The sequence below is a fragment of the Apodemus sylvaticus genome, chromosome 3 (genome assembly GCF_947179515.1).
Source record: "Apodemus sylvaticus chromosome 3, mApoSyl1.1, whole genome shotgun sequence".
Taxonomy (NCBI): Eukaryota; Metazoa; Chordata; class Mammalia; order Rodentia; family Muridae; genus Apodemus; species Apodemus sylvaticus.
Window position 1 is genome coordinate 133,146,884 of NC_067474.1, and position 107,162 is coordinate 133,254,045.

A 107,162-nucleotide genomic window follows, 5' to 3' on the forward strand; every position below is an offset into this window, starting at 1 on the left:
CATCCAACTGACACAGAACTTCAACATGTGGAGGGGTGGGAGAGACATAGCCAGTCATCATAACTGTAGATGTCAGAGTTTCTTTTTTTTTCCTTTAAAGATATATTTATTACTATATCTATAGTACACTGTAGCTGTCTTCAGATGCACCAGAAGAGGGTGTCAGATCTCCTACAGATGATTGTGAGCCACCATGTGGTTGCTGGGATTTGAACTCAGGACCTTCGGAAGAGCAGTCAGTGCTCTTAACCACTGGGCCATCTCTCCAGCCCTGACATCAGAGTTTCTAACATGTAGGCTTTCCTACAGAGTACTTTACAACCTGGCAGCTGGTTTTCCTAAGAGTCAGTGAGATACTTAAGATAGAAACCACAGCTTTATTATAAGTTTTTCTGAGGTATCTTCCACTATCCTAATATTTTGGAATGGAGTCACATATTCAAATGGAAAGGATATCTAGGCCTCTGAACGCCAGTAGGCATGGATCACAGGATGCTTCCCCGTGGCATCTGAGCAGATAAAATACTAAAAGACCACCATCCTGAGCCGCAACAATCTGAAAAACAGTAATTGTAGCCCAAGCTACACAAATATAAAATAAGTGGAGTCTGTAGCAAAGCTTCGAGGTGATGAGGCTCTCACGCTAAAAATGCTAGCATAGAAAGTGCTAGCAGGTGGTAGGCATGCGCGCAGAAGGTCTTAAAGTTCTGTTTTTATTAAACATGAAACTGATACACAAAATTGGTGCCTACAAAACATATGTAAGCAATAAAGTAGTGTGACGTAATTAGTGTCCATGGCTGCCCCAGACAGTTTAAGGGATGTAGGTGACTTCCCAGGTCTCCAGTAGCTTCTGTGTCTCTCCCCTCTAGACACAATCATATTCACAACACTTTAAAAAACGGAGGTGTTTGTACCTCCTCATGTGATGGTGGCTTCCCTGCCTTTGTATAAATGGAAGCAGGGATGGTGACAAGGCTTAGCAGGCAACAGGCTTGCTGCACAAGCCCAGACCTAAGTTCGACCCCAGGATCCCACCACAGAAGAGATTGGTTCCTAGTATCCATGTTCTGTTCCAGCGAGTCTAACACCACGATATGTGGCGCACTCACACTCATGTGCACACCTACCTGCTGACACATACAAATCAGACAACATCTTTGACAATCTAAACGCAAAAGCACAGAGCACACATTTCTCTCAAAATTGTGTTTTTAAGATTTTTTTAAAATACCATCTTCTTAATGTTTTCAATTTGGGCCAAACTTCCAGTTCGAGAGGAAACTCAGTTTCTCACCTGAGTCACCGGCTTTGCCATTCCCTCTCTGCGAGACCCTGTGCAGTGGTGCTACAGCCCATCCCCGTGTCTATGGACGTTTGGCCCGTGTTAGCCTTTTGCTGGGTAAGCTCTGTGGTTGTGACTACATGAGGCTTATTCCTGCCACACTTGTGAACATGTTTCTTCAGGGAATACACCTGGATGAGGAACTTCTGGATCAAGGGCATGTCAGCTTTGCGAGATCATGCCAAATTGTTTTGCAAAGACTGATTTGCGTTCACCCTGGCACAGAGGAAGCGTGCCAGTTGTTCCAAATCCTCTCGGCTCATTGACACCGACCTTCAGTTTTGCTGATCTGGAAAGTACCGGGTGGGTCTCACTGAGGGTTTCACTTGCGTTGTACACAGAACCGCAGAAGGTTTCAACATGGCACAGGCAGATGCTATCCCGTGACTGGATGAGACTCTGGACTCTGCCTTGAACTTTAGCTGTCATCCATTAACTATTCCAGGTCGTTGATACCATGATGAAACACTTCTCCTATGCAAATTCTCTGGGTAAAAGTTAATATACTTTGTAGGCTAGGGTGTAGTCCGGTGAAAATGAAGGAATCCCATGTACAGCATTCTGGGTTTGATCCCTAGCATGGTAAAGGGGGAGACTTGTTTTCTTGTACACTGTGACCCATATGTATTTATTTTATTGAAAGCCATAAGGGAATAGCGAGGAACTTCGAGTTGTGTCCACCTAGTTCATAAAACTCTCTCTGCCAACATAAAGGAATATGGAGAGGGTGTGGATCACTGTGGGTTAGACCATTTAGTTCCTGATTCAGAACTCAGGAGGTGGAGGTGTCACTAGGATTTAATTAGAACTACCTTGGTACAGGTGAGAGATTTACAGCAGAGAGCTAATAAAGATGTCTTCCCTCGGGTGTCACTCTGGACTGTAACCCTGCTGATTGATTAACAAGCTAAACTTAGTTAAGAGGCCACAACCTGATCAGACTTTAGCCAAGAGACATGCTCCAAACAAGCCAAAGGTCCAGGAGAAAATTCAACTGCAAATGGGCAAGAAATCAGGTGACGGGTAAGCTGGTGGGTCTGAGGCAGAGCTGCCGGGGTGGAATGTCCAGGCACGTGGTTTAAGGATGGCGTGTGCCTGGACCTGGGTGTCTGAGATGAAGCCGGGAGGAACCACGGAAGCTGGCTGGGGGCCTCTCAGAGCAGGCTGTGAGGGGATAATGGGTGAGAGCTAGCACTTGCGCTCAGTCTCACCTGCTCTCCTGATAGCATCTGCCTGTGTACCCTGAGACATTCATAGACCTGTGTCCGTTACAAGTGAGGAATTCTACTTATGGAGGGGTGTGGTATATGTTTACATTTTAAAACTTCTTTCTTGGGCTGGAGAGATGGCTCAGCAGTTAAGAGCTCTTCCAGAGGTCCTGAGTTCAATTCCCAGCAACCACAGTGACTCACAACCATCTGTAATGGGATCCGATGCCCTCTTCTGCTGTGTCTGAAGACAGCGACAGTGTACCCACATACATGAACTAAATAAATCTTTAAAATGTCTTTTTTTGTCTTGTTTGTTTAGTTTGGCTTTCTGTAACAGGGTTCCTTTATGTAACCTTGACTGTCCTAAAACTATTTCTGTAGACCAGGTTGGCCTCGATCTCACAGATATCCACCTGGCTTGGGGGTGCTGGGATTTAAAGGCTTGTGCCACCACTGGCCCAGCTTTCTTTTTCTCAGACAAAGTCTTGCTACATTCCTCAAGCTGGTCTTAAACTCACAGGACCCTGTCTCAGTCTCCTAAGTATTTGGGATCAGAGGTGTACATGATTCTTATAAATGTACCTTTCAGAAAGCACTATATCATTGCTATCAAGAATTTAAGGAGTGTGGGAGGCAGTCCCCCTGTCCCCCCCCCCCCCCCAGTACTGCCTGCTCTTCTGCAGGACCTAAGTCTCTCTCCCAGTTAAGAGCTACATGGCAGTTAGTTCCAAGAGATCCAGCCAGGCAGTGGTGGCACACTCCTGTAATCCCAGCACCCTGGGAGGCAGAGGCAGGTGGATTTCTGAGTTCGAGGCCAGCCTGGTCTACAGAGTGAGTTCCAGGACAGGCAGGGCTACACAGAGAAACCCTGTCTCAAAAAGCCAAGCGCGCACGCACACACACGCACGCGCACACACACACACACACACACACACACACACAAACCCAGGAGATCCGAGGCCCTCTTCTGTCCTCCATCTGCACTGCACCAGTGTGGTGTACAGACATACAAACAGGCAAAACACCCACACACATAAAAAGAAAAGAATTTAAGTTTCTCTCTCTCTTTCTCTGGAATACATTCTATGTATTTTTGAAATCTGTGTATTTGTAAGTGAAAGGAGATTTGTTCAAATTTGTTTCAAGAAACACAGGAGGCTTTAGAGGTGAGATAAGTACCCGAATGTGGAGCAGCTGCCGGGGTCAGCAGGGCTTCTGGGTCCCTTTACTTACATGGACCCCGTTATACTCTTCTGAGATCTACCTTTGTTCCTTCCTATCTATCTATTTATCTATCTATCTATCTATCTATCTATCTATCATCTTTTATAGTTTCCCAGACCTAATCGTCTGACAAAACTAAGCCAATCTTGATTGGCCAGGTTGGCTGCCCTTGGGTATCCTCCTATGAACCCATCAGTGGAGGTGTAGACCGCCACGCCCCCAGCTGCTTAGCGCACTTACCCTAGTACAGCATTTTCTTTTATGGACAAACATCCAGGACTGGCAAGCACTGTGATGGACATCATTAAAAAGGATATCTAAGAAAAAGGTGAAGAGATTGGGACCCAGAGGTGTTTTAATGTGCTCCTACAGTGCGCATGCGCGTACATACCAGCCACAGCGATATGATAATTATGGGTTGTCTAAGTGTGCAGTGCAACAATAAGCAGCGATTGGCATGACTTTGAAGAATATTGAAGAACATGGGGGAATGCTAATAGGTCGTCATTTAAAAAAAAAAAAAGGCCATAAAACTATACGACACGAATTTTCTGAGGAAAAAAAATGGTCGCTTAGTGTTTGTCTTCAAAGGAAAATCGATGGGTGAGCGGGCGGTGGGATGAAGATCTGAGTGTGGCGGAGGTAGGCCTGCAATCCCACATAGGGAGGTTGGGGAGGAGGATGGCGGCCGTAGTCCTGGGCCAGCATTTAAGTGCGAGACTCGGATTCAAATAAAGCTATTTGTTCACAGCTTTCGGGTGTCACTTAATGAACAGCTACCTCCTTTCCACCAGGCGAGTAGTTCACAGGCCCACCTCCTTTTATTTGAACTGGGATGGTGCGGCCTCGCCCCGCCCCTCGCCGCCCCGCCCGCTTCCTGACCCGAGGCCGCGCCCCCGCCGCCGCCTTCCGCCGGCATGGCTCCGCTCCGCTTCTCGGCCAATGTTTCCTGGCTGTTCCCGGAGCTCCCTGGGCTCCCAGAGCGGCTGCAAGCCGCGGGCCGTGCGGGCTTCGAAGCGGCCGAGGTGGCCTGGCCGTACGCCGAGACCCCCGAGGCGCTGGCGAGCGCGGCGCGGGCCGCGGGATTGCGGCTGGTGCTCATCAACACGCCGCGGGGTGCGCGCCCGGGGCGGGGGAGCCGCAAGGGCTGCGGGGAGCCAGGCCCGCGCTGACACCGGTTCTCTCCACAGGAGACCATGAGAAGGGGGAGATGGGGCTGGGGGCCGTCCCCGGGAGACAGAAGGCCTTCCGAGAGGGGCTAGAGCAGGCTGTGCTGTACGCCAAGGCTCTGGGCTGCCCCAGGTACCCTTCCCTGCCCCACCTTGACCATGGGCCGGGTCGGGAGAAAGCTGTGAGCAGAGACACCACTGTGGGCCAGGGCCTTTGCAGACTGCTTTTTGTATTTCATGTTAGTGCCATTCCGTATGCCACGCTGCTGTCATATCTTCTCATACCGTGTTCCCGTGCTGGGTGTGGGGTCTGGTTAGGGAGCTAATAGGTAAAGCGGGGGCAGGGGTGTAGGCGTGGTAAGGTGGGCAACTAACATCCTACTAGGAGAAAGCTGTTTGCAGATAGTGATGCAGGAACGGAGTCTGGCAGGCCCACACATCCACTTTATAAGGGGAGGTACACTTTTCAGGCAAGAGGGCTCTGGCAAGAGGAGGGTTGTTGTGTCCAGCCAAGTTAATGAGGCTGGAGGTGGTAAATACTGAATTCCAAGGGCTTGAATACCTGCTGACAGTTGGGAACAAAGACAGGAAGTGGACAGCTGTGGGGAGGAGCCCGTGACAGCCTCCAGCATGCTTCATGGGACTGCTGATGGAGCCCGTCAACACCAGCCTGTCAACTGTGGCAAGAGGCTCTTTGCTGGCCGGAGTAGGGACAGGAAGCAGGGTTAAGCAACACAAACTTTCTGAAAGGGCAAGGGTCAAAATCATTTTAAAAGGCGAGCCTCAGGGCTAGAGATGGCTCAGCAGTTAAGAGTACTTACTGCTCTTGAAGACACCTGGGCTGGGCTGCCAGTCCCTTCATGGCAACTCAACCATCTATATATTCATCCAGTACAGGCCAGCCAATGCCTCTGCCAATGCCAAGGGCACCAGGCACACATGGCACATGCAGGTAAAACACTCATACACAGTACATTGTAAAACTCTGGAAAATTAAAAAGCCTTGAGTATGCTTATGGGCTGAGAAGGAACAAGGGAGTGAGGCCTGATGGGTTGACTGGAGGAAGGCATGGGCAACTTGCCTTGGCCAGACACAGAAGCACAGGAGGCTGCTGGGATACCCGAGCATTGTGCCTCAAACTGTCTGGACAGGTGAAGCTGGGATAGTTAGAAGGCATCTAAAAAGCCCTCCCTACCACTCTCTCCACAGGATCCACCTGATGGCTGGCCGAGTACCCCAAGGGACTGAGCGAGCTGCAGTCAAGGGAGAGATGGAGATGGTTTTTGTGGAGAATCTGAGGCATGCAGCTGGGGTTCTGGCTGAGGTGAGAGGTGGAAACATACCAAATGTTTTAGGGAGAGAGGAGGTACACAGTGGGGACAGTAGGTGATTTACAAAGAGGAACAGATGTGGTCACTGCCCAGTGACTGACGGGTATGGATGTGGGGAGGAGCCCTTGACAGCTTCCACCACGGTTCTAGGAGAACCTCGTGGGACTGCTGGAGCCCATTAACACCCGCATCACCGACCCCCAGTACTTCCTGGACACACCCCAGCAGGGTAGGAATCGAGTCCTCTGCCACCTTCTAGCTCTCTTTGGTCCACATGTCCCTAAGTCTCATGACTCTCTCCCTGGCTCTCCCCCTAGCGGCAGCCATCTTGCAGAAGGTTGGGAGACCCAATTTGCAATTGCAAATGGTGAGTCAAGATGGGTGTTTTTGCAGAAGGCCATGTCTTCCAGGCTGGGAGGAATTGTGGACACATGAGGTTTCTGACTGACATTCTCCTCCCCAGGACATATTCCACTGGCAGATCATGGATGGGAATCTGACAGGAAACATCAGGGAGTTCCTGCCCATTGTCGGTGAGGGCTACCCTCCCAAGCTCCCTCCCGGTCTGATGTTCTTATGTTTGCCATCTTTCCCACCCTTTGCTGTCTCGTGTTTCTCCCCTTCTGTCCCTAGGGCATGTGCAAGTGGCACAGGTCCCAGACCGAGGGGAGCCAGGCAGCTCTGGAGAGCTGGACTTTACTTACCTGTTCCAGCTGCTAGAAGATGAGTGCTACCAAGGCTTTGTGGGCTGCGAGTATCGGCCTCGAGGTGAAGGGGATACTGGAGGGACAGATGTTGAATAGGGGTGGCTCTTTCCCTATGGGTTAAGATGGCATTGCCTCTCTTTTACTGCAGGAGACACAGTGGAGGGTCTGAGTTGGCTACGTTCATACTGGGACAGACAGGGCCACCCACGGACTGGCCAGTAAGGTTCTGCACAGCACCTGCATGCTGCTCGGGGACAGGGCTAGTGTCCCGAGGTCCCTCCTGAATTAAAATCACATTGAACATTTTCATATGTGTGTATTACAGGGTGGGGACACATAGTGTCGAATGCTTCACTGTCCCTGGGTTAATTCCCTCCCACTGAGAAGGGACATGGCTCAAGCTCGAATCCTCCAGTTGGTACCAGGGTTGCTGTGGTCACAGGAGAGCTTCTGAGGCCGCCTTATCCACAGATGAGGAACCAAAGGTCCAATGGGGACAGGAGGAGGTAAAACTGGTCATACAGGTGCTTGACAGGCAGAGTCAAGATCAGAAGCAAGTCTGATCTCAGTGGTAATGTCCAACAGTGATGGCCAAGTGGCACAGCTCTTAGAGGTGAGAGCTTGTCAGATCATGTGACAGCCCCTGGCACTCCACCAGGTGTGCAGGAAGGACGCGTCCTCGTCTGCACAGGCTCCTGGGCCTGAGGCAAGGCCAGGCTATTCAGCCGCTAGGTCCCTGTTGCAGGCTGCAGCGGCAGTTTCCCCAGGCATACTTACAATCCTTTGGTGTCACTTTGTGTCTGAGTTCATCCTGGGGTTCCTAGTGCCAGTTTGTCCTGCCTCAAGTGGGCAAGCTTATAGATCTATGATTCAACCAACAAAGCCAGCGGTCCACTTTCTTAGAGGAGGCGGGTCCAGAGGGTGAAACAGGCTGTGTTGATGACAGACTCCAAGTGGTGGTAGGTAGAGACCAGCTGGGCAGGGGGGCTCTCACTGTCCTGGGGCTGCACCGGGAAGGGCTCTCGGAAAACCACCGTCAGAGACTGTGGGGAAAATGATACAAGTGAAGAGGTGAGAGGCCGCGGAAAGGACAGAGGCTGGGTGCAGAGGATGGCAGCCCAGCTTTAGAAGGCTGAGGTGGAGAACTTGGGGTTCAGCCTCCAGAAAACCCCTTGCCCTCTGTTCTCACCGTCTTTCCCAAGTGTGAGTCCAGAAACACTAAGACAAAACAGTCGGTGAACTTCTGATTCAGCACAACCTGAAGCAACAGAAGAGGGAGTGAGGCTCACCTCACCGAGTGGGTGTGAGTCCTCCTGGAAGGCTCCTTATGGAGGCCAGAGGGTAAAGCCTCCTTCTGTCGCTGTGCCTGATCCTATCTGCAAGCCTGGCTCACTCAGGATGGTGTTGCCACACTGGGCCTCAACCTGTCTGTCAGAACCTTCTAGACCATGATACACGGAAGCCAGCCAGTAAAGGGCAGTTCTAGACCCTTGGTGCCACCCCTCCAGCCAGTCCTAGGTCTCCTACTGCCTCCTGCGGTCAGCTGCCCCTAGTACTCCGCACTGGCCCACCCCTGGCTGGATTCTCCTCAGGGCTTCTGTACCATGTGCTAGCATGGCCAGGGTCCACTTTCTCTCCATCCTAGATAGTCACAGACTCAACTTGCCCCAAGCACTCATTCCCTCTGAGCACTCCAGCGTCAGTGCTCCTTCTCTGGTGCCCCAGTGCCCCTTTGCCTGCCCTGCTGCAGCCCTGGTTTCTCCGGATGACTCGGGGCATGCCAGAGAAAAATCTTGTGCCAGGCTCACTGCCAGGCTCACAACGCCTACTCACTCAAAGTGTTCTCGAATCCTCTCCCTAAGCACGGCTCTACCCGTCCTTTAGCCTCTAGTTTCTCCCACACTCATCACGCAGCACTGGAGCCACCTCTCTCCCTGTCCTTCAGTTGTGCCTTCACACCAGGGGGCACAGATCTGGAATCAGCAGTGGAGGGTGAGCGTGCGTTACAGTGGTCTGAGTGCACGCCTAGAGTAGGCATGCCACGTCCAGCAGTCACGTGACCCGGGTTTCAATGGCCACCAGTGTGGTCTGACTTCAGCAGACAACAATACAAAGCAGAGCTTGTTTGTTGAGGCTGTGCACCCTCAGTGCTCTGTTGTGTCAGGGGAGGCCTTCTGCTGTGTTTCCTTTCAGAATGGGGCCGATGGGACTCACCAGGTACTGGGTTCCCAGGTCTGTGCTCTGGAAATGGCGGCAGCTCTGGGGGAATCGGCTCAAGAGAACTTTGATGAGGCTCTGGTACCAGGAGACCGTCATGGAGAGGAAACAGTCCTGGGGAGGGTTCACAGCCCTGAACCTGCCACTCCAGACAGAGTCACCCAAGATGCCTTCCCTCCACCCAGCCACTATGCTTGCCCTGTGCAGTCAGTCTCCTACCAGCTGGGGGTCAATGTCCGCAATGGACTTGGCGTGGACTGCTTCTAAGAGCTCCTCCAGCTCTGCCAGGGCAAGGCGCCCTCCAAGCCTTAGCCGGTCGGGTCCTGGTGGCTCCAGCAAGAAGAGGCGCTTCCAGAGGGTATCCCGCCGGCAGTGCCCACCAGCCAACCTAACCAGCTGAGCCAGCCGGGCCCTGGCCATACCCACTTCTGCAGCTAGTGGGGGGAAGAGAGGAGCTGGCCCTGGGGTCAGCATAATCCCAGAGGCTTCCCCAGGGCCACCAACCAAGCTCCCGGAAGCCTCTGGCTCAAGGGGAAGCCTGGATGGCTTCCGGAATCTGCGCATGTCAGCAGTGAGTCTTGGGAATAGTTCTCGTTGGCTGGTGAGCAGCACGAAGAACTGCAGCCTGGGAGCAGAAGGGGCAGGAGAAGGGGAGAGTGGCACAGCAGTAGACTTAGGGGTAAGAGTGGAGAATCAGAGAAATGGGCACATCCAAGGCAAGAGTTCTGACCTCAGCACATGTCGCTCAGCTTCTCCTTGTTCCTCAAAGGGTGCAGCAGAGTGACAGACAAGCAGGGACACATCAAAGTCATCCTGATGCCGCAGCCCTTCCGAGTCCAGATAGGAGCCAGAGCTGTGCCGTTGGGGTGGGTGAGATGCCACCTCTGAGGCTCAGCTGAAGCCAGTCCCAACCCCTGTGCTCTAGAAAATATACATCTCCCTACTCCAAGTGCAGCCTCCGCTCCCAGCCCTACCAGGAGGAGCTGGCACTGCCTCCTAGCCTTACCTGTGCCATGCTGACACCAGGGCATATTCATTATGTTCTGGGCCACCAGGCCGGGCCATTCGCAGTGGCTTCATGTGGTAAGAACTGGCATGGTCAGCCACATAGTTGTACAGCTGGTGGGCAGCAATGAGTGGGGTGGGGAGCTCCAGAGTCCCTAGGGACAAGTTACAGGAAAGGCAGACACTGAGCCTGGGACATGCGACCTGAGCTGGGGATGGGATATGAATGTTTTGCTTTCCTGGGGAACTCACGAGCCCCTGTGGAATGTTGCTGAGATTCAATAAAACACAGAACAAGTGTAGAATGACACAGGACACAGGGCCCTAATTCTGCTATGACACCAACCATGAGAAACCTAGGAGACAGCTGAAGACTGAAAGCACGGACATGGTACAGGAAAATTGGTACAAGTGATTCCGATCTTGCCAGGCCAAGCCTGGCCGTGTGGCTGTTTTACTGGCTTGCCCTTGGGCACTGACCTTGGTAAATGTGATTTCGGCCAAAGTGTGGTCCATCAGGGTGGTGGGCCAAGAAATGCTGCAGGAAGGTGGTGAGGTGGTAGCCATGCCGCAGTGCCAGGTGGGCACCGAGCACATGCTGGTGCACGAGGCGCAGGTGGAAGTCATAGCTGAAGGAGTGCACATGCATCAGATCACGGACCTTGTCACACTCCTCAGTGAACAGCAGCGACAGCTGTGGAGGAACGGCAGGAGGCAGGGTTAGGGTGTGGGAACACATGCTGCCCAATCCATACCTTTCTCCTCCTGGGCAGAGGAAACTTGGCACTGCTTCCTGTTGCTTTGGGCCTAGCAGAACTCCCTCAGCCACACAGCTTCTATGGAGAGCCTTCCTCTTGCACTGTAATATGGTGCTGGACTTTCCCGTTTATTTGGAACCAGGGCCATTACGGAGATAACCCTTGTTACTATTGCATTTGAGTCTGACAGATGGTCTACCATGTGTTTACCAGTGGCCATTGTAAGTGCAGGGTAACAGACACAATGCCTTGCCTTCAAAAAGCTTACAGTTTAGTGGTTGGATACAAGAAGATGGACAGTCCAAGGATGAGGGACAGGGAATGATGGACAGTTCAGGGATGAGGGACAGGAGATGATGAACAGGACAGGGATGACAGAGAGTCCAGGATGACGGTCAGTCTAGGGATGATGGACAGGGAATTAAGGACAGTCCAGGGATGATGCGCAGGACAGGAGATGACAAACAGGACAGGGATGACAGTCCAGGGATGAGGGACAGGACAGGGGATGACAGACAGTCCAGGGATGAAGGATAGTCCAGGGATTCTGGACAGTCCAGGGATGAATGGACAGGACAGGGGTGAATGAGGAATTACAAAGTTCACTAAAAAAATACAGAAATCAGAAAATCTGGTGGGAGTCAAGGAAAGCTGGCTGTCATCCGCCATCAGAAAGCTTTCACCTGTCTTTGCCAAGGACAATACTCTGGCTCCACACTTCATACCTGTGCCCTCTGCCTTGGATGCTGACCTGCCTGACACAGAGCATTACTCCCACCATTCACTGTAAAGCTTCCTCCGGAATGGCAGGGCCAGGCCAGGGCGGCCTCCGGTGAGTCTGTGTGACTACCTGGCTGAATGAACTGATTTGCAGAAGGGACAGAGAGGGAGAGAGGCAGAGATAAGGAATATGCCCTTGTCTCGACGGCACTCCACCAACAGTGTTGACAACGGTATGTGTGGTACCGAGTGGCAGTATTGACAACGGTATGTGTGGTACCGAGTGGCAGTGTTGACAACGGTATGTGTGGTACCAAGTGGCAGGCTCTATCTGGGCACTGTGAGGGCATCAGGAGTCAGGAGAAAAGCAAACCAGCATCAGAAGGAGACAGACTAGCTACATGGCCTTGGTAAACCAGTCTCTCCGGCGTCAGCCTTCTCACCCGCCTCAGAGACAATGCACAGATCTCAGTCAGGGGAAGTGTGATGAGACAAAGCGGACAGGCATGAGGTCATTATCACAGAAACCTAGATTTCACCCCCGCCTGCTGCTGATGGGCTTTGTGTTGCAGGACAAAATTTCTGTGACCCTCAGACTCATCTGCCTAGAAATCAACTACCTTCTCCTCTTAGTCATACAATGGCCACTTAGTGAGCGACGGCTCCTGAGGCGCAGCAGGCAAATCCCAGCAGCTGGGAGATGGAGACAGGAGGAAATGGAGCGGAAAGTCACTTCTGGCTACAGGGTGAGCCCAGGGCAGCCTGGGCTATCTGAGACCTATCTCAAAAAACCAAACTAAAACAAAAGAGAAGCCTTCGCAGGGCTAGAGACTCAGAGAAGCAGGGACAGAGAGCCTAGGCAGTACACAAACCCCAGAAGTCAGGTAACAGGAAGTCGAAGAAGCCGGGAGGAAGCACTCCGGTCTCACAGAACAGTGTGAGGATGGCCCACCTACCCACAGCTTCCTTTTGAATACTCTGGTCCAGGTAGGCTCCTGCACATGAAGCCATGATGCTTTTCAGCGTTGTATCATCCTGTAGCAAACTGTGACCTCGTATGTAAGCTAAATATGCAAAGCAAAGGTAGCCATCTGGGCTAGATTTGAGTCATCCAGATATGGGAGTTCTCCACCACGGAGAGGGGCCAGTTTCGACAGCACTGGGTCCCACTAGACCCTCCATCTGTCAGAGGTGTGCATAAGCTTACAAAGTATAGGTCCTATTGGACTGGCTTCTGGCAACGTGAGAAACCAAACTAAGCAAGGCGGCGGGGCCTCGGGTTGCTAACCTCATGCTCCTCAACTAACCACACGCCTTTGAGTGCTCGGCCTCCAGCGCCGGAAGAATGACAAGGACACAATAACGAGCAAATGCCAGTGCTGGTGACTACACAGACAATGCCAACTGCCTGTTTGCAATCAGTCCAGGTCTTGCACAGCACTGACCTGGTGTGTCACACTGTGCTATGTGTAATGGCATACTGTGCTGGCTGGCACAGGGCAGGGCCCATCTCTGTACTGGCTTGCCCTAGTGCTACAGCTGAATGTAGCTTTGGACCTCCCAGGGTCAGCCACAATAACAGTCCAGTGAGCACCTGACCACTTCAAGGGTCATGAAACCAGAGTGCCCACCACACAAGAGGGAGGCAATGGCTGTATCTGGGCTCTCTGTCCACTCCACATTACCCTGTGCCCGCCACATACCTGAGAGTTGACTGCTTGTCCCATTGGGATTCGGGAACATTCCAAAGCAAACTGCTTGACACAGAAGTAACAGCCCTGAAGAGAGGGTGAGCCAAGGTGAGGCCGTGAGAGGCGGGTGGGTAAGCTCCCCGACTCAGCGCTGACCCTTCTCACCTGGACCGTCAGCTCCATGAGGATGACGCCTCCAGGCAGTGCCCGCTGCAGGTGGTAGGTGGTGGCTGGAGTACTGGTGCTCTGAAGGAGAAGGAGACATGTGCTGGGCTTTACCAGCCTTGAACCCACACGGCAGAGATCTTTAGGTTCCTGGCTTTAGTAATGATAGTCTAGGACCAGCAGGCCAGTGTATCGGTCAGGGTTGATGGCTCTGGGTATGGAGGGGATCTAACTCAGGTCACTGTTGACTTCACCATTATGTGACAAAAAGTTACCTTTGGGCTCCCCTCAGCCTTGGCTTTGGGGCAGGAGAAGGAGCCTCGACCCTCTGTTCCAAGGACAGCCATAGCCCGTAGCCGGCTGGTGCTGCAGGATGGAAGAGACAAGGGGCTGAGTGAGGTGGCCAGGGCTGAAGGGCTCCGGCCAGGCCACTTCACATGGTGCCGCTTTACAGGTCAGGCAGGCCTGAGGGTGGCTTTGCTCGGGGGTTCCCAGGAAGCATGGCTGAGGCTGGAGTCCAGGCTAGCCTGCAGGGCAGCTGTGGCTGTCAGGTAAGAAAGCTGTGTTCAGGGATGGGTGTAGAGTTGGCAGTAGACCAGGCATTATTCACTGTTACCTGGGAGAGAGGAGGGCTAAAGAGGGGAGGGCGATGAGGCATGCCTGACATTTTACTAAGAGATGCTGGATGCCCTGTGAGGATAGCTTGCTAAGAGGGAAAAGCAGTTTTCTCTTAATTGGGGAACGATGACCCCACTGGCCTTTATCTCTAATTTTTTTTTTTTTTTAACTTATGTGTTTGTATGTGTGTCTATGTGAGTGTGTGTATGTGACATGTCTGCATACATGTGTGAAGGCTAGAAGGGGACATCAGGCCCTCAAGAGCTGGAGTTAGAGGTGGATGTGATGTGACGTGGTACCTGGAACTGTGGGAGGAGCAGCCACTCTTAACCATTGAGCTGTCTCTCCAGCCCCTTCTAGTTCTTGACTTAGAACCAAGGAGGATGAGAGGCGGGGAAGATCTTTCAGAGCCTGAAAGGGCTGGCAGGTCCCACGTGCTCCATGTAAGAGCTGTGATGCCAGGCTCACGCTGGTGGGTGGTAACGATGCTTTAAGGCAGGAAAGGGGGCACATGTTGGGGCTCACCAGCCTTGAACCAACGTGTGGGACTTTTAGGTTCCTGACCTTAACGATGTCTGATAGGCTCAGTAAGGTAAACTCAGTACAGTAATCACAATCCTTGTAGTCCAGTTCCTATCTACCACTGCAGTGGGTACCACTCCAGGTCATGGAAGTGGCTGCCAGATAGAAGAAATGTTCCGTCTAACCCTCAGGGGAAGTGCCATTCAACTCAGAGACCACTACAACTGTGGGGTTGGAATGCTTGACTATAGATTATGTTCTAGAAAACACAATATTTAAGAATTATTGTCACTTTTCCTCAATGGCCACCTGAAGGCAACATGCATCACCCCAGCAGCTGTACTGAAGTCACTCAAGTAAGGACCGTTCCTCACATTTCCTGCATCTGCTCAGACTCCTTGGTCTGAACTGGAAACACCAGCTCAATGTGTGTGGTCAGTGTTTCTGTCAGCACGTAGCTCATTAAGTCAGACTAAGCACCCTTGAATGAATTATCAAGGTCTACATAGCAAAAAGAGGTCATGCTAGTCTTGTACACACACACAAACACACACACACACACACACACACACACACAGAGAGAGAGAGAGAGAGAGAGAGAGAGAGAGAGAGAGAGAATGTAATTAAACAAAGAACACAGGCTCTGAGTCTGGCCTAAGACAAGAAAGGTTGTCACTGAATTGCCAGGCCTAGGGTTGATGGCATATGGATGGGGACAGAGAGCAGGCTTCTTGTAGGAGTCAGGCTGTCCATAACAGCCAGAGTTGAGTCTGACTAGGAACAGACCATGGTCAGGGATACAAATAGGACCGGTGCAGAGGGCCGTGGTGAAAACGGCCAAGGTGAAGAGGGCAACACAAAGACCAAGACAGGAATCAACGAGACCCAAACTTAAAAGTTTAGGAGCATATGTGAGATCTGCATGGCATGTGAGATACGTAGGCATGTAAACAAATGAGGTGAGGGTGGGCACAAGCTTGGTAAGGACGTACCATGTGTGCACATGCTTGTGAATTCTGCAAACCACATAAGGTCTGTAGGGCATGCAGGAGGGCTATATGAAGAAGTGTCTAAGATCTTCACATATATGTGCCAGTGATGAACATGCACATTGCCTGAGCAGTCAAAGCAGGAGCCATATAAAGAAAGCGAGGCTGTGGAGCCTCACTCAAGATGGAGGAGTGGGTAGGGAAGAAGAAGCGGCTTCACCTGCGGGCGGGTGAGGGGGGCCGGAGTGGGACCAGCACGAAGCCAATGCTCTGTAGATACTGCACGTATTGCTGCAGGAAGGCCAAGCTCAGCTCCTTCAGCCATGGCTCCTCTCGGGCTCCTGGAGGAGGCACCTCCAAGGATTCGCAGCTTGTGGGAACCTCTCGGCCTCCAGATCCTGACTCAGGCCGCAGTCGTCGCTGCAGAAGTGGAAATTAAAGCTCATTATCTAATGATAACCCTGTGGGGATGGAGCGCAGGCTACTGTCAGGTACAGGCCTTTGAGAACGCTTGAGCCTCACCTGCCCTTCAGAGGGCGCAGAAGTCTCTGCGGGTCCATGCAGCCAGGCAGCTGGGTCAAAGAGCAAAGCTGTCGCGCAGTAATGCACCAAGCGGGATGATTGCTTCAGGGTCTCCAACTCCCCAGCCTGGACACAGGGCAGGAAGCTCTGCAACAATGGCCAAGGAAGGGCCAGAGATCTTTGTGCAGGATGCAGAGGGGGTACTCACACTGATGGGCATGCTGGCTGGTGCGGATCGCTGCTGCCAGGTCACAAACAGGTTCTCCATCTTCATCTGGCGCTCCAGCTCTGGGGTGGGAGGCATCAGGAGCAGCCTTCACAGCTGACCTCTCTGCCCCGGCCTTCACAGAATTCTCCCTTCCCACTGCCTGGCCCATGTTCCTCACCTTTTCGCTCTGTCATCTTGATTTCTAAGAACTGCTGCCCGTGGTAGGTCACAGGATCTGGAGGTCTGGGAGCAGGACCACCTGTGGAGCTGGGGCGAGCAGCTGTGATGTCCCTCAGGGCTTCATCAAAGGGAAATGTGTCTAAGGAAAGGGAACCTCCACCACGAGAGGGCCCACTCAGGCGGCCTTGGTCTCGACTCAGTGGAGGGCTTGCATTCCGGATGAGGGTCTCCACGTCCATGGTCGGCAGCAGGAATGGGTTAGGCTCCTGAGAGGGATGGAGGGTCGCCAGGCTAAAGGCCTTGGCTTTGAACCCTTGTTCCACACTGGGCGTCCTCCCCTACCATTCTGTTACAAGCCTGGCTCCCTTCCTTGTTTCTTTAGGTGGCTGCTCAGTGCCAGAACTATGAGTAAGAGCTAGGCAGTAAGTACCTTTCCATCTCGCACGGGAAAGTCCAGCTGGCCACAGTGGTGGAAGAGCCCGAGCTTCTGGCTGAGCAGGCAGGAGATGAGGTGGGCTCGCGCATTCTGCCACTGGACAAGGCGGATCAGAGCTCGGCCCAGTGAGGCACCCAGATCTGGAGCCCAGTTATAAGTCAGCAGCTGTAACTAGAGACCAGGGGTCAGGGTTAGGGTAAGGGAGGTCACAGAACTCGCGCAGCCCCAGCCCTTGACTCCACATTTACCTTCTTGTCTGTAACCTCGAGCAGCAAGAGCCTTTGCCGGGGAGCGCTTCGCCCTGGGCTTCCGTCTCCTCCTGACTCAAAGCGCTGCACAGCTTTGGCAGCTACAGGGAGGGGAAGGGGACATTGCGGGGCTGTGGGCCAAGCCCCAGATCCCACCTTCTCCGTGCAGGGTCAGCGAAAACCCAGCAGTCCCTGGAGCCCATCTCCTTACCCTGCTGGGTTGGTCTTCTCCACTGTGCAAAGTTCCTTCCCAGAAGAAGAAGGTGGCGCTCAGCTGCTGGGCGGGGGGCTGGGCCCAGCTGCCCCAGGGAACAAGGGCTGAAGATATCTGGCTCAGAACCTCTGTTGGGAGGAAGGCGTGGATAGGAAGGCAACAATTCCTGGCCCTATTTTCTGGTCCTTCCTGCACCTCCTAAGCCTTGTGCCCACCTCTCCTAGACCAGCCCTTAATGGCTTAGCTTCCTGTAATTTCCAGTTTTTAAGACTCTGGGGGAAGGCCAGAGTCTTTCAATTCTCCAGAAACAAACTTACAAATGCTGCTCAAAGACACGGACACTGGTGTCTCCAGCCATTGAAATGACCAGAGCAGCGAACTCTGACAGGACGGATGGAAGGAGGAACCGGGATACCATGTGGGTGGAGCTCCTGGACACTGAAGCACAACCTGGAAGACAGAGAAGTCTCTGCAGGGCCATAGCATGGAAAGCAGGCCAAGGAATGAGGGTGAGGGTGGGAAAGAGGGGTGAGGGCTGAGGGGTGAGGGGCAAGGGGCGAGGCTCTCACCGATCTGAACCATGAATTCCATCCAGCGCTGAATGACACAAGCAAACATGGGGTGCAGGGTCCCCACCTCACCCTCCTCTAGCTGTGTTGTCCGGCGTCTAAAGACAGAGTAGGAGTTAGAATACTATACTCACAGGACACACAGCTAGCAAGCACCCAGGGACTTTACACGTGGACATGCCCTTAACATGACACCATACCACACATATACCTTTGTCTCTGGGCTCCAGAATCTGCGCCTGGTGCCCGCTCAGATCCACCTGGGGTCCGAACGTTCTCGGTTTTATGCCGTCTCCGACCCCGCGTGTCTTCTGGCCGATCCAGGACAATGTCATCAGTTGTTTTGGGGGAACCCAAATCTCCAGCTTCTGTTTTACTCTACAACAATGCAGGAAATGAGGACGGGCTATCAGGAGGAGGAAAGCAGGGATGGAAGCTCTGGGGAGCCGAAATGGGCCTCGAGGGGTTAGACCCCACTTCAGGCCCTGATAGCGCAGTCCTGGAGGCTAACTACCAGCCCTGGCCTGGGCAGCTTGTTACCACTTCCTGATCCTCATCTTCCTCATGGGTAAAGTGCCATGTTTTAGAAACACAGAAGTGAAGACAGCTGGTAAGCTGGGACTCTCTGTATCAGCAGTTCTCAGCCTGTGGTCTCGACCCGTTGTGTGTGTGTGTGTGTGTGTGGGGGGGGAGTGTCAAATGACCCTTCGCAGGGGTCACCTAAAGACCACTGGAAAACAGATATTTACATTATGATTCATAACAGTAGCATAATTACAGTTATAAAGTAGCAAAAATTGTTGCTACTTTGGTTGGGGGTCATCACAACATGATGTAGTGTATTAAAGGGACACTGCACTAGGAAGGTTGAGGACCACTGCTCTATAACAAGGAGAGCTTGCTATGTTTTGCAAACTTCTACCCAAAGGACAGAACGGTTTTATCTGAAAAGATACACGGAAAGGCTGTATGGAGAGGGCTGGAACAGCTCTGGGGCAGGCAGTTAGACAGAAGCCACTTCACCACACTTCCTTCCATTACCAGCATGTCCCAGAAGCTGCGGCGGCCAGCTTTGCTAGGTGGAGTCACAGGCTCCCCGGAGACCGGGGTAGAGGGAAGGGTGCTGGCCCGGCAGGCAGGACTCTTGGTTTCCAATGGTCCACTCTTAAGACTTCCTGTGGACACCAAACATTGCAGGCTCCCATCACGGATTCCCCTCCATAGAAAGGCTCACCCCAAACCTGCACAAGCGTCCCAACACCTGCTCTGCTAGTAGGTGTAGGAAACTTGACCGTGCACAGCTGCATATGCTTGTGAGATGAGTTCTAAGGCTATTCCCTCCTCAGGTGTGTGTGCTGGGGAGGGGGGGCAGCTGAATGTGCACAGTCTGTCACTGTCTCTCTCGCCTTGATGTGGAGGCAAGGCGTGGGCAGCTGAATGAGTGTTTCTGATGGGGCACCCTGCTTCTACTCACCAACCTCATGTGTGCACCCTCGCCCAGCTCATGATCCTGCCTTGATTTCTGACTCTCACTGGATTCAGTACAGGAGCTGGGTTCTTGATTTGCATACCTGGAGGGATGTCTTCTGTACAGAGTGAGGCTGGCAGCAGCCGCAGCTCCATGATGGCGTCAGCCAGGGCCTGGCGAGCAGCAGCCCGGAGCTTCTCCTCCAGTTGTACTATGCTAATGTTCCCCTTTTCCCACACATCCAGTCGAAGCCGTGGGGCCCCATCCTGAGCTGGAGGAAAAAATGGAGGTCACCTGTGGTTGCAGTTCACCCTAATCGCCACCTTTGCCTTCACAGCACTGATGGAAGGAACATTCCATCCCAACAAGCTGTCTTACCTAAAGAACTGTCCAATGTGTTTGCGCAGCGAATGACCTGAGTCAGTTGCTCAAATTCTTCCTCTCGTAGTGGGTCTGGGGGCCCCGGAGAAGAGGGGGGCCACGTTGTCAGTGAGATGGGGGCCCCTCCTTCTTCCACAAAGGCTAGAGCGATGCAGGCAACCCCTGTGTGGAAAGCCATAGGAAGGCTCAGACTTAGCACTTGCACACAGCCCTTCTCCCAGACCCTCCTTAGCAACAAGGCTCTCTAGCCTGAAGGTAAAAAGAAGCCTTTCTTGCACCTGGTGTAGTGCCACAGGCCTAAGCCCTGCAATTTACCTTTGCCACCAGTGCCCTGTCCACCGGGTTTATTATACAAGTAGATGTCCAAGTCGGGGAGGCCACCCTGTGCTGGGAGTGGGTGCTAGAGAAAGAACAGTCATGAGCACTGAGACACAGGGTGACAGCAGGGAGGAGGGTGCAGGTGTACACGGGGCTCAGAAAACACAGGCAAGGGTGTACACGGACTCACAGCCACAGCCACAGATGTAAGGATCCAGAGAAAAGTCAGTCTGGGTGTGCAGGGGAAGGGGACACATGAGTGCGGGCAGGTGACAGCAATCTCACTTGGAAGTGGTTCCGGCTATTGCTGTCTGTGTACTTGGGGGAGTGCAGGAAGGTGAGTAAGTTCTGACGGAGGTACCAGGCCAGGGCAGGCAGCCAGGGTCTGCAGGATGGAGGCAGGACCAGATGCAGCACCTCTGAGGGGAGGCTCCCAGGAGGCTGGATGAACTGCAGTTACAAGAGACAGAGCTGAAACCATGCATTCTGTCCCAGATGTCCCCAGCACCTGTGGCTGAGTCTGGAAAGGATGCTGGTGAGACAGGCAGCTGACCTCCACGTCAGCTGGGGTCAGCTTGCAGTTCCGAACCAGCATAACCGTGATGATGTCCAGGGTGGCCTCGTCCAGCCGCCGGCGCAGGACCCGCACCAACTCATCTGTGATCTCAGGACCTTCACAGAGCCATGTTAGAAAGGCAGGCAGACTGTCAGAGGGTCAGTCAGCTTCAGTCTCAGCCTGAAGCCCCCGACCACAACTATAGGACTGGGTATAGCTATGCATTCCAGGTAAAGGGAACCAGCACAACGCTCTGGCTTCGTCAGGCTACTCAACTTGATTTTGGACTCATTACCTAAAAATCCTCAAAGTCTTTATCTAAAACAATGGTGATTATCATATCACCAATCTCAGAGATCTGTGCCCTACTCAGCTCTTCTGTGAGGATGAAGTCAGTTGAGGACTGCCCAGGTCAGACTGGTGTGTGAGCTATCTGTGGGAGGTTTGGCTTGATTAGGAATTGATACAGAAGACCCGGGAGCCCGTGAGCAGCACAGTGGGAAGGTGATGGCAGGCGGTAGCAGAACGTTAGCTAAGCAGGAGCTCGTCAGTGAGCCAGCACCAGTGTTCCTGCATGCTTTCTGCTTTAAGTTACTGTTGCGCTCCTGCCCTGACTTCCATTTATGATATAACCCATAAGCTGAAATAAACTTTTCTATATTGCTTTTGGTTAGTGTTTTATCACAGTGACAGAATGAGACTCCGACAATTATAATAGCTTTAGCCTAAGCTCTGATACACATTACCTGGGTACCTCAGGCGACCTCAGGGTTAGCCTCCTGACTGATCCTATACACGTCACCCAGTACATCTCTGGTCTCGGGTCAGAACCAAGCAGCTGTGTTTCTACTGTCTGGCTCCGCTTTCCACACTGTACCTCAGTTAGGCTGTCTTGTCTCACCTAGCTCCTGCTCAAGCCAAGCCCAGAATACGGCCAGCACTGGAGGAGGAAGCCAGGGCAGACTAGATGGCTCCAGGAGAAGCAGATCTCAGAAGCCTTACCTACCTGCCTGCCCCACACCATGCACCAGCAGCTGGATATGTCTGTCCACTTGGCCCACAGGACGAACAGCATCTGAACTGCGGCTGGAGGCCATGTCCAGTGGAGAGCGAGGAGCCTAGGGGGACAACATTGGTCAGGGTCTAGTTCTGAGAGGCAAAGCCTGAGGGGTGTGTGGGAACAACATGTGGTGGGCTGATGAGACGTGCCATAGGATCCTCAGAGCAGATGGGTTCTTGGCTTCGGGACAGAGCTAGGGATGGGGGCAGCATGTCCCCTTCCCATGGCCGGTCACTGCAGGAAGTCTCCAGAAGCCTAGAAAAGAAAGGCGAGGCCACTGGATATGTCTCCTCCATGCATGCCATCCCACACTCAAGCTTTACCCCATCTCCTCAGGGTCCACATACCGAAGGTAGTACACGGCCTTCGTTGCTCGCTCTTGATAAACAAACATATTTTTCCGGTTCACTACAGAGAAGGCATTGAGCACAGAGCGCAGGGCCTGGATAGCTGCAGAGGTACCGTGAGTAAGAAAATCTCTTTCCCTAGATCTCCCACTCCCATCTGCCTGGCTCACGCCCATCACGTACCCCGAGAGACCCCCATGCTGGGTCCCATCTTGAGACGTGAATGAACTCGGATCACAGTTCCCCACACAACGTCACAGGAGAAATGGCCTGGTACAAACTGCATGGTAGCTGCTAGGTATCCTCGGGGAGCACAGCTCTCATCAGCAGCGTAATCTGCAGAGGGGGCAGCATGGGTAACAAACAGGATATCCAGGCCTCTCCCTCCTCATCCCAGACTTCCTTCTCCTGATTCCTCACCCCTGACTATCCATCTCCTAAGGAAAGATGAACGCATTGGGTAGCAAGGATGAGCTAGGCTCAGGGATATTCTGAGGAGCCACATTATGGTAGAGAGGCTTTTGGGACTATCTGAAGGAGACTCTAAAGGAGTTAAGGAGAGGTGTCAAGAGGCAATCCTGAAGATGACACCCAGAGTTCTGGCTTATCACAGCATATACCAGTCACCCAACAAGCTACTGTCTTCACTAAAGCCATAGCAGTAGCTCATGAAAAGAAACAGGCTATGGGTGTGCCCACTAGCTGCAGAGTGGGGGCAGCCTTCTTGTGCTTTGAAGAAAGGATGCCCCAAAGGCTGGTCTAGGAGTGATTAAGGCCATGGACGCAGTCCAATGCCTCAGCTGAGCCTTGCCATGCTTCCCAGTGACAGGAACCTTCTGAAGGGTGAAGGAGCAGTTTGACTTTCTAGAAACACTACATACAGCAGGCTGCCTAAGAGACGCTGCCTACACTGGCTCCAAGCACAGCTCCTACGGGCTTCAGAGCCTATGGAGACTACAGCCAGGAAGAGCTGTACCTAGGCTCTGAGCAGTTGCACATGCCGCCAGGACGCCATGAGCCCTGATGTGTCAGTGCTTGGTGATCTTGGCTCATTCTCAATGTGCAGAAATTTCCTTCAAACCTACAGCAGGCTGACAATTATGGGTTCCTCCTTTTACACAGGATGTGCTGAGAGAAATACTCTTCTAACAATGGTAAAAATGTTTGAGACTATTAAAAATAGGGAGTCTCTGGGTTTACACTTTTCTTTGACCACCGCAGCACAAGACCCAGTCATCGGGTGCAAAAGAAGGGAGCCCAAGGGTTGAGACTTCAATTCCTTCCCCCATTAGATTAGTATGTTTCCTCCCATGACCAGAAACCCTAGGAATCCCCGTACATCCTGTGTCTGCCTGTTGGGACCAACCTTACTACAGTGTCTCGGGCTCCTCCCGTCTCCTCCCTGTGGAACAGGCTGCTAACTCCCCATTCCCTCACACTACCCGCCTGTCCAGGCAACTGTTGGGTTAAGGGCAATGTTTTAGGTATCAAGGCAAGGCAAGGCCAGGCAAAGGCTAGCTGTTAGGAAGCCAGGTCACAGCCTAGAGCTAACCATCTCTTTTCTGCTGTATCCTTCAACCTTTCCTTCCTTACAGGCTTTCCCCCTACTGAACAGAGGCATACTCAGTTGTCCTTTATGTTGAAGGTTTTCCTCCCCACCACCTTCCTTCAATCAATCACTCTATCCATTTTCTCTGCTGACTGAGTTCAAAGAGCAGTCCTGCCTGCTCCAGCTCTGTCCTCACTCTGCCTTGCCGTCACTCTGCCCTGTCGTCACTCTGCCTTGTCGTCTGGCTTCTGTCCCTCCCCCACCGGAACCACTCTCTTTAAAGTCAGGGGTGCCTAGCAGCAGCCAAGTGCAGGACTTCTTATCTTTCCAGTCTTGCTTCTCACACAAGGACTGGACAGAGGACAGACAGAGAGGCTGCCTGCTGAGGGAGGCTCCTATCGATGACTGTACCATCACTGGGCAGGACTGCCCGCTGACGAGAATGGAAAGGTGTCTCGCTGCGCCACAGATCTTCTTCGCTCTCGGCCACCAGAAGGGAGTTACACACATGACTGTCATGAAGATCCTGAAGGAGCAGTCGCTAGGAAAAGGAAAAGTGTCAGAAAACTGAAATACTTTCTAGTAAGTAGGTGATGGTCAGGCCACAGAGAATGCCCACCATTACTGGGGTCTGAGGTCAAATAGAACATTAGGAGCCCAGCCTAGACTGCCTAAAGTAAAGTATATCAGAAATGAAAGTGCACAGATGTTCAGAGGACTGGGAGGCAGCCAAAGACAGCTTGCCTTGGCACCGCATCAGCGTCGCCTGCTATGCCTGGGAGAACAGCCCACCCTGGTAGTGTGAAAAGGTTACTCCTAGGTGCTGTCAAGTGAAAGCCAAGAAACAGGTTTCTCATCAAGGGGACACTGTGCAGTCTGTACTGGGAAAAAGGTGATACAGGTGTCTGGACTGGACAGAGGAGGCTGGCACAGAGAATGGCCAGCCAGACGGGGACAGGTAGCTTGGGGAATCAGAAATTCTGAATATAAAAGGGAAAATATAAAACAAAACACCCACCACCCATCTGGAAGGACACCAGCTGGCACAGTACGGTCACGGAGGAATAGCTTCCTACGTAATGGAGCTCAGAGCAAACCAGCGAGTCTTTGCTCCTCATCAGAATCTGGCCACTGGCCTTCAGTTCTCAACCTGAAGCTGCTGTAACCAAGTGTTCCCAGACAGTCCCAGCCAGAGCCTCTCCCAGCGGCCTCTTTCCCACTACAGAATTCTTCATGGCCGACACAGAAATCGTCCACATACTTAAGTTGTTCAATGCCTGTCTGGCTTCTCCTACACGAGTCCCACAGTTGGGGTCCCCGTGTCTGGCTCTCACTAACTTCCCAGGGTAAGGACAGAAACATCTCAAGGGTCACTGGCAGGAAATAAGAACCCTTCAGTTTGTAGGGAGCTGTGGGAATAACAGCTTTCCAAAACTGGGGTGTCATAGAAAAGGTTTCTGTCACTGTTAAGTCTGAGACAGACCACCCAATTTTAAAAGTTTGGTTCCTAGAAATCCCTCCTCCTCCTCCTTCCAGCCTCAGTGCTCCAGCCCCATCCCAGACTGATTTACCTGGTTGACCTCTCTGCAGATTTCCCCAACACGCCTCACCAGGAATTGCTGCAGGTGGCGACACTCTGTGCCCGGGCCACCATCCTCACGACTCAGGCTCCTAGGCAGGAAGGATGGAAGAAATGACAGAGAACTGCAGAGGGAGGCAGTTTTAGGTGTCCTAGGGTGGAGGGAAGGCCATGGAGCTGGGGGGGCAAAGGAAACTACAGAAAGGAAGTAAAAATGTAAAACTGTAGAAATGTTGACATGAGCTCATGGGAAAGGGAAGCAGAGATTTCCGGCGGGGCTGGAAGCCTGGGCTGTACGCCTGCCTTGCCAGCTCCCTCACGGAACCCCAGAGGCTCCCGTCACCCAGCATGCCTCTTGATTATTCTCAAATTCAGGCAAGATGGTGGCCTGTTCTTCTGTCACCTCTAAAAACAGGGTATTTAAGTAGCTGCCCAGCTGGGAGCCCTTGCTCTGCCACTTTACTGTGACTGTGGGAAAGTATTCAAGTCTCTGCAGAGTTTCTTCACTCACGCTCTCAGGGCAATACTACGTAGAGCTGATATGGTGTGAAAGGGAATACCAGGCCAGCTAGACAAGCTGACCCCTGCACATGCTAGGCAGGCCACTCCATGCTATGTGCACTCGGTAATGTCAGCTACCACTCTGATTTTCCTAAGTGTCAACTTCTAAAGCTTTCATGAACTTAAGGCCTCCAAGTTTTTATGAACCTTATGCTCTTAAGGCTTGGGGTGAAGTCATAATCCCCATTATTAGCCTTTCAACCCCACTAAGAAAGCCCAGAGGCATACACCTTTACTCCCAGCATTCATAAGCCAAAGGCAGGCGGATCTCTATGAGTTCAAAGCCAGACTGGTCTACATAGTGAGTTCTGGGCTACCCTGTGTTACAAAACAAATAAACCAAAAACAAGTGTGGCGTGCTTTTCCTAGAAGAGGTCAGGAGTCCCAGACCTTAGAGTCCCTAACAAAGCTCTGAAGCTTCTCTCCTTTTCTCTCTCTCTCTGAGACAGGGTTTCACTGTAGCCCTGGTGACCTGGAAGACACGATACAGACCAAGCTGATCTCAATCTTACAGAGCCCCTCCTACCTCTGCCTTCCCCGTGGAGAGTTAAGGTGCATGGCACCATAAGGTATTTCCAGTCACCCTGGAGAGAGGTGCTATGTGACTATGCACAAGAAGCAGATAGCACCGGCGTACAGGACATACCGTGCATGCGCATACACTTCTACACGATCCTGCAGTATCCTGATGATGAGCCAGAAATCAGGCAGGGAGGGTCCAGGAAGCCCAGAGAGTGAAGGCTGTGGAGGCGCTGGTCCAGGCGGAGTCCGCAGTGTGAAGAGGGCTTTCGCACCAAGAGTCTCACCAGGACCCTCACTGTCTGAGCCACTGCTGCCACCATCATAACCTGTGTCAAATGTGCTGGCATTCACCCCCTTAGCCGAGCACAAGCCGTCTGAATCCCAGGGGTGTCAAGCTTGACAGTCCCCTTTAAGCAGGTCCCCTCTAACCCCTACCTAGAAGCCCAGCTTGGGGTCCTCCATCCCCACCACAAGCTTACCGAGGTGGTCTGAGTCCACGCTGCCTTGACTGGACATGAGGCTTAGTCCCCGACTAGGCCCAGGCTGACTTCCTGTGTAGAGAAGAGAAGAGAAGAGAATGCCTGGTGTGTTTCTGGATCTTGTGTACGGTCTGGGAAGCTGGGAGTGACAGCTGTGGCCCCCCAGACTCTGCTGCCCATCTTCTCTTACCTCCCTGTGACAGGCTGGGAAGGCTGATGAGGGGGGTGCCTTCAGAATCCTCTAGGGAGCCAGGGACCTGGGGGCTGGCTGTCAGGACCTGAAAAACGGGAATCAGACTGAGATATAGACACATGACAACCGCCGCACCTCCTGGTCCCCAGGTCAGACTTACCTCCCCCTCAGCATCTTCAGCCCTGTCTTCGTGGTTGTGCCAAGCCCAGGCGGCTGAAGGGGGCTCCTCATGGAGTCCACCTGGCTGCTGGCCAGCTGCCACAAAGAAGAAGCCACTGTCAGGGTCCTCAAGGAGAACATGGCCAGGGAGGTGAAGGCGGCGGAACTCCTAGGGAAGGAGCCGAGATCAGAGGTCAGGTGGGATTTGTCCTTTGACACCGTGACTCCCCACAGAAGCAGATGGGAGCCCAAGACTGCTGAGGTAAAAAAGGTTGAGTGGTTTTGCCAAAGTTCAGCAGGCCCAATACCAAGGTGGGAAGTAGGGCTACTGTCCACAGAACCGTCTTACCAGGCAAATGGGGGCAGGGCAGAGACAGCAAGGACACACAAAAGGGAAAATTCTATGGATTCGAATTAAGAAAGGGCCTTTCTTTCTGGGCTTCAAGAAAGGGTGGAGCCCCAGAGAAGCCTGGAGTGTCCTGAGGGCAGCTCATTACCTCCCTGAACTGTGTGAGGGAGCGCTCTGGCCCAAACACAAAACTCAGAGGGGGAGCTTGGCGGAGGCAGGTAGAGCGCCCAGAAGAGCTATGAATGTGGGCAGCCGCTCGGTGCAGGGCAGGGCTCTGGGGGATGCCCCCTCTTCGGAGTGCCCCTACCATCTCGTCTTCTAACAGCCAGCGGATCTACAACCAGAGTGTGGGTGTGAACCCTTGCTTATTGGGACATTACCCCAACCCAAACCACAAGAGGCTAGAAGACGTCAGCCCTTCAGACTGGCTGAGCGGGTGTCAGCTCCAGCACGGGGGGCTCCTGCTGACACTGAAGGAGAGAATGCTCACCTCACTTATTGTGCTCTCAATAGCCAGTCTGTGGGGCGTGGCCAAACTGGACAGTCCTAGGTGCCTAAGCGGAGGAAAGGTTTACGAACTAGCTTCCCAAGAGTGAAAACTGAGGGAGAGTGGAAAAACTGAGAGGGAGGTAAGGATGGGTGGGTGGGGGAGCACCCTCTTAGAGGTGAAAGGGAAGGGGGATGGGGTGGGTGCTCATGGAGGGGGGACTGAAAAGGGGATAACATTTGAAATGTAAACAATGAAATAATTAATAAAAAATAATCACACACACACACACACACACACAATGTACCTCTCTTCCTCTGGGGGTGGCAGTGGGGGTCCTAGGCCATCATCTGACCTTAAAGACGATGGCTGCCCTGGGGACCGTGGGAATGAAGCACTGCTCTCGGATGTTGACCTAAACAGGGAGGAGCAAAAGTCAAAGATCGGACCAGGAGTTCCTATCCTCCTAGGGGACCCTAAGGTCTCATGTTCCCCAAAGCTCCAGAACCTGCCAAACTTGCTGCCATACCGGTGGTGTTGAGGGTCTGAGGCTGGGGGTAGTTCCACTTCCAGGGGTAAGGTCAGCACAAAGACATCAAGAGTGATACTGAGGTCCCTCAGTGGGACTCGGCCTCCAATCGGGGGTCCCTCCAGACTGGAAAGTACTTTACCTGTGAGAGAGGTAAAATTAGGGGTTTTTGGGGGACCCGGGAAAAAGTATAGCTTCCCAAGTTCTAAACAATAACAAGCCACTCTCCTTGGTTCTCCCATCTCCCGTCCCCAAGGGCAGGCAGGCAGGCACACAAGCTGTGTGGGGACCTGGGCCTTCCTCTCAGCTCCCCTCGCTCACCCAGGCAGGTGGGCAGGCTACACACAGGCACTGAGCTGTGCTGCCCCCGCAACCGCACAGAGCACGTGAGGTGTAGGAAGAGAGGTGGCAGGTCATGCATGAGGCTGTCGGGCCCAGTTGGGGAGTCGCCCCCTAAGATACTGAAGGAGTCCTCATCAGGGTTCACAGTGTCGGCGTCTGACAGAGATGCGGAGTCGAGCCCAGCAGGCCCCAGGTCTGGCTCTCGGCTCTCCCGGTATTCCACCTCCAGCTCTGGGTCACTTTCAGTGAGCACACAGCAGGCAGATGTGTCCCCTAGAAGTGTAAGATGCGATGAACAGGAGAGGGCAGCAGCAGGGACCACTGGATCCGGGCTGGAAGCAGCCATCCCAGTTCGACCCACTTGCTCACATACCTTCCTCTCCCACGATCTCAGCCTCTGAAAACTCCAGGTCACTGATTTTTCTGTCCATGGTGTCTCGGGGTCCCTCATCCTGAGGGGGAGGTGGGGCAGACAGGTGATCAAGGCAGAACACCCAGGCATCAGGGAACAGAAAGTCAAAAGGATTCCGATAGGCTCTGGGTTGGGCATGCAGAGGGAGAGGAACTTCTCACCTCGCGCCTACTGGATGGAGGGCAATAGAAGAAGTAGTGGGGGTTGGAGGGCACTGTGCGGAAGTGCAGACGGCTGATCTCCAGGAACTTCTCCTGTTCAGGAAGAGGCCGTGAGGTCAGCCATCCCTGAAAGGACACTGTGCTCCTCACTAGACCAGGATGTGTGACCATCCTCAACCCAGGGGAGAACCTGTAGGCGGCATAAGTAGGACTCCACCTGCTTCCGCTCTCCTCCAAGTTCCCACCTGGATGAGGCTGTGAAGGGCATCATGTGCCTCTCCTCTGAGCTGGCAGACATCTGTCAGAGAAATCTCCGGACCAGGGTCTGGATTCCCAGGGACACGCGTGCTCTGAAACTCGGGCTCACTTAGGTCCTCAGTCTCTATACTGGGGTTGGAAGGAGCACATCAGGGTTAAGAGGCACCAAGTGCTAGAGCAGCACTGTCTCTCGTTATCTACAAGGAGTCAGAACAGAGCCTGGGAGGTGACCTCGGGAGCTAGCCCTCTCCCTTCAGGCTCTGACTTACGCCACTGGTGGAGGGTGGTACCATTCAGCATAAAAGGAGGAGAGAAGGAGAAGCAAAGCTAGTTAGAGAAAATGTATGTTTGCTTGGGCGGGGGGCATGGAGAGTGCAGGCGGTCTGGGCCTCCAGAGAAGCCACTGGGATGGAGCCGGCGGGCCCTTCGCTTTCCCAGCTGTTCTCTTCTCAACAGCAACACCGTAGGAGCTAACAGAGCGTTGGCCATGCTGCCTTTGTCTTCCCTCTAGCCTCCCTTCAGCAGGAGCTGTGGAGGCCTACTGTGGGGACTCAGTGATGAACAATACACTCCCATCAGTTGAGGAAACTCATATGATTTCTCTGTTCACTCCTGGGAATGGGCTAGCCTTAAGTCAGCTGATCAGAACATATTAAATTAGGAGAGGTGGGATATGCTTGGGAGACAGACTGCTACCAAAGCCAAGTGGAGCAACACCGGACGCGAAGCCAGTCACAAGGTCCGCTGCTTCTCGGTGCCCTTCCTCTGGACTGAAAACTCTTGCTTATAAGACTTGGTTCACGTGTCTCTTACAACATGGCTCAACAACCTTTAAGAACAATCCTAACCTGGACTCAGAAACGAGGATAGCTCGCTCCCGGGGTTCTGGTCCTTCTTCAATGCTACTGCTCAATGGCCCTGGACTGAGAGGCCCAGGACTTGGGGGTGCATGAGGCAAACCCCAAGTATGGCCACACAGTGCGAGCAGAAAAGAGGTGATGTCTACTTCTTGTAGCAGTTCCTCACAGGCATCTACGGCTGTCAGCAGATCCTGGCAGGTCACGCTCTGCGCCTGTTGCAAGCTTCGGAACAGCCCTAACGGAAGCAGAATGGGCCATGAGGATCGCCTCTCTAACTGTCCTTCCCGTCCCCAATCCTGTAACACTATAGTTCCACCCTCAGAGTCACAGTCCTTCCTTGCATGATATTCCTACTCACCGCGGACAAAGCACCGCTGTGCGTGCTCCTGCAGCAAGGCACAGTGCGTGGCTGCCTCCTTGTACCTGGGCTCCATCCAGGCTGAGGATGAGGAGGGGTGGTCCAGGTACTGAGCCCTAGGAACGTGAGGAAAAACAGGCCTTGGTGGACATCCCTAAAGGATACCTTGACCTTATCAGGCATTCAAACTGCAAAGGAGTGCCAGACTCTTAGCAAATACACTCAGGATTAGGGGTTTCTGATGGCTTGCTGGGGGACACAGCTAGGAAGCTAAGTTCCTTACTGACCTGAGTGTGCACCCAAGCCTTAGATGGGAGGAGCCAAGAGTCTAAATGAGGCATACCCACCGGAACATGAGATCTCGTGGTGCTTGTGGAGGCTGCAAGCCGACCATTTGTTCCCTCAGTGCTTCCAGGGAACAGCTATAGATGTAGACAGGACACCGGGTCCGGGGCCCATCAGCACCCTCTGTCGGGGGAGCCTGGCGCCCACTGTTAGCTGATAAGTCTTGGCAGGAGGGTATGCCTGGCCCTCCTGGATCCTGGGTACTGTCTGTGAGGAAAAGTGTTTAAGTCTTCAGATTCTCAGTGGCTTCCCAGCCCCACCAAGTGCTTAAATGACTTCAGGCCTTACCACTGGCGAGGGTCACGCTGACAATGGGCACTTGGGACTTTGTAACCTTAGTCCCTGTTCCTCCCAGGTCTTTCAGGCTCGGAGCTCCACTCCAATCCCCAAACTTCGGTTTTGTTTCTTCTTGAAAGGAACCCTCCAGGCCAGAAGCAGTCAGATGTTGAACATCTGATGAGGAAAAGAAGGGCGCTGCCTATCAGGGCTCTCTGATGGACTGGGGGAGGAGCACAAGGGTTTGTGTCAAGGGGTTAGTAAGGAAGGTCAGCTACTGGTACCTGAGAAGGTAGCCGGGAGAAAAGTCAGAAACACATGCTGAGGGCCCAGAAGCCTTGCATAGCAGTGCCACTGAGGGGGCTGGGCAGAAATGGAAGCCTTGAGAATTCCAGTACTACCTCCACCCTGTAAAAGACAACAGAAAGCAAGAGCAATCCACAAGGGAACATGCCAAGTCTCATTCCCTTCTTCCACCCTGACCAGGTTCCTCTTAGGCTAAGTATGAGAGGTCAGGGCAAAAGGAAGAGCCAGCACTGTCAGGGCAAAGGCGACCTGGGCACAGGTGTGCGCTCCCAGAGGATGTACACACCCACCGTAAGCTCAGGGACTGAGTGCTGACCTGGCTAGGAAGGGAGGCGTCTCCAGAGGCCTGGGTGCTGTTGCCTGCTCGATCCTTAAGGACCGCAAGGCCCCCCACAAGAGGACCTTCTGGACCTACAAGGGGCAGAGATGGTGGAAAAGGACAGGACCAGCAGAGAGGCAGGGCTCTGAGGTGAAAGGGTGGGAAGGAGGCCAGAACTCAAAGATGGAAACCGCCTTGGGTAGGGAAGGGCTGAAGCGTTCTTAGGAAAGCGGTGGGGAGCTTACCTGGGTCACGGTAGCTCCGTCGCAGGACCTCATTCAAGAAGGCAGCCTGGTCAGCGGGGGTCAGTGGGATCTCCCGGTCACTTAGCTCCTGTCCCAGGCAGCTGTGCAGCAGGCACAGCACCATGTCGTTGGTGGGACAGGGCCCCTCGGCGAGAGGCACACCCTCTGGCTCTGCCCGACACACACTCTGTCTCAGCAACGAGTCTCCCTCTGCCCAGTGCCCCCGGCTCCACCCTGACTGGCAAAGCCCTTGCTTCAGCCTCAGCCTCCACCCGCCCTCTCTCTCTCACTCACTGTGCTGGCTGAACCTTTCTGTCTTCTGAGGTGCCCAGGTTTGCTGGTTTAGGTGAGGGTGAGTAGCTTCCAAGTATACCCACCTCTGGAAAGCAGGAGGAAAAACATCTGCAACTGTTGGCACTGTGGCAACAACCCTAGTAGGTCAAAATGGAAAGGGATCTCATGGACACAGGTGTCTCCTCGCTGGTCCAGGCCTAGGAGGGAAGAATAGGACACAGTGAGACCCGGATCCCCTACCTGTGGCTGCTTTCTCCCATCTTACCACCCTGCTACACACACCCTCGCCACTGACCATCTGAGCCCCGTGGCTCTGGGGGCAGAGGACCCCACTCCTTGCTCTGGCACAGCTGTATCAGGTATTCAAAGGTCAGCAGGGAACCTATGCAGGCCGCGTCCCGGGGGTGGAGCTAGAGAAGAAACACCAGATGACTGGAGTCATTCTATCCTAGGTCCCACCTCTGCTCTCAAAGGACATGCACAGGTGACAGTCTCCAAGCAAGGGATAATCTGTTAGGAAGCGGGGCACTGTTCTGGGGTCACTCACAGCTTGAGGAATCTCAGAGTAGGTCAAATCCTGCAGGTGTTTCCAGCTTTCAGGGCCAGGCCCCACTCGTCCATACTGAGGCTCCACCCACACCTCCGTGACTAGATTGAGCTCTGAGTCCCCCTCTAAGGCCTCTACCTCCACATCATTGTCATCATCTGTTGAGAAGCTAGAAGAGGAGGAGTTCTAAGCCTACAAGTCCAGTGACAGCTTGTGGCAGGGAGGAGGAGGAGGAGGCGTCCTGGATAGCCGCTTGGCCAGTGTAGACCAGTGCCTGCTCAACACAGATCAGCTAGAGCCAGCGGCTCCCTGCTCTGGTTTGGGATGGAGGTCACAGTAGTATGGTAGGCAGACATTTAGGTGATGGGGGAGGGGCCTATGCAGAGGTCATGGCCTCACCTGTCTTTGGTGGAGGTAGAGTGGGGAGGGAAGAGGATGTACTGGACAACACACGTATGCTTCTCTTCAGCGGCAGCCTGCCCAAGGGCTTCGTGCTGTGGATAAATGGAAGCGAGATCCTGGGCAAAACCCAGGCAGTGAAGAGGCCTGGACAGCTTCTCACTCTGGCCTGAGGCCTTGGTCTCTTGGTCAGGTGAGGCAGTTTCTAGCAGTCACCACCCAGCCGAGAGACCAGTATCCCAAGGTTCTGATGGTCCCTGGGGTGAGTTTCAGAAGGGTGGCACACACCTGAACTGGAAGCTCCAACACCATGTTGATGATCCCTTCCCCGCTACAGGCGAAGTGGAACCCTTCAGAGAGTCGGACTCTGAAGTCCCGAAAGACAGGACAGAACCAGAAAGATAACGAAGAGAAATTAGTTCAGGGCACCACTACCCACCTCCCAGAAGTCACCATGCAACCTGGCCCCCTGGAGGCCAGCTCAAATGAGCAGTTCCCTAGAGAGTATAAGGGCTAAATAGGACCAGCGGCCAAAGTTAGCCAGGCTGGGGGAGTAGGGAGTGGGAGGCCAACAGCATGACCTCTGTACTGACGATGGTGCTGGAGATGGGAGTTGTCTGGCTTAGGGCGCTGTCCAAACGCAGAGCCTACACGCGCTCTCTCCCTGCCCTAGCTGAGCTGCCCTGCAGGCCTGAAGACGTACTCAGTGAGAACAGACAGGAGCTGGGCGATGGCGCTGAGTGGCAGCGTTGGGGCGAGGCCTGATGGGACACTCCACAGCCAGCGCTGATGGTAGAGGTAACGTGACAGCGAGGCAAGGCTGGACGAGGCTGAGCGGCCTGACACCAGGGGCAGTGGTCCTGGTGGCTCCAGTGTCAGCAAGAAGGGTGCCCTGTAGTCCAGGGGCAGCTTCTCATACCTGGGAAACAGGGCGGCGCCCAGATGACTTCTGCTCACAGCCTCTCACGCTCTGAGCTCCCCTCCCCATCTTTTTTACCTGATGAGGAGCTTGTCCAGTGGCTTATGAAGAACCACAAGGCAAGGCCGGTCAGACAAGGCCTGCTGTGGCCCCAGTGTGGGGGGTGATTTGGAGGGCGAACTGCCCCCAACGCCCCCTAACCCTTTTCGTTTCACTTTGGGTGTCGGCTCCTTACTTTGCACCCGGTGAGGGAAACGAAGGCGCAGGATCTCTTCCTTCAAGCCTGACACAATCTGGGGGGAGAATGAATATAGTCAGACTCTCCTACTGCCAACTTATCATGTCTGGGAGAAGGGATTCACAGTCAAGAAAAGAACTCTCCCTTTCATGTTCTTCTGGGGTTGCCTCTCCTCACTGAGCCAGGAGGGCTGATGAAACAGTTCATCTACACCCCAGAACTCCTCAGTCAGGCAGTCAGGGCTTACCTTATGCCGGGCCTGGGCTGGTGTGCCAATCGGAAACCCCAGGCGAAGGACCATGCAAGGGGTCTTGGAAATGATGCGGACCATGTAGAAGGAGGATGGGGGCTGGTCTGGGGCACTGGAGAGAAATAAAAGTGAGTGAGCTTTCCTGGGCTGAGTGCACATGGCCCTCAGAGGGAGGAATACAACCCGGGGTTGGAGGGAGAGACTGGGATGGGTGTGGAGACGGTGAGGAGAGACCAGCTTGCCCACCTGGAGAGCAGCTTGACATAGGAATAGCCCTCAACCAGCACAAAGCTGCTCCAGTCTCGCAGCAGCGAGGTCAGCGAGGAGTGTGAGATCCTGCACTGGATAGTGCTATAGCGTCCATTGCTGCCCGGGGTGTGCAAGTGCTTGGGGAGTGGTCTAGGACAGGTGGGAGAGTCACATTAGGTGGCCTAGCCCCATCGCTTCTAGACCCTGAAGTCAGGGGAGCTGACAAGTGAGAGGCTCGGCCACAGTTGGTACACTCCCCGTCAGCCCGCTCCCCGGCATGCTCCTCCATCCTGTCCTGAGGGTACCCACGTGTCATGCTCCAGGATTAGCACCAGGCGATGCATGTGCAGCCATCTCTGCCATGAATTAGCATCCATGGACAGCACTGGCTTCCAGTAGGCAGCAAACTGGGCCTGGGATGAGTCGGAGCCACTATGCTGAAGGGAAAGCACCTGGAACAGAAAGGCCAGCCCACTAAATGTTTGTGGAAACACAGAAAATAGCTATGGCAGGTTCAGTTCGGTGATCAGGCCAGCCTGGGACAAAAGCACAAACTGGCCTGGCGGTGGTGGCGCACGCCTGTAAGTCCAGCACTCTGGGAGACAGAGGCAGGAGGACTTCTGAGTTCGAGGCCAGCCTGGTCTACAGAATGAGTTCCAGGACAGCCAGGGCTATACAGAGAAACCCTGTCTTGAAAAAACCAAATCAAAAAAAACCAAGAACAAAAAAACCAACCAACCAACCAAACAAACAACCAAAAAAGCACAAACTGTTTTTCAGCAGGAGAGATATGTTAGGATGACCAAGCCAGGACGGACTGTATAGCCCTTCAAAGCTGACCCAGCAGGAGGATGGAACCTGCCTAGCTTATACTGCTGACTTTACAGGAAAGTGGCCGAGAGCTGGCAAGATCTAATGATGAGGCCACTGTACATTTCTGCTTGCTGTACCATGTTACAGTTGCAGACTGAGGGAAGAGAGCACAGAATTTGAAAGTTGTAGTCTTCAGGAAGTATCCAGGTCCCATGGAAAGTGGGAGTTGAAAACAGGTGCTGGGTAGGAGGCCACCCAAGTACACCACACAGAGACAGGCAGGGGCAACAGCAGCCTGCTAGCCTAACATCACCTGACATCTTGCAAAATGTTGGTCTGTTAGGTTGGTCTGCTCGGGTGGCCTCTTTCTAGTAACAGTTTCCCCAGTTTTCCCAGAAGGAACAGTGGTGGACTGGCCTCCAAGGTAGGAAAGCATGAGAGGGCCAGAGTTTCAGGCCCACTCACCGGGGTGCTGGAGCCAGGAGGGATGTAGAAGAGGGGCACTCCACTCTTGGTGCTGTCTGGAAGTGTGAAGTGCTCCGGCACTGAGGAGAAGGACTGCAGGTGGGCGAGCATCTGGTCTGTTTGGTTAATGCTGGGGAACAAGGGCCAAGCGTGAGCTGCCGCAGACTGCCGCAGGCAGATGGAGGGCACCTCAGGGGTACGGAGAACCCTGGACACGAGCCTGGTACACTGGATCACTTCCCCCAGCTCTCAGATGCCCAAATCTGCCCCTCTACATAAGTTGGGTATTGCTCATTAAGTGGAGGCCTTACTTACCTCTGTAGCGTGTTCCAGAAACGGCGGATAACGTGAGTGCGATACAGTGAGCGAATGGGTTGCCGTAGTGCACAGGACACATCATGTAAAATGTCATAGCCACCTTCCATTGTCACCTCCACCCTGGTCCCTCGAGGGCCTTCAGGCTCCAGGGGCCAGGGTCCCACAGCCACATACTCAATGCGCATATTGTGTTTCCACAGCAGCACCAGCTTCACCTCCAGCTGGGACCCTCCTGCAGGGGAGCAGGAGGGCAAGGGAGGCTTAGAAGCAGCAGGACGCCAGGCCCGAGTCCTCAGAGCCTGTTCTGTATCATGGGACACAGTCCCACACATTTCAGAAGCACAGCTCAGGACACCACACCCCACAGCTGTCTAGTCAGGCAGGAGATGGAACTGGGAACTATATGGTAAGGGGACTCAGCCTTGAAAACACCTCAAAGCTCACTTGTCTTAAATGTCAAGCAGAGATCTCATGGAGACACTTTTTAATAGATCTGGCAGGTCTGCAGACACATAAGTTACCAGCACCCTGTGAGACTGCAGTGAGACTTCACCTTTGGCTAGGGTAACCTCTCGGACACTGTAGCCCTCACGCAGGCGGACAGACACAGTGCTGACCAAGTCAGCCGGCACCTCCTTCTCAGTGTGCTTCTTTCTGCGCAGGGCGAGGGCAGGGTTGCTGCTTGCAGAGACCAGGTGCTCATTAAACAAGCGGTGCTGAGAGCCTAGAGGACCCGTGAGGATGGGGACAGGGAAAGTGGAGATGTATCAGCTGAAGTATGTGCAGGGAAGGGGCTACACTGAAATCACAGGAGAAAAAGTACCAGAGAAGGCAGCCCCAGTTAGACCACCAGTCCTTCCAAAGTCAAGGCCACCCACTCTTCCCCCAGCCATGGGGCCTGGCCTTACCACAGTAGTACTCCGGGTTCAGGGCTTCCCCACTGCGCAGGAAGGAGTAGAGCAGAAAGGCCCGGTGGTATACAGTCAGACCCAGGTTGCCTGGCTCAGGCTCAGGACAAGTGGACAGGTAGGAGCCAAATGTCGCCATTGCAATGAACTTCATCAATTCCACATTAGGCACATGACCAAAGCTACAGTCGTAGGAGTAAACTCCTCCCACCTGGAGAGAGTGAGCAAGGGCAGACCCTGGTCCCCAGAGGGCCAAGAAAGAGGACCAGGAGAGGGATCTGCTGCCAATCTCCAGACCACGGAGGCAAGTGGGCCACAGTGCTCCCAGGATAGACCACCACCTTGTACCTATCTTGTAGCCTTTCTAAGACCCTTGCCAGCTGGCCACCAAACCCTCAGCCCTCCTTCTTCCAGGTCGAAAACATTCTTTAGCCTTCTCTACGGATTTTGTTAAGAGTTCCACAGGCTTCTTGTCATTATAGGTCTATCAAAGTGCTTCTTAAACTTTAAGAAAACCCTTTGGGATTTTGCTGACACACATGTCTGGTGTGGGGCCTGGGAGCCTGCACCGAAAATTAGCATTTGGTAATGCCAACACCAAGGCTGTAGACCCATCCACTTCTAATCTACAGCCCAAAGCAGCTCAGACCTAGTCTTCTGTCAGGGGGATTTGTGGGACAGCCACATGTATTCAGTTTGCCTGTGGCTGCTGTCACACACTGCAGCAGAGCCACACCGCTGTGAAACTTTCCTGCCTGACCTCTGCAGACGGTGTACACAGACCTGCTCCAGATGACTCATTTAGTTTCCTGGCCATTCGCTTCCCCACCTTCATCCTTCTCCATGCACCTGCAGCTATCTACACGCTGGCCCTTGGCTTCACTTGGAATAGATTCATCCCTGCATTTTGCCACATCTCCAAATTGCCACATCCCATGGTACAATATCCTTTTAGCTTCCTTCCACCCTCTTCCTGCTGGGCTCTGACCTCACTGGCATGGTCTGCCAGGTCTTCAGCCTCTGGTGACTCCCAAGTTTATCCAAACTATCCTGACACTCATTTCTCAGCCCAGGCTGGACCTTAGAATCAAGCAAGCTCGAAAGGACCAGTCAAATATCTGACCCTCTATTTTCTTCAATTCTTACCTCAAATCTTAACAAAGATCACAGTGTCTACATTGGTGGCTTAGTGAGGGAACTGTGTAGGCTGCCTGTCCTCACAGAAGCTCCTGTCTCACTGTATCCTTACGTATTCACTGTCACCTGCTACTTCTTCTTCTTTTTTTTTTTTTTTTTTTGATTTGGTTTTTTGAGACAGGGTTTCTCTGTTCCAGGCTGTCCTGGAACTCACTCTGTAGACTAGGTTGGCCTCGAACTCAGAAATCCGCCTGCCTCTGCCTTCCAAGTGCTGGGATTACAGGTGTGCACCATCACCGCCTGGCCACCTGCTACTTCTGAGAGATCTTTGGGAGAACTTACCTGCACTTTAATTTCTAACTTTCAGTCTCAAAGAAAAACTGACATTTATTCATAAAGAACAGTTCAACCTGTTTCTAGAGCCAATGTTTCCTGTCACGTTAGGGACTTCACACTATCAGGTCTTTTTCCTGTTTTTCCTGTCACGTCAGAAACTTCACACATCAGGTCTTTTTCCTATGTTTCCTGTCACATCAGGGATGTCACACATCAGGTCTTTTTCCTGTTTTTCCTGTCACGTCAGGGACTTCACACATCAGGTCTTTTTCCTGTGTTTCTTGTCACGTCAGGGACGTCACACATCAAGTCTTTTTCCTGTTTTTTCCCTAATTCTTAAGCTCTTTTCAGACTCTGACCTCTCAGAACTATGAACAAGCAAACAAAAAAGCTAATTAAAACTACATAGAGATTCCATCTCTCCCAGTTAGAATGGCTATTGTTCAGAAAAGATGCTTCAAGAAGGGGCCCTGTCACATTGCTGGCAGGAGCATACATCAGTTTAGCCACTGTGCAAAACTAAAAGAGTAACTTCCATATGACCCAGCTAGATAACTCATGGATATGTGCCCAAAAGACTCTAAGTCAACATGCCACAGAGACTCTTGTGTATCTATGTTTATGACAGTCATATTCACAACAACCAAGTTAGACAATCAGCTTATGTCCAACAAAAGATGAATAAAGACAATGTGGTCTAGATTCACAATGGAGGCTTTTGTTTGTTCTTAAAGTGTGTAACAGTGTTGTACCTGTATGTAACATATGTCTGTGTGAGGGTGTCAGAGCCCCTCGAACTGGAGTTGCAGATAGTTGTGAGGTAGCTGGGTACTGGGAAGTGAACCAGGGTCCTCTTAACTGCTGAGCAGTTACTCTCGCCAGTCTCTACAATGGAGCTTTATCCAGTCAGAAAGAATTATGTTGATTGTAGGAAAAAATGATGTGCCTGAAGGTAATTTCACATTAAGTAAAGTAAAAGCCAAACTCAGAAAGAGAAATATTTCATTTCTCTCATTTTGTGAATCCTAGATTTTATGCAGATAAATAAAAGCATTTTCGAATCTCTTATAATGAGGAAAAGTGACCCTGGAGGAACAAGGGATGAGTGAGAGGTGGGAGAGAGGTGAGGCACAGGACTGATGTGCTAAGACAAAGGACATAGCTATTTGTATGACAATGCCTATGAGACCTATCACTGTGTAGCAAACATACTCCAAATAAATAAATCAAAAGAGCAATGTTTAAGTGTCTACCCTAAAAAGCAAACTAAACCAGAAAAACATGCTTTCTTCTACTTTTAATTCTGCCTGGCTCCTCTCCTCTCCTGTTCCTCACTTCCGCCAAATCTTTCATGTCAAATTTGTCCATCGCTCTTTCCCTCTGTCTGCTCTGCAATGCGCATTTCCTGAGCAGCCTCTTCACTGAAATGGCTCTAAAGCATTTCCGCGTGACTTCCTGACCAACAAGTCCAAAGGGCACTTTGCGCTCCTCACCCTACTTCTTCCTGCTGCTTCTCACTGGGGTCGCTGCCCCTTCTTCTCAGTGGGGTCGCTGCCCCTCCTCCAACCCTCCGACTTCTCTGACTGCACTCTCAGAGCAGCCCGTCATCCTTGCTGGTCTTCTGAGACATTCCTCTCTTCTCAGTTAGCATGCTCAGTCTGACACACCTAAAATGTCGACCACCCGAATACAGTTTCTCCTGGAGTATCAAGATCTGTGGCTCCAACTGCCGGCTACCACAAAGAGCAGCCATTTGTCACCCAAGAATGTGCACCCCTATGCACTTTAAATGCACCATCTTGCCCATCAGGTAGGCACTCTTACAATCTCCTTTGACACATGAATCTCACCTGGGAAGAAAGCGGTGTGCCCAATGTCACAAAGCTAAAAAGCATCGCCACAGCTCATACCTAATTCTAAAGACAATGGATTTCACTGCTATTTAGCACTGAACCATAGGTCATTCTAACACATGCGGAAATCTGAATTTGTCATCTTGTCTTTACTCCACAGAAAAGTAAAACAAACCCAACTTTCCTTCCACATAAGTTTATCACCCATGAATTAAACTTATTTACACAGCAGGATTGGGTTTTCATGCCCTCATTATACCTACCCTTGCTTCCCAAAGCTCTTGCTCCCTGCCCTGCAGTCCATCCAGGCAAATTAGAGTGGTGGTCCCCTGGATAGGCCTTCCCTTCCTACATGGTTAAACTAGGCTAAGTTGGATTTTCTGATTCTTGCAACTAGAGCAGTTAACTAAGTGGGCAGAAGGGAGTAGAACTGACTCAGATCTCAAAGCTTCCATTCTTTCTCCAATGATGTGTTAAGAAAAGGGGACAAACCAAGAGTCCTCTCCCACAGCTGTCACCTACCCTGATCTAGACCTGGAAATCATGTCACCATCCTCACTCTCACCTGTAAGAAAGAACTGGCCACTCCTGTCTGTGCGCTGCCCCATTCCCACTCGTTCTTCTCACAGAGCCCTCACCTGCACAAAGGAGCACGCCACAGTGCCACTGCGGAGCTGGTTCAGCAGTGTCTCACACACAGCAACATCGGGGACACTGGTCACCCCGTCCGTGATCACAATGATACCTGAGACAGGAAATGAGACAGATAGGCCTGGAAACAATGGCTCCACCAAAGCACAGGGAGGCCCTACCCGGTGCCCCGAAGACTTCCGTGTCTGCCCTCCGCACAATTTTCAGACTCTTTCCCCTTTCTTCCTGCCTCTCCCCTAGGTGCTCCTACATCAGATTTCCTAGGTGAGGTCCTTCCCGTCAGGGTCTCTGAGGGTGGATGGTGCTGAGTGTACTGGGAATCCGCATGAGTAAGGAAGAACTTAGAGTTTGCAAACAAGAAAACAGAACTTCTTCCCTGGGGAAACTTCAATCTTTGCTGACAACCCTCTACCCTGTCTGAACCCATTTCCCCACTTATACCAGTCTATCTTCTACTGACCTGCACTAGAATTTGAGGGCAGTAACTGCAGCGCCAAGATGCCCTGACGAATCATACTGACCAGCCCAAGATCAGCTGTCACCATGGAGACTCCTACCTTCCGGCCCAAGGACTCCCCCGATTCTGGGGACTGGTCTTCTGCCTGGTCCAAAATTACAGAAATGAATGGGACAGAGAGTAATGTTGCCCCATCTACAGCAAAAACCAGATTTCCTACTATCTTTCTCTCTGTCTCTCGTTTGGTGCAGGAGACTGAACCTCAGGTCTGACATGTACCAGGCACATGGCCTGCCACTGAGTCTACACCCAGCCCTCAAACTGCAACTTAGAGCCCAGTACACCCAGGTCAGACAGGTACAGGCCTCAGCGCCCCACGTTCCCTACACTGCAGCTGAATTCTGCTGTGTCCTCATGCCCGGTATCTACTGAGATGTTGAGCTGCAGATGGGAAGGAAGCCAAGTGCCAGATGAAGTGTCAGACTCTGCTGAGGCAGCCTCTCCACCTTTCGCCGAGAGGTCCTCTCCACATTTCCCCATCAGTGCTCTGAAGTATTTCATAACCAGTCAAACACAAGGCCGTCACCACACACTATTTGCACAGCCACTTTGATGGTCTCCCAAGTAATGAGGAGGGACACTCCAGCAAGCCAAGCAGCTTTAAAAAAAATGCTAAACAGAGATCAAAACTGCCCGAGTTCACTTTCAATTCCAGGACTAGAGAAGTAAAAAAGAAAAGACAAGACAAACAAAAAACCTCACAGGCAAATATATGCCTTCAGACTTTCTCCCAGCGTCAATCTGGGGTGTGGGGATTGGATCTGAGCTGCCCATTCCAGCAGGAGCCTGCCTTGACTGTGCATAGCACTCCATCCTTGGTTCACTTTGCCACCCGCCCTTAGCTGTCCTCTGGACGGCCTCTGCCCTCGTTCTTTTCCACTTACCTGGCCCTGGGGCTCATACTGTTGTTGCAGCATGGTGGCCACCTTATCCTCGAAGAGGCACAGCTGCTCATAGACCTGCTGCAGGAATGCCTCCCGCTGGGAAGGGTCCAAAAGGCAGCCTTGCACCAGGACCTGAACAGCACGGAGAAAGGCTGAGGGGGCGGGCAGAGCACTGGGCAGCACACCTTGACTCTGCACATTCCCTATACTAGCGAGCCCTGACTTCTCATCAAACAGGCACCCAAAACTTAACTTCACCTCCTCTGGGAGTCTGCTGCTGCACTCAACCCAGGAGCACTGCAGCCCTGCTCAGGAGCCTCAGGTCACTACCCACCTTAATCTAGGATCGTAATGTCCCTATGTCTGTTCTTCTGGCCTGGGTTCCCTCACCCCTTCCTCTAAGGCAGCGATAGGATCTCCCACTGCCTTTCATGTTGGAATGCTATCTGTAAGCTTCTCCCCTGCCTGGCAAAGGCTTTCTTTTCTTCCTAAATGTACTTCACAAACCAGCTATTCTAGACTTTCTCTTTTCTTAAGGTTCAAAACCCTCATTCCCCCATGAAGCTATGTTCCTTCCTTTACTCATAGTAGATAACTCCCACTCTTCCTTATGGAGAAATCCAGCCAGCCACTAGGAACCCTGGCCGACCTAGAGGATGGCTTCTGTCCATGCCTCTGATGTCTTCACCCTCAAAGGCTGCTCCATCTACACTTGTTCTCTCTTCCTCAAGATTCTTCCTGTCCTTCTTCCGAAGGCGATCTTTCTACTCTGAACCTTTTATGTCTCAGTCATTCTGAGGGCCCTTTCCTTCTTCTTCAACCATGAAGTCCCCTGCACATGGGCCTGTAGTCCCCATGGTGGCCCTCAGGGTCCCTTCCCTTACCCTTGCCCTTCCCTGACCTGCCAAATAACTCCTGCCTCTTCGCTCCCTGTCCTTGACTGGGTAAGGGATTAGGGATGACCATTCTCCAGATCTTTGAGATGGCAGAGAAGGAGAAATGTCAGGAATTGGAACCACAGAAATATGAGAAAGCTTAGACAATGGGAGACTGAAATGCATCAGGATAGAACAGTAAGTTTTGACAGCTGGAAGCTGGGGTCCACACCTATACTCCCAGCAGGAAGACAAAGAAAAAAATGAACAAGAGTTTGAGGCTAGCCCAGGCTACATATTGAGTACTGGGTCACCTTGGGCTGAGGCCTTATTGAAAAGATAACTCCACAAAAAGGAAACTCCCATTAAAAATCATATTTTTTGACATAGAACAATACTCATATTATAAAAACAAAGGACATGAGCCATCTATTTGGAATGGACCTGATGTTTTTCTGTTCTTTTGGATAAAGAAACAAGGATTAACCTACTTACTAGACAACAAAGAAACTCTACAAAACGTTAACAATGCCTTTTGGAAGACGAAGCAGAAGGACGGTAAGAAGGTGAAAGGTACAGAGTTATCTCAGAGCCAGGATGGCAATGTAGCCAGACCATCTCAAAACACAGAGTATAAAAGAGAGCTGGCTATACCGCAAGGTTAGCGCACTTGTTCAGCAGGCGTGAGGCCGAGTTCAATCCTTAGTAATAAAGAAGAAACAAGCGAGCCAGGTGGCTGGCTCGTGCCTATGATCTTAGCATTTGGAAAGCTGAGCCAGGGGCCGGAGATAAGACTGCCAGGTCTGTTTAGCAAGATCCAGCCTCAACAAACAACAAAACAACAAAGAGATTCAGTTTAAATGTGGCTCTGTCTAAAACATTCCTGTCACCAGTGGGCTTTTTTTTTGGATGTTCCCTACTGGTGTTCTCACAGTATCCGTGTCAGGCCCTGTCAGGGCCCTGACTGTACTCAGCTGAAATGACCTCCTAATATCTGTCTCTCCTCCTAAGCTCATACCCATTCCATCAGGACAGAGATGGTACCTGGCTATCTGTGCCCCAAGGACTTAGCCTGGGCATGGCACAGGTCAGGCTCTTGTCAGTGTTTACCAAGAGGAATACTAGTTGAGTAATTACCTAACCGCTATGCTCTTCCTGACTGGGCTATGGATTTTTGCAAAGCCACTCCTCTTTCTGGAGAAACAGCCTACAACCACCAGTTAGTGGCTGTGCTGGGAGACACCTGAAACTCGGGCAGAGGGCTGACAGTCCTGTCTTGAGACCTGGCAAGTACCAACTGTTCTATGTGTCAGACCTTTGGGTGCTGTCCTTGGCATCGAGCTCTGAAAGAGAGTCAGACTGTTGAGGCTGGTACCATGGCTATGAGGGACAGTTTCAATGAGCTAAGGGTGCTTAAGAGCAGCTAGGAGAAACTGGGCCAATTCTCAGTTTCTAAACCAAAAACAAGTATTTCAGTAACAAACTTGAACATTTTCCAAAAGGAGTACTTAATGATAGGCTGTACTGCCAGGAGAGAAACCTTTTATTAAGCATGCAGTCAGCATTACCCCTGACAGTACTCGGACCCACAGAAAATGACCCTTCTCTGTCTTTAACAGAAGTTGTGCTTCTGGCGATTGAAATAGCTCAAATGTCATAAAAGTATCCTAACAGACTGTGTCCTGGATTACAGTCAGGAGTCATCACAACAGATGGCACTGTATAGAGCTAATGGAGTCATATAGGGGTGGGGGTTGGGAGAGAGGTGGGGAAGTGAAAGCAGAGAAGACAGCCAAGGGCCAGGCACGGAAGGCATCTACAGGATGAGCAGAGAAGCACTGTTCTAACTAATGTCAGCTACCCAGAGGTCTTCTAAGACCCGAGGAGCAAACCCGTTTCAAGGGGAGAGACATGCAGGAGTAAATATGATGCCTAGGAAGCTGGCAGAGGCTTGGCTGGAACGCAATTGATAAGATTGATAATTTGAGCATTGAAATCCTGGGTGGCTCACACCTGCAACCCAAGTGTCTGAGAAGTGGAAGCAGTGGGATCCGAAGTTCAAGGTCATCTTTGGCTATACAGCAAACTCAAGGTCAGCCTGGGCTGCATGGGAATCTGTGAGGAGGGAAAGGGGAGGCAGGATGGGGGAACAGACAGCTAGAGGGCTCAGAGGCAAAATAGAGGACAAACAGTGGAGACAGGATAAGGGCTTTGTGTCAACAGGCTATCAGAAGTTCAGTCTGCAGGTCCAAGTTTGGGGAGAAGATGCACTACCTGGTGGGACTGCAGGCCAATGATGGAGGAGTAGGCCTGGATTGTCACGTAGATTTCAGGCTGGAAGTCGATACAGGATCCAGGCACTCGAAATGGCCGAAGCAGCCCACCCAGACAACGGGACAGAGCATGGAAAACTTCATCAAACAAGATCTCCCCTGTAGAGTCATCCTGAGGGGAATGAGAAGAAAGCTCTCACAAGGGTGTCCAAAGTAGAGAACAGAAGGAAGCAGGTTTCCAGGGTCAGTAGGACCTCCGATTGAGCCCCAGGGACATGGAACAGGATCTGTCTTTGACTGCTCACTGGCCACTCACCAGCGTGTCTTTTCCCCACAAGGCTGAGCTCACTGCCACGTCTCCCAGATCTCTCTCCTCGACCCCATCATTGTTGCTACTTCCCTCAAACCACTTACCACAATGCCAGTCGATGGGCTGAGGTCAAGCTCAATAACAAAACGATACTGCCACGCCAGGAAGGTGACTTGAGTGGAAGGCACAAGAAGAAATGGCCTTGGGACTATTGGTTCATCTGGCTGCCACCCAGGTGGCAGAACACTGAGGACTTCCAACTCCTGCTCGGACTGAAGCTGACAAGATGGAAGAAAGGACTGTGGGCAGGGGAAATGATGGCTCCGTGGTTCAGAAAGCTTGTGCTCTCAGAAAAATCCTCAGAATCCACTAACCTGGGCTTACAGGGCTCACAGGGCTCACAGAGACTGAACAGACAATCAGGAAGCCTGTATGGGTCTGAGTTAGGCCCTCTGTGTGTATGTTACAGTGGTGTAGCTTAGTCTCCTGGTGGAACTCTTAAGTGGGAGCAGGGGCTATCTCTGACTCATGTGGCCTGCTTTTGGAATCCTTTTCCTCCTACGGGGTTGCCTTGTCCAGCCTTAATATGAGGGTTTGTGCCTGCTCTGAGTGTAACCTGTTAGGCCACATTTGGTTGATATCCCAGGGAGGCCTGCTCTTTTCTGAAGGGAAACAGAGGAGGAGAGGATCTGGGGGAGGGACTAGGAGGAGAGGAAGGAGGTGAAATTGCCATCAAGATATAATATATAAGAATAAATTTTTAAAAAATTAGAAAAGGAGAAAGCAAACAAGCTTGAGCTCTCACAGACGACTGGTGTCAGGAGGCTCACAGCCACCTTTAACTCCAGCTCCAGGGCATCAGTGCCCTCTTCTGATCTCAATAGACACCTACACACATGTGATATACACTCACAGACACATTAAGAAAACGTTAAAAGAAGAAAGTTGAGCAGAGTTCTCTTTCTTCTCTGAATCCTAATTTGGCCAAGCAGCTGTGCCTGCAGAAAAAGCACTTAAATTCTTCAAGCCTCATTTATCCTCATCTGTAACATGGACACAATCCCCATAGCAACCCAAAGTGCTGCTGTGCAATCTGAGGGAGTCCTGCATATGAAGTGCTCTCTACAACTGCCTTCTACACCCACAATGACCCTCCGCTAGCTCCACTTTCAATCAACCAACCACACACCCTTTGTCTCACTAGCCAGAAAAAGAATGAACAAGGGCTGGAGAGATGGCTGAGTGGTTAAGGGCACATACTGCTCTTCCTGAGGACCTGAGTTTGATTCCTAGCACCCATATCAGGCAGCTTACAACTACCTGTAACCCTAGCTGCACTTTCATGTGCACACATCCCCCCCTTCCACGCACACACAAAACTAAAATAGTAAAAAATGATAGTAATAAAAAGTATGAACAAACTTCCCTTAAGGAAACACTTTGCAGGCAAAACCACTGCCTCTATCAGCCTTAAAGCCTTAAAAGAGAGGTCCTACTGGGCCAGGCCCTCACCCCACGGGTCACTAGGACATACCAGGAGCTCTTGGGGTGTGGCCTGAACAGTTTGATGCAGATGACTGAGGAACCAAGCCAGGCGAACATTTCGGGAGATTCGGTAATCTTTCTTCATTAACAGGAACACCTGCCCAGCTTCTTCCACCTGATGAGAGACAAAAGGAAAAGAAAAGAGGTTCCTGAGTTCCCAGCAAATACACAGCCCAGGGAGGTAAGCTGCCCAGGGAGCCCACAGGGAGGGAAAGGTGGCGGAGGTGACGTCTACCCTTGCTATTATGTAAAGCGTTCCCAGCGCAGGCCCCATGTAGATGAAGGGAACTTACCTTTTTATTTTTATTTTTATGTATGTGAGTACACTGTAGTTATCTTCAGACACACCAGAAGAGGGCATCAGATCCCTTTACAGATGGTTGTAAGCCACCATGTGGTTGCTGGGAACTGAACTCAGGACCTCTGGAAGAGCAGTCAGTGCTCTTAACCGCTGAGCCACCGCTCCAGCCCAGGAACTTACCTTCTTACAGCATGTTTCCACAAACACTATGTGAGTTTCTCTTGCAAACCATAAGCTCCCTAAGGCAGGAGAGGTGCCTTATCCTGTTTTTGTGCCCTTGTGCTTGCCAAGTTGATTCCTATGAGACCCAGTACCCCTCCAGTTGGCTACGTGAGCATTTGCCAGTTACTGCCTCAGCCTTGCTCACAGCAGACACCAGAAGAACCTTCACTGAGTACATGTAAGATTGCTGAGGGAATGAGGCCGCCTCGGTGGTAGGTAGCTCAAGTCCAGCTCCTGGGGGCGGGGGCAGTCTCCATCACCCATGTCAATGTCAGCAGCATCCCCCCTTTCCACTCTACAAACCCCTGCCAACAGTGACTTGGGACAGAGCCTCTGTCCACATAGGAAGAAGCCTGTCATTTTGTCAATTGAGTGCTCTCTACAACTGCCTTGGCTCTTGGTCAGCAGCCTTTTCCAGCCGCCCCAGGTTTTTCCACCCCTCCCAAGTCTGTACCCCAGCAGACCAACTTGCCTACGGTTCACAAAACTGAATAATCACCCTAGTTATTAACGGCTAAGGATATGGTTTTATGACAAGAGACAAAGTAACCTGATGCTGTCTGCGGTCTCAGGAGGATGGGATGAAGATCCAGCCTGCCACACTGGACAACCCTGACGGAGACCGACCCTGGCTGCTGCAGGACTGAAAGAGCACTGGAGACCCCAGGCAGCGAGCACACGGACGGCTTTACCTTTCTCTTGCTTTCAAAGCTGTTTTGGATGACTACTTTTTCCAAGGCCCAACAGAAGTCTGGTTCACCTGTCAGTTCTTATGGAATCCATCTTGAAACCAGGAACGTTGGCCTACCTTTCTCGGAAAATTCCCTTTTATCTGATTGTTTGATGGGACCATTTCCAAAACCTCCTAAGGTGTTTTACATTTAAGACGTACGTCATCAGAACCAGAGGTTGGCTTAATATAATTTAAGCAGGCAGAATGTTTTTCAAAGTGGGATCCAAGCTCCAGCTGCATCAGAATCACCTGAGCTGTTTACTAAAATGCATATTGATTCCTGGGTACCATCAGAGCTGACTGAATTAAGTGCTGACAAAGCCCAAGCACCTACATTTTAACTAGCTCCCATGAGGACTTTTCTGTAATACTGATTGAGAAAAATTTTAATTAGTTGTGCTTCATAGCATTCATTCACATGGAGCCTCGAGACCTCAATCCTAACTCCCTGAGTCTGATGTGCTACCTTTTGAAGCAGTCTGATAAGACACAGCAGGCTCTTGGATTCTGATGTGTTCTAGTACATGCTATGCATGTGATCCTGCAGGTTTCTGAATTGTTTTCCAGGCTTCCATTTATTGTAATAGCTAGATAAGGATATCGTTGCAGGGATGATGTAGGAAGGCTGGCACTGGGTATAATAGTCACTGAGGCCTCCACATGTTTATGCCAGGATGGCTAGAGTGATGCCAAGCACTGTGTTGCTTCCCCGCCCCCTTGGAGTTTATTCCTGCTTCTTTAAGACCAAGGACCAAATTATTCTCTGAACTTTTTCTAAATCATGTGCTATCTTCCCACAAAACAACGTCGATACCTCTGTCCCCCAACTGTCTGAAGCTTCTCACCATTATAAACCTTAGCTCTGGCATGACGGCGAGCTGAGCCTTCTCTCCCAGCCTCAGCCCCCTTACCCACCACTATGGTAAAGGCAGGCACTCCAGCGTTAAAGGCACCTTGGGTCAAATGCTGGCTCTGCATGTTCTCCATTCCTGAACAGGGATAACAGGAAAGACTATTCCTGAGGACTGTATCTGTATTAGATACTTAGAGAACTTCAACGTCCTGCTTGTGGAAGAAGGTTAAATGCCCCATTAAACGTGACACTTGCTCCTCTGCGACACCTACTATAACCCAATGTTCATTTAGTCCACAAAGCTAAGGAGTCTGTGTCTCACCTTCTGCATCCACTGTAATCCTCAGCACAACTCTGGATCCAGAACCCGACTTGCCTCTCTCTTTTGGGAGCCTAACCTCTCTAAACATCACCTTTTCTTCTTGGTATTCTGTTTCTACCCTATTCGTTCATAGGGTCTTCATGTGTATAGTTTATCACATTCCCCCCTACACACAGGTGTGTGTACTCATATGTGACATATATATATATATATATATATATATATATATATATATATATATATATATGTGTGTGTACTTTGTGTATACACATGATCACACATGTGTCAGAGTGCACATGTTAAGGTCACCCAGGGGACAACCTATAGCTCTATCCCTAATATTAGCTGTGCAACTATGTTTCTTCTAATAGTGGCACCTCAGTTTCCTGAAAAGTGGGATGATAATGCTGTTTACCTCATAGGGTTTAAAGAACCGCTAACAGTAAAGAGCTCAGAATGGTAGCTGGCATGCAGTAGGAATTCAACAAGTAGGCATTACTATTCGTATCACTACACATATCTATTACCCTTCCCTCCTACAGAGCTATTCCACCGGGGTCCTGGATATTCTAGCCAAATCCAAGGTTTTGGAACCTCCTGGGATCCTCTAGTTTGGTTAGAATGAGTAGCCCTAAGGTATCTTTGCATGACACGACACCTCACCTGCTCTGACTTCAGATGCCTGCTCTGTACATAAGAATAAATTCTGTCAGAGTCCCTGCTGCATGTCAAAACACATATAGGGTTCTTTGCACCTAGGGAAGCGGGCGCCTCGTCTGCCTTTTCTGACTTAATTTGTGATCCTCAAAGCCACATCACAGAACAAATATTTTTATAAAGAAGGAAGCAGGGCCTGCCCCGAGTTAAGACTGCCCAGAAGGTTGCAGAGCTTTGCCAAAGCAAATCAACTCATGCTAGGGATCGCATTCCGGTTGATGAGATACAAAAACCCCGCAAAGTCGGTCAGCGTCGGCGTGGCGCAATGAAAATCCCAGCTAACAACCAAAACACGAGTTTTATCAGCACCACTATCTCTAAGTCTGTGGATGGGCGACGAGGATCAGGATGGCTTCTGAGTAAACAAAACAGCAGCGGCCTCCTCGAGGCTCCGGAGGGTGAAGGCTGCCACACGCCTGCCCTCGGGCCTCGGCCCCGCGCCCGCCCATCCCTCACCTCTGGCTCGGGGCGCTCCGAGGCCATCACACAGCCCTCCCGCGCCGGCCGGGGCCAGGGAGGTTGCTCCTCTCCTGACCTCTGACCCGGCTAGTTCGGTACCCGGCAGGAACCGGAAGTCGTTGGGATGGTCCCGTTTTGCGGTTTCTGATTGGTGAGCACAGCAGGGAGAAACCGGAAAAGGAAGTGGTTGCGCCAGCGGGGCCGCGGCAATGCAGGTGAGAAGCGGGTTGGGCCGTTTAGCCGCTGGCGGAGGGTGGGCGGGCTGAGGACACGGGGAGTTGGGGCTGTGAGCGGAGGGCTGAGGCCTCGGCTGTTTGAGCCAAGGCAACGGAGCGAGAGGGGGCGAGGGCAGCTGCGGGAGGCGCGGGGATCGAGCCCGCTGCCGTGGGAAGGTTGGCGGCCCAGGGAGGAAAGGCGGACTAGATTGAATGTGGGAAAGGATAGAGTTGGCATTTGGGAAGGCTCGGGAAAGTAGTGGGTTGCCCCACGCCTCGACCTAGGCTGTTGGACATGGGCGTAATAAGGCCTCAGAAGGCTAAAGGGATTGTGGGCCTCGAAGGATGAAAACTAAGCTGTTTGTAATCCGAGACTGTGGGCGGAACCAAGTGTCCAACCCCCTCAGTCACCTAGTCAGCTTTGCATCATTCTTCCCGGCTTGTCCCTGGTTGCTAAGGGCGGAGAAGTGGAGTAAATAGTCTACAGATAGTCAAACGGAAACCCTCTGCCGGCTCAGCGTTAAAAATTGTCTAGCACTCAGAAACAATGTGCAGGTTTCCTCGCCTTTGTCTTTCATTACTCACTTGGTTTGTTGCATGATAATCCTACACTGTTTATGGGTCACCCGAGTTTACGAAAGAGACACTGGAATAGTGGCACAAAAAAATGCACGAGTGCACGTTGACTTTCTAAAGCACCAAATGCTGTGGAGAAAGGGCCAGTCGGGGACCGGAGAGGGGATTGCAGAGCTGGTATTCAGAGAAAGCCTTTGTAGAGGCAATGTGTGCGATTCTCCAGATTGGGTTGTTGACAGTACCTACACCCACAAGTAGAAGGATGACCAGAGGCACCCATAATATAATGAGTTTCGGGAATTATTTATGGCTTTGTGTGCAGATAGCACCCCTGCTATCATGACAAATGTTTCTGAAGTGTACTGAAAACTTCCTGGGGAGGGGGGGAAAGTGGCAATGCCAACACCATAGAGTGACACAAGAGGGAATCTCCATCCACCCAAGGAAAGCAGCGCAATGACAGGAAGCAATAATGTGGTAGGTGGCCTATGCCTGTTTTCCAGAAAAGGTAACCTACAAAGAAGAGTGTGCTGAAACTTGAGCATGTTCTTGTTAATCTTACTGCAGATCTGTTGCCTGTTGGGAGAGGCAAGCCAATTTTGTTACAAAGACAATAAAATCATGAAGTTACATGCTGAAGAGAATTAGGTCTGGTGCAGCGTTCTTCTTGAAGGACCACAGTGTAGGAGGATTATAGAGGAATCAGTAGGAGGACTTCAGGCCAGGTGAACAGGTTGAAAGGTCTGAGGGTTGATGCTATCTGTAACCCAAATACCGAGGTAGAAAACAATTTAGCTTTTCTGAATGTGTCACACTCACTTCATATCTGAGTAACCAAACACACTGTTGATGCAGAGGGAGGAGAAGCAGCTGGAGGCATCATTAGATGCCCTGCTGAATCAAGTGGCCGATCTGAAGAATTCATTGGGGAGTTTCATTTACAAGTTGGAAAACGAGTATGACCGGCTGACCTGGTAAGGATTGCCGGGACAAGCTGGGGAGGGAGCCCTAGGTGGTGGGGCCAAGCCCCCTGGCTGACAGGACATCTCCAGCGATGTAACTATTTATCAATTTGCAAATATCCTTTTTGATTTGGAAACAACTGGGTTGCCCAACATAGACAAGTATAGTTTGGCTTAAGGCCTCCATGGCAAGGAAGTAGAAAAATGTCCAGTTTCCCAACCTAGGCTGTTTCTAGGTTTTAATTCTTATGCATTGACTTTGGTGAGGAGGCATTTCCTCAGTGGAAGACCATTATAGCTACATTTATGCTGGGTCTCCTTCCACACATGGGGCTGACTCGGAGATCCAACCTTCTGGAATGGTAGAGTCTGTTACTACACTAGGGAGGAGGCTTTACACACTTACCACTGTGAAACCACAGCTCCTGCTTCCACTGCTCCTAAACCCATTCAGACAATGGGTTGCCTTTTTTCTATATCTGTGTCAAAAATTGAAAGTGTGTCCCTCTTTCCCAACTCCATCTCTGCTAGCAAATCTGGTTCTTCCCTATGCTAGTCATAGGACTGTGAGTCTTCTGGGGGTGAGGCTAAACGTTGCAGCATTAGGAACTTTCAGAGATTACTTTGTCGTGAAAAGTAATTCTGGCGACTTCTTGCCACCTCCAGGCCCTCTGTCCTGGACAGCTTTGCATTGCTTTCTGGGCAGTTGAACACTCTGAACAAGGTCTTAAAGCATGAGAAGACGCCATTGTTCCGTAACCAGGTCATCATCCCCCTGGTGCTGTCCCCAGACCGAGATGAAGACCTCATGGTAAGATGCACAGTTGTTGACTGGATCCTCTGTGTGGCAATGAAAAGTGAGGACTGCTTTTTATTTTTCTGGAGGCAGGAGAGTCACCCTTAAGAACTGAAAATCAAGACCTGTGTCACCAAGTCCATGACCTTTCTTTTCCAACATCTATGTCAGGGAAAAAGAAAAAGTCCATCCTACTTGCCTGTGACTTTGTTCCAGTCTTTAAAATGTGGGGTCGGGAATTTAGCTCAGTGGTAGAACAGACACAAAGTCCTGGGTCCCCAGAATAGGGTTGAAGATGGAGATTCACAAGAGACCAAAACAAAACAGCAACAAAAAGACAATTTCAGTGTGATAGTGGAGGGTGGGATTTAGTGAGTGAGAAGAGAGTATCGCAGAAAGCTACGTCTCTGCCTTGGGTTGTGCTTTTTCTGAAAATGTGTTTTCTGATAGAAGGGAAGTGGGGTTAGAATCGGCTTACTTGGATAGCACAATAGGATCAATACAATCAATACGATGTGTGTTACAGCGTCAAACTGAAGGACGAGTGCCTGTTTTCAGCCATGAAGTCGTCCCTGACCATTTGAGAACCAAGCCTGACCCTGAAGTTGAAGAGCAGGAGAAGCAGCTGACAACAGATGCTGCCCGAATTGGTGCTGATGCAGCTCAGGTGGGACTGAGTCACTGCTCTGCTACCTTGTCCTCATCCTCATCCTCATCCTTCATAAGACGCAAGACTTTACCAAGGCTGTGTAGTAGGGGTGTGGGGTTGCTCACAGCTAGGCAGAGCAGAAGGAAAATGTTTTTCCAGAATCATTACTAATCACGACGTCAATTCATGTGTGTTACAGAAGCAGATCCAGAGCTTGAATAAAATGTGCTCAAACCTTTTAGAGAAAATCAGCAAAGAAGAACGAGAATCAGAGAGCGGAGGTAAGGGGAGGGGTGTGGCAGCACAGAGGGAGAGCTGTATCAGATCACTGAATAGCAATGGTCTGCCTAATAGTGAAGTAAGGACATAAGAATCAATTGCTGGGACTGGCAAGATGGCTCAGTGGGCACAGGTACCTGTTGCCAGGTTTGGCCTAAGTTTGATCCCTGGGACGGACCTACATGGTGGAGGGGGAGAACCAACAAGTTGTTCTCTGACCACCAACATGAAATAAGAAAAAGTTACTTTAAAAAAAGAAGAATCTGCTCCTCTTCTGAGCAGAGGCGGCCACCATCTTGTGTCTTACCCAGTAAATCTCTAGCGTGAGGTTTGTTGTGCTATGTGACTTTGTAGTATTCCTTGGCTCCTGACCACTAGGATGCCATTTCTCTCAGAACTGTAACAATCAGTGCCATGACTTACATACGTTCTCACGGCCCTGTGCTCCCCTTTGGGGTCTGAGCCACAGGGGGGACATGGAGCAGGGTGGGGGAATAAGAATGGAATGGGAAGAAAGGGTTTCTCTCCTGTTAGTATTTCATGTTTAAGGCTAGCCTTAAAGCACATAGAAGAAACAGACAAAGTAAAAGTTTAAGATAGGCTTGGGGACTTTTAGCTCTTTTATGGCGCTAGGGGGATTCTAGATGTTCCTGCAGTCAGAACTGAAATGGGTTTAGTCTGGAGCTGGACACACACTTCAGGGTTCTTGGTTTTTTTTTGCCAGGTCTCCGGCCAAACAAGCAGACTTTCAACCCTGCAGACACCAATGCCTTAGTGGCAGCTGTTGCCTTTGGTAAGGGGCTGTCTAACTGGCGACCTTCAGGTAGCAGTGGTCCTGGCCAACCCGGCCAGCCAGGAGCTGGTACAATCCTTGCAGGAGCCTCAGGATTACAGCAAGTTCAGATGCCTGGTGCTCCAAACCAGCAGCAGCCAATGCTCAGTGGGGTCCAGATGGCTCAAGCAGGTCAACCAGGTAAGGTGACATGGACTGACTGCACAAGAGTGTGGGAATGAGCTAGATCATCTAAGCCTCCCTCATCCACACCCTCCCCTTAGTCCTGGAGACTTGCCTCCTTTGTGTGTTCACCCCGAAAACAGTTCAAAGCTCTGCAGCATGTACCAGAGCATGATGAAGGGCCTTGAGTTGCCGAAGCTGGTGTCACTGTTTACTTCCGTCTCAGACCTTGTCTCCTCTGTCCTGTTTGTTCTGGGTGTTAGTGTGTCTCTTATGTTAGAGAGTTGAGTATCCAGCCCTTAATCAAGACCATTTGGTAGATAATCACGAATTGACAAGCTGGCAGCTCTCCAGCCCTTTCTGGAGCCTTCCCTTCACCACCCCTGGCCTTAGCTCCTTGTCTTCTCTCTGCTCATTTTTAGTTACTGTGAGAGCAGCACTGTGGGCAGGCTGTCTAGGGAGAGGGATAACTGACAACTGAGAACACAGTACTCCTTCCGTGGGACATTAAGCAGGAGCCACATGGCTTCCCTCTCTTTTCTGGAAGTAGATGAGCAGAAAGCCATTCTAGGGGAGAGGGCTGTTCAGACCCCTCCTCTTTTCTCTCAAATAATGCCCTTCTCCCTAGATGTCTTGAGTCAGGGAACTGGCTGATAAGCGGAAACCTGGAATCTCTGTCATCCAGAGTCAGAGGCCACAGAGGTTCTGAGATACAAGGAGACAACAGGAAGGAACCTGAGAGCTGCATTTCTGACTTATTGTAAAAGTTTACCTTGCTTCAGATAGCTTTCTTTGTGTTATTTTTAGGGAAAATGCCAAGTGGAATAAAAACCAACATCAAGTCAGCTTCAATGCATCCCTACCAGCGCTGAGTGTGGACAGCGGCCTCCGCTCTCAGGTGATCTATGCTGAGTTGAGCAATGAAATTATCTTTTGCTCAAGGCTTATTTAGATGGGTAAAGAACACAGGCTTTCAGCAAGATCTCAGCTCCACTGTGAATAGTCATTTGAACTCGGGAAACTGACCTGATTTTTCTGAGCCTGTGTTCTTATTTGTAAATGGTGATAATACCTACCTCATAGGGTTGTTGTGAGGATTAAAATGAGAAAATGAATGTAAAACACTTAGCATGGTATACGAAATCCTGGGTCCTGAATAAATGATAGTTTCCTACCTTTCGACCCTGCCATTCCTATCCTATATGCCATGATCTGGTTCAACTCCATGACATGGTGAGCTAATGGGCACAGGATCCGAGTACTCCAGAAACCTTGGCGGCCTGTGTGTCTTGGGGCATACTGTCTCTGCAGGCCCTCCTACCCAGGTTCCAGCCTGCTGGCCCTAAAAGCTCCAGGTGAGGAGGCTTCTGGGGGACACTGTCCACTTCCAGGTCTGATGAACCCAGCCCAACTTTCACCTGGGAAGTAGGTGAACATGCCCATCTTTTACTCTCCTGTGCTTCTAAAGATGTCCAGGGACCGGCAGGTGGGAGATCTCTTAAGACCCTGTCAGGCAACAACACAAATAAATACTGTCTTGCTCCTTTGAGGGCCAATGTGCTTCCCACTGCTGTGGGTTGCAGTTCATTTGTCCACACAGCAACTACTCCCTGTTTCTGTCCTTGTCCTCTATCTCACTAAATGTGTGGCTCAGATAAGATCTGGATTGAAAGTGGGAAGGGCAACAGCTCCATTCATCTTGCCTGCTTTTGTAGAGTTGACGAACAGTGGATTTTTGGACAGCCAGCTGTGTTGCCTTTCTCAGCGTTCTTTTCTGGGCAAGGACAGGGATTGAGTCAGCAGAAGTGGGCCAAAGGGTTTCTTTGTTCAATAAAGATATTTAGATTATGTTCACTGGCTCAGGGTTGTCTGACTAAAGTTTATGAGCTGTCTACCAGTTCTAAGCTGTTCTCCTTAGAGGATTCCCTTATCTTTATTTTTTATTTAATTTAAAAACCCTAAGACTTCCAGCTGCACTCTTTGTGTTCTGTTGTGTTACACATCAGGGCTTTGGCCTTTGGTCTGTCAGACAGCATTCTACCAGGCTGTGGCAGCAAAGGCCTGGAAAAGTGGTCCTCTGTTGCTGGCCTGTGAAGACATGAATGGTGTTGACAGCTAATTGACCACAGTACAGCACACCAGGGGAGTCCTGTCCTGTGCTCTGAGGCAATGCCAAACCTTTCCCCCGCTTCAATAGGCTGGCCCATCAGCCCATCCAGGTGTTTATCTCCTCATCTCTCCCTTCCCACTAAATGTCAAAGCTACCTGGGGTATTGAACAGAGCTCTTGCTGGACTTTTTCAGATTCTTGAGATCTTCGGGTGACTGCTCTTCTTTACTCCACCTGTTACCAATCCCAAGAGTCTTTGCTGTCCCAGCTGAACTGACTTCATTCCCACCATACTATTGAAATGGGCTCCCTGTCCTCCAAGAACAGGAATATCTTCCTGCTGCAGGAGGAGCACATTCAGGCCCTCACCTACATCCCATGCCCTTAAGCAAACACTGCAGAGGTGGGCGGCACCCACACCTCTCAGTTGCTCTGATAGCTGTCATTTCCACCACCTCCTCCCTCTAGAACTTTAGCATACAAATCTGCTCATCTCCCACTTTGTGATTCATATACCAGTTCGCCCCACAATGGAAAAGAATATCTGGAACCCCTACTACTTGTGGAGTTGTGTGTGGAAAAGAGAACTGTTTACTTGCTCAGATTTGGGATTTGTAAAAAGATGGTTTGCACTGCTCCAGCATACCTGTTCCTGACTGTCTTCTGCTTGGGGAGTCTACTTTGTATTACATTTGGGACCCTTGGACAAGGGGATTGGATGGACAGAGGTCTATTCCATTGTCTCCCTGGTTTGTTTCTGGGGTGGAGAAAGCAGCAGGTGTGAAACTTGGAGTGCTTCCCACCGTGGTTCATCCCACTGAAGGTGGGAGCTTATAGAATCAATGTCGAGTCTAACGGAGGTTGCCCAAGACCTCTTTCCTCTGCTGCTGTCCTGAGGCTGGGATTCAGTCCCTGCTGAGTGCCCTGTTTACCTTGTTCTCTTTCTTCTTCAGTGTGAATCGCTGCCCTACTTAGCTGGCTCACAAGACTCAACTGTACCTTGTGGGGACAACAGCTAAGATAAGTAGGTTGTAGCCAAATGTTCCTTGTAGCTCTGGAGTGCCACCACTGGGTACAGGCTAGAGAGGATGTGATCGCCCACCTCTTACCCTGCTGCTAAAAAAGGAAGGAGCTGAACTTTGCAGGAGGCCAGTGCGAGGCCGAGCCCGTTTCCCACCCCTCCACACCTCCCCCAAGCAGCTGGAAACAACCTCCCCCTTTGTCTGAGTTCCTTGTACAGAATAATCCTCCTTCTGGACAATGTATTCTCTGTGTCCTGTGGACACAGGAGCCGTGTGAGCTGATCCCAGCACTAGGCAGGACGGAGGCTGAGTTCTTCCAAACGCCCACCCTGGTCAGCTCCTGATGAATGTCCAGTGCGGCTACTAAGGGCTGGACGTTTTTTCCTATGTGCTCCAGTTCTGAGTGGCAGGAGAGCCTTTTGTGGTTTAGCCCTGGCCAGTTGTATTAGCAGAAGTTGCATTTTCTTTCCTGGTCTACCCTGTGCACTTAAGCACCAGGTTGCAGAAGTTTGATGTGATTCTTTCCTCAAAGTCTGGAATGGACAGGGGCCTAGTGCTTGGAAAACGGTAGAATGGGAAGTGACTTGTCTGGCAGGCCATGGTACGCCATCATCTCACATGGACACAACAAATACTATACTCCGCAGACAAACTTCTCATCAGCAAATGTTCCTGACTCCCATGTGTCACTGAGGCAGAGCTTGCGTGCCTCTAAGTGGTTTCTTGTTAAGAGTTATCTGCCTTCAGAATGTGACTTGGGTAGGGTACATATGCTTCCCAGGAGGCATGGCGTGGACCACAGCCGCTGCATTCCTTGGCTTCCCTTACATCTCGTCTGAACGACCCCAGCGATCTTTCTACTGGAGAGTCTGCCATTAACTCTCAAGCCTACAAGCACAGGCTGTCTCTCCTGTTTTCTTTTCTTTACTGCATAGCTCTATTGCTTGAATAGGGTAGGTTTCCTAAATACCGGAAACCTCTAACCTCCCAGTCATGAGCTTTCATCTGGACCATGTCCCTGGCACTGTGTGCTAGCTTTCATGTCATTCTTGTGAAAATAAAAGCAAAGAGGTGCTGAGATGGCTGTGGATTAGATGTCAGAACCTCCTCCTCACAAACATCTGTCTCCTCTGGACATGTATGGAAAGATTGTTTTTATTCTAGAAAATTTCTCCTTGTATAATTCTGATATCCCTGTCTGTTTGGCCCATAGTTCCTATAGGTTCTAGATGTCCAGACCCAATAATTCTTCCCTACATACCTGTCTTCTCATTTTCCTGGGACTAATCTAGGCCGGGCATATGAAAGCATCCTAACCTATTTGTCTTATGTGTTCGCAGCCACACACACACACACACACACACTCTACATCCCCCCCCCCAGCCCCTGTGTGATAGTAGCTTTACATACTGAACTAAATATAAAGTGGCTCCCCTCTCTACTTCCTACCTCTCTGCCGCCACTCTTGCTCTCCCCATATGTCCCTAGTGTCTGGTCTTTGAGATTGCTGTGTTTTGTTTACACCCTCGAATGGAGGCCGTCTTTTAGCCTTTATGCTAATTTCTCTAGAGTATGCCTGTCTTCATAGCCTGGCTAATGATGTTTTAAAAGTCTTCCTGCTGGGCAGTGGTGATACACGCCTTTAATCCCTGCACTTGGGAGGCAGAGACAGGGGGATTTCTGAGTTGGAGGCCAGCCTAGTCTACAGAGTGAGTGCCAGGACAGCCAGGGCTATACAGAGAAACCCTGTCTGGGAAAAACAAAACAAAAAACAAAAAGAAAAGAGTCTTCCATAGTAGAACCTTTCTTGACTCTTATGTCCTTTCTCCGGCTCTGACCTTATGTGACTCTGCCTCGTTGTAGCACTCATCAGCACCGACCAGCTCTGTCAAGAGTCTTTCCCTGCGTTGGCTTCTACAGCAATCTGCCTGCTCTCCCACCTCACTGGCTATTTCTTCTTCACTGCCTTTGGACTTCTGAACTTCTGCCATCTTGATTGCGATTACTCTCGGCCTGTCCATTTCCCTGCATTAAGCTACCTGCCTTCTATATGACCACCAGTTTTTGTGCACAACTCAAACACGTTTTGTTTTCAGCCCAGATCTCTGCTGAATTACAGGTTGCTGTTTGGATATCTCTGTTCCATTTGGCTCACAGTTACCACAGGTTCCAGTGTCCAAATCCAGTCATTGTTTTCTCTCCACACTTGTTTTTCCTCTAGTTTTCCTGCGCATTAATTACCTAAGCCTTGTAGTTTAGGGAGCACCCTAAACTATATCTCCCACATGTTGCCATGTGGAAGAAATATCCCTCCCCTATAACCAGTCCAGTGCCAAGTTCTGTCAGTTTCTCTCCCGGACACCCAATGCATCTGTGCTCAGCAGAGCCTCTGAGCTTACTCTCAGAGAAAATATTATTCAGACTCCCTGCCTCTACACATGGAAACTGCAGCTTCTCTACCAGAACTCTGGCCTGCAAAGCTGATCCAATTACTCCTTTGCTTAAAATCTTTTTGACAGTTCACTCCCTGTATTTCTAGGAGGACAGTATTCCAGGCATAAAGACTGTAAGATAAAATCATTCTGGAATTTTCATTTTACTTGAGGATAATTTAAAATGAAATGCAATGCAAATCCTGTGTGTGTGTGTGTGTGTGTGTGTGTGTGTGTGTGAGAGAGAGAGAGAGAGAGAGAGAGAGAGAGACAGACAGACAGACAGACAGACAGACACAGTAGGACTTGTTCTGTATGGAGCTCAGAGCCTCTGTTGGGGATAGGCAGGTGTTCTGGTTGGAGCTCCATTCCATCTTGATTTTCACTTTCATTTTGAGGCAGGGGCCCACTAAGTTGCCCAGGATGCCCTTCAAATTACAGCTCAGGCTCCAGCTTTGAACTTGGGATTCTCCTGCCTCAACCTTCCAATAACCTGGAATTACCAACCTGTGCTAGCAGGTCCAGCTACACAGCCATTGTTAGGAGGAAAAAGATTTCAAGGACATATGGACTGAAGGACTTCAGACTCAGCTGGCAGACTCCCTGGGACTATTTTAAAGGTAGCTCTCATTTTGTTGAGGTTCTTTGACCTAGTTGTCTGCCTTCTGGCTTATCTGCTGTATTGATTTGCTACCTACCTCATTTCAAAAGCCATACAAACTGTCTAGTGTAACCAGTTCTTTTGAGCCTCCATTTTTTTCCACTATGCTCTATCATTCTGTCTGATAGTTAACCATAGTTCTTTTGGGAGAGGGAATTAAATGGGGTCTCACCCAGCCTAGGCTGACCCTAGGGTTCTCCGCATTCCCCCTGCCTGTGCTTCCTAATCACCATGCCAAACTCCCAATCAACTTTTAAAAAATTTTTACTATGTATATGAGAGCTCTGTCTGCCTGATGAAAAAGGACATCAGATCATCCCATTATAGATGGTTCTGAGCCACTGTGTGGTTGCTGGCACTTGAACTCAGGACCTCTGGAAGAGGAATCAATGCTTTTAACCACTGAGCCTTCCCTTCAGCCCCCAAATCAACTTTTAAAACTGGGCTCCCCTCTTCTCTGTGAAGCCTTCCAGGATCCCAGCCTGTCCACAACTCAGTGCCGCTGCCATCTAGAAAGGTCAGTTCCTCCCCTCTCAGGCTCTACCTCTGCCCTGTGTACCTGTGTCTTCTAGCTCCTCCTGCACTTTATTGTCCTTCCAGCTCCAGCACCTTGAACTGTCAGAGCTGAGCAGTTTTCCACCTGAGAACTATGTGGTCCTGGGAAGATAGTATGTTTCATGTATCTCATAGCATGTGGCCCATCATAAACACCTATGGAAATGTTGCTATTATTTCTGTGATGATTTCATTTTTGTAGTGTTAGTATGAAGTACCTGCGGTGCGTAGTGGTGGATGCCAATAATTACAGTACTCAGGAGGCAGAGGCAGAAGGATTGCTGCAAGTTCTAGGGCAGCCAGGGCTACACAGCACGACTGTCTTAAACAAGAACTACAAAACTACACATACATATATGTGTGTGTGTGTGTGTGTGTGTGTGTGTGTGTGTGTGCATATGTATATATTTTTGTAGTGTCATCCTGCTTGGATTTAAATCCTAGCCTTGCTGCTTACTAGCTATATGATGCTGGAACATCAAAATATTTGTGCCCTATTTCCTTTTTCCTGTGGATATTCTACAAGGTTGTTCAAAACAGTGCTTGACCATAGGAGAACCTCGACCTGTCTTAGCTATCCCTAGCTAGAAATCTGTCCCTGGTAGTTACTTGCATAAATGATTGACCAGTTCCTCTAAGAGGCCATAATCTCCCCCTCCTGCTGCCACTCCCTGGTGCTTATGCCTCAGCGCTGCCCTTAGAGGCACTTTGTATATGGGCTTCAGTCCCAAGGTCTCCCTAGCAACAGTACAGAGCTAGCAATACTAGGAAGCAGTTTTCTATCTAGTTCTGTGACATTTTTTCCTCTTAGCTGTTGCCTATGCTCTCTCTTCAGCTCCAGTTCTGTCAAAATTGTATCATGAACAAGCTCCCTCACCTACGAGTTTCTTTTTCATTGTCTCTAAATGGTGTCTCTTCTTTGTCTGAACCAGCTAACAGCTCAGCTTCACAGCCTTCTACCCCTGAAGGGGGCTCTCCACCTCTCAGACTCCCTTCCACACAGCTGTACTAAACTCCCGCTTACAGAGCACAGGTTGGACTGGGGTGAAATACTGTTTATCAGAGCCAGAGCTCCGTAGTTAGGTGCTTGCCTCTCCCTTCAAACATTCCTTCAGACGTCCTTCGTGTATCCTCAGTCGGTCTCCGCACTTTGCTGTAAATGCTGTCTGCTGTCGGCTGGCACAGCCATCAGGACATTGGGTAGGTGCTGCCCCGTATGCCCACTCAGAAGGTAATCCTCCTTCCTGCCTCTAGTCTCTGCTCGCTCAAGGAACAATTCATCTTTGCAGTTGATTGCTGGTTCTGAAAAGTTTTTAGTATGTCCTCCCTGGACACTTATAAGTTCAAATTGTAGCCTAGACACTTCCCCTTGTATAACCCTTAGACACATTATTTCACTTTTAAGAACCACACTTGCCACCTCTATAATAAGGAACTTAACAAAGGATACTTTCAACCAAGCATTTGTAAGTTTAACCCTTTCCCTTTTTTTTTTTTTTTTGTTTTTTTGGATTTGGTTTTTTTTTTTTTTTTTTTTTTTTTTTTTTTTTGAGACAGGGTTTCTTTGTATAGCCCTGGCTGTCCTGGAACTCACTCTGTAGACCAGGCTGGCCTCGAACTCAGAAATCTGCCTGCCTCTGCCTCCCAGAGTGCTGCGATTACAGGCGTATGCCACCACCGCCCAGCTAGTTTAACCCTTTAAGTAAATATAACTTCTATAGGATTCAGTTCAAGCTTCTTACAAGTGCATACAAGGTCCTTAAGGCAGATAGCACTCAAATGCTATTATTCTCTTATTCTGTCTCCTAAGAAGTCAGTTTACCTAATTAGACCGTTTGATTGCAACATTGTAATTAAGCTAGTTTAACTTAAGGAAGAGAGGGGTGGAGGACATAGCTCAGTGCATAAAGCGGGCAGAGTGCTAGCTGTGCATGCGCGAGGATCTGACTTTGGATTTCCGACATCCACAGCCACATGTCATCTCAAGGTTGAGGGGCAGGCACAGGAAGGTCCCTGGATCTTGCTGGTCTGGCAGTTTAGTCATTCAGTGAGCTCTGGGTTCAGTGAGATACCCTTCTCCAAACTGTAGCGAGGGCTAGAGTGTTGTTGGCTCGGTGGTTAAAGGCACTTGTTGCTTTTGCAGAGGAGCTGGGATGGATTTCTGGTACCCACGTAGCATCTCATAAGTATCTGTAGCTCTAGTCCCAGGAGGTACCCATACATGTGGAAACAAAACACACTCTCTCACACACACACTCTCTCTCTCTTTCCTCTCTCTCTCTTTTCTCTCTCTTCTCTCTCTCCCCCCTCCTCTCCCCCCCCCACCTCTCTCTGTCTCTCCTTTATAAAAGAAACAAAATAAAACAAAAACCCTAAGCCATCTTCCGTGCCCAGGAAGCCCGCCTGATGCCTGCCATCAGTTTACCAGACTCTTACCAGTTCCTAAAACCTCTCATCTTGCCTCTGCTCCTGCTCAGGGAGTGCCTTGCCTGCTGCTGAAGCGAAATCGTCTCCTTTATCAAACTCTGTAAATGTTATCCCATCCCACTGACAGACTTCTTTTCCACACATTGCAGCCTGTGATTTCCTTAGCCAAAGCCAGTCTATGTGTGTGTGTTTCTGGTGGGTCCTATTGTCTTTTCATAGAGCCTATAAACAAGTTCCAGCCCTTTCCTGTGAAAAACAACCATTAGTATCAACTTAGAAACAAGAAGCAGACACTGCGTCTAAAAGCTCCCCCAGGTGATTCCTGTGTGCATTCAGGGCCAAAAATTATAAACAGAGGCTGGGTATGGTCACACATGCCTGTAATCCAAGCACTGAGGGGACAGAGGCAGGAGGATCTGGAATTTGAGAGCAGCCTGGGCAGCATAGTGAGATCTTGTCTTAAAATGCGAGCGAGCAAGTGTGCACACACACACACACATGAGCGACACGAGCGAGTGTGTGCGCTCTCTCTCTCTCTCACACACACACACACACACACACACACACACACACACGAGCATGTGGGGAGAGTTGGGGGAGGCTGGGGTGGTTCTGAGCTGGAGCCATACCAAACTACTTAAGAGTTTTCAAGACCTGCCACATCTTTTGCTTTGAGGCCATTACATTGCCTGTGTGTGTCTCAAAGGCCTCTCTCTCCCTGACTGCTAGAAAGTGTTTGAGTGTCATGCCTCATTTCTGAGAAGCCTTTAAGAACAAGCCTCCCGCCCTCCCATCGCCAATTAAGTTTCCCATTCCCCAGAGCTTTCCTAGGGAAATTCACCCCACATTCGACTATGTGTTCATTTATGTGTATATCTACTCTCCTGGGCTGGGTGATTTGAAGAATCCATAGCTCTGGAGATGCCATTTGGCAGACTTGGACTATATCAGATATTGGAAGATGCTTTCTGTCAGGACCAAATTAAGAATAGTCTTTGAGTTTGTTTACTCATGTAGCCAACCAACATTTATTGAGGCCTTGCCACAGTCCTCTCTCAGTGTGGCTCAGATGAGTATGCACATACTTGAAGCTTCCTGTTCATTTGACGTTAGGACAGTGTCATCATCTTTCTAGTGTGCTTTCACAAGGGATATGTAGGCCCAAATCTCTCTGTAGGTCTTTCAGAGCCGTTTATATATTTGTTCATTGTTTAGGCAAGATTTATTAAAGGAGTACTCATTAAATCATATACAAACATGTCCTCTGTGTGATGGCCTGATTCTTACTTTGACTGTTACTATTGAGACAGACTGCTAAGCACTTTACATGGGTCATTGCCTTTAACCTTCACAATGATTCTGTAAGCTAGAGACTATTTGTTCTCATTTTATAGGAAGTTCCACACCACCTAAAATATATGCATGATCACACACATATTAACTGGAACATTTAAGCTCAGAACTTCAGAGTCAGGTGTGGCCTTAAAGCTGTTGTAATACACATGAAAGGCACCAGGACCTTGATAAGTATTGGTTCATTCAGTAAACACAACTCTCAAGGGAAATATAAAGATGGACTGTTCTTCTCCCCACTTGACTCCAGTCTTAGTTTCTCCTTTCCTTCCATTGTCCTATTTATTTTTAACAGCAAATCAGCAAACATGTAGAGTCAACTGAATGACAGATAATGGGCACAACTGGAGTTAAGAGATAGGACTAAAATATGAACTTTTCCTGCTGAAAGGATTGTGGAGTGGGGAAAGGTGCAGAAAATATGTCAGTCAGAAGCAGGAGTGGTTTCCAGCACGCAGAGCTGACTATCTTATGAGCCGGGGGAGAGTCAGAGGCAGCCCCATAGATGAATATGTATGGTGTATGTAAACTTATGAACATTCATCTAATGAATCTTAACCACACATGCAAAACATCATTCTGAATGCTCTACTGAGAGCTTGTGGATCCATCACAGATGTTCACTAGAGAGAAAGATGCTGACATTTGATGGCTAAAGTTCGGGCTATGGCTTGAGAATGACAGATCAGGGACACTGGAGGCCTTGTGTACGGTGATAAAGAAGCCAGCTTTGGAAGTAAAGTCTTGCTGTTTCTTGTCAAGAGTAGGTGCTAACAGGTAATCTAAGAAACGCTCAAAACTGTACTCTGGTTTTCATGTGTTACCAATGCCTAGATAGCCACATCCACCAATTATGAACCTACTATCCTTCCTAGCCACTGCCCCTTCTAACGTCAACTCCGCATACTTACATCATCCAGTTGTCCAGTAATTGAGTCTTTATAGGACAGACAGATTTCATGTCATCCAATAGTGGGACTATCTGGGGCTGGGGGTGTTGTGCTGAATTAACAACTCCCCCTCCCCATACACACAAAGTTGCCTGGCTTTCCCAACCCCATCTCTGACCTCTTCAGACCCAGCTGTTTCTTTCACCTGATCTCTCTAGTACTTTGTACCTGGACTATAAGTTATGTAAGTGCGGGGAGCAGAGCTTAATGTGGTTTTGCACACTGTAGATGGTCAGTAAATGTCTGACGAATGAAATTAGCTGCTTCAAAATTGTTTTCTTCTGCTTCTAGAAAAAAAGTCAGACTGCCTCATTTGGCCTCCGAGATTCTACTACATTTGAACCACAGCCAATTTCACTTGCTACCCCCACCCCACCCCCTTTCACTACCTTGAAGGCCAGTTTAGACAGTGATTCACAGTTCTTGCCTGGGGCCACTTGTATTCTTCCAACTCCGTTCCAGGAAATCCTCTCCGTGGCTCCTAATGCTAGGACTCATCCAAGTTTATAGGCTCTGAGCATGGTGGTGGCCGGCTACTGCCTCCCGCTAAAGCCTCCCGCCACCCCAATCAGCCCTTAGTAGGCACAGCTGGCCCTCCTCTTGCTGGAAAAGCCTTGAGGGAATGGTTGGACTCTGGAAAGTTCCCCCGTAATCATAAGCCGCGACTGTCACAAATAGACAGGAGATGGGTGGGTCCCCATGCTGGACTGGACAGAGGACCACGAATGGGGCCATGCAGGCTGAAGAAGAAGCTGGGTGCGAGCCAAGCCGTAGTCATCGGCGGGACGGGCTGAGAGATGCGAAGGAAGGGGTGGAGAGCTGGGGCTGGGTGTGCTTCCTGCCCCGGGATCTGGCGACCCGCCCCTGTTCCCGCCCTGGCGGCCAGGCAGGCAATGGACGGCCCCTCCTGCCCCGGCCAGCCGCCCAATCAGCAGGCGCCCCCCGCCCGGCCCGCCCCCTCCCCCTCTGGTGACAGAAAGTCGGCCCAGCAGATGAGGAAGTGGCCGGCAGGCGGCCCTGGGGACTTCTCTCCGGCCCTGATCCCTTTGAGCCCTTCACTGCTGCCCGCCTGGCTCCCACTGGTGAGTGTGTACCTTCCATGGCTCCCCACGTGCCAGCGCCCCCTGCCTGGCTGGCCAGGCTAGCCCTGCCCTGCCCGCCTTGCCCTGCCCTGCCCTGCCCAGACTGTGGGCGAGGCTGTTCCTGGGACGAGTGGGTGGGAGGTCCCAGCTACTGGGGCTGGGCCTGCCCAGCAGGATCCCTCCCCAGCACCTTGGCCCCTGACCCCCATTTGCTCCTACCTAGTTCTTTCCCAGCACCTCCTGGCCTTCCTCCCTTTGCCCCCTCCTCTTTCCCCTTGCTGCTGCCCTTTTTCCTTTCCACCCATCTTAAGGGAACTGGCCGTGTTCCGCCGCGGGAGGGGAGGGCTGCACACCCGGGTTTCCCTCAAGCTTAGGAAGAGATCCTTCTCAGAAGTCTGGGCTCCCTCCTGTCCTCAGGGTCCCTGTGTATCTGCCCGTGTAAGTGGTGGTGAAGGGCGAGTGACTTGGAAGAGGTGGCTGAAGGAGATAAGGAGCTGGCAAGCTCACATGTGTCAGAGAGGAACTGTGTAAGAACACATGCCTAAGTGCTAGGCCCCGCTCCAACATCAGCCACCAACAAAAGTGTAGCTGTAGGAAGAATGAGTGTCCCTCACCAAGAGCTCTGTGTGAAGGAGGGAGGTGTGGGTGCCGATGTGCCCATGCCACAGCTAATGCAATCCCCGACAGGTGTGGGGCTTGGGAGCCTGGCATGTCAGAGCCCAGTAGGGAGGCCTGTTCTGGTGGTGTGGTCAACAAGATGCGCATGGACTGTGGGTGGATGTATGCTAACTCGCTCCTGGTGCGGCATGTGTGTCTCTGGGGTGGTTGAGAGCGGTGTGATGAAGGTATGAATTACTGTGTGAGAAGTGAGAACGCAGATGTGGATGGTAGAACTCGAACCCCAAGGCAGGAGAGTGATGGAGAGCACCTGGAGCATTCAGGTTGTTAGGCGATTGCCGGAGCCCTCTGGGGCAAAGTCTAGGCTTTCCTGGGCCAGGCTCAGTTTTTGTATCCCTGTTAAGTTTTCCCTTGACATTCCTTCCGATTTTGAGGAGGAGGAGACCTAACCCATGAGGCTCCCTCCCAGAGGAGGGAAAGATTCCTGAGACCTCCCCCACTCCCCCACCTCCTCACATACCACTGGTGTCCTTCCCCTCCCTGGTAGGGAAGGGTGATGCCCATTCTGAAGTAGGACAAACTGAGAATTCATGGCTGGTTTGGGAGAGAATGCTGGGTGTGGATTTTTAGCAATTCTTCTGACTTTGGCCAGACGTCCTGGCCAGAAGTTTCTAACCCATAAACTTAGCTTATCTGGCTGTTCAGAGGTGGTGAGTCTGGGGCTTTACTTGGCTTTCTCAATTCTGGTGGGTCCTGCTCCTCTAGGCATTGACCTGTGGCCTGGACCCACCCTCCACCCCATGCCCAATGTAGCGGGGGCGGGAGGAGGGCGGGGCTGCTACAAGATCTAGTCAGACAGGTGGAGCCGCCAGGGCAGGAGTCTCAAAGAGCCAGGCTCCTGGAGTAGAAGAGAGAGAGGCAGAACTTGCCTGTGAGAAGAGGAGAGGAGAAAGGCTGGAGGTGAGAGCCCTGGAGGAAGGCAGGAGGCTGGAGGTGAGAGCCCTGGGAAGCAGAGGGAAAGCCGGGGGACTGGGGTTCACTATGGAGGAGTCAGGGACTAGAAGGGACAGAGGGAGGACCATGGAGGTGGCAGTCACGGCAGGGGACAGAGGGGAGATGGGAGTCTTGGGAAAGGGCCAGAAGGACTTCACCTGGGAGAAGCGGGTTTGAGAGGAGTGCCTGAAGGGGAGACTCTGAAGAGTCTCTCAAAGCTGAGAAATGAGACTGCTTGCCAGTAAGGGTGAGGAAGTTCATTGGGAAGATGAACTGTGTTGTGAGGAGAAAGGCTCCAAAAGGAGACCTAGAAGGCAGAGTTCTCTCAAAGAGGGAGGGAGTGAGGGTAGGAGGCAGAGTGGAGGGGAGTGTGGGCCCTCTCTCTTCAGGCAGCAGCCTTGTCTCCTGGTCAGGCCCTGCTCAGCATGGTAAGGATTAAACCTGGGTCCTTGTGCATGCCAGGAACACACTTCACCGCTGAGCTCGATTCCCAGCCCTGTCTTTTTGTCAGTTGTCTGAGTCTGTTTCTTGTCCTGTGGGCCTCGTGGGGTCCCCGCCTGATGCCCAGTCTCCATCCCTCCTTAGAGTCCTTAGCCAGGATGGAGGCTGTTGTGAACTTGTACCAGGAGCTGATGAAGCACGCAGGTAAGCTGCTGGCTATAGCCCTGCATGCCTTTCTTCCCTGGGATGCCAGGGTCTAGGGCTGTGGCCTAAGGAAGTCTGTATGAACTACTTGTGACCTGACCTCATGTCTAGACCTGGGAAGGCTCTTAAACCCTGTGACCTCACTTCTTTGACATCCTATTCACAGATCCCCGGATCCAAAGCTACCCTCTGATGGGGTCCCCCCTGCTAATCACATCCATCCTTCTGACCTATGTATACTTCGTCCTATCACTTGGGCCTCGAATCATGGCTAATCGGAAGCCCTTCCAACTGCGAGGCTTCATGATTGTCTACAATTTCTCACTGGTGGCACTGTCCCTCTACATTGTCTATGAGGTAGGCTTGGGTAAGAGTTAGGGTACAGGGCATAGGCCAGAGCATGGCACTAACTATTCCAGAGGTTGTTAGTGAAGGGGAGGGGTTGCTGGGAGAGGGGAATGGGGGTCTAATCCACCCTTTCCTTAGTTTCTGATGTCTGGTTGGCTGAGTACCTACACCTGGCGCTGTGACCCCGTTGACTTTTCCAATAGCCCTGAAGCACTTCGGGTAAGTAGAGCCTTGGGTAACATCATTATAAGCAGCCTAGATAAGGGAGTCAAGAGTCGGCCAGGTAGCAGAGGCTCTTTGGATACTGCATAAAGTATTAAGACTGATCTAACGTCTCACAGATGGTGCGAGTGGCCTGGCTCTTCATGCTTTCCAAGGTCATTGAGCTGATGGACACAGTGAGTACTTACAACTACTAGAACTTGGGAGTAGAAAGGAAGGCTCTGGCACTCAACCTCCCCTCAATCGCCCCTCAGGTGATATTTATCCTCCGGAAGAAGGATGGGCAAGTGACCTTCCTCCATGTCTTCCATCACTCGGTGCTTCCCTGGAGTTGGTGGTGGGGGATAAAGATTGCTCCAGGTGAGCAGTGAAGGCCACTGGAGAGGAGGGTGGCCCTGGGAGTGGGGTTGTCTCCTGACCGGCTTCTTTCCCACCGCAGGAGGAATGGGCTCTTTCCATGCCATGGTAAATTCCTCTGTACATGTCGTCATGTACCTCTACTATGGACTGTCTGCCCTCGGCCCTGTGGCTCAGCCCTACCTTTGGTGGAAAAAACACATGACAGCCATTCAGCTGGTGAGGAGCCTGTTGGGCCAAACCCCAACCCCTCCTTCTATCCACCCAGTCTCCCCTCCGACCCCTGCCTTCCTCACCCAAACCTTTTGTCTATTTCTACTTGTCCAGGACCTATTTCTGACCCTTGTCTTTCTCTATCCCAGATCCAGTTTGTCCTGGTCTCACTGCACATCAGCCAGTACTACTTCATGCCCAGCTGCAGCTACCAGTACCCTCTCATCATCCACCTCATCTGGATGTACGGCACCATCTTCTTCATCCTGTTCTCCAATTTCTGGTATCACTCTTACACCAAGGGGAAGCGGCTGCCCCGTGCAGTTCAGCAAAATGGAGCTCCAGCTACCACCAAGGTCAAGGCCAACTGAGAAGCATGGCCTAGACAGTGCCCACCTAAGTGCCTCAGGACTGCACCTTGGGCAGCATCCACAAGTGTCCTCTCTGCCTACACCCATGACCAGGGCTCCTGTGGTCAGGACTGAGTAGGCGGACTGGCTCTCCCCTCCCCAGAGCTGGTCTGCAGGGACCGCTGTTCCCATTCCTTCTCCCAGCCAGCCTCACTGCTGTCTGCCACAAGAACTAGAGGCTGAAAGGGCTGGACACGTACTTCCCACTCCCTGCCTTAAACTCGGGAGAGGAACACTCAGGGCTGGCCCGCACAGGGCTTGTGGCCTTTCTCCTCACACTGAAGAGGTCAGCAATAATCTGTCACTGCGGACTCAGGCTCCCTTTTCACTCCACACTGAAGCATGAGCTTCTGGGCCAAAGGTCAGGACGGGCAGGCAGCAGGCCTGGCAATGCAGGCTGTGCACTCACTTGTGTCTTAATTAAAGTGACAGGAAACCACTGAGATTGTGTGTGTATAAATGAGGTGGGGGACACAGCTTTAGCGCTGGCTTGCTTACAATCAGAAGGGATGGATGGTTGTATAGGCAGTAATGCCAGCTATTGGGGAGGGTGCAAAGCAGGAAGCTCACAAGTTCAAGGTTAACCTGGACTCTGTCTCAAAAACAAAGGTCAGTAGGCAAGGGCTCTAGGTTCAGTCCCCAAAATTACAAAAATAATTTAAAAAGGAGTGTGTGTGCCAAAAGTTCCCATAAGACTCTAGCTTTAGTCAGAGGAGGACAGCATGTAGGAAGGATGCTGGAACACAAGGAAGGAAGAGACGAACTTTATTAGAAAAAAATTAAAAAAAAAAAAACCCAACAAGGGAAAGGTTTGTTTTCAACGGATGCCTTGGTGGATAAGGCTACTTTTAGCTACACTGGCTTTTTCCCGCTCCCGCCGAAGGGCAGGGTCCAACTCAAAGCAGCGCCACAACCGTAGAGTCTCATCAGCTGCTGCTGATGCCACTGTGGCCCCATCCGGACTCATGGTAAGACTCAGGACCCGGGCTGTGTGACCTAAGGGGAGAGCAGTGCATTTGAGTATATATACAGTCCACCCTCTAACTTGATAGTCACCTTGAAATGAAATTTGAATACCATACTCACCCTTTTATAATCCAGTGGTATTAACTGTATATTTACAGTGGTATTTACAAGGTTAGGTTGTGCATTGTTATAACCAGTACCACGGCATCCTAACAACTTTACATTTACTCACCCATCTTCAACAGTTCACATAAATGCAATCATACTTCCCACCATCTTCGCCAAAGCCCCATTAGTCTGTTTATTCTAACATTTCATATGAATGGAAACATACATTACTATGTGGCTTTCTGCCTGGCTTTCTTTTGCCACCTACCTTTGAGCTCAGCCACCTTGGCCATGGTTGGGTACTTCCAAATAACCAGCTGGTTCTGGGCAAAGCCATGACCTGAGATAAGCTCCTTATAGTGGGGAGACCAGAGGATGGAGCACACCTGTGGAAAAGGGCATCATGGGCAGGGTATTCTGCCAGTGCTACTCAGAACTGAGTCCATTCTAGTATCAGAAAGCCTATCCGGTGCAACAGACTTAAAACTTAATGGTCACAGTCCTTACTGAAGCCCCAAGACAAATATCTGTTAATGAAGACGAACCCACCAGAAGGAAGTTAGTTCCATGTTACCCAGTCATCCCATAAGTGACTTCCTTGTCTAACTCCATCTGCCTTCAGAGCCCACGCCTGCAGTGAAGGCTGTGAGGGGAGCAGACAAGGAGATCTGGAGTGTTTACAGTAATGCACATCAGCAGCAAGAGCCTCCCTCAAATGTTCTGGTGTATTTGGATCTTATGCGATAGGTTGTGAGAGTCATCACAGGTTTAAGGGCAGTAAGATACCACTCAGATTATAAAGTATAGAAGGAACTAGAAGAGAATGTGTGGGAGCCTGGGCATGGGGTGCAAGCTGGTAATCTCGGCACTTGGGATGTTAAAGCAGGAGGGCTGAAGCCAGCCAGGGCAAGACTGTCTCACAAGACCCTTTCAATAAATGAATGGATGAACAAATGAGGACTCTTGTGCTGAGGAAGGGACAGATGTGAACGGTATTCCAAGGGAACACTGAAATATCCTGAGGAGGATGAAAGATGAGGCGGCTTTTCAGATTTCTAAGCAGGTTCTGCTATCTAAAACAGTACAAGAGGAACACAGGACATCTCAGGAAGGGAAGGTGAAGTGACAAGCTTAATTGGGACAGATTGAGGAGGTGATACTTGACGATCTAAGGTTGGAGAGAAGCCAAACTAGGAAATGGGAGTGCAAATGAGGGCTGAGTCAGAAATTTAGAAATGATCAGGTAGAGTTGGAGTAGAATTGACTGTTCAGAATGTCACACAGAGGAACACACCTCTGCCTGGGATAGGTTAAACCATGAATCACCAGTAGCAATCACAACAAAACTACCTGGGAATGCACATCCACAGCACTCAGACAGGCCCCAGAGCAGACGTTCCAGATGCGAATGTGTCGGTCACTGGTACCTCCTCCTGTTGCCAGGATATTGGACTGCCAGGGACACCATGCAACAGCCTGGGTGGAATGGATAAAGGCTGGGTCAGTTTAGCACACAGGAGAAGCTCTATGTGTAAAAGTTGAAATGTATTAAAGAGCTTCTTGCACTACAGCTGGACAGGGTTCTCAGTCTAGTCCAACTATGATGCCTACCATCTGCTCCGTGACCTGACATCTCATTCTCCCCCTGGCTGCTCCTGCTCCATCAGGCTCCCGGAGACTCCCTCACAGTGACCTTTCTCCTCTTTCCACCTGTACCCGCTCACTGGGATCTAAGTCCCACCTTAAACTCTCCTCCCCAGCTATAGGCTGATCAGCTCTTCATTAGTCAATCAGAGGTGATAATAAACTTCAAACATTGAGACAGGAGCTGCTTTAATAATCACAACAATGCTGAAAGGCACCCAGCTCTCTGAGCACAGTAATCATCATCTATTATGAATACACAGTAGATAAAACCATCTCCCAACCTCTACATGTTACAATTAAGATCAACCCCACCTTATCTTTTTTGTTGTTGTTGTCTTTTTGAGACAGGGTTTCTCTGTATAGCCTTGGCTGTCCTGAAACTAACTCTGTAGACCAGGCTGGCCTCAAACTCAGAAATCTGCCTGCCTCTGCCTCCCAAGTGCTGGGATTAAAGGCGTGCGCCACCACGCCTTGTCTTCTCTTAGTTGTCCCTAGTTTATAGCTGAGTGTCTGTAAAGACCTGAGCTCAAATGCTTTCTTACCTTGACAGCACCCTGATGTTGAGTGAATGTTTGCAGGGGAACCCAGCCACTTTCTCCAGGACCACTAGGCCACACGTTGACAATGTTATCATTGCCACCACTTGCCAGATGTCGTCCATCTGGGGCCCAGCGCAGTCCACATACTTCCTGGCTATGGCCACTCAGGGTGGCCACGTGGTGTTCTGCTACCCGAACATCATGGTGGTGGATGTGGCCAGACCGTGAACCACTGAGAGAAGAAAAGAGATTTAGTTTTGGATGGCAGAACCCGGAAAGATTTTGCTATATAGACTAGCAAAAACCACTGACCTGGACAGGATATAGCTGTTCCAACTGAGGGAGCTTACTCGAGCGGAGTGACTGGTCATGTTTCGAAGTCGTTTCTGCTGCTGCACATCCCATAGCTGCAGAAGACCAGAGAGTCACAGACTGAAGCTTGGCATCATAGCCTTCCAGCAGGGCAAGACAAGCTCCTCCCTGAGCCCAATGACCACAGAGCCTCGCTATAGGGACCAGGCTCACCTGCACCTCAGCATTACTGGTACCCACAGCTAGGTAGTTGCCCTCCTTGATCCAGGCCACTGAGGATATGTAGTCCCCGGGCTGCTCCATCTGCAGCAACTGCAGGATGTCACCGGAACCGGCATTCCATAAGTACACACTGTTGTCCAGTGCCACAGCCAATACATTTCCAGAGCTCCAATCCACAAGATTCAGGTCTGCCAGAGGAAGAAAGAAAACATGAGGTCCTCTGTTGGCCTGGTCCATTCCCAGGCCACCTTTCTCCATCCACAGAGACACTAGTGCACTTACAGTAGTCATTCCGGATTTCAGGGGCATCAAGAATCCTGTCTGGCAGGGAAGGAATGTATCTGCAAGCCTTCCGGCTGGAGCCAGGCGTGGCTTTCTGACTGTAGAGTACTTTCAGTCTGTTCTGGTAGCCTGTGGCAAGAGAGTGGGGTCTAGACTTGGAAACAGATACCCACCCACGTGGGAAAAGCAGCCACATGTCTCCCGGTAGGAAGGACTGTCAACAACCTCCTTCTTACCTTCTGGGGCATTCTGAGGTTTTCCACTGAGTCTGAGGATCTTGGCTTCCTCCACATCAAAACCGTTCAGGTTCAGAGCCCAGGCTTTCTGATGCTCCTGAAATACACAGTGAGGTGAGGCAGACTGGTATCTACCGGGGGACAGACACATCAGGTCTCAGGTCTCATGACCTCTGTGGGATCATACCTTCTTGGTGGGCGTCCCACTGTCTTCCGGCTGGTTTTCCTTGCTCAGGAGGAAGCTGGCCACCTCCATCTGGGAAGCACTGCGTTGGGGAATATAGCGGTCACCGCCAGGTTTGCTAGGGGTGGTCTGAACCTTGGAACTAGATTTGCCTGGGGCAGGGAGAGAGAAGTCAGACGGCCTGACGAGGCTCCTGGAGGGAGCATGAAGGCCGACTCTCAGCGATCCCAGCTCCCTCTACCAGTCACCCACTCACCAGGAGTTCGGCCCGGGGTCCGGCCGGCGCTGTGTGACCTGTTGGCGGCCCGCATGGGCGAGGGGGCTGGGCCTGCGGCCTCCTTTGCTTTGCGCTGCCAGCGTGCAACCGGTGCATTGGGGATGGGCGCGTCTAGTTGAAGCAGTGAGTGCAAATCGCTCTCGAACGCGAACTGCGCCATGGCACGTCTACAGGGGCGAGAGGCGACCAAGCTCGAACCTGGCCGGGCTCCTGAGCTCCGCCCGCCACAACTCGCACCAGCCCGGCCCCTCTCCGTACTCAGCTCTCCCAAACACAAATCCCCGGCTCCGCACAGTGCGTCCGCGAGAATGCCTAGTGCGTTCTTTTCTGGACAAGCTAAAGGCACGCCTGACTGTTGTTCTTAAAATCTCCGCTGCTAGCGTTCATTGGCTCCTTCAAAACCCAACTGTCTTAACCGTCGCCCTGGCCGATTGGTCGCTACACTGAAGAGGGGCGGGTCTTCCGGGGGCAAGTCTCACGAGAGTGCGACGACCAAGCGTTTGGAACGAAATCCCGAACCCACCTCCGGGAGCCTTGTCCCAGCCCGAATCGGAGCGCGGGGGCGGGTCCTGCACCGTTAGTCAATCCTCGGCCTCCGCTCTTGGACCCGGCAGTTAGAGGATCTGTGAAAGGTCACTTCGAAGCCTGTATGTGGGTGGTACTTAGGTTATATACCCACAGGTAAACTCGACGCCGCCGACGACCCAGTTGGTTAGAGACGGTGGGCAGGTGGCTCTGAATGGGGAGGACGCCAGAAACCCTGCTCGGAAGGAAGGATGCGGGCCAGTGGGGGTTCAACACACACAAAGTGAGAGCAAGTGGGGGTCAAGACGGAAATCTGAATTCCAGCCTTTTGTCGTGAAGATTAGGTTAGGCTGCTTTTGGGGACATCCCGTGGCGGACTCTCGTTGAGCTTTGGATACTTCAGAGTCCTAGAGCTCTCCTAGGTTGCACGTAACCTGCCAGAGCAACACCCATTTTTTGTTTGTTTGTTTGTTTGTTTGTTTGTTTCAGACAAGGGTCTCACTATGCAGTCCGGGCTGGCCTGGAATTCATTCACCTTGTAGAAAAGACTTGCCCGGATCTCTGAGCTGCGGAGCATTTAAGGCGTGTGCCACCACACGGTCCCTGAACCAGGTTATGCAAATAGAAAAACTAAGGCTTGCCGGGCGGTGGTGGGCACGCCTTTAATCCCAGCACTTGGGAGGCAGAGGCAGGCGGATTTCTGAGTTTGAGACCAGCCTGGTCTACAGAGGGAGTTCCAGGACAGCCAGGGCTACACAGAGAAACCCTGTCTCAAAAAACCAAAACCAAACAAATAAAAGAATCAAGGTCTGGGGCCTGAAGAGATGGCTCAGTGGTTAAGAGCTTCTTGCTCCTCCACAGGACCAGAATTTGGTTTGTCAGGCAACACACAGCTACCTCCAACTCCAGCTCCAGGGCATTGATGCCCTCTTATGGAACCAGCATAAGGATGGCACACACACACACACCCCTCCTCCCCTATAAAAATAAATTTTTTTAAAGTGGTAGGGAGGCTTAGCTGATATCACTAGATGCTCTTCCAGATTACCTAGGGTTCAGTTCCCAGCACCCAATATAGGTTCTCAAGCGTCTATTACTATAGTCCCAGGGGCTGCTCCAATGCCCTCCCTGGCCTCTGCCAGCATCAGGTGTGCATGAGGTACATAGACAAAGATGTAGGCAAAACATACACATTTAAAAAAAGTTGCCCTTTGATCTCTACACCCACAGTGCACCTCTTTCTTCCTGCAACAATAAAAAAACATACAAAAAAAGAGAAGAATCTAGGATTTAGGTGTGACTCCCATTTAGTCCAGGACTTTAGTGACATACAGAATATGCACAAAGGTAAAACAGCATTAATACAAATAATAATGGGTGCTACTAACTGACTATATTGCTAACTACTACTATCTAACTATTAAAACAGTTTACATATTTTGGAAACACACTCTCATGTAGCCCAGGCTGGTCTTGAACTTCATGTAGCTAAGGATGACCTTGAACACTCTCTCTCTCTCTCTCTCTCTCTCTCTCTCTCTCTCTCTCTCTCTCTCTCTGAGACAAAGTTTTGTGTAGCACTGGCTGGCCTGTAACTCACTCTGTAAACCAGGCTGGCCTTGAACTCTGATGCCTCTGCCTCCAGATTGCTGGGATTAAAGGCATGTGTCACCACACCTGGCAAATTTACTGATCTCAAGGCAGATTAGTAAACTGCCTAAATTTTACATAATCTCAACACTTGGGAGGCAGTGGTGGGTGGTTCTCTGTGAGTTGCAGGACAGGTAGGGCTATGTAAGAGAGAGACAACCCTGTTTCAAAAAAACAAAGAAATTGGGTGTGAATGAGGCAAGAGATGTTGACAAAGGCGCACCATTGCAGTCACAACAATATGCTGCCTAGGGAAGGAGTTGGAAGAGTTCAGTCCTTAGCCTAAGATCACCTCTGATGATGGCAGGATCTTCAGCTGTTAGCCAATCTCACTGTTCTTTCTTTCTTTCTTTCTTTCTTTCTTTCTTTCTTTCTTTCTTTCTTTCTTTCTTTCTTTCTCTCTCTCTCTCTCTCTCTCTCTCTCTCTTCTTCTTCTTCTTCTTCTTCTTCTTCTTCTTCTTCTTCTTCTTCTTCTTCTTCTTCTTCTTCTTCTTCTTCTTCTTCTTCTTCTTCTTCTTCTTCTTCTTCTCCTCTCTCTCTCTTTCTTTTTGGTTTTTCAAGACAGGGTTTCTCTGTATAGATAGCCCTGGCTGTCCTGGAACTCACTCTGTAGACCAGGCTGGCCTTGAACTCAGAAATCTGCCTGCCTCTGCCTCCTAAGTGCTGGGATTAAAGGCGTGCGCCACCACTGCCTGTGCAGCCTCATTGTTGTATCTAACTCTGAGGCACTTGTCTTTTTTTTCATTTCTAATTACCTTGGAAAACTAGAGATTTAATGTTCTACGTTTCCTTAGTGGCGAGTTCCTGAACATCAGAAAAGGGCAGTCTGGCGTACATGTTGAGCTATGGAGTTTGGCTTTTATCTCAGGACAGTGGAGGTTCCTGTGACACATGTCAAGTGGTTTTCAACTTCTGGACTAAGAGAATTTTAAGACAATGCAGCTCAGCTACAGGAGATGTGTGCATTGGAAAGTGCATGCCTGAAGTCCCAGCAGCCAGCCAGAGATGTAGGGCTGAGACCTTGCCACTAAAAGAAAAAAAAAATGAACCTTACAATTAAGATGTAACATAGGTAAGGGATCTGGCCACTTGAGAATTGAGTCATTGGAGACTCTGGGGAGAGGATTAGGACAATAAGCCCATGGGGTTCGTTTCAAAGGGCGTGCAGAAAGCAAGCCAGACATAGAGTCTGTGAGCTGAGCTGTGAGCCAGGCCTCTGAGCTAGTGTCCTAGAACTGCCACAACCAAGTACCAAAAAATGGATACCTATAGCCTCTCACTTCTGAAGCTACCAGTGCCAGACCAAAAATGGTAGCGGGTGGTTCTTTTGGAGGATTCAGGAGAATGTGCTCCATGCTTCCCAGACCCTGGTGGTCTGAAGGTGATTCTTGGTTTCTGACCATCTTCACTTGGCTTTCTCCTTTCACCATCTATGTCTAAAATCCCCCCCTCTCTCCCTAAGAGTACCAACCATACTGACTCAGTTTAACTAATTTTGAGTGTAGTAACCCTGCTTTAAAAAAAAAGTCACAATTGAGGTACCTGGGTTTAAGATTTCAAAGTCTACATTGTGGAGACAGGGGACACAATTTAACAATTTTTTCAGCTGGACAGTGGTGGCACACGCCTTTAATCCCAGCACTTGGGAGGCAGAGGCAGGTGGATTTCTGAGTTTGAGGCCAGCCTGGTCTACAGAGTAAGTTCCAAGACAGCCAGGGCTACACAGAGAAACCCTGTCTCGAAAAAAACAAAGCAAAAAACAAAACAATTTCCTCCACGGAATCCAAACAGAAACAAAGCTCTTGGGAGTCCTCTGGCACCGACTCTGTGACTCAACCTGTCCATCAAGGGAGGGAAGGGTGAAGTGGGGCTGGTGGCAGCAAACAGGTGGCACATTCAGAGTTCATCCCTCTGCCATTAAAAAAATCTCCATTCCAAGAGACTCAAAACTTATTTTGTGCCATCCATCTCTGCCAAGACCCTAACAGAGTGGGTCTATTTGGAGCTAGCAGAGACCCAAGCATGGTAACGTGTGATTGACAGTTTGAATGGCTCAGAGAAATCTGTAGCGTGAGTGGTTTGAGTTTATTTACCACTGCAAAGGTGTGGCATGCAGGCTCAAGGACGCTAGCGTGGAGTCAAGGCAACATCATTCAGAAAGGTTTCACTCAGCTGATATTTATTGAAGGTCTGTTACCTATCATACACCAAATAGTATTCCAGACGCTGGGAGAAAGGACAGATCCTAACCCTTGCCCTTTCAACTCACCATCCAGGAGCAAGAGGCACACATGTTAAAATCCACACAAAACACTGTGGGCACTATAGAAGTTTGGGCTGGAGAGAAGAACTTTCTGATGGTTGTCATATAATAAAGACCAGAATAGGAAAAGAAGAAATAGGACACTAGTTGAGGTATATTAAGCATTTACTCTATCCCAGCCATCGTGCTCTCAAGTGTTCACACTGCCCTGTGGGGCTCTGTTATCATCTCTGCAGACCAGAGGGAAAAACCTCAAAGGCATTCAACTACTTGCCTAAGTTTGCACAGCTAGCAGGTGTGAACGACAGGGCCAGCCCCCGAGTTGGCTGTTTTGCTGCTGGTATGCTCGGAGAGGCAGGAACAGAACTAGGAAGGAAGGTGATGCCGTGGGACCCAGGGTGGTCCACATAGTAAGTTATAGGCCATCAGACTTACATAATAAAACACTGTCTAAAAAAATAAAAATCAAGAGCCAGAGGAGCCCAGTGATTGCGGAGAAAGAGCTCTGGACTTGTGAGCAGCCATCTGGAGAGACAGGAAGTGGGGAAACAATGGATGGGTTGGTTGTTGGTGTTAAGGATGGATAAGGTAGGGTGCAGGAAGCCATAGGTCTGCAGTAGCACGGGGACTGCCCTCAGGGCTGCTGCCAGTAGCTTAGTGGCAGGTAGGAGTGGTTGGCAATGTGTGTGGTGCAGCAGGACCCCGGCTCCGCCATGGGTGGGCACACAGACAGGGGCATGGTCCGCAGGCAAGGTTGCAGTCCTCGGTAGTCCATCTGAGGCTGGGAGGGACACAGGGGCAAAGGAGTGCTCTCTGAGGACTTAGGGAGGATTTCCAGGAGGCTGGGCTCCACGTCTTCACAGCTGTCAGCAACGGCGGCCTTAGACTGAGAGATAGGAGCAACAGACTAGATTAGCCAGGAATGGCTCAGGCTTGTAATCCAGCTCCTGGGAAGCAGAGGCAGGAGTATTTTTGTCAATTCCAGGCTAGCCTGGTCTATTGAAGCAGAGGCAGGAGTATTTTTGTCAATTCCAGGCCAGCCTGGTCTATTTAGCAAGTCCTGGGATAGCCAAGGCTACACAGAGAAATCCTATCTCAAAAAAACAAAAACAACCCCCCCCCCAAAAAAACCCAAAAAACAAAACAGAAACAAAACAAAAAACAAGTTAGTGATCTTAGGGTACAGGGTGGCTGGGTTTGTGTGATACAGATTAGGTTAGGGAGTAGTAAATATGTAGGCAAAGACCATGAACAAGTTGCACTGTAGAAACAAGAGTCACTGGTGGTGGGTGATTGGAGGGGGAGGGTTGGGGTGTACTCACGGGACTTAGGGCAGCAGTGTCTCTAAGGTACTGGCCTAGGACTCGGTGTAGGTCTGGAAGTGAGGGCCACAAAGCATGCCTCAGTCTTCTATCAAAGAAGGAAGAGAGGGGAATCTGACTCGGGATTAAGTTGGGAACAAAGAGGGCCCTAAAATGCAGCAGTAGGGGAGGCAGTGAGGCAGAGGAGTAAGTTTGAAGAGACAGGGACATAGTCAAGGCATGTTGGCCTTCCCTGACTACTCTGCCAAAAACAGTACATCTCTCTTCACCATCACTAACTAACCCGTGCTCTGTATTTTTTTTTGTTTAACTTACTGTATATATTCACTATTATATTCCTTTGTTTTCGCCCTAGTCCACAAGAACACAGGCTCTGTGAGAGCTTGAAAGCTTCTCTGCTGTTCCAGTTGTTACCCTAGCATTGAGCACACAGTAGGTTGTTCCACTCCTGTTACCCTAGCATTGAGCACACAGTAGGTGCTTGGGAAACTGCATGAGTGAAGAAAACCAGTGCAGTGTCTAGCTATGGATGCTACTGCAGGAGGTTGTCTGTGAAGAGTACAAATTAAGGCATATTGGGGAGATTCCCAAGTTAAAGGACTTCAGCCAAAGGTGACTGGCCTCCTCCATGACCTTTCTGACAGTGGAGAAGAAACCTGTGTGCAACACTCCTTCCGTCTTCTCCAACATTTTGGGGCGGGGTGGGGGGTCAGATAAATGCCTACTTTGAATAGAAGCTCCATTCTAGACTGCTCTTACACAAAGGCAGATTAAAAGTTCAAAGAAAGTCAGGCGTGATGGCTCATGCCTGTAATCCTAGGACTCAGGGTGGGGCAGGGGGTGGAGCTGAGGTATGAGGATTGCAATGACTTTGAAGTCATTCAGCAGGACTGTACAGTGACTTCCAGGCCAACCTGGGCTACAACTAAGATCCTGCCTTAAAAAAAAAAAAAAAGCACATTCAAAGTGAGGTGTGGAGTGGAGTCCAGGAGAGGGGTGCCTGTCCCTGGCCTAGCCTCTAACCAAAGCACACTTCTGTACCTTTGACTTCTGAACTCAAGGATCAGCAGATAGTGCCAGGTGAATGACTGATGTGGTGTGGATTTTTCCTCAGGTTTATAATTTCTCCTCAGTCCTCACATAAGTGAGTCATTCATTAGGGAATGTATTTAAGGACCTTCGGCTTGGCAGACACTGTGCTGAGGATTTAAAAATGAGTAAGGTATGACAGGGAGGACATCCAAAGGCACGAATGCTGGGCTGGAAGTGTAGGCCAGCGAAGCACGAGCTTAGCATGTGTGAGCCTTGGGTACAGCACCCTGCGCCAAATGTATTTCTGAGGAAAACACCATGGGAACACAAAGGAGCAGCCAATGAGGGAGGCCAAGAAAGGTTAAGCTTAGTGAAGAAAGTTATTTAACGATGAACAGGGTAGTCAGCCAACGAGGATATTCCAGACAGCAGGGCCATTATGTGCACCGGCCGAACTCCGGAGTAACTCAGGACTTTGGCAAAGCTGACATTTTGTAGACCCTTGTTGGGTTCTATCCTGGAGAGCAGGCAGGTCTCCATAGGATTACGTGCGTTCGGAGAAGCTCGTGAGGAAGAGGGAGAAGGAGTACTGTTTCAATGAAGTCAGGTAGTGTGCGGAGCCAGAGAAAGAAAGCATTGTTTGATCGGGTTTCCTGAGGCGGAATGTGGCCCGATCTTAAAGTCAACTTTGTGTGGGGATGGAGAGATGCACGCAGGCAAGGACTCTGATTTGGGCTAAGGTTGGACAGTAGCCCTGTCACTAAGAGAGCAGCCGGGAGGTGGGGCTGTTGGAGGTGTCCCCAGAGTGGGCAGGATAGAGTGGAAGAACGGACTGCTCCCAGAGGAGTGCAGGGAGCAGTTACAGAGGTAGGCGTGGATTTCCGCGGTCCGGAGAGCGGGGTCACCAAGTGACCACTGGCCTCACAGACCACACCCCACCACCCTCTTAGAAGGGCGGTACCTGTAGTGCTCAGGAAATTGCCACTTCAGCAACAGTAGGCCCAGAAGGGCACTGAGGCTCAGCACCAGGAGCAGAGCAGTCACCAAGGTGATCCAAGCTAGAGAACAAAAAGCATCTGACCGCGGCTGACCTTCGGCCCCGCCCAGGTGGAGGGGAGGCGTGCTGGCCCCAGCCCTGGCTCCACCCTCAGCATCCGGTGCACTCAACACTGCACTGGGCTGCGCTGAATTCCGAGGCTTGCCCATAGCCCCACCTACAGTGTAACCAGGTCCCCATGCACCCTAGACTGGCTTCAGCTCTGTCCGTCCTTACCAGTCTCGGAGCCCGTGGACACCCTAGCTGGAGGAGACCAGGCGCTCCAGGGGCCTTGGTAGGTGGGGCCGTTGAGCCTGGCACGCAGCTGCAAGCTGTAGCGAGCTCGGGGGCGCAGTTCTAGGATCCCTCCCCGGGCTCCGAGAGACGGCTCCAGCACCTGAGAGGAGAAACGCGGAGAGGGCTGAGCTTAGGCTTGGCGCTGTCGGGGATCTCTATAAAGAGCCTCGTCCTCAGAGGCGTGCAGGCTCTAAAGCTCTGCCTGAGATCGAGATCACGAGAGGACACACCCAGCACTCACTCACACGGCTGTGCATTCTGCCACAGGTCGTGGGGATCCAGCTACAAGCGCAAACCATCTCAACTAGTCCAGCCTTGGATACTATAAAAGACACACTCCTATCCTCAGAGACACACAGACTGCCATAAGTACTATACAGCAGAGGACACCAGGTTTGTGCTAGGTGCCAGAACTACATTATTTCGCACAAGCAGGGATACTATTATACGGTTAGCAAACATTTGAGTTGTTTGGGATATGCCAAACATTGAGCTAGGTCCTAGAAACAAAGATAATTGAAATATATAGTTTCATCTAAAGAGGTAGGCAGAAAAATCACAATTAGTGCAAGGCACCTAAGGAGCACAATGAAACAAAACTGCCTAGTTTAGTGTGCTAAGAGAACAGAGGGACAAAGGGAAGACTAGCAGTGAGGAGTGTTAACACATTATGCAAATTACTCATTGGTAAGTCGAGGAGAGAGGAAAGAATGTTTCTAGGCACAGGTCTTGGCTAAGTGATGGCGCCATTGACAACTGAGAAGTCAGATCCAAGAACAGACCACTGGGTCTACTTTATAAAGTCAGACAGACTGATGGTAAAGCTAAGGCAGTCACATTTGATTACAATCAGGGACAGTACAGGGGCATAAGGAGCAAACAGAGTTCGTATATGCTATGTGTACATCTGGGTAATTGACAAATTGGCCACATGAATGGTATATACATGAAAAATTAATGCTATATTTGAGGCTTGTTTATATTATTGTATAGGAGCTATATATAGTAAAAAGTATAACTCAGGAAGAAAATTAATTTATTTCGGATAATTGTATCTGATCTGTATAGGGATGAAGCTGTTTGCTTGAGTTGTTTGGTAGGAAGATGTGTGTGTTCGTGTGTGTGTGTGTGTGTGTGTGTGTGTGTGTGTGCTAACTGAGAATAAAAACATTGTTTAATTGTGTAATTAGTTTCTTTCTTTTTTTCTGAGACAGGGTTTCTCTGTATAACCCTGGCTGTCCTGGAACTCACTCTGTAGACCAGGCTGGCCTTGAACTCAGAAATCTGCCTGCCTCTGCCTTCTAAGTGCTGGGATTAAAGACATGTGCTACCATTGCCTGGTATTAGTATCTTTCTATATTCCAGGAAGTATGCTAGGAATTTATATACTAAATGTTTTTAGATTTATTATGTGTATTTTTTGTCTGCATATACATATATGAATCAGGTATGTGTCTGGTGCCCTCAGATCCCTGAACCTGGAGTTATGGATGGTTATAAACCATCATTTGGGTGCTGGGAACTGAGCTTGGGTATTCTGCAGAAGCAACAAGTACTCTTAACCACTGAACTATCTCTCTAGCCCTAATGTTTAATTTTTATCTAACTCCAAGACAGATAACTTTCTCCCTATTTCACCAATGAGGAGACTTCAAAATTTAGATAATTTCCATGTGTTTCTTAAAGCCCTTTCCATGTGGGGACTAGAATGATAAAATTGGGGTTGTTAGTGTATAGTTAAAGTCATTAAAGCCATAGGGTTGAACCATGTACCTAGGCAGAGCAGATATTTATCTAGGAGAGATGGTTTTCGAATGGGGCGCTGGCAAGAACAACATCCCGTGAAAGAGTAGAAAGGGAGGAGCCAGGGAAGAAGAGGTAACTCAGTCTGAGAGGTGGGAAGGGGATGGGGAGGCCTCCATCCCCTACGCAAAGGGAAAGAAAACTTTCTTTAATGGTTCCAGGATGAATCCGGGCCTCTTGCATGCTGGCCGAGTGCTGTGTCACTGAGCTCCACCCCCCAGCACGGGAAGAGGACAGTTTTTTTTTTTTGTTTTTGTTTTTGGTTTTTGGTTTTTCAAGACAGGGTTTCTCTGTGTACCCCTGGCTGTCCTGGAACTCACTCTGTAGACCAGGCTGGCCTTGAACTCAGAAATCCGCCTGCCTCGGCCTCCCAAGTGCTGGGATTAAAGGCGTGCGCCACCACCGCCCGGCTGAGAGGACAGTTTAGGTGGAGCAGTCGGTGGTGCCACTCGCCCCAACTGATGCAAATAAGCATAGACATAGGAGCCCAGATACCGGGGCAGAGCCAGCGTTGGCCTAGGACATCGGCTCCCTTACCTTCCAGTCCTCCAGGCCCTCTCCCATGTACCGGAGCAGAGCCAGCGTTGGCCTGGGACATCTGCTCCCTTACCTTCCAGTCCTCCAGGCCCTCTCCCGTGTACCGGAGCTGGTAGCAGGTCTCTTGAGCTGCCCAAGATGAATGGTGCTGCCACTCCAACTCCAGCCTTCCACTTGAGACCTCCCTCCAGTGCAGGCTTGGGGTGGGGAGGAGTACTGCAGGGGATTTCAACAGGGACTGTGTTATGCATCACGGTGAATTAACCATCATGCCACCAGGGCCATGGGTGAGAAATGTTAGAGATCATGATGAGGATGAGGATTCATGAACAGAGAGTTCAAGTCCCAGCCTACTTGGTTAGATTTGCTGAAATTGGGAATTATGTGGGGATATGCAAGGAAGGTTCTTACCAGCCTGGTGGATCCAGAAAGGGGAGCCCAAGTATCTGTGAACGACACCTTGTGCTGTGGTCACCTCTACAAGGATGTGAATAACACTGTCGTTTTGTGACTTGAAGTGGCAGCGGGAGAACAGAGCGGGCTGTGACCCTGGATCCAGTTCCTCCTCTTCACATTTCTCCCAGGTGGGGTCCCTAAGAATCAACCGAAAAGACTCACCGAGTCAGGCTTACCTCGGACACTGGATCATGCCGGAAGTCGTCCTTCCTATGCCTTGCGCCTCTAGGGCTTTCTCTGCTAGAATGAGGTCTAGCCTCTTCCCCTTGAGGAAAAGGCAGGCACGATACTGGGAAACAACTCAGCTGTAGATGAAACCCATTACTTTGTGTATTAGACCGTGGTGGTGGTGGTGACATAAAGCTTAAAGAACAGTCTGCAGAGTTCCAACCACAGCCCACCAGTCCACACCTGGGGCCGAGGGTATGCTTTATCTTTACTCTAGTTCCCTTCCTCTGAGAAGGTGATGTGACACCTACTTGCAGACTGTTTCCAAGATGAAAGAGACTTTATCTTTTTAGATGTAAACATCTTTATATTGTTAAGTTTGTTCTCTTTCTGCAGCTCTCTTACATTGATTGCTTCCAAGAACACTGACCTGGTAATATCTAGAATATAGCACAATTTTGATCTTTCCCATTGCCACAGAAAGTGACGCCACCATTATTGCCTGGGTTAAAGTAAATTCTAATTTGTGATCTTGTTGCTGCTTCCCCCGCCCCCCAACCCCCGCCCCCCACTTAGAAGTCTAGGTCTCATTGTGTAGCTCTGGGTTGCCTGGAACTTGCTGCGTAGATCAGGTTGGGATTAGAGGTGTGTACCGGTATCACAACCCCCTTCCCCCTTTTGAGGCTGGGTCCCATGCAGCTCAGTCTAGTTTCAAAATGCCTCCTCTTGAATGACCTGGTGATTTACCATCCCTAAAATGATCCTCCTGGTGTTTACACATTCACCCACTTACTCAACAAACAGTCGAGACTCATGTGCCAAGCACTGTGCCAGGCCTGGAGAGTATATAGATGAAAAACTAATCCTGAAGAGGCCTGCATTCAACGGGCAAGTCTCAAAATCAAACAGCCATGTTTTTCTGTTTTGTTCGAGGAGAGACTGGGAAGATCACAGCAGAGTATCTAACCGGGAAGGAAGGTCAAGGAACGCCTCTGGGGGAGAGAGGCAGTGTTAGAGACTGAGGTATATATAGATGAGGCTCAGACTATGAATAAGTTAGGTGGGGGACAGCTGGTTGTTCCAGAGACATGCTGTGCAGATGAAAAGGGACTATTGTGCTTGGGGGGAAATTCTAAAGGACTCAGAATGGGGAATGGTTTTAGGACCAAGGGAGGGGAGAAGCAGCGAAAGCCTTAAGGATACCTGTCAGGACTTTTCATGTACAAAGTAATAGAAGTGAGACTATGGTGGAGACTGAATGGGAGAGGTGTTGAAGGGTACACTCTTCAGTCTGTACCCTATCTGACTTGGAACTCACTGTGTAGACCAGGCTGCCTCTGATGCACTGGGATCACAAGTGTGTGCCACCACACCCAGCAAGAGATACTGAAGAGGCAGAAAAACAAGAGCATTTCAGATTATTCTGAGTATTCCTATACCTGGAAGGTATAGAAAGGAGAGAAGTCCTGGACAACTTCTGTGTGCGAGCTGTGTTCATGGTGAAATAGAGCAGGAGAATATTTAGATAAAAGAACTGATTTAGCCAGACGTGGTAGGGTGATGGCACATGCCTTTGATCTCAGCACTGCGGAGGCTGAGGCAGATGGATCTCTGTGAGTTTGAAGCAAGTCAAGGGCAGCCAAGACTCTGTTGCACAGAAAAACTCTGTCTCAAAACAAAAACAAAAACAAACAACAAACAAACAAAAACAAAAAGCCTCAAAAAAGAAAAACAAGACAAAACAATCAAAAAAGAACTGGTCTATTTGATTTTGTCATCTCAAATTCATGCACGAGTCAGACCTCCACACTATGAAAATCTGTTCAGATATTTGAAAGAATGAACTGCTTCTTTTTGGACTGAGTTCCAAAAAATATTTAAGCAAAAAGGTAAGTTACCAAACCGTCTGAGTTTGTGGGGAATGACTTGGTGGTATAGCATTTGCTTAGCCTGTGGCTCTGTCCTCAGCATCACAGAAACGAAAGAACGAGAACAAAGCTGGACAGAGTTAATTCTGGCACTCTAGAGGCAGAGGCAGGTGGATTCCCCTGAGTTCAAAGCTAGCCTATTCTACATAGCAAGTTCTAGGCCAGCCAGGGCTATATAGTGAGACCCTGTCTCAAAATGAATCAATTACATAAACAAATAAATTATGTATACAGACATAGATAGTGTGGTATAACTTATATTTAAAGATTAAATATTGTGATGGTTTGTATATGCTAAGCCCAGGGAGTGGCACTATTAGAAGGTGTGACTCTGTTGAAGCAGGTGTGTCATTGTGGGTATGGGCTTTAAGACCCTCATCCTAACTGCCTGGAAGTCAGTATTTCGCTAGCAGCCTTCATGTGAAGATGTAGAACTCTCAGCTCCTCCTACACCATATCTGCCTGGATGCTGCCATGTTCCTGCCTTGGTGATAATGGACTGAACAACTGAACCTCTAAGCCAGCCCCAATTAAGTGTTGTCCTTGTAAGACTTGTCTTGGTCATGGTATTTGTTCACAGCAGCAAAACCCTAACCAAAACAAATATTGTTTATAAATCTGAAGAATATAAAATATAACAAAGCTCCTAAGAGTGACTTATTTTTTATTCATCCCTGGAGGGTTTCTGGTTTTTGTTTTTGTTTTTGTTTTTTCCGAGACAGGGTTTCTCTGTATAGCCCTGGCTGTCCTGGAACTCACTCTGTAGACCAGGCTGGCCTCGAACTCAGAAATCCGCCTGCCTCTGCCTCCCAGAGTGCTGGGATTACAGGCGTGCACCACCACTGCCTGGCTGTTTTTTGCTTTTTGTTTGGTTTTTTTGGATTTGGTTTTTTCGAGATAGGGTTTCTCTGTATAGCCCTGGTTGTCCTGGAACTCACTCTGTAGACCAGGCTAGCCTCAAACTCAGAAATCCACCTGCCTCTGCCTCCCAGAGTGCTGGGATTACAGGCGTGTGCCACCACCGCCCAGCTACTGTTTTTTTGTTGTTGTTGTTTTTTGTTTTTGTTTTTGTTTTGTTTTTTGGACAGGGTTTCTCAGTGTAACAGCCCTGGCTATCCTGAAACTTGATTTGTAAACTCGTCTGGCCTGGAACTCAACAGAGATTCGCCTGCCTCTGTCTCTGCCTCTCGAATTCGGGGACTAAAGGTGTGCCACCACCACCCAGGCACCACTGAGGCTCTCTTTTGCAAATGTGTCCTTGTAGATGTGTGCACATGTGTGTGTGCACATTTGTATATGTGTGAGTGCACACAGAAGTCAGAGGACATCCTCAGGTGTTGGTCCTCAACTTCCACCTTGTTTGAGACAGAATCTCTTGGCCTTTTTCTCTGCTAAGTATGGCAGCCTGGGAGCCCTTGAATGCCCAAGGATGCTCCTGTCTCTCCGTCCTATCCTGCTGCTGTAATACTGGGATCACAGATGCGTTTGACTGTGCCGGCTTTGCGCGAGCTCTAAGGATTCCATCCTTAGACTTGCGTGGCAAGGGCTTTCTCCAGAGCTCTTCCCCAACCATGGTAGAGAAGAATGTCTTGGGGAGTAAAAACGGAGACTGATTTTGTCATCATGAGTCACACATGATGCTACTCAACTGAAGATTTAGTCTGTAGCTAGGGTTGACCTCGGTTCCTCCTGCCTCGACTTCCCTAGTCCTGGGACTATAGACATGTACAGCTGTACTCAAGGTTTCTAATTAAATAATCACATGAGGTGTAAATGTTAAAACTGCATCTAAGTTTAGTGTTTAAAACAGAGAGGTAGAGAGCACAACAAGCATGTATAAACATGCCAGCGGATGGCTCGGCTGGAAAGGGCACTCGCTGCCAGGTTTGGCAAACCACGTTCAACCCCCAGAACCCACATGGTGGGAGGCGATCCGATCCCTCAGGCTGCCCTCTGACCCTGCGGCACACACGCACCACTGATGCCTGCCAAGTCAGTAAATGCTTTGTTTTGCAGTTTAGTTTTTGTTCTGTTAACAGCCCTGGCTGTCGTGGAAGTGACTCTGTAGACCAGGTTAGCCTTGAATTTGCAGAGATCCACCTGCCTCTGTCACTCCAGTACCGGAAGTAAAGGCGTGTGCCACCACTGACACCCGGCCACACAATTTTTCTTTCTTTCTTTCTTTCTTTCTTTCTTTCTTTCTTTCTTTCTTTCTTTCTTTCTTTCTTTCTTTCTTTCTTTCTTTCTTTCTTTCTTCTTCTTTTTTTTTTTTTTTTGGTTGTTCCTGGATGTCCTGTATTCACTCTGTAGTTAAGACTGGCCTCAAACTCAGAAATCTGCCTGCCTCTGCCTCCCAAGTGCTGGGATTAAAGGCATGCACCACCGCCACCCTGCTACACAATTGGGCTTTAAAACCACCAGTTTTAAGTTTCCAGTTTTGTGTTGGGCCACAGTCATTGTTGTTCTTGGCCACATGTGGCCTTGGGGCCCTACACTGGACGTGTCTGGTAGGCTTTTTCAAAGGTCTAGAGGAGGCGATTAAGTCTGATGAAACCAAGACATCCCCAACAGAAACGAGGAGGCTGAGGCAGTGGAAAGAGGAGAGCATGAGAGACCAGAGGCTAGAGTCTGGAAAGGACAGGCTAGGCAATCGAAGAGGAACCACAGCCAGACTGACCTCTGCGCCTTCAGACTCAGTCAGCATTGTTCCAGTCTTACCTGTCTGTGGGGCAGCACCGAGTCCTGCTGTGGTGGAAGAAGCCTCGGGAGTCAGTGTGGCCTTGTTGCTGCCATTGGCAGATAACCTTCTTTAGATCCAAGGTGAAGCACTGAAGTCCAATTGTCCCTGTGCTCAAAGAGAGGGCCACGCCTTCTTACTCAGGAGAGTCCCTGAGCCATCTCTAGCCCACAGCAGGATATCCTCAACTCTTATTCTTTCTCTTCCTGAAATAGCTGCCCTGCGCAAGGACAGGTCTGAGGTCATCAGAAATGACCACACTTCACAGAGCTTCTGTGTCCCACCTAAGCCTCCGTGGAGATCCTCTTTCTTCCTCTCTTTCTTTCTTTCTTCCTCTCTTCCTCTCTTTCTTTCTTCTCTTTCTTTCTTTCTTTCTTTCTTTCTTTCTTTCTTTCTTTCTTTCTTTCTTTCTTTCTTTTTTTCTTTCTTTCTTTCTTTTAAATTTTATTTATTTAATGTATGAGGCCTCCCTCTGCTGCATATAAATCTCCTGCCCAAAAAGGGCATCAGTTCCCCCTATAGATGGTTGTAAGCCACCGTGTGGTTGCTGGAAATTGAACTCATGACCTCTGGATGAGCAGTCAGTGCTCTTACGCCATATCATCAGCCCCTCTTTTTTTTCTTTTTAATTTTCTTATTCTCTTACTGACCCACCTGCATCTCCTGGAAGGTCCACAGTCACGGGGAAGGACCAGGGTCCCCAGGAGCCACGAAGAGAGACCCCGTCAGGTTGGCTGCGTAACTGGAGCCAGTAGGACTTGCCAGCCTGGAGGCCTGAGACCAGACAGCTTCCACCCTTCACTGTCAGAGATGGAGCCTGGGAGGAAAATCCCCAGCACCAGAGCCTAGGCCTGCTTCTCAGTTAGCATAGCCCACACACCTAGTGTTTGAGCAACTTGCTAGATAGATATGCACATAGACGGGGACCTGTATGGATGAGTTTCAGGTTGTGCTCAGGGGTTCTTACAAAGTCTCAATTTGGAAGCCTGAAAGCCTTCAGTTACCTTAGTGGGAATGGTCCTAAGTAGGGTCCCTAAATGGGGCTCCTAAAAGCTAGTCAGAGTCTACACTGACTCTTCAAGGACCAGCCCAGTCTGGGATCCCCTAAGTATGGCCTTTCTTTTCAGGGGACATATTAGGGGTGGAGTAGAAGGTGAGGATACTTCTCCAGCCGGGGAGGTCCTCACTGGTCCATGTTGTAGGGAGGCTGTGGGATGAACACACGGTGACTGGTCAAGAACAGGAACTGGATTCAGCACCCAGGAAGTGGGACAGCAGGTTTCTGTGGAGTGTAGCTGAATGACGGAGGGTGCGGTGGCGTTGCTGGAGTCCGTGGGGCCATAGCGGAGCTCATGCCTCAGGAAGGCACTGATGGCAGGAGCAGGGGCCTCCCAGTGGATCTGAAGGTCCCCTGGTTGGCTCCCACCCCTGGCCTTGATGACCCTGGGGGGAGCTGGCAGGCCTGAGGGCAAAACAAGGCGTCAAGTCACCAAGTGCCAGGCTATGGTTCAATCCATGGGCTACAGAGCAGGTGCTCAAGGCTGTCTCACGAAGACTCTGAACTCACGAAGATGCCAGCTCTCATTTCCATGGAGGGGATGGAAGGGGAGGAGGGCTGCCTGTCCTGTCCTCCTATCCTCTTGAGAATAATGACCTCACTGTGTGCAATGGTTTGTGTGTTTCTTAAAGCAGACACTGCTTTCATCTCTGACTCCTTGTCGCCCGGCACACACCAGCGACCTGACTGTTGGTGGGTGAGTACATATGTACGTTAATGAGAGGAACAAGTTGTCCTTGATGTGAAATGATTTAGGGGAGAAGTCTAGCTCTGGATGCCAAGCTAGGAGGAATGCTAAGCTGGGTTCTGAGGTGTCTCTGGGAATCTGATGGAGAAGGGTACCCACACCGTCCTGGAAGACTACAGTCAAGCCTGCTTCTGGGAGCTCGAGCAGGCAGCAAATAGAGAGGCAGCGTGGCAGACATGCCCTTACCCACACTATCCACAAACAGCACCCGCTGGATCAAAGTCTGGTTGAGGATCACATTCTTCACCCAGAGGTGCAGCGGAAAGAAGAGGCGTACTTCATCCTGGCCTGGAAACTGGCACACATACCGGGTTCCGAAGGTGGGCATACTCTGGGAATGCAGGGGGCATGCACGGGGCTTCTCTCTGTTGGTACAGGAGACGTTCTGCCTACATAGCCATCATGTCAGCCCTGAGGACCCGGGCTGAGCCCTCGACCAATTTCTGCCTCCATTATTGCCATTTTCTTCTCACTGCTGGAAGTGGGAGCTTGAGCTGGTCCATTTATAGAGCGGCTATGTACTGGGCATGTATTTACAGTAATCCTCTGATAGGGCCAAAGACAGGAAAGCTAAGAATGTGACTCAGCTAAATATGAGGACAGATAAATGAGGATTGGGGTACAGCCCAGAACCTACCCTGGGTAGGCATACAGCAGCTGGTGTGTCCCACTGGGTGCTGCCTCTTCCTCATCCCAGAAGCAGGTGAGGTCCTCAAATGTTTGGGTGAAACAATTCAGGGTCTCTGGGCCCAAGGCCAGCAGGAAGACATCTGAGAACAGAGTTGGTGAGTTGGGCTCTAGAATATTCCAGTCATGTTTGTGGGTATGAGAAGGGAACCAGCGATAGCCTCTTACCCTACATCCCCTCCCAGGGCTCCCTTTGCCTGGGAATAGGTAATTGCCACCCCTCTACCCACCTCACCTTGGCTGGTGACTTGTGCCTGGTTTGGAGGGGCCAAGAGGAGGCAGGAGGTGACCATGAAGAGGGCCCAAGAGGGCATCTTCTCCGGCACTGTGTGCCTGCCCTAGCCCATCCTCCCTTCAGGAAGCTGGGCCCCAATCCCCCCCTGGGCCAGCCCCTCAGGTTCCTGTCAGATACAGCCCCACGTCCTGTCCCTGTCTCTGCCCCTCTGGGGCCCATCCAGACCACACTGGGGCCAGGGGCCAGAGGAGGGGGAGTGGGCAGGAGGGTGAGAGGAATTCGAAAGAGAAGACATGAGCCTTCTGTTGGCAAGGGTATATATTTGCCTGTGAATCAAATGGGGGCACCCTGTGGGTGCGTGAACTACTGTGGAAGAGCGTATGACTGTCGGAACAGTGTTAACTTAACCAAGCTACACGTGTTGACTAAAAGCCTGTCCAGCTGTCTTATTGGGAAGATGAAGTTAAAAGGTTCCTCAAGGTCACATGCCCAGTAAGATGAAAGGCTCAGGAGATAACGCTTCAGAAGGCAAGTGCTCGACAGTCGTGCCATGCTCCTGGAGTGATCTGCCGTGAAGCACTTGTCTCCCTCACAGAGGTGCCTGATGGCGGCTACTTCCAGCTTAACAGGTTCAGGGGCTCTAGGTGTAAACAGATACACGCTCCTGGGTAGTAATGCCCTGTCCATCACAAGTGACATTCTCAGCAACCTTAGTGTGTGCTCCACAGACAGCAGTGGCCGAGACCGAATGCAGGCTCCCAGGCCCTTCCCAGACCTACTCACACAAACACGTCTACCAACATCTCCAGATGATTCTGTACACAGTAAAGGTTGAAAGGCACGGTCTTCAATGCTTCCGTCTGGCTCGCTCAGAATGGGAGTACTTCGTCCCAGTTCTTCAGCTGTGCCGGCTTCATTTCATAGTGTGTGAGCATATGTGTTGGGGGAGGGTATATGATCTCTTCACGGAAGCCAGGCCTCCTCCTGGCTGCACTGGACCAATGGGTGGTTCCTATGCTGGTTCGGAAAGCTCTTGGCTGAGGGGAGAGATGACTTGGAGGGGAGGAGCATGTGGGGTCATGTTAAATGTGTCCCTTTGGCTTCCTTGGGGCTCCCAGTGGTGGCTCTGAGAACTAAATGGCCTCAGTGCCACCTTCCTTTCTTCCTGTTGGTGATTTAATTGACTCAACAGAATTCCAGGAACTGAGCACAGGGAGAGGAAGATCTTTTAGGCCTTCTCTGCCTCTTCGTCTTTTTCTGGCTCCATTTCCAGTTGTAGGGAGCCAGCTACCCTGGTCTCAGGTAACAAAGACTAGAGGTCACACTTTAAATGCTCTCTATCCTCTTCCCAAATATAGAGCTACCCAACCTCAATCAAGTCAAGTGAGAGGGGACACACAGTTTCTGTGTCCATGCAGCCCTGGGCTTTAGCATGAGGTGGATGTTTAATGACTTCAAAGGTAGCTGTGACTTCACTCTCAGGCTCCAGATGGGTAGCCAACTGCTTACTTGGCTTCTTCTCTACTTGTGTGTTTAATATTTAAGATCCCCAAGCTGCACCACATGCCTATAAAGCCCAGCTCACAGAAGGTAGAAGCAGAGAGGATTGTGAGTTCAAGGCCAGCCTAGACTGCATAAGGAATTCCAGACCAGTCTCAGCTGCATAGGGACAACCTATCTCAAAAAGCCGAACACAGAATCAAATGTCCAGGCTTCACGTGCTTGCTCTCCTATAATCCCAGCCACCTGGGGGACTGAAGAGCCAGGACCACTTGGGCCCATGAATTTGAGATTGGCCTTGGCAACACAGTGAATGAGCCCTTATTAAAGGGGGTCGGAGAAGCTTGGTGTATCCGATCACACCTTTAATCTCAGAACTTGGGAGACAGGCAGAATTTGGGAGAGAGGCAGGTGGATCTCTGTGAGTTCAAGACCAGCTTGTTCTACAAGCAAGCTTTAGGCCAGCTGGGGCTACATAGAGAGACCTAGGAGAGAGAGAGAGAGAGGAGAGAGAGAGAGAGAGAGAGAGAGAGAGAGAGAGAGAGAGAGAGAGAGAGAGAGAGAGAGAGAGAGAGAGAGAGAGAGATTCTGCATTTCTGGTTTCCTAAACCCATCTCCTTTGCAAACAGCACCTCCACCTATTCAGTGTTCAAATCCTAAACCTTAGTATTCCTCAACTGCTGTCTTTCTCTTAACTTTCCTACATCCAATTACTTAGCAAGTGCTGTGGCCCGATCTGCACTTTAACCCCCTCCAGCTCCCCCCTCTAGCCTATAATTCCGGTCACTGTACTGGCTTCCATTAGCTCCTCGGCCCCTATCTTTCTACCCTCTCCCCTGTATCCTACACAGCAGGCAGATGTGTTTTAAAAAAGTAACTTATATCTTACTCTATTTATTATTAGCATGTGAGAATGAAGAGTGCACACGCCACGGTGTGTGTGTGTGGAGGTCAGAGGACAGCTTTTGAGAGTCAATTCTCTCCTCCTACCATGGGATCAGGCATTCGGAGCTAGGTCACTAAGCCTTCAAGGTAGTAGTATTCTTTCAATCTCATTGGTATGTTTAACATGCCGATACTGTGTCTTCACCTCTGCTAAAATCCCTGGACAACTTCCCATGGTGTTTAGAATAGAACTCAAATGCCTCCCCAGGGCCCACGAGGCCCTGCCAGAATCAGCACAAGCAGCCTTGTACTCTACCTCCCTCCACTCCCTCCTTTATTCCCAGCAGCCATGATAACCTTATTGTGTCCCTCTCCCCACCTTATTCGGTCTCAAGCCGTTTGTAACCATCAGCCCGTACTCCTCCTTCTAGTACACACAGTCAGCTTTTCCCTGTTTCCTCCTGTCTGCTGTAGCATTGTCTCCACAGCCTCCTGTGCCTTCTCTTTCTCTAAGTCTTGCTGTTCCCATGCTTCCATTGTTAGCCCTCTGTGTTGTCTGAGTGATCACACTGCTTTTGACTCTTTTTCTATAAACCAGTATCTCCTGAGACCTCATCAATCTTGGTTACTATTAAATATCTATCTCTGTTTGTCCTTCCTTGGAAATTCAAGCCTATCATGTCCCAAGCAGAACCATTACCCTCAGATGCCTTACGGACCATCTCCTCCTATCTTTTGCATTTCACATGATCTAGGCATCTGAGCCTGAAACCTAAGGGTGACTCTCAAATCTTTCTTTTCCCTCTACTCCTGCATCCAAGTTCCTACCAAGTTCTATGACTTCTACGGGAGGCAGTGAAGAAGTGGTTAAGCAGGTTAAGTCCACAGGGACTCTAAGACTGTCACATGGCTAAGATGGGGTCCTCTGGCTCCTGCATTTGAGGAGGTTCAGCTACATGTCCCTGTCATTGTTCAATTTCCTTTGCATTTATACAACTAGGAAGGGTTACTGTCTCCAGTTCTTTATTTCTGTAGAAAATCAAGCAGGGACTGACGCAGGGGACAGAAGCCATGTGGTTCGGCATTCTTTGGTTTAAAAAGTCCTGCAGATACCAATGTCCAATCCAAAGCAGCAGTCTTGGCTTACAGAAGCTGGTATTCAAGCTGGGAAGATAACTCAGGGAGGAAAGAGCTTGCCATCAAGCCTGGAGACCTGAGTTCGAGCCCCTAGGTTCCACGTGAAAAAGGTTTGGCTAGCCAGCTATGGTGAAATGCATTTTTATTCCCAGCATTTGGAAGGCAGGAGCAGGCAGTTCTGTACGAGTTTGAGGTCAGCTTGGTCTACATAATGAGTTCTAGGACATTTAGGACTATATACAGAGATTCTTAAAAAGTCAGGTGAGATGGTGTATGTGCATGCTTGTAAATCCAGTCCCAAGGAGGTATTGATAACAGATGCCTTGGCCCCCGGGATCCCTAGCCAGTTTAACTTACTTAGCAAGTTCCAGGCCAGTGATAGAACCTATCTCAATAAAAACACTGATGGCATGTGAGGAATGGCACTCGTTTTGTTTTGTTTTGTTTTTGTTTTTGTTTTTTTCTGTTCCCTGGCCCCAAGTGCACACACAAGTGTGCACCCCCACATCAAGCTTCTAAAGAAGACACCATTAAATAGAGGCTTGGGAAGAGAATTGGCTCTGGTAAATCTGAACCCTCTTTATTTCCCCATTGGTCCAGATTTCCCAACCTCTGCCAGCTTTATCAAATCAGAAAGTCTAAGTTTCAGTAGCTCTAAGCTTTGGAATTCTCTAGCCCTCCATCTCTTTCCCACCATATTCAGACATCCTTCTGCAACGGGTCCATTTATATTAGCACATCAGAATGTTGTATTTGTCCCTCTCAATGTCATTTTATTGATTTCAAATTGTTGTTTGCATGTGTGTATGCTTCGTGTTCATATGCGCATGCATGTTCCTCAGTGTACGGTTGCATATGTGAGCATGCAAATGTACTCAAATATGATGTTGGGTATCTACGTTGGTTACTCTCCATTTTATTTATTTAAGCAGGATCTCTAGATTAAACTCTGAGCGTGCCAATTTCAGTTAATCCAGCTAGCCAACTTTCCCCAGGGAACCCTCATCTCTGTTTCATAAATGCTGAGACTACAGCAGCCACACCTGCCTGGGCTCTTACATGGGTTCTGGAGGTCCGAATTCTGGTCCTCAGCAAGGGTTTTATCCGCTGAGCCATCTCCTAGTCCTGTCAAGGGTACCTTATGTTTGCCGTTCTGCTAATGTACAAATGGTGTCTCTTCACACGGTGTCTCATCTGAAGCACCAACAGCCTTTCATTCTTCCCTTGCTTAAAATCTTTCTAGACCTCCACATGATCTTTAGACTTGTTCTTCTGTGCTAGAACCCAGGGCCCTTCTCACCTTTGCACCTCTCATACTTGGAATCTCTCCCTCCTAAGGGCTGTTTTCTAGTCCCTAAATCCAGTCCATAAAGAGGACTGCCCCCAACCCTACTGTTATGGCTTCTGCAATCGTAGAGCCTTCCCAACTTAACAACCTACTGGGATTCTTTTGTGCTTCTAGACCCGGTCTCAAGTCCTACTTCTTGAGAGTCTTTTTCTTATGTTCCAGCTACTTATAATGAGGAGACAGGCTATCTAAAAAGGAGGGTCAGGAAGATGGCTCAGTGAGCACCCTTGCTTCCAAGCCTGAGGGCCTGAGTTGGAGCCATAGGACCCCATGGTAGAAAGAGAACAGACTCAGAAAGATTGTCCTCTGACTTCCACATGCCTGCTAGGACGCGCAAACAGGCACACACACAAATAAAGAAATGTTTTTGTTTTTGAAAGGGTGTGTGCTTCAAGAGGTGGCCCAGCAGTTCAGAGCACTTGTTGTTCTTGCAGAGAACCAGGGTTCAGATCCACTATCCACATGGTAGCTCACTAACTATCTGTAGTTCTGGGGGATCTGATACCCTCTTCTGGCCTCTGAGCACAACCACACGACATACACATGAATTAAAAAAAATCTTTTAAAAATGAATCACACGGTTTCAAGTTCACACCCCTTTCAAGGACCCCCTTTTTCTGTGGAACAGTGGAATGGGCCTTGTTTCATAATGAGGACCGCGTGATTTTGATATGAGACAATAAGAGCAATAACTCTGCCAACACAGGGGACAGAGGAGAAGGAGAGCCAGGCTGAGGAGGAAGAGGACATTGCAATAGGGGCCCTGCCCTTCAAAATTAGTGGTGCCCACCCCTCCGCCTTAAGCTCACTCTCGAGTCTGTGAATATTAGCTTCCCTACAGCATGCCTAATGAGAGTACCCTGTGTTCAAACCTTCTATCCTCCTCGGCAGCTTGGGGACAACAGAAAAGATCACACCACCTGTAGAGCTGAGAGTAGATGGTGTCCATGGCAACCATCAAGGCCACGCGTTGAGCTTGCAGAGTGGTGAGGATGTGAATCCGGAAACAGCTCTGGTAAAAGCAGAGAGGCACGGAGTGGTTCCTCACACATGGCGTCCCAGGGCTCCAGAGAGTCAAGCAGGAAGATCTTAAGTTTGGAGGCCAGACTGGATCACATAGTGTGTTTGAGACTAGCCTGTTTATATAATAAGATATACATTTAAAACAATTTATGTGTATGTGTGTGTGTGTGCCTATGTGTGCCCAAGAAGTCCAGAAGAGAACGTCAGAGCCCATGGAACTAGTTATAGGCAGTTGAAAGCCACCTGATGTGTGTCCTGGAAACCAAACTTGGGTCGTCCTCTTTAAGAGCAGCGGGTGGCTGAGCCACTGAGCCACTGCTACAACCCTAGATAGAATTGAAAAGTAACTCCAAAGAACAGCAAGATGGAGAACTTTGGGTTAAATACACTCATCTTTCCCTTTTTTGTCCACATAGATCTTTGTGCCTCTGTGGGAAAGTATGTGTTCTGTGCCTCATATTTTATTTTGGGTCGTTTGTCATTAAGATTTAGTATTCCTTGGCAAATAGGCCGATTGGATCTTTGTCTGTTGAGGTGTTTTTATATGTGAGCGGCCATGTTGTGTCCCTACCCTATCTAGAAGAGGTACAGGTCCTAAGAGGGGACTATCCCAGGGTAAGGATGAGTGGGTGTGTGCTCTTTCAGGTGACTCCCTCTCTTATCATTAAAATAAATAAATAAATAAATAAATAAATAGACAAACCCTCGCTCTCTGCCAGCACTATGGTAACGTGCTATTCCATGGCTCTCTTGCTCGCCCTTGAGCCCTCTCCCTTCCAGAGGAGAAGCTGAGGCACAGGAGTGAAGGAGTTGTCTAGAGTCTCTCTCAAAGGGGAGAACTGAGACTTGTATCGAGACCTATTTGTCTCTAAAGGCCATTTTTCTACATTTATTTTGAATCATGTGTAGGTGTGTGTCTGCATGTGGATATGTGTGCATGGGTGCAAGCGTTCAGGGAGGCATGGGATCCCCAGGAACTGGAGTTCTGAGCTGCCTGACACAAATTCCGGGGACAGAATTCCAGTCCTCTGGAAGGACAGCAAGTGCTCTGAACTTTCCAGTCCCTAAAGGCTATTTTTAAAAACTCCTGCCCTTGGCAAAGATCACCTTGTATGTAGGCTTTCCTCTGCTGTGTTTACTCATCAAGACTTGCCGTGGGGCACGGCAGGGTGGGGGGGGGGACTTCTTGAAGTCAGGGACTGAGTCTCAAACCCATCTCAGGAGGGTTGCAATGCTAGTAAGTGGGAGAAGGAGCAGAGGTTTTCCAGAAGCATCCCCGTGGGAGATGGCTGGGTGGGTGCAGTCTGGACACTCCTCTGTGCTCTGTCTCCGTCCTCCGTCCTCCAGGAGACATCCTGGCTCCTGAGCTGCCCTACTTAGGAAGCAGCTCTCCCGCCTCTGAATCGAAGGCCCAGATCCAAAGAAAGAGGAGACTGCCCCATGCACCCCCAACAGCAGCTTTGGGTTGCCAATGGGAGCCGGCCTGGGTGAGATAAGAGATACGCTCCCTGTGGAAGGAGCCTGCGCTGCTGCCCAGAAGGCCTTGCAGGAAATCACCCCCTTCCTTGAGGGCTAGAGGGAGCGAATGACTCAGGGTAAAGTGGTGTGACTTCCTATTTTACACCAGGGCTGTGGTGAGGCCCCTGTGACCAGGTGCCCTCCAGCTTGGGCTTTCCCAGGAGTCTGCCTAATAAGGCTTCTCTTCTGGCTCTTTCCGTTGCTTCTGTGTGATCAAGCGAGCACCATTGGATGGGTCATTTGCTCTAACTCCTGCCTGGGCCATGTCTAGTGAAAACAGGGCTAAGATGGAAGCAGAGAGCTGTGAAGCTAGCTAGAGTGGGCGAGGCTGGAGAGACTGAGGGTTTATGGCTGAGTTCTGTGCTTGCAGCTCACGGGGTGGGGGGATGGGGGGCGGGGTGCTCCTTACAGTCCACAGTGGCAATGTGGTAGACCGGTGCCTTCTTGCCACTGTAACATGTGCTATGGGCTTGGGGCACTTCTGTTGAATTTGTTCACGTCCGTTCTCTCCTGCTGCGCCAGAAAAAGAAGCATTACTCTGTGGCTAAAGGGCCCTCTGGAGCCAGGGCGTCCAGGGTGGGAGGGCAGCCTTGCCCCTTCCTGTCAGACGTTAAGTCAGGCTACTTAACCTTTCTGAGAACCGTCTCTTCTATAGAAGGGTAATGACAGCCCCTGCCTAGTAGGGATGTTGAATTATAGGAAGACCTAATGTGTGTAAAGTGCCAGGAATAGTATCTGGCATTGAAACATCATGTAGCCGTTCTCTGTTTTTGTTTCTTTTTTTAAAAAAAAGATTTATTTATTTTACATATATGAGTACACTGGAGTTGTCTTCATGCACACCAGAAGAGGGCGTCAGATCTCATTACAGATGGTTGTGAGCCACCATGTGGGTGCTGGGAATTGAACTCAGGACCTCTGGAAGAACTGTCAGTGCTCTTAACCACTGAGCCATCTCTCCAACTCCCTGTTTTTATTCTTTTAGTGGTAGACATCGAACCAGTCGTAGAGATAGAAGCTTGCAAGAATCCTAGACTCTTCCCTCTGCTCCCACTCCTGCGGCCAGTCCCTTCCCATCCCCCCCCCTGCTGCTGCTTCTGGCTCGCCACCGCCACACTATCATGTCACCTGCACACTTGGGTAGGCTTGCGCTGATCTTGCCTTTACTCTTTAACTTCTTTGTAATTACATTTATTTAATTACTTATTTGTTTGTGGTGTGTGTGTGTGCACATGGGCCACTGTATGCGTGTAGAGGTCAGAGGACAACTTTGGGAGTGGTTTCTCTCCACCATGTGAGACCCTGGAGTTGATCTCAGGTTGCCAGGCTGTGGTGGCAGGTGCCTTTACCCATTACGTCACCTTATTGGTGGTCTCTACCTTATTCTTGAGACAGACTCTCTAATTGGATGGATCTAGTGTTCACCACTGAGACTAGCGTGTCTGGGATCATCCTCTCCAGCACTTGGGTTACGGCTGTACACCCTCACACTTGGGCTTTTATGTGGGTACTGAGTATTGAACTCAGGTCCTCACAGTTGTGCAGCAAGCCCCCTGGGCTCTTAGCTTTGTACCCTGCCTGCCCTTGAGTAGGTACCACAGTCTCTTGGGTTTTGTTGCTTCGTGGTAAGTTTTGAAATCTGAAAGAGAACCTACCAATTTTGATCCTCCTTATTGTTTTGGCCATTCTGGATTTCTTGCAGTTCCGTACAGAGTCTAGGCTACATTGGTTCATTTCTACCAAACAAAAGCAACTGGGATCCAGATAGAGGTGTTAAGTCTCTAGAACACGTGGGCAATCTCATCAGATATCAATATAACCTGTCTTCCAGGTTGATAATCAGAGGTACTTTAAAAAAAAATGGTGCTGGGGATCGTGGGAAGAACTCCCCACCCCCACTCCTTTGGGGCGTTTCTTCATTACGGATTAGATCCCATTATTTGTTGTAAGTCTGCAGTTTGTATCTTCCTAGGAAATGGCTCACTTCAGCTGACAGGCATGTGCTTCACTTCCAGCCTGTCCCTGTACAGTCCATGTTCCACAGTGGAGCCAGCGTGATGCTTCAAAAACAAAAAAACGCCAACTTTGGACCAGTGGGTAGATCAGTGGGTAAAAGCACTTGTCGCGCATCCCAGGCCACCAAGTTTCATCCCAGAACCCGTGTAAGGTGGAAAGAGAGAACAAACTCCACAGATGGTCCCCTGACCTTCACACACTCGCTGCGGCACACTTGCCCACACACGTATCATATGCACACCCAATAATAACAATAATAATAATAATGATAATAAAGGATAAAATACAAATCTGATCCAGATACACAATTACTGACAGCTCTTAAAGATTGATTTTTTTTTTTAGTCTTATGTGCATGTGTGTGTAAGACACGTATGTGTGGGTGCTTTCTTTTTGTTTTTTTGGAGACAGGGTTTCTCTGTATAGTCCTGGCTGTCCTGGAATTTACTCTGTAGACCAGAATTCAGATATCTGCCTGCCTCTGCCTCCCAAAGTGCTGGAATTAAAGGCGTGTGCCACCACCCCCTGGTGTGTGGGTCCTTAACAGAGTCCATAAGAGGGTATTGAATTCCCTGGAACTGGAATTATAAGTGTCTGTGAGTTGTGGTGTTGGGAATGTGAATTTAGGCCTCTGAGCCATCTCTGTAACCTTCTTTTTTATTTTCTTTTTTCCATTCTTTTTTTTTTCACTAGCTGCTTTTACTAATGACCCATGTCCTTAAGGCTGCCTCTAAAGCTCAGGCTAGCCAGGCCTCTGTCATGATGTTTATGGAAGAATGTTTTCTTTCTTCCAGCTTTATGACCGCTGTGCTCTGATCCTGAACACACCAAACACTGGTGCTAAGATCTCTTTCTCCAGGGAACTTCTGATCCCTCCCTGTGCCCAAATTAAAGCATTACTCTTGCTGGAAAAGCTTTCCTGATCCCATCTCTTGTTCCCATATAGCCCAGGTCCCCTCTTGCAGCATGGACTGACTGCCCACCTCTGGATTTTATTGTATGTTTACACATCCTTGTTTACAGGTCACTTTCAATTTTTTATTTTATTAATTCTTCTCTCATACATTATATCTTGACCTCGACTTTGTCCAATCCCTCACCACACCTACACTCATCCCCAGATTCACTCCTACTCCATTTCCCTTTAAAAAGCAAAAGCAGGCCTCCCAGGGAAAACAATCGACATGGCATAACAAGTTACACTATGACTAGGCACGAACCCTTATATCAAAGCTGGACGAGGCAACCCAGCAGGAGGAAAAAGGTCCCAAGCGCAGGTCAGAGACAGCCCCCACTCCCACAAGAACACCCACTTACACAATCATAAGATATATGCAGATTCATACAGAATCCGTTTGTCCCTTCAGCCTCTCTAAGTCCTGCTTAGTTGATTCCGTAGGCATGTCCTTTGTGGTGTTCTTGACTCCTCTGACTCCTACAATCCCTCCTCCACCTCTTCTGTGGGGTTCCCTGGCTTTGCCTACTGTTTGGCTGTGGGTCTCTTCATCAATTGCTGCAGGATGCCTCTCTGATGCGTGATTGGCTAGGCACTGATGTATGGATAGAGCAGAATATCATTAGGAATCATTTCATTGACTCCCCCTCCCCCCACCCCCTCACACCAGTCATGTTTGGTTCTATCCTTAGTCTCTGGACTGTCCTGCCTCTGGTTCCTGGTCATCCAGGCAGTGTCAGGTATGGGCCTCAAGTTGGACAAGTCATTGGTTGGCCACTCCTACAAGTCCTGTGCCACCATTATCCCAGCACATCAGGCTGACGGGACAGATGGTTGGTT

At 50.2% G+C, this 107,162-nt stretch overlaps 6 protein-coding genes across 11 annotated transcripts; 3 read left to right on the forward strand and 3 right to left on the reverse strand.

The window, feature by feature from the left end:
- The first annotated feature begins 4,668 nt into the window (after positions 1-4,668).
- Hyi (hydroxypyruvate isomerase (putative)) lies at positions 4,669-7,295 on the forward strand. Its single transcript, XM_052177168.1, has 8 exons — positions 4,669-4,896; positions 4,971-5,082; positions 6,160-6,274; positions 6,432-6,510; positions 6,599-6,648; positions 6,745-6,814; positions 6,915-7,049; positions 7,137-7,295. Exons 1-8 carry the CDS (start codon positions 4,698-4,700, stop codon positions 7,208-7,210), a joined length of 834 nt encoding a protein of 277 aa, XP_052033128.1. The 5' UTR covers positions 4,669-4,697; the 3' UTR covers positions 7,211-7,295.
- Szt2 (SZT2 subunit of KICSTOR complex) lies at positions 7,285-51,962 on the reverse strand. 2 transcript variants are annotated; one of them, XM_052177166.1, is made up of 72 exons: positions 51,855-51,961; positions 48,240-48,365; positions 46,810-46,983; positions 46,397-46,567; positions 43,248-43,379; positions 42,307-42,448; positions 41,834-41,940; positions 37,870-38,080; positions 37,515-37,685; positions 36,959-37,193; positions 36,644-36,773; positions 35,675-35,817; positions 35,363-35,515; positions 35,114-35,228; positions 34,707-34,921; positions 34,413-34,628; positions 33,998-34,076; positions 33,710-33,804; positions 33,311-33,479; positions 33,059-33,173; positions 32,847-32,960; positions 32,470-32,640; positions 32,222-32,316; positions 31,884-32,007; positions 31,612-31,776; positions 31,326-31,530; positions 30,979-31,094; positions 30,609-30,855; positions 29,748-29,889; positions 29,503-29,595; positions 29,303-29,381; positions 28,909-29,202; positions 28,588-28,729; positions 28,366-28,473; positions 28,062-28,125; positions 27,720-27,905; positions 27,224-27,391; positions 27,061-27,148; positions 26,871-26,942; positions 26,516-26,717; positions 25,301-25,400; positions 24,141-24,270; positions 22,364-22,516; positions 22,181-22,283; positions 21,983-22,088; positions 21,780-21,891; positions 20,771-20,889; positions 20,503-20,667; positions 20,215-20,299; positions 19,897-20,061; positions 19,622-19,789; positions 19,092-19,225; positions 18,262-18,428; positions 18,051-18,148; positions 17,799-17,931; positions 17,479-17,609; positions 17,268-17,368; positions 17,014-17,190; positions 16,582-16,849; positions 16,404-16,483; positions 16,196-16,321; positions 15,894-16,093; positions 13,820-13,910; positions 13,545-13,625; positions 13,392-13,466; positions 10,691-10,904; positions 10,212-10,365; positions 9,936-10,058; positions 9,425-9,830; positions 9,203-9,319; positions 8,178-8,246; positions 7,285-8,031 (listed from the first exon to the last, which is right to left on the reverse strand). In XM_052177166.1, the coding sequence occupies exons 1-72, from the start codon at positions 51,879-51,881 to the stop codon at positions 7,888-7,890; spliced, it is 10,296 nt and encodes a 3,431-aa protein (XP_052033126.1). In that variant the 5' UTR covers positions 51,882-51,961; the 3' UTR covers positions 7,285-7,887. The 2 variants fall into 2 exon arrangements, with proteins under 2 accessions (XP_052033126.1, XP_052033127.1); XM_052177167.1 differs by lacking the exons at positions 7,285-8,031; positions 8,178-8,246; positions 9,203-9,319; positions 9,425-9,830; positions 9,936-10,058 and adding an exon at positions 10,075-10,145 and having other exon boundaries at positions 51,855-51,962.
- A 16-nt stretch (positions 51,963-51,978) lies between these two features.
- On the forward strand, positions 51,979-57,251 carry Med8 (mediator complex subunit 8). Its single transcript, XM_052177169.1, has 7 exons — positions 51,979-52,072; positions 53,504-53,622; positions 54,277-54,421; positions 54,933-55,073; positions 55,255-55,336; positions 56,059-56,307; positions 57,097-57,251. The coding sequence occupies exons 1-7, from the start codon at positions 52,067-52,069 to the stop codon at positions 57,159-57,161; spliced, it is 807 nt and encodes a 268-aa protein (XP_052033129.1). The 5' UTR covers positions 51,979-52,066; the 3' UTR covers positions 57,162-57,251.
- Positions 57,252-68,751: 11,500 nt separating this feature from the next.
- Elovl1 (ELOVL fatty acid elongase 1) lies at positions 68,752-73,129 on the forward strand. Of its 2 annotated transcripts, none has more exons than XM_052177171.1 (8): positions 68,752-68,880; positions 71,077-71,136; positions 71,303-71,493; positions 71,623-71,703; positions 71,826-71,882; positions 71,961-72,066; positions 72,146-72,282; positions 72,426-73,129. In XM_052177171.1, the coding sequence occupies exons 2-8, from the start codon at positions 71,091-71,093 to the stop codon at positions 72,645-72,647; spliced, it is 840 nt and encodes a 279-aa protein (XP_052033131.1). In that variant the 5' UTR covers positions 68,752-68,880; positions 71,077-71,090; the 3' UTR covers positions 72,648-73,129. The 2 variants fall into 2 exon arrangements, with proteins under 2 accessions (XP_052033131.1, XP_052033132.1); XM_052177172.1 differs by lacking the exon at positions 68,752-68,880 and adding an exon at positions 70,264-70,491.
- Positions 73,130-73,434: 305 nt separating this feature from the next.
- Positions 73,435-77,856, reverse strand: Cdc20 (cell division cycle 20). The gene is made up of 11 exons (XM_052177170.1): positions 77,718-77,856; positions 77,439-77,626; positions 77,186-77,334; positions 76,999-77,095; positions 76,763-76,891; positions 76,472-76,668; positions 76,259-76,353; positions 75,950-76,178; positions 75,111-75,236; positions 74,029-74,146; positions 73,435-73,682 (listed from the first exon to the last, which is right to left on the reverse strand). The coding sequence occupies exons 2-11, from the start codon at positions 77,617-77,619 to the stop codon at positions 73,504-73,506; spliced, it is 1,500 nt and encodes a 499-aa protein (XP_052033130.1). The 5' UTR covers positions 77,620-77,626; positions 77,718-77,856; the 3' UTR covers positions 73,435-73,503.
- A 3,940-nt stretch (positions 77,857-81,796) lies between these two features.
- Positions 81,797-96,067, reverse strand: Mpl (MPL proto-oncogene, thrombopoietin receptor). Of its 4 annotated transcripts, none has more exons than XM_052177177.1 (12): positions 95,941-96,067; positions 95,656-95,788; positions 95,205-95,383; positions 94,401-94,675; positions 93,868-94,030; positions 93,195-93,321; positions 88,336-88,517; positions 87,998-88,140; positions 85,525-85,684; positions 85,213-85,309; positions 83,220-83,307; positions 81,797-82,783 (listed from the first exon to the last, which is right to left on the reverse strand). In XM_052177177.1, exons 1-12 carry the CDS (start codon positions 96,017-96,019, stop codon positions 82,532-82,534), a joined length of 1,878 nt encoding a protein of 625 aa, XP_052033137.1. In that variant the 5' UTR covers positions 96,020-96,067; the 3' UTR covers positions 81,797-82,531. The 4 variants fall into 4 exon arrangements, with proteins under 4 accessions (XP_052033137.1, XP_052033136.1, XP_052033138.1 ...); XM_052177176.1 differs by having other exon boundaries at positions 94,377-94,675; positions 95,941-96,066; XM_052177179.1 differs by having other exon boundaries at positions 82,685-82,783; positions 83,220-83,272; positions 94,377-94,675.
- Positions 96,068-107,162: the final 11,095 nt, after the last annotated feature.

Coding starts and splice junctions, on each gene's coding strand:
- Cdc20 (XM_052177170.1), bottom strand. CDS start 77,619: ATGGCGCAGTTCGCGTTCGAGAGCGATTTGCACTCACTGCTTCAACTA. Junction 76,354..76,471: donor CCAGTAATGCTGAGGTGCAG/GTGAGCCTGGTC, acceptor GGTCTTCTGCAG/CTATGGGATGTGCAGCAGCA. Junction 76,179..76,258: donor AACAGCTATATCCTGTCCAG/GTCAGTGGTTTT, acceptor TTCTTCTCTCAG/TGGTTCACGGTCTGGCCACA.
- Elovl1 (XM_052177171.1), top strand. CDS start 71,091: ATGGAGGCTGTTGTGAACTTGTACCAGGAGCTGATGAAGCACGCAG. Junction 71,137..71,302: donor GGAGCTGATGAAGCACGCAG/GTAAGCTGCTGG, acceptor TCCTATTCACAG/ATCCCCGGATCCAAAGCTAC. Junction 71,883..71,960: donor TCATTGAGCTGATGGACACA/GTGAGTACTTAC, acceptor ATCGCCCCTCAG/GTGATATTTATCCTCCGGAA.
- Med8 (XM_052177169.1), top strand. Junction 54,422..54,932: donor ACCGAGATGAAGACCTCATG/GTAAGATGCACA, acceptor TGTGTGTTACAG/CGTCAAACTGAAGGACGAGT. Junction 55,337..56,058: donor ACGAGAATCAGAGAGCGGAG/GTAAGGGGAGGG, acceptor TTTTTTTGCCAG/GTCTCCGGCCAAACAAGCAG.
- Hyi (XM_052177168.1), top strand. CDS start 4,698: ATGGCTCCGCTCCGCTTCTCGGCCAATGTTTCCTGGCTGTTCCCGGAG. Junction 5,083..6,159: donor AAGGCTCTGGGCTGCCCCAG/GTACCCTTCCCT, acceptor CTCTCTCCACAG/GATCCACCTGATGGCTGGCC. Junction 6,815..6,914: donor GGAGTTCCTGCCCATTGTCG/GTGAGGGCTACC, acceptor TTCTGTCCCTAG/GGCATGTGCAAGTGGCACAG.
- Mpl (XM_052177176.1), bottom strand. CDS start 96,019: ATGCCCTCTTGGGCCCTCTTCATGGTCACCTCCTGCCTCCTCTTGGCC. Junction 95,789..95,940: donor GGCACAAGTCACCAGCCAAG/GTGAGGTGGGTA, acceptor CTCTGTTCTCAG/ATGTCTTCCTGCTGGCCTTG. Junction 94,031..94,376: donor GGACCTCCCCGGCTGGAGAA/GTATCCTCACCT, acceptor TTTTCCTCCCAG/GCTCCATCTCTGACAGTGAA.
- Szt2 (XM_052177166.1), bottom strand. CDS start 51,881: ATGGCCTCGGAGCGCCCCGAGCCAGAG. Junction 26,943..27,060: donor TCCCAGCCTGTCACAGGGAG/GTAAGAGAAGAT, acceptor TTCTCTACACAG/GAAGTCAGCCTGGGCCTAGT. Junction 8,032..8,177: donor ACTCACACTTGGGAAAGACG/GTGAGAACAGAG, acceptor TTTTCCCCACAG/TCTCTGACGGTGGTTTTCCG.